This window comes from Maylandia zebra, linkage group LG4 (assembly GCF_041146795.1).
Source record: "Maylandia zebra isolate NMK-2024a linkage group LG4, Mzebra_GT3a, whole genome shotgun sequence".
Taxonomy (NCBI): domain Eukaryota; kingdom Metazoa; phylum Chordata; class Actinopteri; order Cichliformes; family Cichlidae; genus Maylandia; species Maylandia zebra.
Window position 1 is genome coordinate 32,272,177 of NC_135170.1, and position 107,325 is coordinate 32,379,501.

The 107,325-nt window shown below is 40.4% G+C and overlaps 9 protein-coding genes across 19 annotated transcripts; 8 read left to right on the forward strand and 1 right to left on the reverse strand.

The window, feature by feature from the left end:
- The first annotated feature begins 7,714 nt into the window (after positions 1–7,714).
- On the forward strand, positions 7,715–14,202 carry emc10 (ER membrane protein complex subunit 10). 2 transcript variants are annotated; one of them, XM_004552489.3, is made up of 8 exons: positions 7,715–7,848; positions 7,984–8,050; positions 8,834–8,946; positions 9,553–9,666; positions 11,277–11,461; positions 11,701–11,794; positions 12,674–12,771; positions 13,893–14,202. In XM_004552489.3, the coding sequence occupies exons 1-7, from the start codon at positions 7,759–7,761 to the stop codon at positions 12,758–12,760; spliced, it is 750 nt and encodes a 249-aa protein (XP_004552546.1). In that variant the 5' UTR covers positions 7,715–7,758; the 3' UTR covers positions 12,761–12,771; positions 13,893–14,202. The 2 variants fall into 2 exon arrangements, with proteins under 2 accessions (XP_004552546.1, XP_004552544.1); XM_004552487.3 differs by lacking the exon at positions 12,674–12,771.
- A 6,368-nt stretch (positions 14,203–20,570) lies between these two features.
- Positions 20,571–31,099, forward strand: zgc:195001 (tripartite motif-containing protein 16). The gene is made up of 5 exons (XM_004552490.5): positions 20,571–20,679; positions 25,515–25,541; positions 25,652–25,714; positions 29,793–29,935; positions 30,349–31,099. The coding sequence occupies exons 1-5, from the start codon at positions 20,625–20,627 to the stop codon at positions 30,751–30,753; spliced, it is 693 nt and encodes a 230-aa protein (XP_004552547.2). The 5' UTR covers positions 20,571–20,624; the 3' UTR covers positions 30,754–31,099.
- A 112-nt stretch (positions 31,100–31,211) lies between these two features.
- akt1s1 (AKT1 substrate 1 (proline-rich)) lies at positions 31,212–39,898 on the reverse strand. The gene is made up of 6 exons (XM_004552491.4): positions 39,760–39,898; positions 37,435–38,176; positions 37,075–37,342; positions 35,738–35,821; positions 35,477–35,652; positions 31,212–33,340 (listed from the first exon to the last, which is right to left on the reverse strand). Exons 2-6 carry the CDS (start codon positions 37,825–37,827, stop codon positions 33,203–33,205), a joined length of 1,059 nt encoding a protein of 352 aa, XP_004552548.1. The 5' UTR covers positions 37,828–38,176; positions 39,760–39,898; the 3' UTR covers positions 31,212–33,202.
- A 4,323-nt stretch (positions 39,899–44,221) lies between these two features.
- Positions 44,222–55,538, forward strand: tbc1d17 (TBC1 domain family, member 17). 4 transcript variants are annotated; one of them, XM_076883412.1, is made up of 18 exons: positions 44,767–45,139; positions 45,373–45,564; positions 45,994–46,089; positions 46,180–46,257; positions 46,352–46,463; positions 46,538–46,721; positions 46,877–46,988; positions 49,513–49,683; positions 49,774–49,899; positions 50,728–50,831; positions 51,259–51,353; positions 51,440–51,556; positions 52,565–52,665; positions 53,293–53,392; positions 54,041–54,138; positions 54,299–54,415; positions 54,500–54,586; positions 54,784–55,538. In XM_076883412.1, exons 2-18 carry the CDS (start codon positions 45,526–45,528, stop codon positions 54,943–54,945), a joined length of 1,899 nt encoding a protein of 632 aa, XP_076739527.1. In that variant the 5' UTR covers positions 44,767–45,139; positions 45,373–45,525; the 3' UTR covers positions 54,946–55,538. The 4 variants fall into 4 exon arrangements, with proteins under 4 accessions (XP_004552549.1, XP_076739527.1, XP_076739528.1 ...); XM_004552492.5 differs by lacking the exons at positions 44,767–45,139; positions 45,373–45,564 and adding an exon at positions 44,222–44,349; XM_076883413.1 differs by lacking the exon at positions 44,767–45,139 and having other exon boundaries at positions 45,307–45,564.
- A 4,433-nt stretch (positions 55,539–59,971) lies between these two features.
- ccndx (cyclin Dx) lies at positions 59,972–62,139 on the forward strand. Its single transcript, XM_004552533.3, has 4 exons — positions 59,972–60,590; positions 60,705–60,920; positions 61,095–61,415; positions 61,636–62,139. Exons 1-4 carry the CDS (start codon positions 60,324–60,326, stop codon positions 61,783–61,785), a joined length of 954 nt encoding a protein of 317 aa, XP_004552590.2. The 5' UTR covers positions 59,972–60,323; the 3' UTR covers positions 61,786–62,139.
- A 281-nt stretch (positions 62,140–62,420) lies between these two features.
- On the forward strand, positions 62,421–67,803 carry nucb1 (nucleobindin 1). Its single transcript, XM_004552493.4, has 13 exons — positions 62,421–62,534; positions 63,709–63,832; positions 63,931–64,038; positions 64,177–64,309; positions 64,617–64,720; positions 64,937–65,122; positions 65,219–65,309; positions 65,424–65,482; positions 65,708–65,800; positions 65,887–65,976; positions 66,870–67,040; positions 67,132–67,249; positions 67,338–67,803. The coding sequence occupies exons 2-13, from the start codon at positions 63,713–63,715 to the stop codon at positions 67,421–67,423; spliced, it is 1,359 nt and encodes a 452-aa protein (XP_004552550.1). The 5' UTR covers positions 62,421–62,534; positions 63,709–63,712; the 3' UTR covers positions 67,424–67,803.
- A 642-nt stretch (positions 67,804–68,445) lies between these two features.
- LOC112434761 (uncharacterized) lies at positions 68,446–76,010 on the forward strand. Of its 3 annotated transcripts, XM_024802249.2 has the most exons (9): positions 68,446–68,703; positions 69,982–70,038; positions 71,571–71,621; positions 71,731–71,814; positions 71,909–71,953; positions 72,210–72,281; positions 72,373–72,411; positions 73,399–73,458; positions 73,565–76,010. In XM_024802249.2, the coding sequence occupies exons 1-9, from the start codon at positions 68,488–68,490 to the stop codon at positions 75,803–75,805; spliced, it is 2,865 nt and encodes a 954-aa protein (XP_024658017.2). In that variant the 5' UTR covers positions 68,446–68,487; the 3' UTR covers positions 75,806–76,010. The 3 variants fall into 3 exon arrangements, with proteins under 3 accessions (XP_024658017.2, XP_076739529.1, XP_024658019.2); XM_076883414.1 differs by lacking the exon at positions 71,571–71,621; XM_024802251.2 differs by lacking the exon at positions 69,982–70,038.
- Positions 76,011–77,104: 1,094 nt separating this feature from the next.
- On the forward strand, positions 77,105–88,111 carry LOC101483012 (uncharacterized). Of its 3 annotated transcripts, XM_004552494.4 has the most exons (11): positions 77,105–77,376; positions 80,904–80,957; positions 81,033–81,128; positions 81,234–81,293; positions 83,185–83,235; positions 83,348–83,431; positions 83,505–83,549; positions 84,012–84,089; positions 84,188–84,247; positions 85,250–85,309; positions 85,416–88,111. In XM_004552494.4, exons 1-11 carry the CDS (start codon positions 77,161–77,163, stop codon positions 87,654–87,656), a joined length of 3,045 nt encoding a protein of 1,014 aa, XP_004552551.4. In that variant the 5' UTR covers positions 77,105–77,160; the 3' UTR covers positions 87,657–88,111. The 3 variants fall into 3 exon arrangements, with proteins under 3 accessions (XP_004552551.4, XP_076739530.1, XP_076739531.1); XM_076883415.1 differs by lacking the exon at positions 80,904–80,957; XM_076883416.1 differs by lacking the exons at positions 77,105–77,376; positions 80,904–80,957; positions 81,033–81,128; positions 81,234–81,293 and adding an exon at positions 81,915–82,871.
- Positions 88,112–89,965: 1,854 nt separating this feature from the next.
- LOC101483291 (uncharacterized) lies at positions 89,966–100,480 on the forward strand. Of its 3 annotated transcripts, none has more exons than XM_076883417.1 (8): positions 89,966–90,259; positions 94,408–94,467; positions 94,717–94,773; positions 96,819–96,878; positions 97,030–97,113; positions 97,206–97,265; positions 97,710–97,769; positions 97,876–100,480. In XM_076883417.1, the coding sequence occupies exons 1-8, from the start codon at positions 90,041–90,043 to the stop codon at positions 100,114–100,116; spliced, it is 2,841 nt and encodes a 946-aa protein (XP_076739532.1). In that variant the 5' UTR covers positions 89,966–90,040; the 3' UTR covers positions 100,117–100,480. The 3 variants fall into 3 exon arrangements, with proteins under 3 accessions (XP_076739532.1, XP_076739533.1, XP_076739534.1); XM_076883418.1 differs by having other exon boundaries at positions 97,206–97,244; XM_076883419.1 differs by lacking the exons at positions 89,966–90,259; positions 94,408–94,467; positions 94,717–94,773 and adding an exon at positions 94,780–95,732.
- Positions 100,481–107,325: the final 6,845 nt, after the last annotated feature.

The window sequence follows — 107,325 nt, forward strand, 5'->3', positions numbered from 1 at the left end:
GAGAGAGAACTTAAGCCAGAAAGAGAGGCAGAGATTGAAGAACAGCTATTTAAGGTAAGTGCAACTTAAGATTCATATGTTCAAGGAGAACAAAATACCCCAGAGGAAGATTATGGAGAGCTGTTTGAATAGGACATAAAAGGTCCTTGAGTCTGTTAGACTTACTGTATATCATAACTTTACATTACTTTACTTTAAAGCTGAATTATCTTCAATAAATCTTTTTTACGCATTCACAGGTCATCAGTTGCAATTTATAATGTGACTAAACTCTCTGAATGAGCTGAAATTATTCATATATTGTGGATTCAAAGTGGCTATAGAAGACTTACTATAGGTGTCCTAAATGATCCACTGATTCCCTACAGAGGATGACACCAGAGTTATTTAACGCTTGCATTAGTTAAGCCTCACTGAAAAACACTTAATGCCAGCTGAAGCAGGTCCCCTCCATTCTCACAGCAGCTTTCCCAAGACAGCGTCATAGCACTATATAGAGGTTAAAGCTTTTAATGGATGTCATTTAGCAATAATTTAAAAACAAATCTGTTAAGTAAATATATTTTATTGTGTTTGAGAAACTACATTCAGGGTGATATGAGAGTATTTTATGGAAAATGGCAGTAAAAAGACAGAAAATGGTCAGATGAGTATAGCTCACCAATAAACAAAGGAGTCTCTAAATGTCTCATCCTGGTGTGTCAAATACTGTCATTCTGTCAGATGCATGTAGTGTCCGCATAGGTTGAGTCAACAGCCACAACAAGTTTTCTTTTTAATATTGTAGGGTCTTTACCTTATGAAGCACCTTGATGCAACTGTTGTGATGAATTGGTGTTATATAAATAAAACTGAACTGAAAAACTGAACATGTGGTTGGATTTATAGTCTGGGCGACAGGTGCAGAGATTGCTCAGATGAAGATAAAAAAGCACAGAATTTGCCATCCACCACATCATACGAAACATTTTCAGAGGTGGAGCCAATGCAGTGTTAATTGCATAGTAATGGTCGCTAAGTAACTTATTTTCCTTACCAACTGGGAAATAGGAGGCCTACATACAAATTTTGCTAATCAATAGCACTGAAGTTTCTAGCAACCAAATAAATTCAGTGGCTCCACTACTTAAAATTACTAATATGCTTTGGAAAATATTTGTGTTAAGGGTTTATCACTATGTTGGCAGTTCTGGCTCTATTTTGCACCCATCACAAAGACTACAGGAGGATATCCTGATATGAGCTAAAACACCTTCTTCCCAACAATAGTCCTACATATTTTAAATGTTATGTTTATTATGCAGACCTATGACACGTTTCCTTGATTTTTATTAGACAGAGGCAAACTTTGAAATAATAAGGTGTATGTACAAGTACTTCCGGTGAGCCACAGGTTCAGGGTCACTACTCTAAATCTTCAGTTTCTAGTAGACTTTTTCTTCTCTTGAATCTGTATAGTGCCAATAAGATTTATAGTATGTCATCTCAGGTACAGTGCTCTGTCTATGGGCACAAGAAGCACCACCCAACTGTTATTTTTAAGAGGTGGAACCAATTAGAAGAAAAAGCAGGATGATCTTAAAAGGAGCTAAAATAACTCCTTTCAGTAAATTAGTGAACCAAGGGTTTGCATCAAAGCCTAATATAAGATAAATAAGGATTATTCTGAACTGTAACTCAATCAAGTACAAAAATGTGGAGTTATTAATGAGCCCCCTTTAAGGGTGCACAGTGTGACGCCATAAGCATGTACTTTATAAGCATCCATAGCAGTGAGTGACAGCACATACACCAAAGGAAAACCTTATGCATAACTGTCAGATGCCAGTGGCTTTGACAAAACAGCAGTATTTGAAAAAACAAGCTAGTTATTTCACCTGTACAGATAACGCAGTTTATAAATAAACCTCTGAAAGCAAAAATCTGAAAAGCTTAGATTGACTAGGCTCGCTTAGAAGGAATACCCTCAACCTGCCGCTGGGCTCCAAGCAAGCACGTTTTGAACAGGCTGTGCAACAGTGATGCAAAATCTGAGACACCATTTTTCAATATTTTAGTAAACAGCTAGGCCTAGGCCTGATTTGAGTCAGGTCCATGGAAACCTGAGAAAGTTTCTACTAAGTATCATCAACCTGTTTACTCTGATGCCGTGTCCCATCAAAATGTATTTTACAATAGATCAGATTTCTGCAGTGGGAATGGACATAGGCCTACTTATAATGTACTCATAGAAAACTACCTCACAACTTTGCAATCTTTGTAGAGTTATACCAGAAAAATATAGTGCTTGGGTCCACTACATTACACCAGCGTGTTTTTGGCCACAGCAGGTACCTGCTTTCAGGTAATAGTATGTGTGCAGCACACACTGCCAGAAACCAAACCTAGACAGCTAGCAACCATGCAAAAAAGAGTGGAAACTGAACCTACACGCATCCAGTGGACAGAAACATGTCTGCACATGATGTTGCTTTATATGGGATGTGTAAGCTGTTTTCTAATACGTTCACACTTATGGTACACTGGAAAAAAAGGGATTGGCCAGCTCTTGGATATAGTGTAGAAACTACATGAAATGCAGAGAGGCTATTAAATTGTTCATATCATGTTCGAGTGAAGTAAGTCAATAATATAGCAATGTTAAATCCCGCAACACTGCACGGGGTTTCAGTCTTGCGCACTTTGGATTGTGGTTTGAGGAAGGCATCCATCTCAGTCAAGTCGAGCAGCCGCCTCTGCTTTTTTTGGTATACCGAAAAAAGTAAATTGGGTGGTTGTTACATTAAAAAAGTCTAACTTGTAATTTGAACACAATAATTTCATGTTTCTATGAATGTAATTAAATGAGGATCTGTACAAAATTCAACAACTTAATTTGTTCTTGTTGAGATGACATGATACAATCTAGTAAGAGTGGTTAGTTGCTGAACTCATGAAATTCACAAGATCGCAGGAGATGTCAAAATCACTGGGGATATAAGAGGCAGACAACTACACACACACCACGTGTATGCTATTGCTATTTATTGTGGTTTAACCTGTCAAGGACAAAAACAAAAAAATTCTGCATCAAGCCTTGAAATCATAGCGTTCCTGGATTTCCTGGTATGGTGGTTAGTGCTGTTGCTTCACCGTAAGAAGGTCCTGGGTTCAAATCTGCAATCTGGCTAGTTTGTAGTGGTTTCTTTCTGGGTATTCTGGTTTCCTCCCACAGTTAAAAGTCATGCAGTTATTAGAGTTAGGTTTATTGGTGATTCTAAATTACCTGAGAATGTGAGTGCAAATGGTTGTTTGTCTCTATGTGATAGACTGGTGAGCTGTCCAGGGTGTACCCTGCCTCATAACTTATCACTTCAGGGTTATGCCCCAGCCCCCCCTGCAACCAGGATAAAGATAGGAGGATGGTAGTTGCTGTAGATCCATTCACTTTTTATGTTAGCCAGACTCTAGACTTTGTTGAACATTATGTAATATGAAGACAACATGTAGTATTTAAGTGACCAAGTAGTATTGGGGTAAAAGTTTGTCATGGTCCCCGTGCCTGCTCGGCTGGCCCTGTGTGGCTACATGTTATGTTTTGTCTGTTCTCTCTCTCCTCTCTCTCTGCTCGCTGCCTGGGCGGAGCTCATTGTGAGCTCCCGGCCTCCACCACCTGTAGGGAATCACCTGTGGCTCCTCACCTTGTTTGCTCCCGCTACTTAAGGCAGTGACTGAGAGCACCTCACCGCTGGACTACTGAGTAACGCTCGTCAGTGCTACTTTAGCCTCAGCCAGTTTTGAGCTCTGTCCGTGAAAGTTCCGTGCTAACTCTTGTTCTCTGTATCCAGATTTCTCGTGCTTGGTTTGGGGACTCTGGATGCTTTTCCCGACTCCTCTCTGCACCCCTGGGAACCCTGGCCCCCTTCTCCTTCACCTGTATATAGTGCACCTGGAGTGTGTAAATAAACCTGTTTTTCTGAGATTTCAGTCTGCGCCGAGTCCTCCCTGCTCCTCCGTGACAAAGTTATTGAATAGTGTTGAAACAAAATGACAAAATTGTGAAGGATTCAAACATTCCAAGAGCTCAACTTACTTCATCTAAACATGTTTCAATCACGTTTATTGAACACAAATTGCACAGGTTTATTGAATATGAAAAAGTTGTGTTGATTTAACTCAGTTGTTTAAGTTTCTGCCAAAGCAAAACATTTGTGTGCAACCAATGTCCATTATTGAATTAAGTAAATCCAACATGGCCTTTTTTCAGTGTAGATAGAGCAGTGCTCATAAGTTTTAGACTGCTGTAGATTGCTGTAATATGTTTAATTTGCTATGTAGCCATGGGATGGATGGATGGTTGCATAAAATTCAGTTCTGGAATATTAGAATGAAAACCCCAACAATCAGTTGGCTCTCTATGAGAAACACTTGGCAACAGTGGGAACGAAAAACTTCCTCTTAGAAGAAAGAGCCTCAGGCAGAACCAGCATAAAGGAAAATCTCACATGATCCTCGTGGTGTAACTCTACATGGAAGTCATACCTGCGCTGCACCACCCCGATGTAGGATCAGCTTGACAGCCTCTAAAAAATTGTCTAGCGCAGCCACACTCAGTAAACAGAGGAAAGAGGGATTCTTAGCACGGCGGTAAAAAACTGAAAACAATTCAATTTTAATTTCTATAATTATCTGATTTGTCTGATCAGTTGTAAACACTGCAGTATGAAAAATTTATTCACAAAGACTACACTGCTGAGGCTTGGAAGAAAATGTTTTCTTTAGTGAAACTGTGGTAACATATTTACAACTTTGGATGTTTTTTTCTTTTTCCTCACATCTTGTTCGCTTCCTCTCTCATTTGTCACCCTGCTCCATTTTTAACAGCCCGCAGGCAGACAGGACATGACAGTGTCTTCCTTCAAAGTGAAAGTCCTGTTGTCATTTCACATAAATATACATGCTTTCATATTTGACTAAGAATAGTAAGGTGACACCGTTGTTTAGGGCTGTGACAGAGAGTAATGGGCTCTCCCACTGGGGGGGGGGGGATACTGTATAGGGCTGCATGGTTTCAAAGGCAAAGCCGGGGGGGAATCACATGCCACAGTCACCATATGTTCCATACTGAGCTCTGGCTCCTTTAAGCTGAAGACGAAGCCCAGAGAGACAGATCGTTTCCATCAACAGAAATGTAATAGCAGTATGTGCACATCTATAATTTATGATCAAATAACTGGTTTGAATACATCATAAATACAGTTCATACAATATATTAATATATTAATGTTGGCATATAAGATGTGGAAGGAATTTGTGTGTAAATTAAAGCAGGTTTCGAGCGAACTTTTAAGGAGATCCACACAACTGTTTTGGGACAGCAGGAAAATATCAATTTTGTAAATGTAGTAATTATTTAGCCATTTTTGCACATTATTTCTTCGTTTCAGCTTAATTGTAACTCTTATAAATGTCTGGAATAATAAAGGAATAGGCTTTTTTTAAACAAAAAAAAGAGTTCTGTTTCAAAGAGTTATATGAATAAATAAATAAGTTAAGATAAGTTGGATGTCCAAAAGTAACCTTGACTTCTTGGTATTCCAAACTTTAATGGATTAATGATGAATTCAAAACTCCTTTTCAGCACTTTGATGCTGAAATGTGAAGTTTAAAATGATTGATGCCTTTCACTTGTATCCACAGAGGGTTTATTGCATGTCAGCAGAACTCTTCAGCCAAGAATAAGCATTGAGAAATAAATCGCATCAATCACATTTGGCAGAAACGTGCAGCTGTTTTCTCTTCTCTCTGGTTTGATACTTTTATATTTGGCGGGTACCTCTAATCAGTCAAGTCACAGCTACAGTGCTTCTTGTACCTGACCCTTGGATTGTCCAACAGCATTTCAGCACCTTCAAGCCTAGTTAAATTAGCAGCTGGAGCCAGAATCCAGTGCTCACAGGCACAGAAAAGAGCAGCAACGATCCATAAATTCTGACTTGGAGGTGCCACATTTTGCAGCCTTTACTCACTGAGCCTATTGAGCTGAAGGAACGCTGCTATGTGCTAACAAACTGAGGCAGGACCTCTGAGTTTATAGAGCACTCACAGAAAGCTGAGCCCTTCATAAAAGTCCCATTCAAAATTAAATCTAAATAAATGATTAAAATACTTCTAAATCTTATCATACGCAAGCAGCTCTAAATGTAGATGTCCAAACACCACCATGAAAACCCTAGGATTGAATACTTCATTCTGGGGAAAGAAGTGTGCATTCCTCCACCGAAAAAAAGAAAGTCAATATATGCATATTTTAAGTATTCATGTAGCCCCCTCTCTGTATTTGGTTTCTTTTAATTTAGCAGGAGCACAAGGGAAATAATTTGAAATGAGAGAAACACCCCTAAACAGAAACACTGTAACTGAATTGTCAGGCACTCAAACCCCTGCATCAGAGGGTTTGAGTGCCCATACCTGGCACTGGGCAAAGTACATACTACCAACTTTAATAATATTGAGAAGGTACTGGAGCCAGACTTAAGTCTTCAAATAGCCACTGCAATCCTCATTTCCAGTTTTTTTGGTGAGTTCTAATTGCAGTAGTCACAGTTTTGCAAAGATTAAAAAAAGGAAAAAAAGTCTAGCAGGGAAAAGAAATCTGATGATAAGAGGTCACTTGAGACACATTCCAGTGCCAGATGTGAACTGCTGCCAGTTATGACTTGATGTAAAACCCTGATCTAGCTCTTTAGATTAGTGCAGGAGCGGATCTAAAGAGCTTTATTTGTTTCATCAAAGACTTACCCCTAAGCAGGGCATTTACCTAAATAAAACTCTGGCTGAGGTAGAGCATGAAATGCTGACTAAAAGATGTAACACATGAATTACCCCTTAAATATTTATTATTCAGCTGATAAAAATTGCACTTTTCGGGGCACTTCTGTGGAAGTAATGGGGGTGAGAAGAAGGTCGAGGCAGTGTTTTATGATCTGTTAGCAGCCTCTGCTGGCGTTGGATGTGTCAGTACATGTTAATCTCACTCACAAGAGATCTCTATCATGTTTGTTTCAGTATTTCTGTTTTAGAATGCAAAGGAGAGTAAATTGGCATGTTTGGCATATTGTGACAGATATTAAACGTATATAAAATTGTTATTCCAATACTAATTATACCCTAAATAATTAATATCTTAATTTAAATAGAAAAGATTTTTGGGGGTTGTTGGCTCATCTCTAAAGTAAATTTTCCATCTCTCATTGCACATGACAAAATATAAAGAAATACTAATTTAAAATGTTTACAGCACGAAATAGAAATTAAAACTCGTTTATGTGGTAAGAGGAATTCATTATTGCTGACATTACAAGGTATCACCAGAAGTGTGTGTGTGTGTGTGTGTGTGTGTGTGTGTGTGTGTGTGTGTGTGTGTGTGTGTGTGTGTGTGTGTGTGTGTGTGTGTGTGTGCAAGCAATGACGTTACCTACATATAGAGCACATGAAGGTCTCCAATCATTATTAGGAATGATGCAGACAACGTAGGATTACTTGATAATGATTAATTGATGGTAAGTAATTAAGCTGTCTAACAGCTTAAAGAAAAAAGAAAAAAAACACTTGCATGTGATTACATTTTATGTTGTTTGTTAACCCTTTGTTTGAAATCGTAATTACTTTTTGAAAAAGAAAAGAAAAGAAAAGAAAAGGAGCTTTTGTTATGAAAATCGCCGGAAGTTAATGTGTTATGCCACTTGAGGCATTCTTCCGGTGTCCGTTTCTGTCAAAATGGCTCGTGTGGTACAATCTAAGGTTGCTGTTGTTTCCACTGTTTTCTTCGTATGTTTACATTTCGCATGTTGTAATAACGGAAGAAGGGTAAGTGTGAAGTGTTATAACATAGACGACATCAATTTAAATGCAGTGAAGTGGATGCTGTACCTGTTAGCTATTTAGCATTAGCTGTGTATGACCGACTGAAAGGCTAACAGTGGATTTCATGTTCATTCTCAGGTTGGTGATGCCTTGGAGACTGAGTTCAGTGGTTTCTCTGTGCCTCTTGAACACTCATTTGAAGTTGGTGAGAAACATATTTAATTCTTTTCTTACTGTAACGTTGTATGATACGACATTGATTATGTTGGTAAGCTAACTAAGCTTAACGCAACAAGAAAATTGTCATGGTAAACGCCAGACTCCATTTAAAAATGTCTGTTTAATATGTTTTTGCATTTATTAATGAATGTACCTGATTTGCTACAAATGTACATATTTTTCAGAATTGTTTTTTTGCGTTTATAACAACCTATGAACGCCTACACTTCACACCTACAGGAGCTTTAATGACATCCATTCTAAATCCATTGGCATTAATAAGGAGTTGGTTCCCCCGTTAGCAGCTATAACAGTTTCCATTCTTCTCGGAAGGCTTTCTACGACATTTCTGTCTGTTTAAAATTAAATTATTCTCAATAATGCGTGCAGCTGGGATAAAGTCAGCTATAACAATACAAACAGTTAAAAGTCATTTCACAGCCCAGAATTAAACACCCTTTGAAATCATAGCATTTGGATGGGCAAATTCAGTATTTATTATACTCTCAAAATGCAAAATCAAAACATGCTGTCAATCAAATAAAAAAAGAAAACAGGCAGTTACAGTTTATTCCTTCATTTAACAATAATAAAACACTCTGCTTTGATGACAGACTTCTACCTTCATTTTATGGTTAACTATGAACTATGTAGAGGTACAATGTGTTGGTTCTTTTTTTTTTTACCCAGATTTTTACAAGTCTCCAAGCAGGGAACGGTTTGTTATCATTTGTAATTTATTCATTTATTTATTTATTTATTTTTCCAGATGATGTAGCAAAGTTTCAAGTGCGTGGAGCTCTGCTGTTAAAGCCTGGAAGAGAGCCGGGTGTCTCACTAAGTCAGAACCCGCTGTCAGATGAGGACAGGACCAAATTGAAGGTGAACCATGTTAACCATTGATTTAGTGATGTTTTCTACACATTTCCAAGATGGCCCAGTGATGGAGAGATTTCCCCTGTTTCAAATAAATATTTAGTTGGGGGTTTTTTGGGGGGTTTTTTGGGTGCCGGGGGGGGGAGGGACAAGTACTTGTCGGTACTTGCAGTGCACACTGCAGTCACCTATTCTCATGCTCACTCATGCATTCTGTTAGCTTCAGACATTTTTTACCTGTCACTTAATCACATATGAATCGAGGTAATTTGGGGTTCAGCATTTTTCCTGAAGAGCTGTAAATCAAATAAGCAGTCTTCATATAAGTAGACAACCTTCTTCTTGAGCCACCACCTCCTCATCTGTAGAATTACCTGTGACTGAAAGTCACCCAAAATGTTGGTACCAACGTGGGTAACATCACTCACTTGTTCCACTGGTGTAGGATGTGTTTGGATGTTTAGCCAAGTAAAACAATAGGTGAACTTTCCTAGATTTATACTACATTAACCATAGTATCAGTTCAGGATGTGTTAATGTATCCTCCTTATAATGTTTCTGTATGAACATGCGTTTCTAAATTACTTGTTTTTAACTTGGCTATCCCCACAGGAAGTGGCTGCAGTAGATGGTCTATACAGGATCAGAGTGCCTCGTGTTTTCCTGCAGGCTGACAGACAGACAGAGCGGCAGATGGAAGGCTACCTCACAGCATTCGTCAGAGCTGTGTGTATTTCCCTCAAATTCTCCAGAAATTACAGATAAGATTAAAAAACAACACCTCCTGTAAAATTGAGCACATGTTTATTGACGGCTTTTGAGGGTAGTTTTCACTGCATGGTTAAACTTAGCTTTTAGATGGAGACAGGAAAAAGGTAATGACTTGGAGAAAAGTGAGTAAAATCATAGGATGTAATGATAGGTTCTTAAAATATATTACTGTAACTTGATTCCAGCTCCTATTTCTCCTCGTTCTTTTGGCTGTTATCGGCAAATGTTCATGGGTGTTTAAAGCAAATTAATTCACATGATTATTGTGAGGCAAAATTTTGCTTTACTCACGAATCATGAAAATTACTCTAGACCGGCTCACCACAAAATATAGAAACTTTTTTGTTAATACAAAATTATATTAAACATTTTCTTCCAGCTATGAAAGAGCAGCTTTGAGCAAACATTTTGGCTCTGAATGAGGTTTTTTTATGATGTGGTTAATCTGATGTGTTTTCCCCCAAATAATTTACAGTCTAGTTGTTGCTTTTTTTGCTCTTCTATGCTGGAAAAAATACAGTTGGTTTAGAAATGTTATGTTTTTCCACAAAGGATAGAACAGAATATTTATACAGTTATATGTTATACATATTCTAATGTGAGTTCCTCGACCAATTTGACTTGATAAACTCGTCATAGTGGCCTTATCAAAGGCAGTAAAGTTAATGGAAGTTAACTTACTTGTGTTAAAGAACAAATTTCTCACAGCAGGAGGTCGGCCGTTGAAAGAAAAGAATTGAAATAAAATAAGATGAACCGACACAAGGAGTGGGCGAAGTAGCCTCAAAGTTATATCACCGTATTTCAAGGAATATGTGTAATGATATTTGACAATGACGTTTTATTGATGATTGCAGCGGGCAGCATTTATTAGTGCAAACAAAATAAATGGATTTTTCATGTTCGTGTACAATGAGCAATGATGATAGACTACCTAATTCCAAGTTTGAAGTTGTCAGCAGCAGCAATATAATACTACGTACAGTAATGGCACAGCAAGCACAAAAGTCACCTGGTTAGTGTTTTAAGTATAACAAAACTACTTAAAACTTAGCCTTGTAAGTTTTCATTAGACAAGTTTATTGTTTCCATCTTTAGCTATTTTTTTACATTTTGCAAAGTATTGCACATGTTGGAGGTCTGACTTCTTGTAGCCCAACTACTATTTGCATTCCATTGAAGTAGCCTCTTTTATAATTGCCACATGTTCATCTGAGGCTGGTGCGCTGCTCTCACTCTTAGACAGGAAAGGCGTGGTTCTTTTTAACATGTAAACATTTATACACAGATTATGTGATGTATCATATATGAATGTATGAAGTAGAGTCCCTCTATCAGTGGAAAGGTATTATGATAGTATAATATCATGAGTTACTTTGTGATCCTGTCAATAGAAATTAAGAAACAAAAACACATTCACACTTTAATAATATTGAGAAGCAATATTTGATCAGTGCTAGTTTTGACCTAAAGCTTCTCAAACGGTGTGTAATTAGTGTAAATTGTAAATATTTCTAAGCAATAAGCTGTTATATATTGTTTTAACATTCTCCTGTGATCCTCAGTGTGCCATGGTTGAGTCCCATCTGAGCGATGTGATCGCGCTCCACACTGACGTCTCCGGGTACCTCATCGGTGTCTCCATAGTGACGTTACCTGGGGCCTGCAGGGGCACTGAGGTCGAGGATGAGGTCGACCTTGAGATTTTCAACACCACTCTCAGCATAATGGCTCCAGTGAATGCACCTGGGTCAGTCACACTGCTTTTACCTGTGATTTTGTCCTTTTCTCCTTTACAGCTTCTTTACAATCTGACATTGTTTCAATCTCTACTTGTGGTTGTCTCTGCATAAGTCAAGGCCTCCTGCAGGTTTTTTCCACATCCTTTGGTTTAGCTTTTGCCTTGGCTTAGCAGCTCTATGTCAGTTGTCCTGGGTGGCACAAGTCTTTCTATACCTTTCACAACACTAATTGTCACCTTTCTTCCAGACCTGAGACGGCTTTCTTCCTTGAACGGATGGAACAGGAATCTGAGAAGAAAGGGAAGAACCCACAAGAACAGAAATCTTTCATCGCTAAATATGTAAGTACTTACACAGAAAACTGCTGATAGGCTAGAAGGGCCTAAAGATGTACAGGTAATAAATAAATGAAAATGACTGTTAAGCTCGTATTTTCTGTTCTCAGGCGCATCACATCTTTTCAAATATGTCTAGTATGTTTTAATATACACTGGAGACATCAGTGCTGTACTGCACTTTTGCTTCTATTTCATTTGCCAGGATTTATGGCAGAAAAGTGAAAATATCTCCCAAAAAGTCAAAATGGTTCCTGTTGTCCTGTTGAAAGGCTCTTTTCTACCTGCAGTTTGTGTCAAACTACGGGGGAAAAAGTTATTTGTCAGTACCTTTTAGGCACAGGTACACTTTTCAGTTTGTTTCTCTTACTCCGCTGAAAGCAGCGATGCGAGTCCTCCTCCTTTCCTTCTTCTTTGCAATGCAACTCTGTTAAAGACACTAGTAAAAAGAACTGGACTTGGTGGTCAAATGTAGATGGACAGTGTAATCAAACCCTTAATTCTGGAACAGATAGTGTTTATCTTTATGAGGCATATGAGTATGCAGACTTGTTTTTCATCTGATTTTTCATACCAAAAACTGCTCCAGGCAGCTGGTCGCTTGCTAGAGGTCCCAGTTTCACGAATCCATGTGTTGCTAGTCGTCTAATACTAGTTTTCCCACAAAGTGCATAAGAACATAAAAAGTAATCCCTTAAACCCAGTGGTAAGGTTTTGTGTGTCTTCAGACTTTCTTAGCTTCGAGCTGTTTTTCCAGGCAGAATCCCGCCCTGTATCCTGTCTTAGTTTGCCTGAGCGCTGTTAAATCTGTCTTGTTTTGCTGTTCTGTGTGTTTCTTGCTGTGTTCACTGATCTGTGTTGAACTGATGCTGTACTGTGTTCCAGTGGTATTTGATTCTGGGTGGTGCAATCTTCCTCATGGTCACCAATTCGGCACAGCCCCCAGCAGGGGGAGGCAGAGAGCAGAGCTGAGTCCCACTGAAGTACAGTTTCCTTACTTGTCCCCTTCTTCAGTTTGTATTTAACCTTTAGTCAGCGTGACTAAATGAAACCCCGTCTCCTTTCTGTGTCCACTTATTCTGTCCTTCTGTCTTTTCATGGTCTCTTCAGGTCCAATGCCAAATACTTGCAATGGTGCTCCCTTTTGGGGTTGCCACAGTGGATCTTTAGCACCAACCCCCTGCATTTCCTCCTTGACTACATCCGTCAGCCTCCTCTGAGATCTTCCTATTTTCCTCTATCTTCAATATCCAGTGTTTCTCTTCTGCACATGCTCAAACCATCTCAGCCTTGCCTCTCTGACTTTGTCCCTCCTATACTCTTTTCTAATCTTGTTTGTGCTTGTCACTTCCAATGAAAATCTGAACACTTCCAGCTCCACCTTCTGTCTTTTTGTCAGTGTAATTGTCTCCAAACTGTACATCATAGCAGGTCTTAAAACCTTCTTTTTCACTCTTGCTGTTATCCATTCTGCATTTCTCTCGTGCACTGTCTGTCATTTGGGTTGGCCCAGGTATTTAAAGTAATTTTCTTTCCCTATCTCGACTACTTGCATTTTTAACATTCCACCTGCGTTTCTCTCATACATGTGTGATTGGGAGGAAAGGTGAAAATGCCAAAAACATGAATTACAGAGATCAAATTTGTTTTTACTCATCAGCTGTAAAAGGCTGATTGTGTATTGTCATCACTACGCTGGGCTGGCAGGCGACATCGACACCCAAGTTTGTGAATGTGATAACTCAGAACAAGGCGACATAGAATTTTGAAATTCATAGCATAGGGGTATCTACTAGGAGGCTTAGGGATACCACTGGCATCCACCAGTATGTATTATTGGGAGTCTACAGGATAAACCACCAGTATATCTGAAATTATTATTCTGGCTATATTTAGCATGTGTTTGGTGTTTGACCCCTGAGATCGTCACTCTATGGCCCTGTCACCCACTTATGCCTTTTCTTCTCTTCTGTTGTGAAAATGAACTGAAGCTAATCTGGGATGACCAATCAGGAGCCACTGATGCTAGATGATCACAGTTGATTTGTATGTTGAAACCAAAAATATTGCAGTATTTAGTTGCTCTTTTCTTCTTCTCTTCCAGTGGATGTACATTGTGCCTCTCGTTCTCTTCTTGATGATGTCTGGCGCTCAGGATCAGTCGGGAGCAGGAGCTGGCGGTGGAGCAGGCAATGGCGGTGGCCGATGATCAACAACACAACAATTTTTGTTTTGCTTTTGTTTTTTGTGAACTAAACAATACTTCTTGGGCAGTTTTTCATTGCTGTACATAATGCTGTTAATGGAAGATACACGTCGGTCACACACAACTTACCTCTTGTAGAAGAGATATAGTACCCTGCAGATGACTGCGTTTTTAATTCTAATGTGAAAATAAAGTATTTATTACTTGAGCTGTATTTGTTTTTTTTTGAGGGAAAGTTACTCAAGCTTATATTATTGCTCCTCTATTATACTATACTATAGGTCCTCTTTACTCCGATTTGTATTTAGTTGCACTAGTAGTATGCTTCCAAAACTTCATAGTCAGTGGAGATTAAAAAAAAAAAAAAAAAACTACTGTAGTGAAAGAAAACGCAGGGAGAACATGCAAACTCCATGCAGAAATACCCCAGGCTGATGGTGGAATTGAACTCAGGACCTTCTTGCTGTGTGGCAACAGTGCTAACCACCGTGCCACCGTGCTGCCCTGTTTATCCATCTAAATAATAATGTTTTTTATTTTAGTTGCCTCATTTTGGAGGGTATGTGTTTTCTTAATGGAACTGAATGGCAGTTCATGTAGGAACTGTTGCTAAAACTGGACAACCTGCATTCAAACAGTCCAAATGGAAACTTGCACTTCAGGCTAGGAAATAAATCAACCAGTTTGACTCAATGTGTGCAAAAGTCCTCTCTTCTTCACAAAAACTGCAAATGGAAGAAGTATAAATTAAAATAAACTGCAGATAAGAAGTATAATAAGATCTAGAAAATGGGGTAACCAAATCTAATGTATGAGTGACATATACTTATTTTAAGATCTAGCCTTATTTTCAAAACTGTTACTTTAAATCTAGTTCTATCTGCTCTTGTATATTCCGGCTTTCTTCCTGTTTTCTTTCACTAATGGGTGAAGCAAGAATTGCCTCTGTGTCACTCCACCACATGTGAACTGGAAATCCTCCATTCAGCAGTTTAATCTTTTATAATACACCCAAGGGTTAACCCCGTGGGATTAGAGCAGCTGCTGCTTTCCCCCAGCAAGTGTCAACTGTTGTGACAGTTTATTCAGTAAGTGCTGCTTAAAAAACTGCACACACAGAAGGATATTTAAGGATATCCCTTTAAAAAAAATTCACTACATTTTATGATTTCTTATGTATGCAAGAAAATGGATGTTTGGGGAAACACTAAAAGTGCAAGAGAAGAATGCAACACACTGAACATCAAAATGTAAAAAGCAAAAAGGCTCTGCAACCTGCTTGGTTGGGGCCTTTTTCTATAGAGTTTTCATGTTCCTCCAACCTGGCCTAGATTATCCAGTTGGCATTCTCATTCTAGGCATTTGCTCAAGGATCCACACACCTGCCTGTCTGTTAGCCCTGTGATGAACTGGTGATCTGTCCAGCTTGTATCACATCTTTTTCTCCATCACAGCTGGATAGGCTCCAGAATAAATTACAGTCCTCATCAGAATCACATCACAGAGTCTCTTTAAATCAGTCAGATTCAGACTTGGCTCATCATAGAGGGTTTCAAGAAGCTAAGATAACGACAGCAAAATGCTCAGCTTAAGGCTTTACTAACCATGATTGAAAGCAAGGTGGCTATCACCATCCTTTATTTACAGTCTATGGTAGCCATACATTAATCAGCTGCAGCTGTGTGTGATCAATATAGATCACAGCTATGATAATTAATGAAAGGAAGAAAAAACTGTTATTCACTGAAGAGATTTTGTTAATGCTACTGATTTCAAAGGCATAATCCTAGAATAGTAAGCTATTACTTGCTTGGACAGCAGCCCAATCCAAATGAAAGCGGGACAACCCCTCTACCACGGATCCTCCAATCTGTGTATTTATAATTATGAGTCAAGGAGAGAGACCACAGCTTCGTGGCTTTAGTAACAGAATGTCCCAGAATCCCTGAGTCAACATTCATCAGCATATGTCAGTCACACTGGCTGTTTTGAGTCCGCATGTCCAACTGTGAGGGACATCCTCTTCTTTTGGGAGGTTAAATGTTGCGCCTCAAGACTTTGGTCCCCTTTGCCCTCTTCCACTCACCAACCAGACCTTTCTCAGAATCACACACACACACACACAGTCCTACTCTGTGACTGTTTTCAGCCACTGCCTGCGCTATCTTGATGAACAACATGAGGGATAAGGTGATAACAACAGCTGAGAGAAAGATGAGAGCTGGAATGAAATAAGCCATATGACAAAAGTCATCTATTTGTAAAGAGATCTGCTTCTGTCAGACAGCAGCAGAGCTTAGACTAGAGATGGTGATCAATCTGGGTTTTCGTGTAACATCAGCTAAATGAGCCGAGACTAAACTTGTTTTGAAATGTTTCCTGCCACACAGTTTAAAAACCAGAACTACAGCTACACACTTACGTAACTCACACACTAATAAATCCAGAGGGTCAGTAGGGGGTGTGATGTATGTCCCTGTACCAGGGAGCGGGGAGGGGGACCCTGACAGTGACACATTATTGTTGTGCTGATGTTTAGGAATGGAATCCAGTGTATTTGTGGTTACGCTGAGAGTACAGTCTCAGAAAATGGGAACAGAGACATTACAAGAGAGTTCTGAAATTAAATCTAAAGAGAGTTCAGCAAAAGCAAGTCTGGGTTGGAAAAAAAAACACTGTTGTTGGGGGAGAAATGAGCAAACCTTTTAAGTAGTTTTTAATCACATTTGGCTGGTGATCTAAGATATGATGGTTGTTATTTTTAAATGTTGCTATGATGACTGAAATTAAACTCAGCAGACAGTGATTTAAAATAAGTATCCAAAGGCGAGATCCCAAATTCCTCAGAGTGGCACGATCTGTGCCCTTGGAGTCTGCATCTTATTGAGAACAATTTAAACTGTGGTAAAGATTTTGAGTTTAAGTTAATGTAACATACAAAAATGACCCTTTTAGAAAAGTTGCAATTTTTTTTCATTTTATATAAATTCATTAACATTTTTAATGCAGTTTGTCTCTTTACCAACCACTCAGAAGAAACGTACACATATTTATCCCAAAGTCCAGAAATTAGCACGTGTATGTTTCAATACCATGAGACGCTAAAAGATGAATGACAGAAGCATTACAGTAGATAATACGATGGGAGAAAGCAGCAGGGTGAGGAGATCTCAAACAGGCTGCTTGTACTGCAGCATGTTGCTCACAAATGTCTCTGTGTTTGGAGAGCACCAATGTCAGCACGTCACTATGTGAGGAAGGACGCTCCAGCCTTCTTTCACCATGTTTTTAGTCTCATTATACTGTGTATAATAACAATAAAGGCTTTAATTCTCTCAGCTACAGCTACAGTGGTGTTGATGATCTAAGAGTACAGATTAAATATAAAAACTTCTAAAAAATTCAAACATAGACTCATAAGCTGTGCTTCTTGTTTTGGCCTTGAAGACCCTGTCCACCCTATCTGTTCCCTCCTTTTGGTTGTTTGGCCTCTTTATTTATTTTTTGGTAATTATCACTCTCTAAATAAATGTTGAGTTCAGGAAGTTGTCATTTTTAATCCCCAAAAAAATACTTTTGATATGATTTATTTGAATGAATATTTCATAAATTGATTGTATATGTGTCGTGACCCTGAAGAAGGTTCCTGATCCCCTTGTTGGGTCTAAAATTACAGTATATGAAGTAAAATAGTCAAATCCTATAGACACATTAATGCTCTGCTGTCTTTGTTCTTTCTCGCATCTTTCACTTTTGCTATATTTAATTAAATATATTCAATAACAGATTTAGATTGTGTACCTTTTGCATAAAAATGCGACTATGTTATTTATTTCTTCTCATTAAGTAGATTTAAATGGTTGCTGTGATCGTTTTCATGAAATATTTCTTTTTGTCACTTCTGTCAGTCTGGGATAAACACTCTTCATAGCATACATACTTAGAGCCAAATACTGTAAATGTGGACAAAACACTGAGAGGCCAGCACCTGCCTTGTCAATCAGAGAAAAGCTAAGAAAACTACAAGGGGAAGTCTTCACAGTCCTGGAAAAGCATCCCAGCAGGCCTCCGCAGATTACGGTCTCACATTCAATGAATCCCCAGCGACCAATTGTGCTATACATTTCACCACAGCCCCATCATGTTAACATGCAATGAAGTAACATGATCAGACACTTAACAGCCAGGTCGGGACTGGAATATTACATAGTGATTGCTGAGTGTATAATGTAGCACCCCTAAACACACATAGACCAAAGGTCATGGTACAATACTGGTTAGACGGCTCACTGGCAGCAGTAAGCAGCAGGTGCTGAAATTTGCTTTCATGGCTTACAGTGTGTATGTAGTATTACAGGAACCATCACTAAGCTTGCGCCTCATTAAAATTCCTCTTGTAATAACAGTGAGACGGAGTTATTTCCTCTTTGACTGTAATTATCAGGATGTGCCAATAAATTCAATACTAAGATGTTGCTTACAATTATATGTAAAAAAAAAAAAAAAAAAAAAGTTCCTTTTACCAAACATTATTTCCCCAAAATTGTATATTTAAAAAAAACAACAACCTTTTAGATTGTTAACGTTGTTTTCCACATAAAGTGAAATATTTCATGCTTTTGTCATTTTAATTTGAAGAATTATAATAAAATCAGATCTCTTGAGTCGGTGAGATCAGGTCCAGCTTCTAAAACTCCGTCACCATGTGGTCGGGGCTCCGTCACCATGGATTGTTGCATTGCTTTGAATTTTTTCCGTCCACTGAATGTGTGTTATCGTTGGTAATCAGGCCCATAGACAGAAGTCCAGGTTGCTTTGATAGCAACCCTCAGCTCATGTGTATTTTTGGGCCGGGTGTTCCTCATCTTTCTGTTGACAGTAGCCCATAGATTCCATGTCAGGTCAGGCATGTGTGCTGGCCAGTCAAGCTACAGTAATAACATGGACAGCAAGCCATCTGGTAGTAGCTGTGGCACTGTGTGCTAAGTCTTGCTAGAAAAAGAAATTGGCATCTCCATGAAGCTTGTCAGCACATGGAAAGCTGAAGGGCTCTAAAACTGGTTGCATTGATTTTGGACTTGATAAAACCACCAACCAACACCACCAACACCAGCTGATGATATGGTTGCAGATGTTGCAGAGCCTTCACAGATGGTGGAAACTTCACCCTGGACTTCAGACATCATGGATTCAAGGCCTCCCTACTTTCAATCTGTTTCTTTGGACCGATGATTAAGGTCCAGTTCTTTTTCTCCTTCCCCCAGGTAAGATGCTTCTGGATCAGGAGTGGGTTGATATTAGGACAGAACCTTTAAAAGGATGCCTGTGTATGGTGTTTACAACAGTATTAACATATAACTCCACAACACTGTAAAAATTTATCTTATCTTCAAACACAAAACAGTACACTCACTATACTAACTATAAATGTATGCTAATGTTATATTTAATTATTTAATATAACTGACAGTAAATGTGAGTAAAATCTGGACAAACAGACTAATTAGAAATTAGAAATTGCTATTTGCAAGCTTGAAGTGCAGCAGCATTTTTGATAAGCTTTGCTCCAAGTTCTTTGCCACGTGCGCTCAAAGCAACTGCAAATAGATGAGATTTTTGGGTTGACGACAGCTCCCCGGTGGGTAGACATCTCCCACTCGCTGTACAGAAAATAACCCCCTATAGCTTGAGTTAGTCAGTTTAAGCTGCAGTTTAAAAAGTCAGTCAAAGTTCATCGTGTTGCTGAGGTGACAGGACGAGTCCTTATTTGCAAAGGGTCCACACAGTGTATGGAGCTACACATGTGACTTGGCACAGATTTTTACACCAGATGCTTCCCGATGCAGCCCTTACAGGGATTTGTGTCTCCTCCTGGTCTTTCATGTATAAAGCAGATATGCTAATGACTCCTCTATGATGCCACTACAAGGCTAAGCACTGATATGCCGTGTGGATGTGAGCATATGCCAATTAGCCAAAACATTAAAACCGCTGACAGGCTGCATGAATAGCACTGAGTTTCATGTTGAAATGCAATGTTCTGGCAGAAAATTTGCACGTTTCCAAATTCATCTTGATGTCATTTTGACATGTTGACCTCACCACCGCCCTCCTACCATGGCAATGACACTCCCCAAAGGCAGTGGCTTCTACCAGAAAACAAACACAACAAAGTAGCAAAGATTTTGAGTTCCTGACCTGCCAAATCCAATAGATTGACAGAAGCCACATGAGGCAATCCACAGAACATAAAGTATCTGCTGCCAACGTCCCTGTTTGTCTACATCCATGACACAAAGAGGTTTGGGCACATTGCTATATTTTTTCCCCCATTCTTTAAACTAGATACTTAAATTTCTCAGTGCTAAATGCTATGTAAGCTCTGGGGTTTACCTCGTGCATGTGCTCAGTCCATGTGTACGCAGATAAGTTTGCATACTTGGGATGTATTGCTCATCTCCATCAAGCGATCCCAAGAAAGGATCAGGAGTTTCAAGTAACAGGACCATCCCTTTGGATGGCCGGTACATCCAACCCAAACTCGTGCACCTCCCCTCTCTACTGATTTGGAAGTTAATAAGAGTGACACTCCGGAGATGCACAGGCACTTTCACAGGACGTCGCCGATTGATGCCAAACTGCGCCGTGAGAAACACGAGAATCATGCCCGTACCCAGGAAAGCAGGTAAGAAATCAATCTCACCTGAGTCTTTATGAGCATCGTGTCTTCAATATGTCTTTCATGACATTTGAACTGTTGTAGTCAATATTCTAAAGCTCGAGTACATTATACTGTGATGCATTTAATGACAAATACGGCAGTTCAAATGTTTGACTTTCAAATGTAATGTGACCCAAATGTTTTTGTTTGATTGTTTTTTTGTATGTTTTAAATTAAGGTGGCTCAGGAGGTAGAGCAGATCATCTGCTAATTGTAAAGTTGGCGGTCTGATCTTTGGCTGCAGCAGTCTGCATGCCAAATTATCCTTGATACTGAAGCCTGGGCTGCTCAGTGTGATTGTTATATAGAATGCACTTGGGCAAAGAAAAAAGTGCTTTTGTGAATGAGTAAAAATGCATTATCTAAGAGGCAGTTCATTTACCATTCCTTATGGACTTTAAAAATCTTAATTACAGTTTGTCACAGTGTGTTATTACTGATTTATTATGTGTTTTATATGTTGTTTATTTGACGTTGTTAAGTTACCTCACGCTGACCATCCCTGGACATTAGCTGGGAGCCAGATATCCTTCCTCACCTTGGATTGTGCCAGTTTGGTCCATTAATCATGTCAACAAAGAGCCTCTCGCCGGGTGGTGATCGTTTCGTCAATGTCACAGCCTCGCCTGCAGTTTCAGTGCTCATATTTCTGTCTGTCTTTCTTGTTTCTGTCCCTAAGCAACGTGATACACCTGTCCAAACACGCCCACGTTGCTTCATTCTCTGTCTCCAGCTAGAGGAAGATATTTCATATAGATTCTCCATATCCTACCTGCTTCTTATGGATTTTTTCAGTCTTTCCAATTCCATAATAGCTTGCATAACCCAAGTCACCCGCTCTCCCTCCGTCTCCATCCTCAATTGTTGCTAATCCCTCCTCTGCTGCCACAGTAATGAAGTGTGAAATGCTGCACAGTAATTCAGGGACCAAAATGCAAACGCTCATCTTGGTCTTATTTATGGCTGTTTGATTTTGCCTTTATGTAACATATAGCACCCGCGGCTTCTGCAGTTTGTCGTCTCCTGGAGGAATTAGTGCCATTAAAAGTTTAATTTGTCACCATAATGTACATGAATGCAAGCGTAATGTGGCAAATCTAACTAATGTGATTAGCTAATCTTTGATGCATAAAAATACTCTAAAAATAATTAAATAATTCAAAATGGAAATTTGTTATGGGAGCCTACATACTTGTATTAGCCCTTCAAAAAGGCCTTTTCCTTCTGAGTGTACTTTATGTCCTTCCAATCTCCATCTCACATGTGCGCTCGTCACCCATAGGGCTTCTAGCCAGGAAGTTTTGACACTTGACAGGAACTAGAGGGATGATCCTGGATCTCCCTCCACCTCATCTCACTATCTTCTCATCTTGCTGTCTCAGTGGGATGCTCTGAACCTGATCTGTGCAGATAGCTCTGTCCCACTGAGAGAGGAATCTGGGGAGGGGGTGAAAAAAGAGGTTTACCTCGTGACACTCCAAAACAAACACTTCTTGTGAAACACTGTGAGAGTCGCCGTTGACCTTTCCAGCTGGACTGAGCTGAGCTCGAGCGCTCTTGGGGAGGGCACCAGAGTTTCACTTAAAATCATTTCAGGGACTAACCCTAACCCACATCCATCCATTACAACCTGCAGCTTAATCATTAGCCGTCCCTTTTATGGCCTCACTGCCCTTAAATATTTTTATGCCACACACCTCACTCTGTTCCCTCCATGTCTCTATTGCTGTTGTGTCAAGTCATCAATCTTCTGGGGAATATGTTTATCCCAGCGGGGCTTTCTTGTTCATACTGCTGAGTGTAGACAGGAATCCAGAGATGTTTAACCTTCACGGTGCAGCCAGAGATCTGGAATATTTCCAGTAACCCAACTTACTTACTGCTGGCTTGATATCTTGATATCCAAGATTATCGGAGATGTTCAATTTATTCCCTTCGGACAGTTGCCAGGGACATCATATTTGGAGATGAATTTAATGACTGTTGGTCCCTTTTTAATCTGTCCAATAGCAATTCCAGTAAAAATCAGAATGAAGGCTTTTCTTGTATTGTGTCCCCATCCCACCTGCTGTGTTCCTTTCTGAAAGAGCTCAAAGGACGAGAGAGAGAAAGACCGATGAAGTGATCTGTCACCAGCGACTTTCTGCTCCCAGTTTCCAATGATGACTTCATGATCTTCACTATATCCTGCTTTGTCCTGCCAAATCTCTGTCTGCCCCATCCATCAATGGTGCAGCATTATGCGAACGCATCAGTCTATTAAAACGTTTGAGCTTGTGCATTGTAAACTGGCAGGCTTGCTGTTGAAGTCAATCATGACATGTGGACAATATCCAAACTCAAACCTCGTCTGTAACTGAATCCTACTCAGTACGGTTTAATTAATATGTCTGCATGCCCAGCCAATTATCAAATTCTCTGGCCTTAGTGATGTTGATCAGGTAATTGTTCTTGGCGTAATGAGCTCCTGCAAAACAATACCTCAGCCTATATTTAGGTTTTAATTAAAGCACCCAGTGAACATTACTTTACCTATTGAGGAAAAGCCAACACATTTAAAGTTGGCCCACTCCTCTTCTGGAAACCCTACCCTACCCTACCCTACCTCGGTGCATTAGCCACAGTAAAGAGAATTGCAAGCCAACACATTTCAGAGAAAGCAATGCCACCCCTTCAATTATATCTGATGTTTGCAGATGTTATGCCAGGCCATCATTTGTCCTTCTGGTTGTCACGCTGCTGGCATCCTCCCCAGTGGAGGGTCACACAGGTCGTAGAAGTAAAGTTTCCCCAGGCTGAGATACGTGCCGGATTCTCCTCTTCAGACATAGGGAAACCTCTATGGGCACAGAAGTCACCTTTCTAAAGACGCGGGATCCAGTGCATTTGCATTCCTGTTAATAATCAAAACTACACACAGGATAACCATTATAATCAAAAACAGCTTTAAAGAGTTTGTAGTTCATCCCATTAAATAATCTATACAACAAAAGAGGGAAAAAAAGAAAAACATAAGGACAATGATTAAAAAAAATAATAAATATAAAAATCCACTAAACCTGGAGATATATAAACTCAAAGTGAACAAGTATCAAGCTGAAGCATGAATTTATTCGATTTATCCTGTCAAGTTTATGTCCTTCCTCTGTTTAGGCTTCCAAAATGAGCTAATACTATTAAAGAAGAAATTACCACTACAAATTCATGTTCAAAACATCTTTGTATTGTGTTTAAGAGATAGTAACTGACTGAAGGTTAACTCAGCCAAGCTATACTTTCATATGGTACCACAAGATGATGCAGCAAGTCAGTATCACCTTTATTTAAACAGGCAAAAGAACAAATGGTGGTGTGGGAAAACGCTGCCCCCTGTTGGTAAAACCTTTAGTTAAAATTGGCAGACGGAAACTACAAACAGTACCTTTAACAAATAAAGTTTACAGGTATATGAGGATTTTTATAAAACAGGATGCACTGTCGCTGCGTAAAACACCCAACAAATATTTAAAGGAGTTAAAATCAACTAATCAAATTACGTCATAATACTGAAGTTAAAAATACTCCTGCACTGGATGCTTTTATTTTTAATTCAAGACTTTTTATGAAGCCTGCAACTGGGACTGAATAAGTATACAACAAAGTAAAAGTAATGTAATTCTGGCCATTCAACAGATATTATACAGCTTTAATAAAAGCACAACTTTCAAATTAAGTTTTTATGTACTGACCCATACAAAGCCTCCACTCTGCAGGAAGTAGTAGATCACTAAAAGCAACGACTTATACAATTATAATTGAACAATCAACCCTTAATCTACATGTCCTCACCAAATGGCCAAGCCTTAAATCTTTACTATCTTTTTTAGTGGAGATGAATGACAATCAGGGATTCGGTCATAATACTGCCATAAAACTATATTTCAGTCTGTTACAGCCTCTTATGGTATAAAAATGAGGGGAGGGAGAGCAGAGTTTAAGTAGGGTGAGGTTTAGTTTAATTAAATTGTCTTGATTTTTTCTTAAAAAGTGAAAGAAAGCATGTTTTATGACTTCTCATTAAATGAACACAGTTATACCCTCCATATAGGACGTCAGAAAAACGAGCCTGTTCTGTCTTATTTTGTTAGACAAATCAGATAAATACCGGGATGTAACAGTCTGTTAAATGAGCGTGAAGCATAAAATAATCGAATTGTTTTCTGTGTGAAATCTGAGAGATGGTAACTTGACATACGCAGAGGCATGATTGATGACCGGACGGGTGAGGGATCACAGTTTTCTCCGAATGTCAGAAGACGCAGTGACTCACAAACTGGAGGAAGAACAAACGGAGAGCCTGTGACACGATAAACACGCCCACAGCGGTGGGAAGAAAAAGCATCCCACAGAAAGTCAATTCTTAGAATCAGCTTCCTGTCATCAGTGGCCATGAACGGTGTTCCCAGCAAATGTATGCGGAGTCCCATACGTTGAAACCAGAACCTCGAAAAGCATGAGGGAACTCCATGAATCAGTGCTGAGCCGACATTTCACACATACCCCTATGTGATCTACAATGTGTTGAGAGCAGCAGGTGATTAACTGCAGCTGCAGTGCTGGCAGACACTATGAAGAAGGTGCAGCCTGTAGAGGAAGATGAAAAGGTTTAAAGTAACCGCCGCTGCCACCCTGGGCGTCGAGCGTTCAGCTTTTTGTCATATAAGCTCATGTGAGAAATCATGTCTGAGGACAGGCTGTAATTCCATATACAGTGTCTGTAGTAGACAGCAGTGAAATGATGCTCTCGTTTTCTTTTCCAGGGAGAAAAAACAGTAGTGCTACAGAAGGTAAAAACCAGCATGGAGTCCCGCTGTTGTGAAGGCTTTGCATGTGGATATTAATGCATTAAATTAAATCAATGTGTCATTATTTATCCACTTATTCCTCCTCTTTTCAGTAACACTGCCACCATATGAGCCCAATATCCCCGAACCAACCACCAGGGCCGACTTCATGAAATGTAAGGCTTTTTATTTTAATATGAAGCTCCTGAGTAAAGAAAAAAAGATGAATAATTAATAATTAAGTAATGTCCCGCCATGCTATTTTTTTTTAATTCAAAAGAATTATGGAGCAAACTTATTAAGATGATCAAAGATTAAAATAATAATGGTCAAAGTTTGTTCCACATAAAAAGGTTAATGAATAAAAATTTAGAAAGTAATCGTGGTGTAAGACTTAGATACCAGATCACTTAACACCAAATTCAATTAGTCTATTACACTTCCTAATATGTATTTAAATGGTTATTACATTTCCCAGAACCAGTCACTAACTACATTATTAAATAAATATGTAACAGCATATTCACAAATGTTATATCCCACAGAAACAGCGCACCACTTAAACGTCAAATGATTCAAAGTTGCCTCGTCACTTGCCAATAGTTGCTTCTAATTTTTATTATTATGCCTGTTTTTTTGGCTGCTGTTGTTTGGGGGGGGGGGGGGGGGTTAGACCAGGCTGACTGTTAAAGTAAGGTCAGTAAATATTATTTACCCTGCTATACTCACTGCTCACACAGTAAGCAGCTGATTCTGAGAAAGACTGTAGGGGAACACTCTGCAGGGGGCTGACTCTCATATAGCCCAACTTTTTTTTTAAGCTTTTCCAACCCTGAGATTCATTCACTCACATTGCTGAGTTAGATTACATCATCAGGTTACTGATGTTGTCAGCAAACGTGTACTATAACATGATCCACATTGGAATAAATTATAAGTATAATACTGTATTTGCGCAGGTGTGTCCTCAAAGTGGGTGTCAGTCATACAGTGGGCCCACAGCATGCCTTAGTTTATCCTTTTTTATTTTTCTTTTACTCAAATGGGACAATAATTTACAAAATAACTGTGCTGAATGAAATAAGACTTTTAAAAAAATAGCGACTGAGACATTAAACTTTTCCCAGACATTTCTACACAAACCTCTTTCTGCAACCTTAGACGATGCCCCCTGCTGTCTGTTAGACAGAATAAAGGTTTATAGCACTGACTTTCTTTTTCAGACCCAGGAGTTAATCTTTACCAAACAAAGCTAGTAATGAGAAGCAATAATGAACGAAGGAAGGATGTTAAGGGTCATGAGGAGTTAAGAGAACTGGGAGTTCAGAGAATCTGACGGCACTGGCACTTCATGTTTGTTTGCTTGCTTGTTAAAGCATCGGCCTCAGCTTTAGCTGTTCTTCCTGAGGTCCGACCTACACACACACACACAAACAAGCTGGTTCTACTGGTTCACCTCCACCTGTAACTTACAATGTCATTGATCATCTAATGCACAGCTAATGTGGGTGATTTTACTCTGCAGGGTTGAAACTACAATGTCCCAAAAATGGATCCCAAAAACTGCCTCTTGAGTTGTTACCATGTTGTTTCATGCAGGCTGTATAAATGAGAACCACCCTCTGAAAAATATCACTTTAACACTAAGGAAATTAAAGAATGCCTGTCACACTGTCCACACACACTTGGGATGATCCAGTGTATCCACCTTCTTTTTTTTCTTTTTTTTTTTTTAAAGGCATTTTGTGGATAAAGTTAAATTAATTATGCTAAAAGGGTAAGGTGGGGTGGGTGGATAGGTAAGTAGGTAAACCTATGTTTGCAGTGTTCGTAGTTCACCTGCCAGTTTAACGTAGCCCGTCTTTGAAGGGTCACTTGTCACTAGGGATGGGTATCGTTTAGGTTTTATCCGATACCGGTGCCAAATCGGTACTTTTGAAACGGTGCCGGTGCTTAAACGGTGCTCAAACCGGTGCTTAAAGAATGGAGAACACAAACTTTGTCCAAAAACCTCTCATGTTCAGCTGTTTTTTTTGTAAAAAGATAACAATGTGTGCCTTTTCTGCAGCTATGTGGCATATATGGCATCACTCTTGGCTGGAAGCAGTGCTTAAACAATGGAAAAACCACAAACTTAAACCCTCTCATGTTTAACTGTTTCCCACTTTTTCTTTGGTCATTTTAGCCTTTTTGGCAGGGTGAAGGGAGTATCTGCCATCAAACAAGAAGACAGCCGCATGTAGCTATGATGATGTTTGCTAGTTCACCTTACATGCATTAATGTAATAACGTGGTTAGCCTACTCAACGTAAATTACACACGAATTAAGCTACTCACGCAGAGAAGAACGGCTGCTGCTGCCATCATCATCCTCATCATTTCTGCTACACTGGCAGGGCTAGGGGCCAGGACTCTATTCTTCGGGTTTTTGGGGGATGTTGCTCCGGGTCCGATAACTGGCAACCCACCCGACGTGCACGGTGTGAGGTCTCGCAGCAAGCTATCAAATACGGCGCATTTCTCGGCTTTTAAAAAAACCGCTATGCATCGCCAGCTGTTTAATCGGATTCTTGGTGTTACCTCCTTTGACAGTATCACAGTATCAGCTTAAAGCACTTGTTGCAGGCTGCTGAGTTTGCATATTTTGCTGTGAAGTACAGCCAGACTTTTGACCGCTTCGCCTTGGACATTTTTAATCTGTAGCTCTGCTCTAACAGAACTTACGTACCTGGCCCCGCCTACTATCCTCGGAAACGTAAAATGATTGGCTAGAAGTGTATCACAGCTCAGGAAAAAAAAGCACCGAAATAAAGCACCGAAATGTGCGCTGCTTTTCGGTCTGGTTACTACCGTTTATGTCAGAACCGGTGCCATCGGTACCCATCCCTACTTGTCACATTAATCAAGTCTTTCCTCAACTCTCACTCTGAGTATCCCCCAAAATGAGAGAATTTTTCACATTTACCCAGGTGCTATTCATTAATATAAACTACTAATACTCCCAATAACACACTGGATTTGACAGAGCTACATGGTAATTCACAATATTTTCCAAATCCTAATCACTCCAGGAGCACTAAAATGAAGATTTTCTCTTATAAACAATCAAAAAACAGCTAAGTCAGCTATAAAAGCTTGTATGTAGAAACTCAACACAACAAAAATTTACACATGTTAGAAAATCTGTAATCACAGAAACAAAAAGAAAAGTGAAAAAGCAGTGGAGGAAGTAAACCGCGCAGCAGGGGTTGTGCTCCTAAATTGACATCATGGTCAATGCGCTGCTTGTACAGTTTAACTCTGAAAAATAGACTTACAAGTATTGCACAGGGGTGGTACTGGGCTTTTCACTGAAACTGGGAGGGAAGATCTTATGTGGCAGTTCAGGGAGTGTAAGAGACACTGCAAAACATCAGTGACAGAAAACTCTCGCTGGCTATTCGGAACAAAACAGCAGGAAGCACATTCTTCTGTCAGATGAAACCAAGATAAAGTTATTCGGCTCAGAAGGGGTCCGGCGTGTTTGGCAAGAACCTAGCCACGACTTTCACAATGAATGCATCACAGTGCTGACAGTGAAGCATCGAGGTGGTAGAGTGCCAAAGGTTCTGGGGACATAGCATTTCTAGATACCCTTGGATAAGATTCCAGGAGCCTGTCAGAAGAGGAACGGTCCAAAACAAAACAGTTTCTATGTCATAAAAATATGACATTTAACATCTTTGGGTTACTTAACAGAAAAGTAAAACAAAGAAAAGCTGAACACAGCTGTCTATGAATAATGACGAACACCTGTCCAGATGTTTGGTGAGAAGGCCTGAATCTGTTTTAATAAAGGCAAAAGTAGTATTCAAGTATTCATGCAAGTACATGCACAAGGATGTACTTACGATGACAAAATAATGTTTATGTAGTGGAGGGGGGGAAATTACAATAATGTGGAATAAATGCAAAAATAGTTAATTAATATTACTATTTTAGGTTAGTGCCCCCAATTAAATCCAAAGATATCAGTTAAACATAATTTAAGCCAAAAATCAAACAGAAAAGTTGCACATTAATACTCTGAAAACTGCAACAACAGAAATTTAAGATCAAGGTTTTTGTTTTCTTTCTCAAAAAGTAGATCTCGAAACTTAGACGTGCAATTTTAAAGTTGAAAGTCTTTAATTTTGGGTTACTCTGAAAGACAGCCACCAGTCCATCACCAGCCTCCCGGTCTCAGTTTGTATTTTTGCCCTCCCCTTTCCTCAGATTGGATCCCCCTCTCTTTCGATGACAGAACTGCAGAGAAACTGTTGTGGATTTCAGAGGGTGGCTCTAAGGTGGCTCGTACATCATCAGATGCAGTGTGCCCTTATCCCCAGAGACCTGAGAGATACGACCACTCACCACAGGTAAGCTTGGAGTTAATCATCGTTCTGGGCATTATGGGAACAGGCTCAGGGGCCCATCAAAGAGGCAGGAAGTAAAACTAACAGGAACCAGAACTTTATTTAAACTTTTGGTCTTGGAACCAGCATGTTGGTGCTTTTTTCCTGTATGTTAAAATCAAAAATGACTAGAGTCTTCCAAGTTAATATCTTGATCTGACAACAACAATTAAGAATCCAAAGACAGTTTACCATAATTAAAGACAAGCAAATTTAAAAGGTTCAGAAGTGCATCTACTGGGAAAAAAATGTATTAGGAACATTACTTCATCAAATTGCCTGCAAATCAAATCAATAATTCTGCTCATCATTTAATTCTTGAAGCCATTTTTTTTGTTGCTAGCTTAATTTCCTACTATGGCTCGTCTAACCTTTAGGTGCTGTGCAAGGAAGGGCTGCTGGGCCATCGAGGGTACTGGGAGGTGGAATACGACGGCTGGGTGGTGATCGGGGTGGTCAGCGAGAGCTCACCCCGGAAGATGCAGGACGGACCCTGCGGCATCGGAGAGAACAAAACCTCCTGGGGTGCCGGCTGGTCTGGCTCCTGCTGTCAGATCTGGCACAATGCGGAGAACGTGGACATCCAGATGCCCCTGTCCTCCACCATGGGCGTCTACGTCGACCAGCCCGCAGGCATCATAAAGTTCCTCTTGGTGGAGGGAGAGGCTGAGAAGGAGGTGCGGCTGATTCACAAATTCAAAGAAAACCTCCAGGAGAAGGTCTTCCCTGGATTCTGGGTTGGCACCAATTCATTCTGCCTTATTCGGAAAAAGGATCAGTGATACAGTAGAAGAAGCAAATCGGGGAAAAGGGAGGGAGGGTCACGTATCAATTTAAAAAGCAGGGGGAGATGGGGATCTTGTGATGTTTGGGGAACAAGTGCTGTAACCATTTCTGCTTTCTCTAGTGCATGAAGAAAGCTTATTGGTTTCAGACAGTCCCCAGAGATGCCCAAATGTCATACTAACAGGCATTTATCTGTGTTATTTAAACTTAGAAGAATGGGCATTTAATGGTATATTTCAATCCAGCTGGGACTTTTCATGAGCTAGACTGCCTGTTTTATTCAGTCTGGATGTTTTGTATGTGCCAAATGTAGTCAATAAACTCTCATATTGTGTAATAACACTGAGCTCTTCTATTATATCTGTGTGACTGCTGCCTAGCAGACTTAAACACAGAGCGCTGGTACACTCTAGAGGCCTTTTATAAGAATACATCTATAATGATACAGGAAGTCTTTTCTCTTGGTGTTGCTCCTTTATTTGAAACATAAAAGTAGTTAACGGAACATTTGTTTGTTTTTCGAAATGTCACACATGGACATTTATCTTTTCAGATCCACTCTACCTCTCTTTCACCCTCTCTCACACAGTCTTCTCATTCATTCAATCTTTTCAACAACATATCAGGAGCAAAAAAAAAAGAAGAAAAAACCCATCTCCTACAAATCAGTTTTGATTTACAATCATTCTATCAGTCAGTCATTCATTGGCAAAAGTAAAAGTAAAAATAGGCAAGTTACGACGAGGTGCTGGTGTCCTCTGCTCTCTGCTCACATTATCTAAAGCCACAAGCTTCATATCAAAGCAACCACTGGTTTCTACCCCTTAGAAGGAATAGACTGGTTTCTATTGGGGGCAACAGCAGGCCTCTTGGTCATCTTACCAGGTAAATGATGGGAGTATACAGAAGGAAAAAAAAAACAAATGTGGCAACTTTAGCATGTTGAGCTAAATGACGGCGAGGCCCTGCAGTTAAATCTGACCTCGTCAATGATTAATGACCAACAGATGCAAACGTTTTCTGTATTTAAACCCACAGATCTGTGCGGATCTTATAGGATTTTTTTCATGGGAATGTTGGATTTATGTTTTCTCCGTAAAAGTTGAGACTCTCCCTGCTATTTTTAAACTTTAAAAGGACCAATTTGCCTATTTACCTTCTTTGAAACACGAATGCCTTTGCAGGTGTGAACTGAGAACCAGAGGTTAAATAGCACAGGGGCTGGCTCGCTCTTAAAAGTCACTGATTAACATGCATCTAATTTGTTTACAGCAACGATTTAAAGACAGTTTTGTGTGCATAGTAAAGTTACTAAGCACCACTACCTATTGCAAATCATTGAGACCCATGTTAGTTTCCTCCTGTAATTCTGGGGTGGAGGTAGGAACCATTTTTAGCACCATATGCTGGCGAATTTGTGTAAAGAACTACAGAACCTCTTATAAAATTTACACCATATGTAAGGGTACAGTTTCACAGTACAACTTCAAACAGTTTCACTGTAATGCTGACAGTGAAAAGAAACACCCCTGAACACTCCTAAGCTGAAATTATGGCCAATGTATCCATTTTTCCTTGTTTGTTGACATTTGTAAAGCTAGAAATGCTGCACAGTCGGGTGCTGCTGTGAAGGGCTGGATAAACTAGTTACAGGCCTAGATCCCTCTGTTGGTAAAGACGCAGGTTATAACATGTTAATTTTTAGCTTTGGTGGGGCTGATAGGTTGAACTGAGTCCATCTAGTTTGCGGTTTGCTTTCAGCTTTTCTGGTGTGCAAAGCTTTGCCAAACTGAGACGAGCTAAGCTAACAGTCTCCGGATTATGCCTCAACATTTAACAGACTTGAGAGTGGCATCGATCAAAAAAAAACAAAACTATTAACTACCACATATTGCCTCATCTTCATAATAAAGCTAATACAACTCAAAGTTGGAACTTAAGCACAAAGAAGCAGCATCTATGATGAAGCGGGTACAGGCAGCTCTTCCCCAAAGTCTCATCACTTCACAGGTAACCTGACCAAAAGGCAAACGTCCAAAAAACACCAGGTACATGTTTACACACCCTGTTTTAGTGACTTTTAGTTCAGTGCAGTGGGTCACTACACAAACATCTCGAGGTCCAATTGTAATGTAGTGTCGTGGAAGCTAGTATTGACGAAGTGGGAGGGGCAGGGGTAGTGTTGAAACGTTAGTGTTCATAACCACATTTCTTTAGGAAAGTTACTCCACAAAGCATGTGCCGTTAATTTTGGTTAGTGAGAAATAAATGGAGGTATTAGCTTTTACACTGTGTCACATACTGTACGTCACATTTGCCAGAAAATCCAGGGTTCCTCCTCTCACTCCTCTCCACATTTCCTCCTATCCCTTTACCACTCTCCCTCTTTGTACTTGCCTCACTCCCTTTCCTTCCCTCCCTACACCCTCTCCTTCCCCCCTTCACTCAGTGCTTGAGAGAGAAGTCCCCTGTGTTGAGACGGGGTCGAGGCAGGGCCCCAAACATTTCCGTCCCATCAGTGGCTCCAGGGGCCAGCAGAGCCTTCATACTGGCAGCGATGTGCTCCAGGTCAGCACAGCCCGACTAAGAGACAAACACAGGGAAAACGAGGGGTTAACAAGGGATATGGACTGAAACTGACCAGTATCAAATATTGCCTTTTCATGTTCATTTCCTGTACATTTCTGGTGTTCGACATTCCCAGCTCGACCGTAAACACTCTTTCTGTCAGTTGTGTTCGACAGTGCCGTCATGGCCATTAATGGGTGCAAATGAATAGCGTCTTTGTTTTAGTCTTCAGACAGCATGAAATATGTCAGGATGGACTGACACCAACGGGCATGAACGCTAAAAACAAAAGCCTGCTTAATTATCAAAATGTCATGACCCATTTCTTTTCAGGAGGTCCGTTTATCTATGCCCATCAAGCTGTTGGATCAGAGCATCTGAATTCTGTTTGCACATTTTTTTCCAGAATTTATTTTCAGGACTAAAAAAAAAAAAAATCCTTCAACTGTCTGTTCTTAAACAGATAATAACATTTGTGTTTAAACTACCAACCAGGCATTATGTCTGCATTCATTCTGAATCAGAAAACCTCATAATGACATTCTAACATTTAATACCATTGAAATTTGTTAGTTACAGATAGTACCACCAGATAAACCTCAGCTCAGCACTGAGTTTAACTCATGGTAAGTTATCCAACCAAAAAAAAAAAAAAAAAAAAAGTGAAATCTGACATGAAACGAGATCAAACCATCAAAAAATAATGTGTTTATTATTGTTTAAACCTTTTTAAAAGCATCACATGACTGCACTAACTATTCACGGCTGTTAAAACATTTCAGTGCTACTTGAATGTACCACATCTACATATTCCTAATTATATCTCCCACTATCCCCAACATTTAAAGAAGTAGTTAGAACCAGTCTGAACAGTATCAACCTACATAAGCACAACAAGACTGCAGCTGTAACTGTGCTGCTATATATTCAGGATATTCAAGATGAATTAATGAAATACGTTGAAATGACTCTTTAAAAACTGCAACGCTTGCACTTTTGGTGCAGCTCACATGCAAAGAATACATATCACAAACAACTATAAACTGAGCAGCCACCATCTCCCAAACAGATAGCTCTGGTGTTTCAGCTCAAGCAAAGCAGGCATCAATCATCTGCACAGTTGAGAGTTTCTCATATCTGACCTCTAATTTGTTCCCCCTCCTTTCATTTATGGCAATGAACAGGGGTTGTAAAACACGACACTCTCTGTGCAGCTCCTATCCACCATTTTTCGATGCATTATGCATTTACTTATGCAAACTATTATTTGTTTATGCATGACAGTGTGTGGAAAGAGGCATGCCTGAGTTTGGCCCAGCAGAAACTCCACTTTTTCCTGGACTTGCTCTCCCAGTTGCCGTTCTGTACTACATAACTTAGATTATCTAGTAAGTTAAAGGTATCAGCCTCCATTGTATGATCCATCACACTAACTTTACATTACATGAGTGCAGGCCATAGAGCTACAGTAGCAGACACCATCTGGCAAATTAAATTGTGGGGTGGCCTAGCATGTTATCTGTGATCGACACAGACGCACTACAAATAAATTCATGAGAGCTGCTGAACGTTGTTGTGATGCGATTTGATAACATTAGCACACAGATTAGTTTGATAAGAGCAGATGTGAGGTCACTGACGGGCAATCAAAAGGAAACGCATCATTAGATTTAATAAAATTGAATTCTCTTTGGAGTCGAATGTTATTGGACTGTTATTCAGGATTATGTAAGTATATTAGTGGGTCTACTGCATATTTATTAAACTGTATAATGCTGAAATGCTTAAAAAAAATAAAACATTCAAAATGGTTGAAAATGAAACACTGCAAAAGGCACCACTAATTCAACCTACAATCCAAAGTTTCTGCTGGTTTATACTCTAAACTATCACTTTGCATTTTATGTAATGTTTTGGTCCCAGTAAGGATTCTAACAATTTTTCCAGTTACCCAACTGCTCAGTAGTCAGTGCTGCTGGCCCCTTTTGACCTGAGTCTGTATGTAACCAACCATGGTGATCAACACTTAGGAGAAGTTAAGAGTTAAAACTAGTTAGTCTGAGCTGTAAACGACTGACTGGCTGCCCACCGATCTCCATGTGTGACACAGAAGGTCAGATCATTTGGCCTCAGTGTCTGAGATGCGCTCACCCGTTCTCCACTGTTGCTGTCTCCCTGAGCAGCTCTGCCTCCTCTGCAGCCCCACACAGGCACAGATACAGGCAGGGAGCGGGCCAACGCCATGGGATGGGACTGACGGGATGAATACGCACCCTGACCCACAGCCATACCGCGCGATGGCGGAGGGGCATCCTCACTCAAGGAGCCTGAAACAAATTTAAAAATAAAGAAATTCAGCTCATGCACATATGTGTATGTGTACATATGATGCTCGGCATATTGAACGCTCACCATCCGTGCTCTCTTCCTCTCCATCAGATTCAAAGAACGGCTCACAGTCCCGAGAAACAGAGTCCTCATCCATAGAGAACACACCTGAAGCAGAAGGCATACTTTGAATTGGAATAAACACAACATATGCATTACAAATTGATTTCTCAAAATGTTTTTGCACCCATTTCAACAACATCAAAATGTTTTAAAACTCTTTGTTTTAACATTTCTGTTTCAGAAAGTGAAAACGGAACGAATGAAGCGTTTTAATGATCAAAACACTGAAACAACCTGAATAATGAGCAACCTCCTCATTATCTAAAGTGTGTGTGGCTGGAAAATATGGCCAGCTCATAAAAGCTCATAAAACTAGCAATTAAATAGTCCGAGGATGGAGAGTAATGGTGCCAGAGAGCCTGCAAGACTAAATGAGCAAATCACTACCAAGTCCCATGAAGATATTTTGGGTTTTCCCAGGGATTTTCCTTTTTTGGATGACAATTAGAGACTGATTGTAAAAATTAAAAAATGAATAATAATTATTATTATTATTATTTGACAAATGTCAAAGATCTCTCACACTGAAAGATTATCATGCATTATATCTGAGCATGGTTATGAAACTTTGATAAATACTGGAAAGGATGCACTGAGTTTACCAAAACACAGGATATCAACAAAAACACCTCACACCAACTGAGCACGGTGGTGGAGGAATGATGAATGATGCTTGTTTTGCACCATCATTTGCGGGACATGGGCACCGTGCAATCATTGAATCAAGCATGAACTCCTCTGTCTACCCAAGTATTCTACAGTCAAATGTGGGTCCATCTGTCCAGCAGCTAAAAATAGCTGAAACTGGATCGTGCAACAGGACAGTGATCTTAAGCACAACAGAAAATCTCCAACAGAATAGCTTGGAAAAACAAAAACAAAAAAGAACCAAGATTTCACAATGGCTCAGTCCAGCCCTCAACCTCACTGAAATGCTGTGGCGGGACCTTAAGAGAGCTGTGCATAAATGAATGGCCACAAACACCATCTTTAGGCCTACAAAACAGACTAGGTAAAAGCAACGTGTTGAATTTTTATTAAAATAATTCAGCAAACATAAAGTCAAACTACAACTGAATAAGTGTGGATGCTGACGTGGTTTTCATGTGTCCTTTTGTGAAACCGAGTGTAGTTTAATAGAACTTATATGTGGGCATATGTATTATAATAATTAAGGTTTTTTTTCTTAAATTAAAAAAAAAAAAACAGAATACTTCAAGTCATCACGTTTCCAGTGATAACACAGTAAGAATCTGCATGGATCAGGGACAGCAACAGATTACAGTGTCGTTCCTCACCTGCACTTTCATTCCCATAGGGTCTCCTCTCATCCATGTCCTCTTCCTCTTCTTCATCCTCACCCTCTTCTTCTAAATCCTCAATCCCAGACCTCTGTCGACCTCGCTCGGCCTCCAACGCGCTCTTCTCACGTTCCCTCTCTCCGGTACCGTTCTGCCCGCCGCCCTGCCCGGGCACAGCTCCTGAGCTGTAGATCGACGGGTAGTTTTGGGAGTACAGTCTTCCACTAGGACTGACTCCTCCCACTACAACGTCACTTGTTAAGCTCTGCACCAACAACAGAGAATCAAACACATTACAGATGTGAACTTTCTGAATCAATACCGCAGTTTGCTATCTAAAGCAAACAGTTCACTCACCCCCCTGTTTCCAGGGTCAGAGGTCAAGTCAACCACTAGCTTGGTTCCTCCCTCTCCTCCAGCTTGGCGTGTGTGCTTTTGGGCTGTTAGCATGGTTGTGGAGTGCAGCACACCGATGTCATCCATGTAGCGACGTGCCGACTCAGCCAGAAATCCCTGACCCCATACATTATAAGAGAAATCGCACTCCCTGGAAAAGGCACTGCCGCTCTCCCGCTTCCTCCCCACTTCTCCTTCTCCAGTCACCGACCGGAACTTCTTACAGGCTGTGAGTATGGCCAGGTCGCAGCCAGACTTTTGGCAATACACTTCTGCTGCAGAAAGTAGTGCCAGCCAGCTCTCTTTGTGGTTGTCTGGGATTTCGAGCTCGGATGACTGCGTGATGGAGGCCATAATGGTGCTAAATGCTGTTTACAGATTTCTTTGATGAGCTGATTTGATGAGACAACTGAGTAATACTAAGAAGTGATGAAGAGCTTTGAGGACTTGGGGGCACCAAACTTAACAAAATACTGACTTTGGTAGCTGTGGCGTGTCTGACTTTGCTCAAATGGCTGAAAACTTACAGTTACTCACTTGCTGGTGTATGGATAGTTTTTGCACTGATGAAGATGAAGGGGAAGGGTAGGACCTATTAGGCAGAGAGGCACTGGGTGACTTTGAGATATGACATACAAGGTGGTGTCCTTACACACTGGAGAGCCAGGGGAGAGAAGAGGTGTTGTCAAGTTGCTGGTGATACCTAAAAAAATAGAAATAAATAGAGTTAGGTTAAATCACTGCTGTTTTTTTTTTTCCATGTGAACAATAAAGACAAAAAGGTTGGAAGAACTTAAAAAAATGCAGACTCAATTTGTGAATTTGTGACTTCTCAAAGAACATTACAAAAAGACTTAAAAGTTCTTCAAGCACAATCCAAGACTGAGATCATAGTGGAATTGCCTCTAATTACATTGAACATCTGATGTTTAAAGACAATTAAAGGATTCCAATTATACTTTAACCCCTTTAACAGCCACCATCAAATAACGCAGGGGTTGAAAGAGTTGCATATTAGGCAACAGCCACCTAACACAGGACCCTGGAAAGATTACCTAAAATTCAGCTTCCACTGGATTGTAAGAAAATACATAAATCATACAGAGTACCAGTGCTTGTTCCTGTTACTGCATGTCACAGACATTAAAAACAGACTGATTTTGCAGGGGTTAGATGGGAACATTTCTCACGATTCACTAATTTTATATGGGTTTAGCTCCATAGTGTAGTGATTAACACATTCACTTGGCAAGCAAACGGTCAGTGGTTTCACTCTAGCCCGAAATACAAATCCCTTTGAGATATCAGCAGGAAAGGAAAACTCTTCCATATCAAAATAAGTGGTGATGCCATTTACAAGTACCTGTAAACTCCATAAAAAGGGAAAGATGACAACCTAACCCTACCCCAACTCACTAGGTGGATGTGAAGAGGTTAACTAGGGTTTAGTCAACCTAGAAAACACTCCCAAGTCAATCACAGAAAGTTGATTCTGGACGTAGTTTTTTCAGACTGAAAAACTTGTGGGGGGGAGTCTGGTGTACACAAGTCAACATGTGAGTCTCACAAGGAATGTAGCAAGAAAAAAAAAAAGTGTTGATCTATGGATGTACCCCTACTGGCACCCAAAGATGGTCCTCAGACATTACAGCAGCTGAAATAGCATACCTTAGCTTCCCTTTATGCTTACACGCAGTTGTAACAATTGCATTCAAATAAACTGTTGTATATTTATTCTTCGTGTGATCGACCCCAAACCTTCAACCTGCGTAGTTTATTTTATTAAGTTAAATATAATAAAATACCACCCTAATGCCTTCCACACTGTTGCATGCAAACACGCTCTCTGACCCACATTTGGTTTTATGGGACCTGGTCTAATTTAGGTGTGTGCAGGTTAACGTGTAAACCTACATGAATTAGTCTGACTGTCGCAGCCCCCACCAGTTCTGTGGGCTGCATGACACCTACCGATGCTAACTACTATAGCTACTGCACCGCTTTCAAACCACTCTGCTCGCTCCTGCTTCCATTTGCTGCCACATCTGCACTGATCTATGTCTCATTTCTGAACTGCACGCTGTGGGCATTATTGCACGGTTGCCACCACTGCTGCTGTTGTTGTTGCTGCTGCTGTTGTTGTTGTTGTCGCTGATCTTGTTGTTTAATCAGTGTTGTGTGCAACCTCCTCATGATGGAAGCACACTTCACCTCCATTTTCGGGCTTTAGTAGGAGTCAAGATTTGGAAAGATAAATTACAAAAACGAGGTGAGACCTTCACCTACCTTGTCAGTTTCTTTCTTCCACGCTGCCAGATGTTTATCGACCTTAAAGTTGTTTGAATCTTTCGTACTGTGCCTTCTACCACGGTTTCTCTCCCCTTGCTAGGCTCGACACCAGCGAGAGCAAGCTAGCAAGGATTAATAAGGCCTTTTCCGGTCAGGAATTTCGCAATAAAAGTCTGTTTCGTCAACATAACACGGCGTGCATTTTTTTTTAAATTAAGTAAAATACAATTATTTAAAGTAAAATAATCTTGAACTCAAAGCTGTTGGTAAAAAATATTACTTTCGGAGAAAAAGTATTTTTTTAAACTCTTACTTTACAGGAGAAAAATCAGTATACAGTTACCCATTGTTTTTTAAGGGGTTTTTAATCAATAAATTTAATACCTGCATTTTTTTAATCTCTCAGTGTGCATTAAAAAGTGAATTTAGATTAAGTTTCGACATAACTTATCAAATAAGCGTCCTAGTGTTTCAAAGGCCAGATTTGCTTTAAATGATTTTTGTGTAAACTTGGATAACTTGTTTATTTACTTCCTAATAACTTCCAAAACTTGAAATTAATTAATTATAGGTAGTTACATACATTACTTGAGTTTATTGCCAGAGAGTCGCGTGGACATGTGTGGTCCTCAAAAGGAAATGTAAATCAGTTAATAAAATGTTAAAACATAATAATAATAATAATCCACTGGTCCTACTAAAGATTAAGTTGGGGTACTATTAAAATGACCTCACCCAGACTACATGATCACACTCCCATATCACTACACTCAACTTTTCTAGAAAGCTACAAAGCCATCGTAGTCCACTGGCCTAAGTGTGCGCACTAGCCGCCGGAAGTCCTAAAGAATACAGAAGAACTGAGGTCAATTAAAAATCCTAAACACAAACAGAACAAAGCAAGCCCTATACTGAAAGTACAACTCAATGAATGACAGAAATTCAACACCACGGAGCCCAGGTATTTGGGTATATGACTCCTGAGGAAATACTTTAAAACGAGTCTCTCTGGAGGAAAACCGATCCCCAGTTATTACTCAATCCGCTACAGTAACTCATTCAGGGAACAGTAGATCTACTGCACACATACAGATTAGAGTACTGTGTTGAATCAGCTTCCTTCTCTGAGCAAGACAAAGCGGCCTATTACACCTGGTCCTGTGCTACCTTAGCATCTCCCACAAACACAGTTCTTACAACTGCTGAATCTCCTAAGCACCAAAGGAATCCTTACACTACATATGCACTACATATTTACTAACTAAATGACAAAAAGATAAGCACTTGGGTTTAAGTTAGGTTTAGGTTAATAGCAATAAATTATTTATTTAATTTTAAAAAAATGATAAACCATTTTATAATGCCGGGGTTTGTGTTATATATAGCATTTTACATTCACTTAATACGGCAAATGTCAAGGTGATGCTAATGTATTTAAGTGAATCAGTAAAGCCAGCTTGGATTCTGACCTGGTTTTTTATTTTATTTGTTTATTGAAATTGAGACGTATATGTAAGAAAGCCGTCCTAGAAACAAGTCTTTCCACTTCATCTAAATTAGTTTAAATTTTAATTGGAGAAAAGAAAGAAAGAAAAATACATGTATAGAAACACAAATCAAATCCCTGGGTAAAAAAAAAAAGTTTTAATTTTTTTAAAATATGCTTTGCCACATTTCTTTTACCACTATCTCTGCTCTTTGAACTCAGGACTCTCTCTCTCTGGCTCTTATCCGTTTTTTAACTCTGCCTAACTTGACGCCTCTCTGACGTCACCTGTTTACTGCCTTCCATTCGAGAGCACGTTTCACACGTGACAGACGTTTGGGGCCGGGCTCGTGCTCGCTCTGTTCTCGTGCACATGGAGCTGTCCCCCCTAGCCTCATCAAAGCCCACCTGCCCTACCAGCTACTCGGAAGTTATGGGCCTGCGTTGTTTCTGCAGTAAAAGCTGGATAGCTCCAGCAGCTGCCGTCCCTCCCTTTAAAGTGTCGTTAATGACGCAGCCCTCGGTGAACCAGCAGCCTGAGTGATTTTGGAGTTGTGTGTTTTCTGCCACCTGGCGGTCACAATGAGAGCTTGCAACAGCACACTTGGGTGCCGAATAAACATCTATCCAATGATCAGTATGAGCCGCTCGTATTGCTGTGATTATTACACTGCTATTTGGAAACACCTGAGAGTAGTGTAATTATGTTAGCTGTAGTCTAGCAGTTATATTGAGAAAAAGTGCAACATCACTGTCTGAAATTGCACAATAGTAAAAAAAAAAAAAAAGTGGGTCAGCAGCTCTAAATGTGGCATTTCTTCCTTTCTTTCTTGCGAGGCCAGAAGAAACTAATTGTCAGCACAGCCCTGATATCATCATCACGTTCAGTAGCTATAGATCAGCATGAATTTGGAGTCATGTTTCTCTCAGCTGGCGCTCGGCAGGGAGATGTGGTCCTTTTGTAGCTAGATGCTCTTTTGCACTCTCCTCAGGATCTTCCTTGAGCTTTATAAATCTGTGTTTATATATTTCCCAAATAGACATTAACGTTGACATTTATCCTTTTAATAAGTTGCAATCAAATAAATATTGATCATAGCAGCTCTTGGTCACAGTAAAATTTTTCTAAACACATAAAACGGTTGTAAATCGATGAATTATTTAAACCCCAATCAGCCACACTATTTTAGCAGCATAGGGCTATCATACAAAAACTCTATTATTTCTCTGTGATGGATATCTTCTGTTCTAATGTAATTATCTTGCTGGTGTAGAGGGGATGTAGGGATGCCTGAAACTGCGACTGCATCTGAAAGGTACCATCTGTTCATCCCCACCAAGATCAGTGCCAGAAATATTGTTTTTGAAATATCCCTGAAAGCAGCGAGTTTGTCTAAGGCCTGCCGATCTGCTCTGGTTATTCAGCTGCAATTTGACAGCCGAGTAACCCATTATGTTCAGAATATCTAAATTTAGATATTTTCATCTTTCCAGTAACTGTAGAGTTTTAGTATTAGTATTAGTGTGTAGTATTGTATTGATCATTCTGGTCATGTCAAGGCAAGATGATCAGATCCCACAAAGTTTGAGGCAAAGAGTGTTATATTTTGATGTAACTGTGAACAATATTTTATTTAAATGAAACTTTCCAAAAGCATAAAGGGAAGTTTAGGAATATTTTTATGGTCTTATGTGATATTCTTGAGCCACATTCACATTAAAATGCTGTGCATGCCCACATTTTTCTGTCTTTGAAACCAGTACATTTTGGTCTGTTGGTCTTCCATGGTCTCTTGTGTTCTGGGGGCCTCTGGATGTCTGGAGTTTTGATCTCCTCCATACCCGCTTCACACCCTGGAGGACGGGGCTGTGGCCCCCCCACACTCCCTAGCAGATCATTACATGGAGAAACCTTTGGAATGCAAGCATGCTGATCCACACAGGTATGCACACATGGGTATTCACAGACGCGGACTAAAGCTTTCTTGGCTGCTGCCTCAAAGCACACTGTGCGCTGTCTATCTTGCGTGCTGCACAATATCGTTTATTATTTAGTAAATATTGATATCTATGACTAGCTAGTTTATTGTGATGGTGCTTTGTTTTCTCTATTATTATGTTGCTCTTTGTTGTTTGCTGTCTCCTCTGTTTGTTTTTTTTTGTTTGTTTGTTTTTTTTCTCCATACAGGTGACCCAGGAGTTCTTTTTTTTTTTCTCTCTCTCTTCCCCCCCCTTCTCACCGTCTCTTCTCCCCTTTGGTTTTCTTTCTTTCTCTCCCCCTCTTTCTCTCATTCATTCCCCCTGTCCTATTTATTTAAAAAAAAAAAAAAAAAAAATGACAAAGGATGAACTGAAGCTCTGCCATCACGTAATGTCGCATACTGCTGTTTCTGATGTCATTTAATAAAAAAAAAAAAAAAAAAAAAAAAAAGAAACCAGTACATTTTGTAACATCCTTTCTTCTTCTTCCTTTAAGTGAGCTGAGTCATTGGTTTGTTTAAAAAAGAAAGTGCTGAAACCTAATTTTGAGTAGTCTAGAGTAGCTTTCATGTAATAATTTCCTCATTATTTTAGCTAAAGTTTACATCAAGTACTTAACACATGTACTGTGTGTTGGGATGTGCACAGTCTTTTGATGTAGGTGTTCATCCTAACTGTGAGGCACTTTGTAACTGTGTTTGTTGTTGTCGTTGTTGTTGTTTTAGACTACAACTAAAGTTATTCTTTTTTCTTTTTCTAATCCATTGCTGTTTAGAGTCAGCGTTGTTTTCTGCCCTCTAGTGGTTGTCATGTGCATTACATAAAAATTTACATTAAGGTATTCAGACATAATAGGTCATTGCCTGTAGCTGACAATCAAATCAAATCAAATCAAATAATACCATAAACTCTTACATAAATATTGGCCTCTGTAATAATATTAAAGCGTTTAAAATATAATTTAAAAACAAAGCAGTACAAATTACGTTCTGATTGGGTGTTTTCTGACATGACGTTGCCATGGGCGGGGTTTTGCATTAGCAGGAAGCTTGACGTCACGTTTGTTTTGGGAGAACGACGGAGACGACAGGAAAATGGAGCAAAGCGCTGAGGATTATAAGGTACTCCTGAATTAAATGTTTAACACGTTTTCACTGGCTGTTTCTGTGAATGTTCGTAACTGTGCTGTTGAATATTGGGCAGAACTTCTGATAGCTGACTAATGGTAGCATCTAAAGCTAGCTGTGGATCTCCAGTACCGTTCGTTAAGCTCGAGCTGGGCTACGTGGTGCTTTAGCTCGATATAAGCTGGATATATTTTTTTGTATAGTTGTGTGTATAACCACACAGACATGAAAGCTTAAAGTGTGTTCAGAAAGTCGCGAACTTAATTCAACTTTTCCTGCTTGGCTGTCTCGCTTTCACCCACTGACCTGAGCAGAGCAGTGACTTTATAGTCATGTGATGTGAATGTGTCATTTACCAGTTCTTTGCTATGATTTACCTGCCGGGTCAGCTGTTTGACTGGTCACGTGGTGCACGGGCTCGTTAATCACATTTGGGCACTGGGTGGGCTACGTTTGCATTTATTTATTTTTTATTAGTATCATTTAGTTTTTAATTTTAGTTTGCTGTCCAGTTTTCCAAAAAGTTTTAGCCGTCGTCAATCATTTTTCAAATGAGGTTTAAAAATAACAGGAAAATACGTTAATCTTCTAAATAAGGTCTCGACGACCTCGTTTGCCATAACTATATGCTATTAAGGCGTTTGAGCTATTTCCTAGGAAATACCGAGCTGTCATTTAGCTTCCTGAGTTGAACCCACCATGGTTTTTGTGGGTTAATGCTTGTGGTGTTGACTGACAAAGACTGAAACTAAATGAGCTAATTTTATAGGTTGAGTGTTATCATGTAAGTATTTCAGTTAGTTCTCATGATTTCTAAAGTTTACGTTATTTTTACAATGATCACGTTTTGTTTTTCTCACTTGACCTCAGATAACTACGAGTTAGTTTGTATCAGCTGTGTTTGACGTTAATTCTTGTTTCCATCTGCCATGTGATGAGTTTATTCCACGTGGATGTTTGTTTTTTTTTAACTGCAAGACAGTAAACTTTCTTTGTTTACAACCAACCTGCTGTCAGTGTGGTACCACCAATTAGCCCGAAGTCAGGAACACAGACCTGTTTGGCGACCACTGGTTCCTAAGGCAAAGTGGCTGCTGGAGGATTTTGGGTTGCCAGGAGGTCACTGACCAGTTTGTGTGTGTGACTGGGGCTGAAAAGACACGTTGGGCTATGGGAGGACGCCAGAGTACCTGGAGAGAACCCAATCAGGTGTATTGAGAACATGCAAATTCCACAATGATTGGGCAAAAACAGGGCTGGGCTAGCCTGAAATGCTGCTTAGATGTCACACAGAGTGCCTAGCCTTTGTGAAGAGGTGTGGACAACCTCTTTACCTTGAGAACACCAGTAGCGATAGGAATTCTGACTATGCACAGGTCATTAAATCCTTGCTCTTTGTATATGGTTCAAGTTCAACTTCTGAGAGAAACAAGTGGTGTTCAACCACACAAGGTATCAGTTATACTGTAGTTATTGATGACTGATTAAAATAATCTTTAGGCTAATTCTTATTATCTGCCTGTTTGAGTGACTGAAATTTGACACCAATAAAAAAAAAAAAAACCACCTTTAACTGCAAATACATTTTACACTTAATTTCTGCTACTTCATATTTATGTGGGGCTTTTTTCTCCTCAGCTGATATTTGAGAAGGAGGGGGTATACCTCCACACAAATGCCAAGAGGAGTAACCAGGACACTAGTATCCCAGGGTTCATCCGCATTGTGGAGCGGGTAAGAAAGTCTGTGTGAGCTAAGACTGTTTAGGTCAAAGGTATGATCAGGAAAGCACGGGGGTAACCTATCATGTCTTTATTTTTTCAGGCTGGGCTGCCAGCTCTAGAGTGGAGTCCACTGGAGGATGACGGTCGCAACGCTCCTGCTGTACTCTACAGCAAAAAGGTTGGGAACCATCTATTTGCTACATGCTGAAAAATAAAAAGTATTTGTTATTAGCTCGACTAGGATTCTCATCCAATAATCTCCACCTGATCAGGATGGTGATGGAGGGGAAGAGGATACAAACTTTGACCCGGGCTATGAGCCAGACTGGGCAGTTATAAGCACCGTGAAGAAAGAACGAGAACACGTCCCAGTCAAAAGTTCAGGTGCAGTCTGCTTTTCTGGTGATCCTAGCAAAGGCTCGTGCTCAGAAAACTAAAAACTCCTCTTTTTTCCACAGGTCAGTGGGCGTTCTCGCTGCCTCTCTCAGAGCTGTACTCTCTTCGGAGGTCTCGGTTCTCCTTGGGTCGAAACTTTCTCGTGCTGACTAGTAGAGGTGGCCACCCACTGCCTCCTTTGCACTTCCACAGAGGAGGAACCCGGGAACTGCTGAGGGCACTTCAGCGCTACATTATTCTGGACCCGTAAGCATCACTGCAATCATTTTAGCAGCAGATTTCTAATTACAGTGGAATGCCAGCATTGTTTACATGCTGGAGAAACCCAGATTAGTACCTCAGTTTCAGATGCCCTTTGCTTCTTTGTCAGCGTGTCATGTGGTTTCTGTTCTTGTTATCAGGTCACCACTTGACGGGCGGCTCTTCCTTGCCTACCCCCAGGACTCAGGCACGCTCCCTCAGTCCTTTGATAGGCTGCAGTTTCTTGATGATGGAGGCAATGATCTTGTCTCAGTAAGTAGAGTTTTTTGTTGTTATTTTTTTAGAGGATAGTGTATGTTGGATTTCTAATGAGTAATTTTCTTAAGTAATCTCGCACTTAGTAATTCATAGATTTTAAAATGATTAACTTGTCCATTAACACCAGTGACCCAGTGATGAGGTCATCTTCCACCGAAGCAGCATCAGAACTTGAAAACAAAAGCTAATGTGGAAGTGCCAAAATCTCAATTTCCTCTAAAAGCAGCTTGAGCTATATAGATCCCCGATGTTAACACCTCCAACTGCAGAGTAGTAATAAACATGTTTATAGCATTTTTGCAGTTCAGAGTTTTTGGCCTCCAGAGCCAGTCTCCCCTCGGATGACTACTAAATTCCGAAACCAATTTCTGATGTTTTTATGTTTAAAGTAGGTTGCATTATTTGGGCATGGTCACATTGACAGTTGGATGCCATCACAGGCAGATTTGTCCAGTAGCTGTTTACCAGCCTTCACCTCAATTACCTGCACTAACTGTACTAATAGATCACACAAAATAGAAATTATTAGCAGGTTTCTGTATCTGTGCACTGCTCTCATACAGATTATGCATATAGAAAGCAAGATTACTGATACACTGGATAAAAAGAAATATGCAGTTGGTATTTTTGTTGATCTCAAAAAGGCCTTCGACACAATCAATCACTCAATTTTATTGGATAAATTGCAAAGATATGGTATTCGAGGGAAAGCTGGTAACTGGTTAAAAAGTTACCTAACGGGTCGGGAACAATATGTTAACATAGGGCATTACCATTCAGAGAAACTTGGTATTACATGTGGTGTTCCCCAAGGGTCAGTGTTGGGACCAAAACTTTTCAATGTATACATAAATGATATTTTTGATGTTTCTCAAGTACTTAAACTCATACTGTTCGCAGATGACACCAACATATTTTTCAGTAGCGATGATTATACTGATCTTGTAATGACCGTAAACAGGGAGCTAAAATTAATTTAAAAATGGATGGACATAAATAAATTATCATTAAATATAAATAAAACTAAAGCAATGTTTTTTGGTAATTTAAAATATAATATAGAATTACCAATTATCATTGAAGGTGTACCAACTGATAATGTGAGTGAAAACAAATTTTTGGGAGTTATAATTGATAACAAAATTTCATGGAAACCCCACGTCAGACACATAAAAACCTAAATTTCCAGAAGCCTCGCAGTTTTGAACAAAGTGAAACAATTCCTTGATAAAGATGCACTTCGTACTCTGTACTGTACCCTGGTTCTTCCATATCTTACATATTGTGTGGAAGTGTGGGGAAATACATATAAAAATACAACTAATCCATTAGTCACAGTACAGAAACGAGCACTGCGTATTATTCACAAGGCTGGTTATCTAGATCATACTCACAAACTCTCTCTTCAGGCAAAGTTACTTAAATTCCAGGATCTGGTTAATTACAATACATCCATAATTTTGTATAAAGCTTTTACTAAACTTTTACCGGCAAATTTACAAACTAGATTTGAAATTCGAGAAAAGGTTTATAATGTGAGAGGCTTTGGAGAATTCAAATTACCCAGAACTCGAACAACCCGTAAAGGTTTTTGTGTGTCTGTATGTGGTGTGAAAATCTGGAACAGTCTGAGTTTACAACTTAAACAATGCAAAAATATTCATAGATTTAAATTTCTCTACAAACAGTTGGTCTGGTCACAGTATACTCAATGATGCTTTTAGTGTGCTCTGTAATGTCTGTCCTCTTACCATTGCTGGTATGGATTCCAAAAAAAAAAAAAAAGTGTGAGTATGTATGTACATATATGTACATGTGTGTGTAGATATATATGTATGTATATGTATGTGTGTTTGTTACTTGTAGTTATTACTGCCTGTTACCTGTGGTAATGGAATTTATAATTTATATATTCTGTATTCAGTTATGAAGGCTCTAATTGTTGTTTGCGAGCTGCCGTTTAGATGCTTGTATGTGCCCGGGGCTGTTGATGGGTCTGTATGCAATGATGGGCGTAGCTGCGGGAAGTTTATTGTTTTGTTTTGTTTTTTGTTGATGAGTGAGTATAGGGGTGGGATTTAATAAGTTTTCTTCGTCCCACTCCTTTTTCAGGCAATTTTTGTTTTTTGTTTTGTGCATTTTATGTTCAATATAGGTATTTGTTGTGCCTGAAAATGAACAAATAAATGAAATGAATGAAGATGGGATCGGCCAAAAACGAAACCATCAGAGCTTCAAACAGGTTCCACCAAGTCAAGTCAAGTCAAGTGGCATTTCATTTCAATCATATGCAGTGGTACAGTACACAGTGAAACGAGACAATGGTCCTCCAAGACCTTGGTGCTACATAACAGACAATCAACACAGGACTACATGTGGTGGCAGCGACACAGTGGTTTCATCTGTCTTTTTTAATCATAGCCTTTGGTACCAGCTAACATTAGTGAAGGAAACATCATACTTAAAACGACAGGCCTTCATTTGCATAAACATTCTTTTTTTTTTTCACCTATAACAGAGATTTATCCATGACCCGTATGCCACTACATTTGGTGGATTCTCCAAAGTCACAAATTTCTTCAGGGCAGCACTTCGGCCTCCAGAGTCCCCCATCCACACACGTACTCCTCAGGATCCCAGTTTGCCTCCACAGCCTGATGAAGAGCCCGGATTCGAACTCATCACCTGCGTAAGAGAAAGATACAAAAAGATAATTTGAGCGCGGATAGATGGAATAAAAAATAAGTTATTAATGTTTGATTTTATTTCTTTCATCAAGGGTGTGGAACTTGGTCCCAAACCAGATGTAACAAGGGGACAGCCTCTGGATAAGTGGGAGGAGTTTTTGGACTCTGAGGGGCGAGTGACTTGCAAAGAAAAAATCAAAGAACTTGTGTTCAGAGGGGTAGGACAGTAAATAGAGTTAGGCTACGTTCACACTGCAGGTCTTAATGCTCAATTCCAATTTTTTGATCAAATCCGATTTTTTTTGTCTGGTTGTTCACACTACAAATAAAATGCGACAGCAAACGCGCTCTAGTGTGAACCCTCAAAGCGGCCCGCATGCGCAAAAGAAGACGTCACACACAACGTGCTCTGTTTAGACCCAGAGCAAACAATATTGTATGACTGATGGCCCTTAATATAAAGACTTCAGACTTTACGTTTCCCAATTTTTGCTTTAAGTTATTTTGTTATTTACATAATAATGTAAATAACAAAATAATGATCCTTATTGCTGTTTTAGAGAGGAGCGGTGCTTCAAAGGATAGTTGCAGATTTCTGTCAGAATCTGCAGATTATACAGTACAAATAAAATGTTCACGTTTCTCCAACGTTGTATTCCCAACAGTTTCACTGGATGGCCAGGAAGCGTTCGCGATGTCTTATCGGGCGCTTCTCCGGAGCTGATGATTGGCGTCTGTCTTGCGTCAGTGACGTAAAAGATGGATTTCATGCGACTTGACCGTTCAAACAGCAGTCGCTTTCTAAAACATCGGATATGTATCGGATTCAGTACCACATACGAAAGTGACTCAGATCGGATTTGAAAATATCGGATTTGTGCCGTTCACACTGTCATAGCATGATCGGATATGGGTCGCATAGGGTCAAAAAAGTCGGATTTGATGCACTTTCGCCTGCAGTGTGAACGTAGCCTTAGAGACAAACATGTGTTTCTCATGTTTAACCAGGTGTGTATTCTTTGATGGGGTTTTTGTGTATCTTGCAGGGCATCACACACTCACTGAGGAAGGAGATATGGAAATTCCTGCTGGGGTTTTATCCGTGGAACAGCACTGCCAAGGAAAGAGAGGACATTCTTCGGGTCAAAACGTTAGTAGAATTTTTTTTTCCTGTCATATCTTTATGATAATTTATTGAAGCTTTGGGAAACACTCTCATTGCCTTGCTTGGTAAATGGTAAATGGACTGGTTCTTATATAGCGCTTTTCTACTCCACCTGAGCGCTCAAAACACTTTATACAACTTGCCCTGTTCACACACATTTCCTACAAAAGTGCTTTCATAGCTAATATTCAAACACACATACACACACTCCGTTGGGTACATCAGAGAGTAACTTTGGGTTAGTAGCCAGGGTTCGAACCACCAACCTTCCAATTAGTAGATGACCTGCTCTCCCTCCCTCCTGAGCTAGCTGCAGACACTTTTTTTCTTTTTTAAGGCTTAGCAGCGAGCCAGTGTATTTCCTAAAATCTTGAACTATTCACTTGCTTTAACAACCCTTCTGCGTGTGCAGGGATGAGTACTTCAGGATGAAGGTGCAGTGGAAGTCTGTCAGTGAAGAGCAGGAGATGAGAAACTCCCTCCTCAGAGGATACAGAAGCCTGATAGGTCAGTGCGTCTAATAACAGAAGATCTGTTCAGCGTTTAGTCAGCTGCCCGTCAGAAGTTAAACTGTCTTTGTTCTGTTGTGACAGAGAGAGACGTCAACAGGACAGACAGACACAACACTTTCTTCTCTGGGAATGACAATCCGGGACTGACCCTGCTTCATGACGTGCTGATGACTTACTGCATGTACAACTTTGATCTGGGTGTGTATTTATGAACCGCTGGTAAACAGATGTGCACTTCATAAATTGATCACCGGTACATGTGACTGCCAAAAAGACCACCTTTGGTAGTTTCCTGGTCTGGATCTTTCAGGTGTAATGCCACAATCTTCCCAGAAGTGGGCGACCCAACAAATTCGCCCCAAGGTCACACTGTGCAAGGCACATAGAAATAGCAGAAAACCCATGAGCTAAGTTCATGACAAGTATGGCTTGTTTGTAAAAGTTGCCAGGAGAAAGCCCGTTCTCTCTAAAAAGAACATGGCACAGGTTTAGAAAGAGCAAACTACAAGACTTCAGGAACAATGAAACCAAAGTAGACGTGTTGGGCCATGAAGAACAGTGCCACGGCTTTGCAGTCACTGACTAGACCATGAACTCTTCTGTATACAAAAGTATTCCACAGTCAAATGTAAGGCTGTACAAGAGCTAAAGCTTGGCCCAAATTGGGTCATCTAACAGGACATCCTCTCCCAAGCACAACAGCAAATCTACAACAGAATGTTTTAAGAGAGTAATCCCTTCAAAGCCCAATTAACTGAAGCAATGCTGTAAAGAAGAGTGGACCAAAACTCCTCCAGATACTGATGAAGTCATATAGAAACCCATCACGTCAACCTATTGCTGCTAAAATTGGTTCTCTAAGTACACCACGTGATTCAGTAGCTTACTTTCACATGACTTCATATTGTTTGTATATGAAAATAAAAGTTGAACAAGCATTACGGTGCCAGTACAAGTGGCGTCTGATGACCAGAAAGATTTGTAACAACAGGAGGAAACGTATTCTACGACTTCCTGTTACTTAACTGGCTAATTTTCTCTACTTCATTGTGTTCAGCAAACAACAAAATAAACAGTGAAACAACAGAGATGTCCATGATGTTTTAAGACCAATCAACAAAGGGTTTGGCAGCGATTAAAAGCGGTTTGAGTAAAGTATGTATGTAAATATGTTTGTAACACAGGTCTCCTTTTTCATCGGTGCAGGTTATGTGCAGGGGATGAGTGATCTTCTTTCTCCTATCCTGTTCGTCACCCAGAATGAGGTGGAGTCATTCTGGTGTCTGACAGGATTCATGGAGCTGGTGGTTAGTAAAAATATCTGTTCTCTTTTTTGTTACCGTCTGTCACAACCCGTGATCTTCTGTTGAGACACACAAGAGCTTTTAAAGCTGTTACTCTATATTTGAGTCGATTTCTGCTCCGAATGGAGAATAATTAACTCTGCTGCAGCACAAACATAACCTTTGAAAGTTTAAATGCACTTGGGCCAGTGAAGTGATTTTTGTGCAGTGACTTAAGACCTCATCAACATTTGATTTGAATGAATATAAAAAACGCCCACACTTAAAACTGCTTTGGATGTCTCTCAGTGTGCTCTTCGGCTAACTCGCCGCTGTCTCCAGTTGTGAAGCAACCACAAAAACACTCACTGGATTTTGGTTTGTAGCCTGAGGCTGTTTGCCAACAATCACAAGCATTACACCTTATTAAATGTTAAATAAATGCACATTCTCTCTCTTAAAAAAAAATGTCATCTGGTTCTATGTTGTGCTGAAATGTGATATTAATCATTGAGATCTGGGGAAGCAGTGAAAGAAAAACAATAATGAAATTAGCGGAGTGTCAAAGCAGAAACATCCAAAAGATTGATGTATTTGTAAGAAGCCGTAGACTCCAGCTGAAGAACAGGTCTTTGTTTTTCTTTCCTGCAGCACCAGAACTTTGAAGAGTCTCAGGAGGCCATGAAGCAGCAGCTTCTTCAGCTCAGTATCCTGCTGAAGGCGCTGGACCCAGAGCTCTGTGACTTCCTGGGTAAGTGAGCTCCTATTTAGCCAGGCACATTAACAGTAGAAGTGAGAGTGTAAAATGAAACGTGCAAAGTAAAGCTGGGCAAGATAAAGAAGTTTTAAAGCTACCTCCTTCATTGTTGTGTTGATTTGCACCTCAGCACTAATTTCAGTTCCTATCTAACTTGTATACATGTGCTTCTGTCTAAAAGGAGCAACTTGTCAATTTGCATGGCATTTGGGGAAGAAGATAAAGTCACAGGGAGGGAAAATCTGGCAGCTAGGGCAGGTAGTGACCAAAGATTGTCATGTCACCACAGTTCCACTCATCCCAACTGATTGTTCTTACTCAGATGTTATAGTAGAACTCGGTTTGGAGAGGTTGTTCCTGGCGGATGAATTTACGGTTTGAAGTTGGGTCAGTTTGACACCGAAGGCAAAGTCGAACCTTAAATAGAGCAGCAATGCAGAAAGACGACCAGAGGTGCACAAAAGGAAGACATTACCGTGTTTTCTGTTGAATCTGACCTCTCACATATAAGTTTAGATATGCTGAAGGTGACATACATGCCACGCATATGTATGAAACTGAGAAAACTCTGGATGTGCAATAATAATTTCTTTTTTGTAAAGAGATAAAATTCCAGTTCTCCCTTCCTTGCATGTCCTTCAGACTCTCAGGACAGCGGCTCGCTTTGCTTCTGTTTCCGCTGGCTGCTCATCTGGTTCAAGAGAGAGTTTTCCTTTGAGGATATCCTCACACTGTGGGAGGTGAGTGCTTGACTGTACCAATTTAACATATTTGTGTCTTGAATTGATTTTTGTTATGAAACCGAATCCCACATTATTATTATTTTTTACAGTCTACAGTACGGATTGTTTGGGCTGCATCTTGACATCGCATTTTATGGCATCGTGTTTTCTTCCTCAGGTCCTCTGGACTCGTCTTCCATGTGAAAACTTTCACCTGCTGATCGCCTGTTCGATCCTCGAGTCCCAGCGAGAAGAACTGATAGGCTCGAACCATGACTTCAACACTATTCTGAAGGTGTGTGTCTGGATTAAAGATGAGTTTGTTTGTTTTTCTGTAATCATACAGATTTTCATCTTCTATAATGTTTTTCATCTGCAGCACATTAACGAGTTGACAATGAAGTTGGACCTGCAGAGCGTTCTGCGTGGAGCCGAGGCCATCTACCTACAGCTGTTTCTGTGCAAGGTAAGACACAGGGCCACTTCATACCTCATGATTCGACATACAGCCAGTAAAATATCTGTTGGTCCAAATCTGAGATTATTATTTTTTTATTAGTATTATCAGAATATAATAGGAAAACAATTTATCTTGTGCTATATTATGTTAACTGATAAATTAATAACTTGCTTCCCCTTTTCCCTCTACCCTTTCCACCCCAGGAGCTTCCTGTTATGGTTAAGCAGGTCCTGGGCCTCTACGTCCCACCCAGCTCAGAGGAAGAGAGCCCAGACTCACAGGCCAGCGAGACACAGCGCCTCCTCAGCCAATCACAGGAAGGAGCTGCAGCTTCTAATTCAGCGTGTGGCCCCAGCTGCTCTTAAATCTGATTATCAGCTGGTGGACTGACACTCACTAAGAGATGTGTGAAAGACATTTATATATGAAATATGTACTAAATATTATCCCATGGTATGGAGTGAAGACTGTTGTTACTGATGGTCAGAGGCAGGGGGCACTGTGGAGGCTCTTTTCTCTCACTGTGTGTTCATGAAAGTTACAATCCAATGTGTTTAAACACTATAGCCGTACTTGCAGTGCTGTTTTTGTGTGTATGCTGTCCTCCTGTTTCCTTGTCACTTGTTTACATTTCCTGTTTTCATGACACTTTTGCTTCTGCTTTTACTTATTATTTAACTATATTAATTCGTTTATCCCTTGCTTACGTTTCAGTTTATTTTGTGTTTTCTTACGGTCCTCTCACCACTCCTCCTGTAAAGGGAAATAGACGAAGCATAAACTCACTGGCAGTATGTTGCTAGTACTGTAAGATGCCATTCCAGCCCTATGCAAAGGTTGTGCATGCCTTATAGGTTCCACATGCCACTTTGGTAATATTAAGCCTTGTAACTATATGTATGATGTTCTAGCATTTTCATCTCGTTATTACCAAATAAATGGTTGAATCATAACAAAACAGGGTATTTAAACTCTACTTTATCCATTTGTAAAAACTTAAGCAGAAGAAGTTCAAGATAACTGAACTTGATCCCCCTGTGGATAAGAATCAGGTGAGGAAGGAACAGACGATAACATCCTCCCCAAGACTTGAAAAGGATTCATTTATCAAATGGTGGAGGTGAGCGTCAGTGTGCAGGTCTGAGTTTACCTGCAGATCCACAGCAACAATAATACACGAGCCGACCGTGGGTCAGGGGGTTGGAAGCTCATCTTGTAAACCGTAAGGTTGCCGGTTCGATCCCCAGCTCTGTCTTGCTCGTTGTGTCCTTGGGCAAGACACTTCGCCTACTGGTGATAGCCAGAGGGGCCGTTGGCGCAATATGTCAGTCTGCCCCAGGGCAGCTGTGGCTACAACTGTAGCTGCCTCCACCAGTGTGTGAATGTGAGAGTGAATGAATAGTGGAATTGTAAAGTGCTTTGAGGGTCTCGAAAAGCACTATATAAATGCAATCCATTATTAATACACATATCAGTGAGGAGTAACTTCACACCGGTCCTTGTCCTATAAAGTTACTTCTCATGCATAAACTCACCATAACAGGCGAGGTGTGTGGGTGTTCCTCGCCTCTCGCCCTGTGGTAGCTGGGATAGGCTTTAGTGTATATCAGTGTAAATATGTAAATATCTGTATATTTACATATTTAAAATCTCTCCAGTTATATATCTTAAACTATCCAGATGCAAATGTTTTAGATGTAGTTTAAAAACTGAAAAAATGGGAAATAGTTGTTTGAATTTTACATGTAAATACATAAAGATAGAAATTGAAATGAAAAGCTGCAGGATGCAGGAATCTATAAGAAAGATTCCAGCTCAATCAATGAGCTGTTTTAACTCCTTCCTTTATTCTGATTGGTTGTCCCTTGCAAACAGCAGTTTTGAACAGCAGATGCATCTCAGGTCCAGCAGCCAACGCTGTGTACCTGAGATGACTACTTTAGGGATATCAGCTCTCACTGACATCATATAGAGCCAGAAGTAGAAAAGAAATACCTAAACTGCGTGTTTAGAGCACTCTGAGCTTTTTCCTCTCAGGGATTAGCTGCACACCCTGTCATTTCATTATTTGAAACTTTGGCCATATTTAATACGACCATCAAACATCGTAACTGTTTATAACAGAGGTAATAGCTCCCCTTTAGTGTAACACCCAAATGCTGTCAAAAACTCAACTGATAGTCTCAAAATTGTGATAAATACATTGATTTAGTGAAGATGTTTCGCTACTCTGCGTCTGTGTAAAAATGATTCCAACGACTCGTTTACATTTGTCCGATAAATCTGAGGTCAAAGACTGACAGACTGTTACAGTAAACTGCACTTGTTTATGTCTTAACTTGTGAACTGGTTAAACTTTGCCCTCCCTAACCTCTCCTCCCCCACTGGCCAGCAGGTGTCTGTCTGAGGTGAATAGCTCAAGGGGAAAATAGGGCCTCTGTTCTCCACTGTCCTGGGAAATGAGCTGGAAAATGAGGGGCGGGCAGCCACACCCCCTTCTCAGGACCTGCTGCACTCCTCCTGTGGCTGGTGGCTGTCTTCGAGCCCCTCGATCCATTTTGTTTGAATACAGCTGCGGTGTATGAATTTAGCAGGGTGCTTAAACAGCCCGACGATCTGTCACTATCGCCCTCTCGCCCTCCCACCGTCCCACCCCATCCTGACCTCACTTGACTGGCAGAGCCAAACTTACTCAGTCCTTCATTCAAACTCAATCTGCTTTCAGCCCTTTTCAAAGCCTGTTTATAGGCGAAGGCCTTGTCGACCGCTTTAAACCTAATATTCTCTCACTAATGCTACAATCGACTAAGAATTGCAGGATTATGTCTCTTCGTGTTGTCATTATGCAGAGTGTCTAAGAATAACCATCTCAGTTAGACAATGTGGCTGCTGATCTACTCCCTGTGCCTCAGATTCTCATCTATGATTTGTTTATTATGAATTCAGTTACTCAGGAAAATTGAATGAATCTGGTCTAGGCTTGGAACACTGGACACAGGATGCACTGGCATTGTTTTGTACAGGTTTAAACTTTAACCTTGCATGAATATTTTAAAGGGAAAACATTGTGCTCTTGTGTTAATTAGTTGTAAACTTTGGGTAAGTTCATGTACAAGCCCTGAAATACCCTAAAAGAACTCAGAATTGCAGTATAGATTCAATGCCTGCGTGTACATTCAAACATGTGTTATAATATGCTTTTAACCACTGATTCTGATTTGGAGGGGGGGGTGTATTAATTTTGGGTTTCAGTCTTTTTAATTACTATTGTGTGGATGCCATATATTAGACACAAGACTTGGGAAAATTACATCATGTATCACATTAAAAACACAGAACTTTTGAAAGCCTTCTTGTAATCATCCAAAGTCTCAATGAATACATCCACGTCAGAGTGTAGTTTCTATTTTTATTTTAGTTAATTAAAATGTTTTTAAACATCCAGTGTTAATTTTTTTTAGTTTAGCTTCAGTAACAACCATCATATGAAGAAGGAAAATGTTATGCATTTTCACAGAAAGTGGGACTGTTTAATCAGGTCTGCATTCTTGGGGATTTTAGCTTTAGCTTGTTATGATATGGGTTTCAGGTTTTGGAATATTTTATGAGATTATGTTAAGTGGTTGTGATTATTTTTTATTTTCATGACTTTCATCAAAGTAGCTCGTGCTTACGTTGACAATAGCGAAATTTAATCAAGTGCTTTATCGGAACATTGCTCATAGTATAAGTACAGATTTCAGGTGCATGTTCTCCCATTGTGTATTTCCATCTTTTAAATCTTTCTTATGTTTGTTCAGTTTACCATTTTAGGACTATTGTTTTGTCATATTCTGTCTTACTGAGTTTTTTATTTATAGTCCTTTGGTTGCTGTAATACAGAACCTGCCCAACTTTGGAGATAAATGAAGTGTTCTTTTTTTTCCCTTCATAAAAATACTGTTTTGGGTTACATATGAAACTGAATCACTTCTTTGTCACAGCAGGTATGAATTATTGATGCTCAGCTGAAATCAAGTCGTGGTGATCCACAGCATGGTGTTCGTATCTCTGTCCATTTAACTCCCATTTGAAACCTTAGCTGCCATTGACGCCTTAAATGTGTGAAGAGCCACCTGTAATGAGTGTGTCAAATACAATCTGTATTCTCCACTGGGGAGTGCGACCCCATTGTGACCATCAGTGGGCTCCCCGGGGAGTGCGTGAAAAGTGTGTCTACCCCATGAATGTGTGAAGTGTGTGTGTGCGAAGAGCCAGCAGCAGGCAGAAGGCCAGGAGCTGTTGTCTGACACTGATTTGTAAAGGGAGACAATACGGCTCGTTGACCTGCCCGGCTCCACTGTCTGTTGCACATACCTCGCCCGGCCCTCCCCGCTGGCCTCGCCGCTCTTTATACAAGAGCAGCAGATTGCCACAGGGAGGGGAGACCGAAGGGGACGCAGGTTGCTTTGACAATGACAATCTGTGACGACAGAGAAGCTCAGAGCCAAAAGTTTGACGAACACATTTATAACTACTTTTGAAATCCCTTCCTCTCCCCTGATAAATGGTGAGAAACGCAAGATGTGTGCAGTATTCAAGGTATTTTAATGTTTCCATCTAAAGAGTGCAAAAGCTTCCAAAAAAGAAATCTGTTTGCAACCCCACTGTCAAATATTATTTTTCTTTATTGATTAATTTGTAATTGTTTCAAAAATTGATTCATTTTTTTGTTTAGTATGTTTGCACGCAGCTGTTATATTGTTTCCTTACAAAAGAATATAGAATCTATCTAGAATTACCAAATATCTTTGTTAAAAAACATTTGTAAAAACAAAGAACCTTTAGGGTATTCTCGCTTGAATGAAATGTGAGATTTTACTCTCATTTTATCTATCTTTAATTTTTAATCACTTAATCACAGTTCTCCAAATGCATCCTGGGACATAAGCAACATTTTAGGATTGCAAACCTGCAAACCACCGACTCAAATCATTATACGACACAAAAATCCCTGAAACTGCACAGACAGAAATAATGGGACTGTTTGGGAAACTAAAAAAATATCAGAACTTCAGGATCTTTCTCTGACAGCAGGACAAGACTGAACATCAGCGTTTAACATCTCTCCTCCCGTGCTCATGTTGTAAACAAACACCCTCATCCTTTTGTCATCCATGCCCATTGTCACAGTCTGGAGGTGCTTCGCTCTCTCTCTCTCTCTGTCTCTCTCTGTCTCTCTCTGTCTCTCTCTCACCCCTCGTTGCCTTTTCTTTTCGTCCTTCTCTTTTTTCACTGTCGGTGACAAGCTGTTGCTCTGTCCCTGCGGGCCACACCCTCTCTTGTCTGTTCCTCTTTTCCCCTCCCCTGCCTCCCTCTCTCCCCTTGCTCTCCTTCTTTCTCCCTCTCCCCACCTGTTGAGGCAATTGTTGCACAGATCGCATTGTTTGTTAACTTATTATTTTATGTCGCTCATGAGGGTCTCTGCCCCTTCCTATGGCATTTCCCACCCCTCTGGACCACTCCCCCTCTCTTCCCGACTGCTGGGTATAAAACTTTGAGCTTCTGGTGAGGGGGGATATTCAGCAGGGCCACCTCAGGAAGACTGATTTCAGCAAAAACCAAGAAGGCTCTACAGTGATTTACCAACTTCCATTTACCTGCAAACTATTCAGCTTCCTTGTGTGGCAGAAGGACGTTGGTTTTTCTTTTAATTCCCTCCTGGACATAAACAAGTTCATATTTTAGCCAGCAGGCTGTGCAGATGGACAGAGACATGTCTGTGTCTCTGTGGTGTGAGGAAGTGGAGGATGACCAGACTCAAGATCAGAGCCAGAGGGAGGCACAAGCCCAGGGCCACAACAGTGGCTCGCCTCAGCTGCGAGCCGCCTGGGACCCAACAGTGTCGGGGCATCGAGTGATCCAGAGGCTGCTTCACGTGGAGGAGAGATACATGCCCTCCATGCTCTACATCACCCTCATCCACAGGGATCCGGAGCGCAGGGAGGAGCTTGCCAAATGGGCCCTGGAGGTATTCAGTTCTCTCATGCTCCAGTTTTTCGATTTGCCTCAAAGTGCTGGGTGAGTTATGTCATCGGGACAGCTGTGATCCTGACATCTTTCATCCTTTTTCCCTCCTCTCCAGGTGTGCTGTGAGTGTGGTTGTGATGAGACAGTCTTCCCCCTGTCTGTCTCTCTGATGGACAGGTTCCTGTCTGCGTCTCTGTCTGTACCGGTCTCATTGTACTGCCTAGCTGCTGGCTGCATGCTTATAGCCTCGAAGCTCACAGAGTGTGACAGCGTGACCGCTGACACCCTGTGTGCGGCAGCTGAATACAGCTTCCTGCCATCGAACCTGTTGGTGAGTTTATCTCATACTCCGAATAACCTAATCCCATTTGGGAGTCTTTCCCAGCTGTGGCCCTCTAATACCTAACAGTGATTTGTCTCCACTGGATGCCAAAGTCTTTCAAATGTAGCCCATAAAGTTGGGCTTCAGCTAAAATTTTCCTGTTTTCATGCTCCCTTCCATTAGGAAATGGAGCGTGTTATCCTCGCCACCCTCCGATGGGACACAGCAGCAGTGACTCCGCAGGATTTTCTCCCACATTTTCTCGCCTGTGTAGAGGAGAGAGGAGACAGTGGTGAATCTGCAGAGGAGCAGCTTTCCACCCTGCGGCGGCACAGCGACACGCTGGCCGCCATGTGTGTCTGCGACTCCCGGTTTCTGGGAGCCCCGCCATCGCTTGTTGCTGCAGCATCACTGAACTGTGCCCTACGAGGTCTGGGCAACAAGGGCCTCACTCAGCTGGCCCTTATGAGTGAAGCATTGGCTGAACTGTGCCAGACCGACCTGGTGAGAATGCCTGTTTTGTTTGCAAGTAGACTCAATTATTAGATTAGATTTGATTTAAATGAGGTTTTCAGTTGGAATTTTAATTTTGCAAAGGGACAGAATCAACAAGAAGCATTTTCTTTTGTTTTGAAGGGCCTCCTTGTTTCAAAGCTTTGTCAAATGCAGTGAAATACACATATCTTACACAAAAGACTTCATTTTTCTCTTTCTTGCTTTCCAGGCTGTCCTGCAGTGCTACAGTGAGATGATTGAATATGCCCTCCACCAGCGTCTGAGAAGTGGGCTTCAGCAGGGCCCCACAGAAAAAGACGAGGAGGTGGAGAACGAAAGGCCTGGAACACCAACTGACATGAGAGAGATTGACTTGTGAACACTGAATGAAGTATTGCATTGAAAGTGTCAACCAATCAAAACCCTTTAAGCTCATCAGTCAAACTGATATAAATTCAATATGACCTCAGAATGCTCTGACATTTTTTCCTCATATAATTTAGCTATTTTTGTGTGTGGTTGTTAATTTATTTTTGTTAATTTATTTGTGGAAAGGCGTTTTTTCCACGTGCCATATTTAATACTTCTATCAATTTTATATTAGGCCTAGATTTTTTTAAAGAATCATATTTATACCTTTTATTTATTATTCATGCGCAATTGTTGATTCATTTTATGTTAATTTATTTCAATTTACCATAACTTTGTGTTTTTGTCCTGAGTTCAATACACAGAAAATCTATTTTTAAAGCTATTAAAAATGTTTGTACATATTTTGTGTCTATTTTTTTTTACCTAATATCCGTTGATGCCTTCATGTGCAAAGCCACGCGCCTCCAAAAGCAATCTCTTATATTTGATGTTATCTCACTAAAGGGGGATTTTGTCTCATTAATTATGTGGCACATTTATCACGGTGAGCTTGCATTATGTTCACTATAATACAAAATTGTGATCACAATTCCAAAGCTCCTTACCCGTAAAAAAAAAAGGATGTGTATGATATTTCCGACGTTACCTGAAGGGAGCACACAGGAGGAGATCCGCATTCCCATGACGTCAGTTTTATCCGACGCAAATACAGCTCGTGCTTGAAGCATTGGGTCAGATATCCAAAACAAACTTGCGGTAAGATACTGCCTATGTAAGGATGTTTTTCAGTGTTATGACAAGTTTTATGTGTCAGTTTAACGCCGACCAAGAGTGTACGAGAAATTAAGAGAAAACTGTGTCGTAGAAAGAAATGTGCTATGCGTTTCTTGCTTACATGTTCGGCGATGTGAAAACACGGAGCTCTAACATCATCTGTAAAATCAATTAATAACGAAAGAGGCCTGAAATAAGCCATAAGCGAATCATTAATTTAGGTTTGTGTTGGGTTTACAGTGACAGGGGTTCGCTGTTAACGAATAGATTATTTTTGGGGGGCTAAATCGTCATCACTCCGTATCCATTTTCCGCATCCGTAGTGTTCTTACTTAAGCTAGTTAGCTTCCTAGCAATAGCTAAACAATACCATTAATTAACAAATGCCTTATTAATAAATAATAATATAGATGGTATCATTACAAATGGCACATGAAATCTCATCTCAGAATGCCGGTATAGCTCCTATTTGTAACACTTCTTCCCTCTTGGATTACATCTATTGCGTTAATTCTTATCAAAATGTCATATTACTGTTTTTTATATATCCAAGGATACATCGAAATCTACGAAGAACTACAGTTTTAGACTTTGTATAGATCCTTGCAGTCGTCTGGTGAATTCGGCATTCATCGGTCATCAACTAATCACATTAAAACCTAAAAGTGACTAGCTCACTTTCCTGCTGTAACCACTGCGTATAATTTGTTGACTGAGATTAAGGTTGTATAGGAGTTAAATTATATAGTATTGGGGGAAAAAAATAGAAAAAAGATGATAAACTATGTCCAGAGCACTACCTGAGGTTTGTTATTGGTGAAGATCATTCAGATTCTCACACTTCCTAAACTACAACTACAGATACCAGAAGACACACCACTCCTGGAAATCTACATAATGTATACACCAAGTATTATGAAGTAAATGTAATGTAATCAAAACAATAGGAAATATGACCTATTTGCACATGAGTATCCTTACAGGGTCTTTTGTTTGAAAATGTCATAATTGAGTTGTGTGTTGTGAGATTTTAGGGGAAGGAGGTTCTCTGTGAGTTAAATACAGATTTTTTTAATGTACCAAGTTACATATAAATGTAGGTATGTAGGAGAACTGACACTGGAAGATATTTTTGTTATTGATATTCATATTAAAGGAGGATGAAGTGGATATCTGGCTGGCTCCTGCTGCTGTCCATCTCTGTCGAGGTCTGGTCAGTGCCTATAGATCGCAATGCAGCCCAGCAGGTCCCTAAAGAGGAAGTGCAGGAAGAGAACATGGTAATGGCTCATTATTCTGTCATTTGTTTTTTCTTCTACCTCGTGACCTGTTTTTATGACCAGAGACTTGTTGTGGTTAACATTTCCTTACAAAATAGGACACTGGCCTGTACTACGACCGGTACCTCAGAGAGGTGATTGAGGTTTTAGAGACAGACCCGCACTTCAGAGAGAAACTGCAGACAGCAAACACAGAGGACATTAAGGTTGGTTTCCACCTCTGCCTCTGTTTCACGTTCTTCCTTCTCAGTCGGTAGGCTTCCCTGTGTACTGTTTACATTCTAGCAGCTGGCATTGTGTCCAAACTGTTTAAACTCACCTGGATTTCTCATGTTTGCCATCAGAACGGGCGTCTCAGTAAAGAGCTGGACCTGGTCAGTCATCATGTCAGAACTCGCTTGGATGAGCTGAAGCGTCAGGAGGTTTCTCGTCTCAGGATGCTGCTAAAGGCCAAACTGGACAGCACCAACACACAGAGTGAGTGGGATTCCTTTGATCCACATCACTGAAAAGTTTGCAGTTAACTGTATACTAAAGTTCTTATTAGATTTAATAATCTTTTTTAAAAAATGAAAAAGATTTTTAACACCTTCACAGAAATTTGTGAACCATTGACTTTTCTTATCTTAACTGATTATGGAAATTTTGTATGTCAGTCCATTTTTATCAGTCTGTTATTTACAAAAAAAAATCTCTGTACAAATCTGTGTATTTATTCAGTAATATATATAGAACCAAATGGTAGTCCAGTATGTGATTGGTTATTCACATATGATCCATACAGGTCTTCAGATGGACCATGCCTCCCTTCTGAAGCAGTTTGAACATCTGGATCCGCACAATCAAAACACCTTTGAGGCCAAAGATCTCGAGCTTCTAATCTCAACGGTAAGTTGCTGCAGCGATAAATGAAGAAGAATTTTAGGAGTTTTTAAAGAAATTTTTTGTCCATTTGTTTCACAGAGTGTGACAGATCTCGAGAATCATAACAACACTGATCAGACTGTCTATTTTGTGCTATACCTCACTTATTTTTTAAAAAAATATTATTAACAGCAATAGTAGCAGCAATAATATCTTTTATCTCTCTGGCTTTTCATCTAGGCCACTAAGGACCTGGAGAACTACGACGCAGAGAGACACGAGGAGTTCAAGCGCTACGAGATGCTGAAGGAGCATGAGAGGCGGGAGTACCTGAAGAGCCTTGATCAGGAGAAGAGAGAAAAGGAGGAGAAGAGAATGCAGGAGCTGAAGGAGAAACACCGCCAGCATCCTAAAGTTAACGCTCCGGTGGGCGACTGATACATCCGTGTTCGTTTTTATCAGAAACCATTAGAAATGACTCAGGTTTTCAGTCTGTTTTTAAAAAATATTTTTCCCACTCAGGGTAGCGTTGATCAGCTGCGGGAAGTTTGGGAGGAGACAGATGGACTGGATCCTCAGGAGTTCAATCCCAAGACCTTTTTTAAACTGCATGGTGGGTGACAGCAACTCGCTTTAAGCCATTCTCTTTTTTTCATGTTAATGGGTTATATGTTTTTTTTTAAAAACAAAGAAAGAAGGGTTCTCATTTATTCTCTGTTTCATTTAGATACAAATGAAGACGGTGTTTTGGATGAGCAGGAACTGGAGGCTCTCTTTACAAAGGAGGTGTACAATCCTGCTTACATCCACATCATGACTGCTTCAATTAAACTTTGATTTAGATTTAGTTTTATCCTGAGACTGCTTAAAATCCTGGTTTGATTTCTATTTCCTTCAAAATGCAGCTCTTCTCTGTGTTCCTAAGCTCCTGCAGGCTTTTTTACAAGCTGACAGCAGACATATGCACAGCATCAGAGTAGCGGCTAACATCTGTTTATTTCCCTCCTCCAGCTGGAGAAGGTCTACGACCCAAAGAATGAGGAAGATGATATGATGGAGATGGAGGAAGAAAGGCTGAGGATGAGGGAGCATGTCATGAAAAATGTAAATTGTTAATTATTTATCTCACCATTTCCCACCTTTACTGGGTTTTTCTTTAACTGACGCAGCCAACCTTCCTGTGTTAAAAGGTGGATGCAAACAAAGACCGGCTCGTCAGCCTGGAGGAATTCCTCAAGTCCACAGAGAAGAAAGAGTTCAGTAATCCCAAAGAGTGGGAGGTAAGGAGCTCAGAGGTGGCCTGAAGGTTGGGGAAGTGGGTGGATGCTTTGCACTGGGTGTGTGGTTCAAGTTCCCAGGATGAGCCTGGAAAGCGTGGGTGCTGAAGTTGAACAGTTAATGAGTCTCTCACAAGTTGACCCAATGAAAACTCTTTGATGTACTTTTTATTTTTTAATTCCTGTTTACCAATGGACATTTGGAAAATCAGACTGGGTGTGACAGTGGTGTTCTTTTCAATAATGAGATAATGCATGCATAATGCTTTAACTAATTTCATCGATTGGGGATCAGATAACTATAAGAGGGTGGAGTGTCCACTGCAGGTTAGGGCAGAGTTTTTGGATGAATTGGAATTCTCAGAGTCTTTTTCACCAGTGTTTTCACAGTGCGGAGCAGGAGATTGAGATACAGATTGGTGCAGCATTTGTTGTGATGCAGACGCTGTATTAGTCCGATATGGTGAAGAGAAAGCTGAGCATGAAAGCAAAACTGTTGGATCTCCAGTCGATCTACATTCCTATCCTCACCTATGGCTCCAAGGTAGTGACTAAAAAATAAGCTAAAGGTTAAAAGCATTACAAGTAAGCTTATGCATAGGGTGGGAATCTTGGCCATTTGGGAGGCAACTCCTTCGTGGCTAAAGGAGCCTGTTGAGGTGCTTGAGGCATCTAAACAGGATGCCTCCTGTGAGGCTCATAAGTGAGGTGCTGGTGTTGGACATGTGCTACCAGTAGGAGGCTCTGCGGCAGACACAGAACATGATGGAGAAGTTATAGGCCCCAGCTGGTTTGGAAACATCTCGATGTCCCTCCCCGGGAAGAGGGAGGGACGTGTTTTCTTTTTTAAATGGATGGATGTGTGCGTTACCTGCATCCCGCTGTTGTCGCTGCAGACTCTGGAAAACAAGCCAGTGTATACAGAGGAAGAGCTCCAGCGATTTGAGGCTGAACTCAGGGACAAGGAGGAAGAGCTGAAGAGGAGGGCTGAGACTCTGCTTCAGGAGCAGGAGCTGCTGAGGGAGAGAGGCAAAGCCTTGGAGGCCCAGAGGAGAGAGTACCAGCAGGTAACAATCCTACCCTGGCGGTCACTTTCTTACATCATCTGAAACTTAAAAAATAGTTAATTGTTTCTTTTTTTCTTTTTTTAAATGGCAGGCTGTATTAGAAATGTCTCAGCGACAGAAAGAACAGCAGGCAGTGGATGGGCAGCCTCCTGCGGGTCCTAATGGAGAACTACAGTTTCAGCCACAGACACAGAAACCTGAAGATAAAGGTAAACTGACTGTGACATATCCAGCATTGTTGTTACATTCTTTGGCTTGTGTTTTAATTCATTAATTTTTTTCATATTTCTCCCACAGAGGCAAAAGCTCCAGCTGAGCCCGAAGCTGAAGCCCAAAATAATCTGCCTGCAGAACCCCCACAGAATCTGCCTTTGCACACCTAATGTGCTCAGGCAGCTTACACACACACACACACACACACACACACACACACACACACACACACACACACACACACACACACACACACCTAAACATACACACATTTGGTTTGATTTACCCTGACACAGATATCCAGATGGGTTCTGCAAAATGCATTATGTGATCTGTGTGCATAGGTTCAGACAGACCGGCTTGTTTCTTGTGACATACTGAGTGTACTGAGTGTTAATGTCTGTGGTCTACATTAGATTAAAGATATCAAAGCACACGGTATTAGTACATGTATTCTCAGAAATCTTCAGTTTCAGTGAAGCTGTCAATCCTGCAGAATTGCATGTGTAAAATCACAAACGTTGCCGAATAAAATCTTAATTTAAAAGTATTTTGGGGAGCACTGTGTGGGTTTTTTTTGCAACACTAAATCGCACAGCTTCAGACATGATCGATTGTCATTATTTTTATGTGGGTGCTGAAGTTGAACAGTTAATGAGTCTCTCACGAGACGGAAGATTTTCAAAGTTTGTTATTTATATGACAAAATTTGCAACTATACATGCCAAGGTCAAGAATTTCCAGAGAGTAATGCAACACTTCGCTTTGTGGATAAGGAGGAAAACAACAGAAATATTCGCTTGTTTCTGAAATTCAGTTTTTCTCAGAAAGATCTGAACAAGATCTTTTTGTGTGAGCTATTTATTAATGTCAAATATGCAAGGACAGTTTAACGAAGAAACAGTCAGCAGGTATTTTACACTCTTGAACTATTGTGGAAAGAGATTAACAGTAAGTAAAAAGAGCCCGTGCTTAGATAAACTGGTCCAGTTTTTTGGGAGGTGCTGCAGGAACCACATTCTTTGGTAGAAGTGTAAATTAATTAAAAAAAAAACTATAATAATCCGACTACTGAGGTTTTTTTCAACATTTCCAGGTTTTATATTTTGTTATTATAAAGCCCCATAAAATAAAATATATTCAAATATATATATAAAAATAAATATCCATTCACACTTCCGGTGCAGGGGGAAGCGCTTCCTGGTAGCTGAAACCCGTAATGAATACGTGAATCATGCCTCGCAAAAACGAGCTTTCGGAAGCTTTACGATCGCAAATTGTTGATCTGCACAAAGCTGGAAAAGGTTATAAAATAATCGCACGCACTTTGGATATTCATCGCAACACAGTTAGGGACATTGTGCTTAAATGGAAGCGATTCAGTACTGTGGCTACTCTGCCGAGAAGTGGGCGCCCTAGAAAGACGTCTGCAAAGACAAAGATCAGCGAGGTAACCCTTAATTACTCTGCAAACAGCAAATCAAGCAGCCGTGTGTACAAAACTAGACGCCTGCAGCATCCAGACGAGCTTCTTAGCTCTGAACCCTGATGAAAACAAATGTGGAAGTTATTATTTAGCGGCCAGTGGCCACATTGGAGCATCAGCGGTCATGCCAAAGCGCATCAGTTGGATTTCAGACTAGACTAGGCTTGTTTTTCTTTAGAAGGTGTTTTAAACCATTTGTGGATAATATCTCTCACTGTGGTTCGCTGATGTCCCAAAACCTAAGAAATGGCTTTGTAATCCTTTCCAGGTCGGTGGATGTCAGACAGGTTCTATTCAAGTGATTTCTGTAATTAAATAATAGGAGTGTGGCTACTGAAATTGAACTCGGCTTTCCAAAAAATGTCGATTAATCACAGTTAAGTCATCATTTAACAAGGGAGGAAATTACTTTTTCACATAGGGTCAGGTAGGTTTGGATAGATTATTCCCTTAATAAATTTTAAAACGTATTTAAAAAGTTGGATTTTTTATTTACGCAGGTTAAATTTGTCTAATATTAAAATTACTTTGATGATATGAAACATGTAAGTGTAATAAATCAGGAAGCAGAAAACGAAAAACTTTTTCATGGTACCATATACTGGTCCAGCTCACAGTATGAGAGCATGTGATCATACATGAGACACAGATCAAGTGACCCCCCCCCCCCCCCCCCCCCCCAACACACACACACACACACACACACACACACCTTGCATTACTAAACATTCTCCATTAATAAAAGCATTTTTGTCATTTTCATATTTACATTTTCTAACCGCTAAAATGTCTTTTTAGAGATTGTGAATATATAATATACTAATCTGAATGTCGTTTCAGTTTATTTCTTGAAATGAAATTTGCTACAAATTTTTAATTATTTAATTTTGGCAATTCATTTCCTGCAATTTACCCCAAAGATTCGCACAATGTTGTTTGAGTAACTCTTGTGAAATGCACTCAAAGAAGTAATGAGATGAACAGGATATAACATGGGTGACATCCCACCAGTGAATACTTGCCCCACCTACCTATTCCAGTCCACACCAATAAGAGCATGTTGCTTTTCCACTCCCCAAAAATCCAGAATTTAATTTTTATTTGTATAAAATTATTTTGGTAATGGGTTCACTTAAAGAAATGTTAATCACTCTACTGAAATCCATGACAGTTTAATCTCTGAGGTGTAGCCGCAGATTAATGTTTACCATATGACTTGATGCATCTTTTCCTGTCTCTTAGGTTGGTAATGGCTCTAGTGAGCCAAAAGACAGAGGAGAAGATTTGCATCACAAAAAGGTAAATTTTATTAATTCAAGAGTTGATGAACTTTAGAAGGAAAAATAGAAAGACGAAATGTGCGAAGGCTCTCCATCATGTCTGGGGAAAACTAAGAATAGAAAAACATATCTGATCTAAATTTGGCTCCAGTCTCACTCAGACTGGTGCAGTCCAACTGGTCTGCCTTTCAGACTAATACTACTAGGAGTGGAACGAAAATCTCCAGCCAAATTTTAAATTTCAACTTTTTATATATGCACACACTGCATAAGAAAAATAAAGCCTTTCCAGAAAACTGCAATACCTTAAATGGCCACTTATGGTTGGCTTAAAAACTGAGCAATACATATAGACTATTTATGAAGGATGGACTTACCCACACACGATATCGCCATGGTGATGTGGCTAACTTTGTAGCCTCATTATTGGTATTTTGGGTACAGAAATGTTGTTTTTTCAGTGCCAGACCACATGTTTACTTCTAAAGTTAGACATTTTAAGATGACACTCTGTGGGTTTTAACACATTTTTGAAGCCAGTTTCAAGTGACCACTTGAGGAACTGCAGTTTTTGGCACTTCTGTGTTTGGTTTTAATTTTTAGCCCTGCAGATTGCCACTTGGTTCATCTCCATGGAACCCCATGCTCTCCATTATTAGTTTTCTATTCACAACAACTGTACTGGTGATCTGTGGTTTACTGCTCTTTGTAATCTGAATTCAACCACTTAATTCAACCAGATGTGAGCAGATGTTTTATGAGTTGTCCAGGCTGATCTCCATCGTCTACACTGACAGTTAGACTTGTAGTCAAGACCGCCTAAAACAAGACCGAGACAATACCAAGACCAGAGGGTATCGAGACCAAGACAGACCGAGTAAAGACCAAGAGAAAGTCGAGACGAGACTGGACTTCTCTTTGTAAGCTCCTTTGACTACAATGACCTGGATGACTGAGAACCTTCACAGAGCGTAGCTGAGCCACTGTGTGAGAGCTGAGGAGCGGGTCTCACTCAAGGGGAGTCGACTCTTCTGATTCACTACAAAGCACTCTCTAAGCACGGCTCTTAGAGCTGATGCTTTTGCAGATGACACATTATCAAACGCTACGTTGTGTGTCATGGATACTGTTGACTCCAAATCTCCCGATCTGAGACAGCAAGACCGAGACAGCAAGGCCAAAATGGGACCGAGACCAAGACAAGACCATGACCACGTAAAAGTGGTCTCGAGACCAAGACCGGTCTTGAGACATCCAACTCTACTGACAATATACTGTTTATGCTGTCTTTATACTAGACAGTAAATGTAAAATTTACAGTGACTTCTGATTTAAAATAATGAGGACTTACATGTAAGCTTTAAATTTAAATGAACTTCTTTAAAGTTTATAATATAATGGTATTAATTTTAGTGCTTGACTGAGGTTTTAGTTATTTATTTTGGAGTCATGTATCTCTCGGCATATGTCGTGTAAAAGTGTGCTTGACTGTGAGGATGCTTGGGTCTTTTTCTTCTGGCTCACATCTATATTCTGTCTCTTTCTCTATAGCAGCGAAAGGCTACTGCTGTTTCATCTAAAGATGAGACTACAGAACAAGACGTTAGTGCTTATGTATTTGTTAAAATTGTTTAAATGATTGTTTAAAATATCTGATTTTTAAAGTAATCTAATAAAACCTATCATTCTATATATTTCTCTTTAAATCCAGAGAGACTTTAGCACCACCCACAAGGATGGAAAGATCATACATTCCGACTCATCTCGTACTCAAGCAGCAGATGAAGAGAATATGGTGTGTTAGCTACTGTATATATATATATTTATAAATGATATACAATAAATTATCACATGAAGATGTTTGTAGCTCATCACTTCCTGTCTCCTAGGCTGGACCGTCAGATATCAGAGGAGGAAGTTCAGCCCATAAAATGGTAAAGCATCTTCAGTTTGAGCATTGTTTGGAAAGACAAGAACCCCTCATTCTGTTTACCTTTTAAAATCCAGAGACGATTAGTCGACACAGAAAACTGAAAAATACCATCTCAATATTATTAACATGCCTGATCTAAATTTGGCCACATTTACATTCAAATTGACCTCTCCAGTCCTTTTAGGGAGGAACCAAAAATAGCAGACAGCATGGTTTCAAGTGCAGGTCCTCATTCTGTTTTCCTGTTAAATTTTTAGAGCGATAACATCATCTGCAGTGATGGAAACACAGATTCTTACTCATCTGATGAAGATGAAGAAGACCCTATTGTATGTGAAGTAACAATAAGTGAAAATGATTTTAAGGATATCAAAATGATGACATCAAGATGTTCATCAGCCATCCTTTTCTGACTTGCAGGCCAGTCATCTGTCAGCTGGAGATCCGGACCATGAAATGGTAAATATGCACATGCAGTAAGAAGTGCAATAATTACTTAGTTAAAACTAAAGCAAACCATCCAAATAATGAATTTAAAGAAGGAACCCACACCACAAACGCAATCAAGACGCCCAACTTAGGCTACGTTCACACTGCAGACGAAAGCGCGACCCATATCCGATCATGGTATGACAGTGTGAACGGCACAAATCTGATATTTTCAAATCCGATCTGGGTCACTTTCGTATGTGGACTGAATCCGATACATATCTGATGTTTTAGAAAGCGACTGCTGTTTGAATGGTCATGTCGCATTAAATCCGTCTTTTACGTCACTGACACAAGACAGACGCCAATTTTCAGCTCCGGAGAAGACATCGCAAACGCTTCCTGGCCATCCAGTGAAACTGTTGGGAAGACAACGTTGGAGAAATGTGAACATTTTATTTGTACTCTAGAATCTGCAGATTCTGTCCGAAATCTGCAACTATCGTTTAAAGCATCCCAAAAAACCAGTCTGTGATGAAGGAGTAAACATATCCAGGAAACCAAATTTGACCAAATTTGATTTAAGTTTGAAGTTGTGAATTATTAGGCGCACGGGTACTTCAAGGATACTAACACAGGCAGCTGTAACCACTAAGTTCCTACTAGACTTCACCTCTTGAACCTCAGCCATTTAGGATACATCCTAAGCAAACATTGGTAACTTCTCTGTTACAATATTATATAGTTTTAGCAGTGCTGTTGGCGTTAATCTCGTTAAAATGATGTTAATGTCATGTTAGTGAGTTAGTGCAGATCACCCTGTGTGTGGGGCTGCACAGTGCATAGATTTTGGATAAACTTTTAATCAATTATTTAATTAATGCTTGATACACTGAATTATTTTGGAGACTGTATGTGTAGGTGAAGAGGAGCTTAAATGTGAGCATGACAGCAGGGTTTTCTCGTGCACCGGAACTTAATATACCTGCTTATATCTCTTTCTCTTTTATGTTGTAGCACCAAGGAACAACCAACTCTGCTTCATCTGATGATGAAACTACAGAAGAAGATCCGACTGTTAGTATTTTTCATTTGTTATTTTTTTACATATGGAAATGATGACATTTTGGTTCATTTCTACTACATTTAGCTTTTAAAGCATATTTCTGGCCTGTGTTACTAGGAGCAGTTTTTCTGTGGAGAGAAGAAGATATATGCTGGTTCCTCAGTCACAATGGGAGCCCTCCTCCTGCTCCTCCTGGCGTTCATTGTGAAGCACGGCTTGTCAAAAGCAGCATCCAGAGATCTCCTGCACCTCCTAAACTTGGTGGTACCCGGATGTGTTCCAAAGTCGCTTCGCTTTTTAAAAAAGCATTCGACTGATTACAATGGAAAGACTGAGATTCACTTTTATTGCCCCAGGTGTACAAACTACCTTGGTGTGGATCCCGGTAATGAGTGTAGTGTGTGCCAGCAGAGCTTGAGCAGAAAATATCTGATCTTGAAGGCTTACTACTTCCTTGTAATGCCGCTCGAAATTCAGCTAAGAAACCTCCTTGCACGCGTCCACTCAAAGCTTGGGAAGCATTTCACGAGGGATGATTCCTTTTCTGATGTCCACACTGGAAACGAATACAAGAGTGAAAGACAAGACGGCAGTATTACACTCACCTTCAACTGCGATGGCTCGTCCGTGTTCAGCTCCTCAAAATACTCCATCTGGCCCATCCTGTGTACCATCAATGAACTACCGTATGTGGAACGGTGCAAAAACGTTCTGTTGCACACTTTATGGTTTGGCAAAGGAAAACCACAAGTTCAGAGTTTTTTGACTCCGTTCATTAACGAGCTTCAGAAACTGTCTGCTGCAGGGTTCTGTTGGAAAGATGAGATCGGCTCGGAGCATCACACCACGGTAACAGTTAAAATATGCACATGTGATGCGATAGCAAGAGCAATGGTGCAGAACTTTGAGCCGTTTAACAAAGAATTTGGTTGTGGTTTTTGCTACCACAAAGGTGAGATGGTTATAAAGGGCAGGGGTTTTACCAGAGTTTACCCGATACAGATGGACGGCTGTGATCTGAGACACATGCCTGAAACGGTGCAACTTGCTGAGTTAGTGATGGGAAATAGTTATGACCAGAGTCAAATGGGGGTTAAAGGTCCAAGTCTCCTGTTTCTTTTGCCGTCATTTGACATCATCAAAGGCTTTGTTCCAGATTACATGCACTGTTTTTGTCTGGGCGTTGTCCGTCAGTTCGTCAATCTGTGGTTCGACCCGCTTTATGCCAGCAAGGACTTCCATTTGACAGATGAGCATTTAAACGACCTGGACAGAGCCTTGTGTGAGATCCAGCCACCAAATGAAATCAGCCCAAGTCCCAGGAGCCTCAGTGAGAGGATGCATTGGACAGCTTGTGAGTGGAGAGCATTTGCTCTCCTCTATTCTCCTGTAATACTGAGGAATGTTTTGCCAGCAGTGTACTACAAGCACTGGATGCTTCTTCCTTGTGCCCTTCACGTCCTCCTCTCCCACTTTGCCACTCAGGATGAGCTCAACTGTGCAGAGTTGTGTCTGGTTCAGTTTGTAGCACAGATACCGTCTCTCTATGGACTCGAGCATTGTTCGTACGACTGCCATTTGTTGACGCATCTTACAGAAGGTGTCCGGAACTGGGGGCTTTTGTGGGCCAATTCAGTCTTTGTTTTTCAAGACATGAACAGCAGACTGTTGCAGATGTACTCTGGTACGCAGTCAATTTCATTACAGATTTTCAAGAATTTCTTTTCATATGAGAAAATAATAAGACAAGGAAGTGCTACCCTTCAGGACGCCAGCACAGAAATCAAAGACTTCTTCTGTTCCATGGCAAGTTGTGATCGTTTTACAAAGTCATTAAATTACATTGGAGAAGAGTTAGTGACTCTGGGAAGTGGCTCTCAGAGAGTTTTGACACCAAGAGAAATTGCAGCGTTGCAGAAGAATGAAACACTTTCGTGGTGCCAGCCACATCGTGACAGTGTAACTGAATATAAGCGTTGTGTTTATAAGAACATGCTGGTTACTAGTTTGGAGTGTAGTGGCACATTAAAAAGAAACAATTCAGTAATAGAAACGAGCAGTTGCTTTGCCGTGGTGGAGTCCTTGGTCGTTGTACCGAAACCCTGCAGCTGTGAAGGAAGGCCCGACTGCTCGTGCAGAGAACTGGTCTTTTTCTGCAAGCAGCTGCAGCGACTAACCAGACAGCCAACTATCCAGGACACACAGATCAACACAAACATCGCCAAATTCCTTGTAAAAGTGAGGAACTCAAATGAACTGTGTGCAATAACATGCCAGGACATTGTTTCCAAATGTTTCATGATTAACCACGTGGGTCAGTTATATGTCATGAGAATGCCTGTGTTTGAGACACATTAAAGTCTGTCATTTATGATTCATGTCAGACCTCTCTGAGCTTGGGTGCTCAGAGAGGTCTGAGTGCACCTGTACATATGTTTGGTATGTAGCAGAAACTACCAGTGAAGGTCCTTCAATTTCATGTTTGTTTTATTCAACATCAAATTGTTAATATCAGCTTTGATTAAAAACTTGAATCTTTGAAAAATTGCCTTAAGTTTCAGAACATCTTTGTTTGTTTCTCTCATTTAGCTGTAATGACAGACACACACATGCTTTATGGATTCCATAAGTCTTTAAAATCACCATCATTATCGTTGTCATTAGATGGATCTGCACTGGTCCATGGGGAGTTGGGGCTATTTCCCCATGGACTAATGTAGAATGTGACTTCTTTCTACAATCACAGGAGTCACCCCCCTGGAACCCCTAAAGAAATCATATTTTGGAGAGTTCAGAATATCAGAGTACAACCCATGTAAAAAAGTTGTAGATTGATCTCAACAGAGCCATTCACTGAGAGAGTTTGAGAATCAAGGTGTACCAAAGCTGTTCGGGCAAATCTGTAGCTGAATTTAAATAATTCTGCAAAGAAAAGTGGGCCAGAATTCCTCCACAACAAAGTGACAGACTCATTGCCAGTTATCACAAACACTTTATTGCAGGTCTTTAAAGTTGGCAAAACCAGTTATTAGCTTTGGGGGGTAATTACTGTGTCACACAGGGCCAGGCAGGTTTAGATAGCTTTTTTACCTTGTCTGACATATTGTGTTTGTCTTGTGACTAAGATGAATGTCACATGTATGACCAGTTGAGTCATTCCACAGGCTGTTTTTTCACTGTGTAGCACGTTTGTATCCTGTGTATAACACACTGTGGTTTCTCCCTGTTTACATATGCTTTTCATGAACCCAGCCTCCCCCTCCTGAAAATGATCATTATCTGATAGAAGCAAAGTATTAAGGATTAAAACAAAGTCATATCCCACTGCTGTTTTCACTTTTCATCTCATTTATTATAGAAAAAAATGTATGGGGTTCCATGAAAAACCTGACTTTTTTTTTTCTTGATTCCTTTAAATGACATGAGCAGAGACTACAGGTCAATAATTAAATTACTGGCCTGTCTTGGTTAATCTTTGCCAGTCAAGAAGAAAGGTCAAAGAGACTGTAATAATAGTGGCTACAGTTTTTACTTTGTTGTTTTTAACACATTATTACGTTATTATAAAGCCTTCCCCTCCAAAAAAAACAAAACATTTTTTGCCTTTTTTTAGTTTTGTTTTTTTTTTTTTCAAGAAAAAACTATCCATTCACACTTCCGGTGCAGGGGGAAGCGCTTCCTGGTAGCTGAAACCCGTAATGAATACGTGAATCATGCCTCGCAAAAACGAGCTTTCGGAAGCTTTACGATCGCAAATTGTTGATCTGCACAAAGCTGGAAAAGGTTATAAAATAATCGCACGCACTTTGGATATTCATCGCTCCACAGTTAGGAAAATTGTGTATAAATGGAAGCGATTCAGTACTGTGGCTACTCTGCCGAGAAGTGGGCGCCCTACAAAGACGTCTGCAAAGACAAAGATCAGCGAGGTAACCCTTAATTACTCTGCAAACAGCAAATCAAGCAGCCGTGTGTACAAAACTAGACGCCTGCAGCATCCAGATGAGCTTCTTAGCTCTGAACCCTGATGAAAATAACGCTGCTTCACAGCTTTCGGATAACTGGTGTCAACTGGAAAGAAAAAAATATGGAAGTTATTATTTAGCGGCCAGTGGTGCCAGCTGTGTATAAGTGGGAGGTACGTGTCAAAGTAAGATCCGATTACGGTAGCCGGGAGTCTTCCTGCATTACACTGTAACAAATGATCGGCGCTATTCACCTACTCTGATGTTTCAATGTGGTAACATTGTATCCAAAAAAACCGCAAAACCTTCTGTCATTAAATGATTTCTACCGAAAGAAGCTTTGTTTAACTATTTGCTAGATACACTGAAAAAAATGTCTTTTTTAGTCATTATTACTATTATTCGCATACTTGTCACACGTTTAAGAACATCAAACAAATTAGAATATTAGGCAAAGATAAATTGAGTAAAAACAAAGTGCAGTTTTTAAATGATGATTTCATTTATTGAGGGAAAACACGGCCCTGTGTGGAAAAATAATTGCCCCCTAAACCAAGGGAGGTATATGATTGTGCCACCCTTGGCAGCGAGAACTGCATCCAAGCATTTGCAATAACTGGAAATGAGTCTTTCACTGTGGAGGAATTTTGGCCCACTCTTTGCAGAATTGTTTTCATTCAGCAACACTGGAGGGTTTTGGAGCATCAAAGGCCATGCCAAAGCATCTCAGTTGGAATTAAGTCCAGACTTAGACTAGGTTGTTTTTTCTTTCTTTTTTTTTGCCCATGTAGCCCCAGACCATCACATTATCACCATCACGTTTGACTGTTGGTATGAAATTCTGTGTTAGTTTTACGCCAGATGTAAAGGAAATCAAACTTTTCAAAAAGTTCATCTTCTGTCTCATTAGTCCACAGAATCTTTTTTGGTCAGGAATGGTTTTCTCTTTGGAACTCTCCCATGGATGCCTTTTTTGCCCCGTCTCTTTCTTATTGTTGAATCATGAATGCTAGCATTAAGTGAGACAAGTGAGGCCTGCAGTTCTTTAGAAGTTGTTCTTTTGTGTGTGTGTGTGTTTCTTTTTAGTCTTTTTGAGTAATTTTGGTAGGACAAGAGAACAGTGAGAAGGTTTACCACTGTTCAAAGTTTCTCCATTTGTGGATGATGTCTCTCACTGTGGTTCACTGATGTCGCAAAGCCTAATAAATGGCTTTGTAATCCTTTCTGATGGTTGTCAGAAATATTAAAATTACCTTGATATGTGAAACATATAAGTGTGACAAATCAGGAAGCCTTCTTTCTGATTTGTCACACTTACATGTTGGGAAGCATTTCACGAGGGATTTTTTATATTTACATTTTCTAAGAGCCGGAATATCTCTGAATGTTGTTTGCAAATGTGTTTTTAAAGAGTGTGAATATATAATTATACCCTAAAAAGGCATAAACTATTCTGAAAGTCATTTCAGTTCATTTCTTTTAGATTAAAAAGGAATTTTAATTAGATTAGCTACAAAATTTGAGTTATTTATTTTTGTCAGTTCACCCCCTGTAATTAACCACAAAGACTTGCACAAGGGGTCGTGGGGTCTTGTTCCCGAGTGATGGGAGAAGGGAGCCGGAGATCGACAGACGGATTGGTGCTGCGGCCGCAGTGATGCGGACGCTGCACCGGTCCGTCGTGGTGAAGAAGGAGCTGAGTGTAAAAGCGAAGCTCTCAATTTACCGGTCGATCTACGTCCCTACCCTCACCTATGGCCACGAGCTGTGGCCGAAAGAACGAGATCACGGATACAAGCAGCGGAAATGAGCTTCCTCCGATGGGTGGCTGGCCTCTCCCTTAGAGATAGGGTGAGAAGTTCAGCCAGGGAGGGGCTCAGAGTAGAGCCGCTGCTCCTCCACATTGAAAGGAGCCAGCTGAGGTGGTTCGGGCATCTGACAAGGATGCCTCCTGAGCGCCTCCTGAATGAGGTGTTCCGGGCATGCCCCACCGGGAGGAGGCCCCGGGGCAGACCCAGGACACGCTGGAGAGATTATATCTCTTGCTGGCCTGGGAACGCCTTGGTGTTCCCCCAGATAAGCTTGAGGAGGTGGCTGGAGAGAGGGAGGTCTTGGCTTCTCTGTTTAGGCTGCTGCCCCCGCTGCAGCCTAAGAAGATGGATGGATGGACTTGCACTATATTGTTTCAGTAGTTATTGTGAAACACATGCACACAGAGAAATAACGAGGTGAACAGGATATCCTGTGCCTCAATAATCCTCGAAGCTCAACTCTTCCACTCCAGCTTGTTAATCAACCAGGGACCCAGGCGGAGTTTGAATTCATTTGAAAGCCTGATGCTTCGCCTTGTCCTCCCTGGCTTAAAAACTCAAAAAACACTTTTATTTGCTGTTATCGATTGTCCACCTGGGCCTTACTCAGAGTTACTGTCTGAATTCTCAGACAGTAGTGGGGAATAGATTTCATCACAGTCGATTTCTTTCTACAAGTGCTGCAACTAAGTATAAGGATATAATTCACCCACTGTTATCTTCTTCAACGCCTTGTGCCAACACAGTGCAGAGCAGGTACCTGAATGCTCCTCCCACAAAGGTCGATTATCTTGTTAATAGTTGTACTTCTTAACTGCGTACAACTTTAGATACTGTAGCTCCACTGAAAAAGAAAGTACTTGCCTTCCTGGTATAACTCTCAAACGTGGACTTTAAAGCAGATAACTCATAAGCTGGAGGAAATGACGTCTCACTAATCTGGAAGATTTATTGTAGAAGACCTGAAAAAATAGTTTGCTGCTTTATGAAAAGCTAGAACACCTTATTATTCATCACTGATTGAAGAAAATAAGAACCACCCTGGGCTTCTCTTCAGCGCTGTAGCCAGGCTGACAAAAAGTCAGAGCGCTGTTGAGCCAACCGTCCCTTTAACGTCAACTAGTAATGACTTCATGAACTTCTTCATGAATTAAATTTTAACCATTAGAGAAAAAAAATTACTCAATCATCTCACAGATGTAACATGATCTACAGCTACAATTGATCTTTCTGAGCTAACTTCAGTAAATAATTCCTCCAAACCATCAACATGTCTTTTAGACCCTGTTGTTGGGGTTTTCTCTGTTTTCTTTGTATTATTTTTCTTATAGAGCACCTCGAGGCAACTGTTGTGGTGATTTGGCGCTATATAAATAAAATTGAATTGAATTAAATTAAATTAAATAACATGGGTGACATCATATTTCATGCAACAACAAAGAGGGCACGTTACTTTTCCAGTCTCTAAAGATGCAGTATTGCCCAGGATTTCATTTTTATTTGTATGAAATTATTTTTTAATGTTTGATGCCCCCAAAGGTCTGGCTGTTCACATGATGGCTTCTTTTAATTAAAGAAATGTTAATCACGCTGCTGAAATCAATGACAAGTTGATATCTGAGGTGCAGCCAGACATTAATGTTTACCATATGTCTTGATGCATCTTTTTCTGTTTCTTAGGTTGGTCATGGCCCTAGTGAGCCAAAAGACAGAGGAGATTCACACACTAAAAAGGTAAAAATTCATTAATGCAAGGACTGATGAACTTTGGGAGGAAAAATAGAAAGACAATATCATTCTATTTTTCAGTTAAAAAGCGAGAGAGACTCTACCGCTGTCCGCAGTGATGCACAGATTATATATTCCTGCTCATCTGATACTGAAGCTACAGATGATGATCCTGTGGTGTGTGAGCTCAGAATAAATTAAGCATTTTCTGCTTTGTTTTTTTTCACAATATTAATATGATCATATGAAGACATTTATAGGTCATCCCTTCCTGTCATCTAGGCTGGACGTGCGTCTGCCGGACCATCAAATAATAGAGGACAAGGTGTAGGCCTTAAAACGGTAAAACATCTTCATTTTTAAAGTTTGAAAACAAAAGAGCCCTCTAATTTTGTTTACTTGTTCAGAGAGATTATAACCTTTAATGGAGAGAATATGAGGTCTGGTTAAAATGTGCAAAGACTCTATTGGGGAAACTATGAAATAAAAACATATCTGATCTAAATTTGACTCCAGGCTTATTCAGGCTGGTATCTTTGTCCAGTCCACTTTGTCTGCCTGGAAATTTCAGGTTAATACTGCTAGGAGTAGAACTAACATTTCCAGCCAAATTTAAATGTTCAACTTTTTATATATGCACTCATTGCATGGGAAAAAAGAAGCCTTTCCAGAAAGCTGCAGTACCTCAAATGGCGATTGAGTTATACATATAGATTGTATATGAAGGATGGACTTAACCATGGTCATATCATCTGTGGGTATGTGGAGAACCATGAAGCCTTATCATTGGTATTTTGGCCACAGCCATGTTGGCCTTTCAGCGCAAGACCACATTTGGACGGGAGAATTGAATGAAGTTATCAGCAACCAGTATTCATACACGTTATGGCTGTAGTACACCCAAATACCTGCTAGAGTAAAAAGAAGATATCACTAATAAAACAGTTTTTTGTACCAGGATGTGAACATGTCTAGGGCTGTGCGATATGACCAAAATCTCATATCCCGATAAAAGACCTCTACCATCCGATAACGATATAAATCATGAAAATTTTAAATTTTTTGTAAATTCTGTGAATCTCGGGCAGCTCGACTTGCGTGAAGTGTTTCTAGCTGGGCGTCGTGTACCTGGAGTCCAGTGTTTTAACCGATGCATGAAACTATATATTTTTAGACATAAGTTGTAACGGCCGCCGTTTTCTTTGTGAGTATTTATTACACGGTGTGCTGCGGGGAAAAGCCTGTTCTAACGTTTGAGTCTAAGGTTTATTTTTTAGCACCTGGCGGCTCTTTTTTGTTCCTCATATGTAAAACACTCTGCATACCCTTTCACGTGATTCAGTTTATTTTGAAAAGTCTCAACAGGATCTTGAGCTTTATTCTGAAAGGTTTATGTGGAAAATAAACAAGCGGACACGTGATGGTTTTACCGTCGCTGTTGCTAACGACAACGCATAAAAACAGTCGCTTGTCCGTCTGTAGTGTGGTTATATTAAATATTAGAGAAAGAGAGAACTTTAAGAAATGAATATAGCCACTACAGTGACCATCAGAACGGTGAAAAAATATTGCCGTAAACAGTTTATTTTGCAACACCACGAAACAAACGATAGAGTAAAATGAAACGATAGACGTTTTTATATCGTCATCCGATATATATCCTTATATCAAACAGCCCTAAACATGTCTACTTCTAAAGTTGGACAGTTTAACATGACACTCTGTGGGTTTCACTCACTTTTGAAGCCAGTTTCAAGTGACCACTTGAGGAACTGCAGTTTTTGGCACTTCTTTGCTTGGTTTTGATTTTTAGCCTTGCAAATTGACACTTGGATAATCTCCATGGAACTCCATGCTCTCCATTGTTAATTTCCCATTTACAACAAGTGTACTGGGGTAAAAGGTTTTTACAACTCACAGGTTTGGATTGTATTCAAGTTTTAAGCGATGTATTATTGGATGGATGCTTTGAATGACATGTGGGTATCGCTATAGCTGTGATAACCACTAACTCTACTGTGTTCACCTTTTGTTTAAGAAACATTCTAAATGAACATAATGTCTCATTCTAGGTTACTACATGGCTGTAGTTATTTTAGTGCTTGACTGAGGTTTTGGTTATTTATTTTGTCACGTCTCTGGGCACATGAAGGCAAAAGTGTGCTTGAGTGACAGGATACTTGTGTTTTTTTTTCTTCTGGCTCACATCTATATTCTGTCTCTTTCTCTATAGCAGCGAAAGGCTACTGCTGTTTCATCTAATGACGAGACTACAGAACAAGACGTTAGTGTTTATGTGTTTGTTAAAATTGTTTAAATGTTTGTATAAAATAAATATCTGATTTTTAAAAGTAATCCCATAAAACACGTCATTCTATATTTCTCTTTAAATCCAGAGAGACTTTAACACCACCCACAAGGATGTAGAGATTAAACATTCCTACTCATCTGATACTGAAGCAACAGATGAAGAGAATATGGTGTGTTAGCTACCATACAGTATTAAAATTGTCACATGGAGACGTTTGTAGCTCATCATTTCCTGTCTTCCAGGCTGGACCGTCAGATATCAGAGGAGGAAGTTCAGACCATAAAATGGTAAAGTTCCTTCAGTTTAAGCATTGTTTGGAAAGAGAAGAACCTTTCATTCTGTTTACCTTTTAAAATCTAAAGAGACACTGAATGGACATAGTCCGCATAGGAAAAACAGAAAAATACCATCTCATTATTATTAACATGTCTGATCTAGATTTGACTGCAGTTACATTCAAGCTGACCTCTCTAGTCCTTTTAGGGAGGGATCAAAAAATAGCAGATAGTGTAGATTGCACCTTTACATAGGTGATGTTGCAGAACTTCATATATGATCACCAGCCACTTTGTGAACCACCCTAATTCATTATAGAATGTAATAACATCACACAGTTGCTGCAAATCTGTTGGCTGCACATCCACAATCCAAAACTCCTATCTCATCAGATTCCACCAAAGTGCTTTATTGAATTGAAATTTGGGGCAGTTAGCATCTTCGTTCTGTTTTCTTGTTAAAATCCTCAATAGGTTATTATGAAAGAAAACACCATCTGTAGTGATGGCAACACAGATTCCTACTCATCTGATGAAGATGAAGAGCCTATGGTATGTGAAGCAACAATAAGTAACGATAAGTAGGTTTATTAACGATATCAAAATGATGACATCAAGATGCTCCTCAGTCATCCTTTTCTGACTCTTAGGCCAGTCATCTGTCAGCTGGAATAGGAGAGAGCAGAGGAGGAGATCCGGACCATGAAATGGTAAATATGCACATGCAGAAATAATTACTGTGTATCCACCCATATGTACATACACCCATACGGGTGTAATATGATGTGATATGGGAAACAGTTTTTTGTACCAGACTGTAAATATGATAATTTCTGGACATTTTGCCAGAAATCTGTGGGGATTGACTCTATTCTGGTGTGTGTGTGTGTGTGTGTGGGGGGGGGGGGGGGGGGGGGGGGGGGGGGGGGGGGGTTTAAACCCAGTCTCAAGTGGCCACTGGAGGAAGGACAGTTTTTTTCCACTTCTTCATTTGCTTTGGTTTTTGTTCCTGGAGCTTTCTCTTTTTGACACAAAGGACCAGAGGTTCTATTCCAAGCTCCTCATCCTATCTCTGAGGCTTAGGTCAGCCACCCTATGAAGGAAAATCATTTTGGCCACTTGTATTCGCAACCTTTCCTTACCTTTTCACCAGTCCAGCAGTCGAATCCATTTTCTACCTTCTGATCAGTTGTGAATAAGATCCCAAGTTTCTTGAATACCCTCACCTTTAGCAATCTTTCCCCCAACCAAAAGGCAGAATTCTAACATTTTCCAGCAGAGAGTCGTGGCCTTAGATTTAGAGTCCTAAATTTCATCTTGGACATTTCAGACTCAGCTACAGGCTGCTGCAATGCATGTTGAAGGTCATGCTCCATGAAGCTAACAGAACCACCTCAACTGCAAGAAATGTGGATTATATTCTTAAGTTCTCAAAGGGGATACCTTCCTCATCCCAGGAAAGTATGAGAACCTTCCCATACTTGTCCCAAATATGATTGGATACAGGAGCAAACCTGATGGAGTTCAACACAGACTGAAAATGTACCTGAATTTGTGCCAAAGACTCCGACACAGCTTGGATTTAGAGGTTAGGAGTTTGCTCTAATTTTGGAGACTGTATGTGTAGGTGAAGAGGAGCTTAAATGTGAGCAAAACAGCAGGGTTTTTCGTATAATATACCTGCTTATATCTCTTTCTCTTTTATGTTGTAGCACCAAGGAGCGACCAACTCTGCTTCATCTGATGATGAAACTACAGAAGAAGATCCGACTGTTAGTATTTTTCATTTGTTATTTTTTTACATATGGAAATGATGACATTTTGGTTCATTTCTACTACATTTAGCTTTTAAAGCATATTTCTGGCCTGTGTTACTAGGAGCAGTTTTTCTGTGGAGAGAAGAAGATATATGCTGGTTCCTCAGTCACAATGGGAGCCCTCCTCCTGCTCCTCCTGGCGTTCATTGTGAAACACGGCTTGTCAAAAGCAGCATCCAGAGATCTCCTGCACCTCCTAAACTTGGTGGTACCCGGATGTGTTCCAAAGTCGCTTCGCTTTTTAAAAAAGCATTCGACTGATTACAATGGAAAGACTGAGATTCACTTTTATTGCCCCAGGTGTACAAACTACCTTGGTGTGGATCCCGGTAATGAGTGTAGTGTGTGCCAGCAGAGCTTGAGCAGAAAATATCTGATCTTGAAGGCTTACTACTTCCTTGTAATGCCGCTCGAAATTCAGCTAAGAAACCTCCTTGCACGCGTCCACTCAAAGCTTGGGAAGCATTTCACGAGGGATGATTCCTTTTCTGATGTCCACACTGGAAACGAATACAAGAGTGAAAGACAAGACGGCAGTATTACACTCACCTTCAACTGCGATGGCTCGCCCGTGTTCAGCTCCTCAAAATACTCCATCTGGCCCATCCTGTGTACCATCAATGAACTACCGTATGTGGAACGGTGCAAAAACGTTCTGTTGCACACTTTATGGTTTGGCAAAGGAAAACCACAAGTTCAGAGTTTTTTGACTCCGTTCATTAACGAGCTTCAGAAACTGTCTGCTGCAGGGTTCTGTTGGAAAGATGAGATCGGCTCGGAGCATCACACCACGGTAACAGTTAAAATATGCACATGTGATGCGATAGCAAGAGCAATGGTGCAGAACTTTGAGCCGTTCAACAAAGAATTTGGTTGTGGTTTTTGCTACCACAAAGGTGAGATGGTTATAAAGGGCAGGGGTTTTACCAGAGTTTACCCGATACAGATGGACGGCTGTGATCTGAGACACATGCCTGAAACGGTGCAACTTGCTGAGTTAGTGATGGGAAATAGTTATGACCACAGTCAAATGGGGGTTAAAGGTCCAAGTCTCCTGTTTCTTTTGCCGTCATTTGACATCATCAAAGGCTTTGTTCCAGATTACATGCACTGTTTTTGTCTGGGCGTTGTCCGTCAGTTCGTCAATCTGTGGTTCGACCCGCTTTATGCCAGCAAGGACTTCCATTTGACAGATGAGCATTTAAACGACCTGGACAGAGCCTTGTGTGAGATCCAGCCACCAAATGAAATCAGCCGAAGTCCCAGGAGCCTCAGTGAGAGGATGCATTGGACAGCTTGTGAGTGGAGAGCATTTGCTCTCCTCTATTCTCCTGTAATACTGAGGAATGTTTTGCCAGCAGTGTACTACAAGCACTGGATGCTTCTTCCTTGTGCCCTTCACGTCCTCCTCTCCCACTTTGCCACTCAGGATGAGCTCAACTGTGCAGAGTTGTGTCTGGTTCAGTTTGTAGCACAGATACCGTCTCTCTATGGACTCGAGCATTGTTCGTACGACTGCCATTTGTTGACGCATCTTACAGAAGGTGTCCGGAACTGGGGGCTTTTGTGGGCCAATTCAGTCTTTGTTTTTCAAGACATGAACAGCAGACTGTTGCAGATGTACTCTGGTACGCAGTCAATTTCATTACAGATTTTCAAGAATTTCTTTTCATATGAGAAAATAATAAGACAAGGAAGTGCTACCCTTCAGGACGCCAGCACAGAAATCAAAGACTTCTTCTGTTCCATGGCAAGTTGTGATCGTTTTACAAAGTCATTAAATTACATTGGAGAAGAGTTAGTGACTCTGGGAAGTGGCTCTCAGAGAGTTTTGACACCAAGAGAAATTGCAGCGTTGCAGAAGAATGAAACACTTTCGTGGTGCCAGCCACATCGTGACAGTGTAACTGAATATAAGCGTTGTGTTTATAAGAACATGCTGGTTACTAGTTTGGAGTGCAGTGGCACATTAAAAAGAAACAATTCAGTAATAGAAACGAGCAGTTGCTTTGCTGTGGTGGAGTCCTTGGTCGTTGTACCGAAACCCTGCAGCTGTGAAGGAAGGCCCGACTGCTCGTGCAGAGAACTGGTCTTTTTCTGCAAGCAGCTGCAGCGACTAACCAGACAGCCAACTATCCAGGACACACAGATCAACACAAACATCGCCAAATTCCTTGTAAAAGTGAGGAACTCAAATGAACTGTGTGCAATAACATGCCAGGACATTGTTTCCAAATGTTTCATGATTAACCACGTGGGTCAGTTATATGTCATGAGAATGCCTGTGTTTGAGACACATTAAAGTCTGTCATTTATGATTCATGTCAGACCTCTCTGAGCTTGGGTTGGAAATGTTGGAAATGCTCCAACCAACCTTCGCCACTTTGACAACCCCTGATTAAATCAGATAACTCAAATAAGAAAACATGCTGTCTATTTTCCAACAGGTGATACATTCAACACAACCCTGGGCAGTACCGAAACATGCAATAAGCACAACCTCTGTATTGCATTACTTTATGCTCTTATTGCACCAGCCGGACAAAGTGCATTAAAAATACTATTTTATTATTATCTTTTTCAGTTGTGCAATTTTCTTGTTGTACATTAAAGTGCACCTGTACATATGTTTGGTATGTAGCAGAAACTACCAGTGAAGGTCCTTCAATTTCATGTTTGTTTTATTCAACATCAAATTGTTAATATCAGCTTTGATTAAAAACTTGAATCTTTGAAAAATTGCCTTAAGTTTCAGAACATCTTTGTTTGTTTCTCTCATTTAGCTGTAATGACAGACACACACATAAGCCTTTATGGATTCCATAAGTCTTTAAAATCACCATCATTATCGTTGTCATTAGATGGATCTGCACTGGTCCATGAGGAGTTGGGGCTATTTCCCCATCGACTAATGTAGAATGTGACTTCTTTTTACAATTACAGGAGTCACCCCCCTGGAACCCCTAAAAAAATCATATTTTGGAGAGTTCAGAACATCAGAGTACAACCCATGTAAAAAAGTTGTAGATTGATCTCAACAGAGCCATTCACTGAGAGAGTTTGAGAATCAAGGTGTACCAAAGCTGTTCGGGCAAATCTGTAGCTGAATTAAAACAATTCTGCAAAGAAAAGTGGGCCAGAATTCCTCCACAGCAAAGTGACAGACTCATTGCCAGTTATCACAAACACGTCTTAAAAGTTTCAAAATCAGTTATTATCTTTAGGGGGTAATTACTGTTTCACACAGGGCCAGGCAGGTTTGGATAGCTTTTTTACCTTAATAAATGAAAAACGATTTTGAACTATTCAGGTTATCTTGGCGTAATATTTAAATCTGTCTCATTATCTTTAACATCCAAGACAAATATGCAAAAAACTATGAAATCAGGAAGGAGTCAAATACCTTTTCACAACACTGTACAAACAAGATTATCCTGACAAAAGGTTTGGCCATCTACAAGATTCAGTTCTTCCACCAACACTAGAATTATCCAATACTTGAAAACATGAAAAATTTTTTGTCTCTGTTGTCAACCTATTGTGTTTGTATTGTGACTAAGATGAATGTCAGATCGCATTAATGACCATTAAGTCAGTCCACAGGCTGTTTACTGTGTACTACGTTTGTGTCTTGTCTATCACACACTGTGAAATTCCTGTTTTGTGTTTTCTTGAACCCAGCCTCGCCTTCCTCCTTTCACTGTGAGTCTGCAGACACTCCGGGTTGTCTCCTGTCATTGTTCCCAGGGGAACTGCTGATGCTTCTTCTTCTTGTCCTCATGATGAGTTGTTCACTGAGCCACTCAGGGCACTCCTATCAGTAAGATGTTAATCTCATTGTCTACTGTGGATCTAATACCAACAAAGGGGAAGAAAAGAAAAGGAAAGAAGATGGACACAGGTTTGGGGAAAATCTTAGTTTGAGGTATTTGTGTTTAGAACAACATTTGTATGACAAAGGTAAAGATGCTGGAGTTTTCTTGACGTCATTTTTAAAAGCATTGTTACGGAAATATGGTGATGGTGGTGTTATTAAAGTGGGAGATTTTTACAGGATACACTTCATTTAACAACACAATGCTCTGCCCAGTGGGTGCTGCTTGAGTTTAAGTCACTTTTCTCCTTCAATATGGAACCCAACCATACACCATCATAGTAAAATATGGTGGCAACAAAATTAACACAAGTTAGAAGTGTGCATCAAACCAATAAATGTTCTGGGATGTTCTTAGGACTTATGAGGCGAAAGTTCTCCAGAAACTGACTGCTGGAAGACCAGACATCATCCTTCCAACCCTGCAGAAATCTTGACAAGATTTCCTATTCATTTGTTGGAAAAAGTTTGAAATTTCATGATTTTCTTTTTTTTTTCTTTTTTTTTTCTTTTTTTCTTTCTTTTTTTTTCTTTTTTTTACATATTTTGGCTGGAATTTAAAAGAGTGCAAGTTTCTTATCTCTGGTTATCATAACCTTTGCAGTTCATACTGTGTTGTTTTAACAAATTATTAGGTTGTCAGAATCCCAAAGAAAGTTGTTTCTTTTTGTCCTGTTTTTTGTTTTTTGTTTTTTTAATAATGAGGAAAAAGTCCACACTTCCGGTGCAGAGGGAGCGCTTCCTGGTGGCTGAATCCCTCAACAAATATATTCAAATGTTTTTATTGATGGATATTCCTGTTCATGTGAATCATGCCTCGTAAAAAGGAGCTCTCAGAAGATTTACGAGCCAAAATTGTTGATTTGCACAAAACTGGAAAAGGGTATAAAATAATAGCACGCACTTTAGGTATTCATCTCTCCACAGTCAGGGAGATTGTGCATAAATGGAGACGATTCAATACTGTGGCTACTCTGCCGAGAAGTGGACGCCCTACAAAGACGTCTGCAAAGACAAAGATCATCAACGAGGTAACCTTAATAATCAGTCTGCAAAAAGTAAATCGTGCAGCCATGCGTGCATAAAGGCACCTCTGCGGGGCTGCAGCGAGTCATCGAGTTGATTAAAATAACTGGATCACAAAAATAATACATAAAACATCTTCGACGCATCTTATTTATTTAATTATTTATTATTTTATTCATTTTTTATTTTTTTGCTTCGTTGCTTCATTTAAATTAATGCACGACTGCGTAGATCTCAACTTATAAAGGCGAGGGTTTCTCCCACGTTTGCAACTAAAATCAGACCTGCAGGAGAAGATGCATCTGGGAGCATACGTGTGAATAAAAAGCTTTACAACATTAATGCAGGCAGTCCCCATGTTTTCAACGAAAAAAGACTGGTAACACACCGGCAGCAGTGAAGATGATGCTGTCATAGTTTTTTTATGGGATCTGCACACCCGGCAGAGAGCAGAGAGATGGAGCCATTAGCTCAGGTGGAGCGCTGTTCCTATAAGCGCCGTTAACCTTTACTAGAAAACGAGCTCCAACGTGAAGAAAAGAGAACCTTTCAGAACCTCCCACCCAGCGCTGTTTGTTTTAAACAGTGACAAAATCTACAGCAAATCCACAGAGGTCAAAATAAAAGCATATGTACACTCTTAACTCAGTGTGACATGATGGTTAAATTAGTCCCACTTTCTGCCAGAGTGATTCCTAATGTAGGTTAATATAAATATAAATTATATTACATAAATGAAAATGCTGATATGCTGCGTTAAATGCTCAAACACACACACAAACACGTTAAGACACACCAAATCTGCCTCATCCAGGAGACAACACTGTCAGAGCTCTTTATTAATATAAGTCTTCCAGTAAGACCGAAACTAAAGACTATTTTATTTGATGGCCTTGTTTGGGTTGTATTGATGCTTTATATTGTATTGTGATTAATTATTTTGTTAACGTTTCATAAAATGTTTCCTTCATAAACTGTTAGTTAAAGTGAGTTCAACTGTTAAAACATTGTAACTTGTAAAATGGAAACTAAGGAGCAGTTTGTTTTATTTTTTTATTCGTTTGAATATTCGCTATTGCCGAGACAAAAGTATTTCTTATCCGATAAGTCATTTAATTGATGGAATAATTGATAAAATCCTCAGTTACTAAGGAATCAATAGGTGCAGCCCCACTTTTAACACTGAAGGAATGTGCTTTATCTAACTCTAACTGACTTATATTTTGGTCGGCCATTATTATCCCGCCGTAGATTTTTTGGTAACAGCAGTTGTCACGGTGGGGAACTCCGGGGGGTTAAAGGAACGGACCCAAAAGCAGAACACGAAAGAAAACTACTTACTGGTTAAACAAAAGGCAAGCCTTTATTACGAAACTAAAACCTAAACTGAAAAAACTAGCATTGGCTATAACAACTCCATCCATCCATCCGTATATCCATCTTCTTCCGCTTTATCTGGGGCCGGGTCGCGGGGGCAGCAGCCTAAGCAGAGAAGCCCAGACCTCGCTCTCTCCAGCCACCTCCTCTAGCTTAACTTCTCACCCTATCTCTAAGGGAGAGGCCAGCCACCCTTTGGAGGAAGCTCATTTCTGCCGCTTGTATCCACAATCTCGTTCTTTCGCTCACTATCCACAGATCGTGGCCATAGGTTAGGGTAGGGGCGTAGATCGACCGGTAAATTGAGAGCTTCGCTGTTACACTCAGCTCTCTCTTCACCACAACGGACCGGTGCAGCGTCCGCATCACTGCGGCCACTGCACCAATCCGTCTGTCGATCTCCGGCTCCCTTCTCCCATCACTCGCGAACAAGTCCCCAAGATACTTGAACTCCTCCACTTGGGGCAGGAACTCATCCCCGACACGGAATGGGCACTCCACCCTTTTCCGACTGAGAACTGTGGCTTCAGATTTGGAGGTGCTGATCCTCATTCCCGCTGCTTCACACTCGGCTGCGAACTGTTCCAGTGCGAGCTGGAGGCCATCACCCGATGAAGCCAACAGAACCACATCATCCGCGAAAAGCAGAGATGAGATTCTGAGGCCACCAAAGTGAAAGCCCTCCACCACTTGGCTGCGCCTAGAAATCCTGTCCATAAAAATTATGAACAGAATCGTGACAAAGGGCAGCCCTGGTGGAACGCATCACCCACCGGGAACGAGTCCGACTTATTGCCGGCAATGCGAACCAAGCTCTTGCACCGGTTGTATAGGGATCAAATGGCCCGTAGCAATGGGCCAGACACCCCATACTCCCGCAGCACCTCCCACAGGACACCCCGAGGGACACGGTCAAATGCCTTCTCCAAGTTCACAAAACACATGTAGACTGGTTGGGCAAACTCCCATGCGCCCTCAAGTATCCTTGAGAGGATAAAGAGCTGGTCCAGTGTTCCATGACCAGGACGAAAACCGCATCGTTCCTCCTGTATCTGAGGTTCAACTAGTGGACGAACTCTCCTTTCCAGCACCCTGGCATAGACTTTCCCAGGAAGGCTGAGGAGTGTGATCCCCCTGTAGTTGGAACACACCCTCTGGTCCCCCTTCTTAAAGATGGGGACCACCACCCTGGTCTGCCAGTCCAGGGGTACTGCCCCTGATCTCCACGCAACATTGTAGAGGCGTGTCAGCCAGGACAGCCCTACAATGTCCAGAGCCTTCAGGAACTCGGGGCGGACCTCATCCACACCAGTTAAACAACACCAAGGAGTTGTTTAACTGCCTCAGTGACCTCACCCTCGGAAATTGGCGGGTCATCCCCCTCATCCCCAGACTCTGCTTCCTCCTCGTAAGACGTGTCAATGGGATTAAGGAGGTCCTTGAAGTATTCCTTCCATCGCCCGACAATTTTCTCAGTCGAAGTCAGCAGCGCTCCGCCAGCACTATACACAGTGCAGGTAGAGCACCGCTTTCCCCTACTGAGACGCCTGACGGTTTGCCAGAATCTCTTCGAGGCAGTCCAAAAGTCTTTTTCCATGGCCTCTCCGAACTCCTCCCACACCTGAGTTTTTGCTTCAGCCACTGCCCGAGCCGCATTTTGCTTGGCCTGTCGGTACCTGTCAGCTGCCTCCGAAGTCCCACAGGCTAACCAAGCCCGATAGGACTCCTTCTTCAGCCTGGTGGCTCCCTTCACCTCTTGTGTCCACCAATTGGTTCGGGGGTTACCACCACGACAGGCACCAACCACCTTGTGGCCGCAGCTCAAAGCAGCAGCTTCGGCAATGGAGATGCTGAACATGGTCCATTCAGACTCAATGTCCCCAGTCTCCCTCGGAATGCTGTTGAAGCTCTGCCAGAGGTGTGCGTTGAAGATCTCACGGACTGGGGCCTCTGCTAAGCGTTCCCAGCACACCCTCACTACGCTTTTAGGTGCACCGGGTCTGTCCAGCGTCCTCCCCTGCCACCTGATCCAACTCACCACCAGGTGGTGATCAGTTGACAGCTCAGCCCCTCTCTTTACCCGAGTGTCCAGAACATTTGGTCGCAGGTCTGGTGATACGATTACAAAATTGATCATCGACCTGCGGCCTAGAGCGTCCTGGTGCCACGTGCACTTATGGACACTCTTGTGTTTGAACAAGGTGTTCGTTATGGCCAAACTGTGATTTGCACAGAAGTCCAATAACAAAACACCGCTCAGAATCACAGAATCATAAAGACATTGGAAACCTGAAATGACGGGGAGAAGGAAAACAGACAACCTGACAAAACTAAATGAAAACACAGACTAAATACACACAGGAGGTGATCAGGGGAAGTGGAAACACATGGGGAAACAACTGACTGGAATAAACATAATGACACCACAGGGAACGTACAACTATACACATTAAACATGGAAACACCAGATTTTTCTAAATAAAACCGGAAACATGGAGAGACGTAGACATGACAACACCAGCTAGACAATTAGGACATAGAACAAGCAGAGAGACAAACGCACAGGCATAACTGAAAGTAAAACACTGAGGACAAGACAGACCACATAGAGGACAGGAAAAGATTCATGATCACAAATAGTGATGCATGAGGCTTGTCAACCACAACAATGATAATACTCCTGTTAAAAATCACTGGCAGCTGCAAATTGATGTTTCACATCTTTAAATTACCAAATATGTGTAGATTCCTTAATTTATCTTTTTGTGTCTCTCAGGCTGGTCATGGCTCTACTGAGCCAAAAGGTAACAGAAGAGGAGATTCAAACCATAAAAAGGTAAAATATCTTAATACTGATACTATATAATAAGAATTATTAAACCTTAGAAAAAAAATTAAATGTTATTTTACAGTTAATGATCAGAAAGACTGTAACGTCACATTCATGTCGAGATTATATATTTCCGCTCATCTGATACTGAAGTAGCACCCGTATATGTGAGCCTTACAGTAAATGAAATGCTTTTTCTTTCACAATATTAAAATGATCATATGAAGATGTTTATAACAAAGTCCTGTCTTCTAGGCTCATCATGGGTCTGCTGGGCCAGCAGATGATAGAACAGATTCAGACCATCAAACGGTAAATTATCGTTTTGAGAATTTTTAAGGTTTAGAAAAAGAAGAATCCAAAATTACTTAAAATCCAGAGAGGCTATAACATTGGCCGCAAGAATAGAGTAAAAATGTGCAAAAAGGGAGTAAACATAACTGATTTAAATTTTGTGCACAAACCAAACAAGCTTCTTTGTCCAGTGTCACACTTCTAGGGAGAAAATAAAATAAGCAACCAGATTTAAATCAAGTGCATTTTTCATCTTTTTATAGGAGCAGTCATGGAAGTTTTTGAAGAAGCTTATTTATCCTCCCTGGCCACTCTAGATACATGTGAAATACACAGAGTGGTCCATGTATATTTGGACACTGACACAAGTTTGTTTTTTTGTTTTTTTTACCCGTTTACTGAAACATATTCCATCTATAGTTATATAATGAACATGGAAATAATGTGTAGACTCTCAGGTTTCATTTGAGGGTATCACATTTAAATTGGATGAAGGGTTTAGGAGTTTCAGCTCCTAATATGTCCCACCTCTTTTTAAAAGAACCAAAAGTAATTTGACAATTGACTCAAAGGCTATTTCATATGCAGGTGTGGGCAATTTCATTATGTCATTAATGTCAATTAAGCAGATGAAAGACCTGGAGTTTATTTGTGGTGTGATGTTTGCATTTGGAAGATTTTTCTGTGAGCAGACAACATGCGGTCAAAGGAGCTCTCCATGCAGTTGAAACAAGCCATCTGTAAGCTGCAAAAACAGAAACAACCCATTCGAGCAATGGCTAAAACAGTCAGAGTGGCAAAATCTACAGTGTCGTAATCTTAAGAAAGAAAGAAAGCACTGATGAACTCAGCAACGCAAAAAAAAAAACCCTATACGGCTACAGAAGACAACAGTGGTGGATGATCACAGAATCATTTCCGTGGTGACGAGAAACTCCTTCACAACAGCCAACCAAGTGAACAACACTCTCCAGGAGGTAGGCGTATCCATATCAACGTCTACCATAAAGACAAGACTGCATGAAAGTAAATAAAGGCGCCACTCATAAGCCTCAAGAATAGAAAGGCTAGACTGGAATTTGCTAAACAAAAAACAAAAAAAAAAACATCAAAAAAAGGCAGCACAGTTCTGGGAAAATATTTTTTGGGCACATGAAACCAAGATCAACATCTACCAGAATGATGGCAAGAAAAAAGTATGGAGAAGGTGTGGAACAGCTCATGATCCAAAGCACACCACATCATCTGTAAAGCACGGCGGAGTAATTGTGATGGCTTGGGCATGCATGGCTGCCAGTGGCACAGGGACACTAGTGTTTATTGATGATGTGACACAGGACAGAAGCAACCGAATTAATTTGGAGGTGTTCAGAGACATACTGTCTGCTCAAATCCAGCTAGATGCAGTCAAATTGATTGGGCGCTGTTTCATAATACAGATGGAAAACGACCTAAAACATGCAGCCAAAGGGAGTTTTTTTTTTAAGCAAAGAAGTGGAATATCCTTGAATGGCCAAGTCAGTCACCTGATCTTAACCTAACCTTACTAAACTTCAGACAGAAAAGCCAAAAACAAACAGCAACTGAAAGCCACTGCAGTAAAGGCCTGGCAGAGGATTAAAAAGGGAAAAAAATTAACATTATATTTTAGGTTATTTAATTACAATTACTTTCGAACCCTGGAAATGAAGGGATTGTGTTAAAAAGTGCTTTAGTTCCTGACATTTTTTTTTGTAATCATTTTGTTCAACCCATTGAATTAAAGCTGAAAGTCTGCACTTCAACTGCAACTCAGTTGTTTCATTTAAAATTCATTGTGGTAATATACAGAGCCAAAATTAGAAAAAAAAAGTTATCTATATCCAAGTATTTATGGACCTAACTGTAGTACAGCTGTTGTCAAAAGGTGGTGAATGAAATTTCTTATTGAGGCCATTAGTTAGTTGGAGTACTTGGAGACAATAGTATCTAATACTGAAGATACAAAACATCCTATGGTGATTATATATAAACGTTGAATGTGATCATATCATGCTTAGAAATCATAATTTTCTTTATCTCAGGCCACTCATGTGTCTGCTGGGCCTACAGATGACAGAAGAGGAGATTCAGAGCATGTAATGGTAAAGTAGGGGTGTCAAACATTACATGGGATTATTATTGGGATTAAATCATGGATCCGGCATATGTAGTTTATTGATATGTTTAGAAGTTTTTATACTTCTAAAATGAAAAAGGTTCCTCATTCTGTTTTTGTGCTACAATCCATGACAGCATATTGCGAGAGATAACACAGTCTACAATGATGGGGACACAGATTGTTACTCATCTGATTCTGACGAAGATGAAGATCCTACGGTATGTGAAGCTGCCTTGAGTGAAAAGTATTTTAAGGATATTAAAATTATGCCATTGAGATGGTCATCATCCATCTTTTTTTTGACTCGTAGGCCAGTCATCTGTCAGCTGGGAAAGCAGAAACCAAAGAGGTAGATCCAGACCATGAAATGGTAGCGTATATGCATACAGGAAGTTTTAACATGGCAGTCTGAGGAGACTGAGTCTGTTTTTTTCTTCTTCTTTTTTCATAGACTGAAGGCTGCCACTTAAATAACATCCATAGATCGTCACGTTTAAATGTCCTATGCCTAGTAGAAAGAGGCAGGATTACAGCTTGCAAAATGTGTTGCTCACAAAAGCTAAATTTATTTAAATTCATTTCAATTTTTTTACATGGTGCCAAATCACAGCCACAGTCACCTACAGGTGCTTTATATTATAGTAAGATACTCTCTACAATAAAATTCCCCACTCATAATTGTGCAGGGGCTATAAGAAGGTTCCTGGCACCTATATCCTCTAGATTTCTGCCAGCCTTCACCTCGTCTACTCTGTTTAAGAAACATCATCTGCCTCAATACACATTTTGTATCTCGTTCTCTTATATGTTATAGCACCAAGAACCGACGAGCTGTGCTTCATGTGATGATGAAACTACAGAAGAAGATCCGACAGTTAGTATTTTTCATTTGTTATTTTTTTACATATGGAAATGATGACATTTTGGTTCATTTCTACTACATTTAGCTTTTAAAGCATATTTCTGGCCTGTGTTACTAGGAGCAGTTTTTCTGTGGAGAGAAGAAGATATATGCTGGTTCCTCAGTCACAATGGGAGCCCTCCTCCTGCTCCTCCTGGCGTTCATTGTGAAGCACGGCTTGTCAAAAGCAGCATCCAGAGATCTCCTGCACCTCCTAAACTTGGTGGTACCCGGATGTGTTCCAAAGTCGCTTCGCTTTTTAAAAAAGCATTCGACTGATTACAATGGAAAGACTGAGATTCACTTTTATTGCCCCAGGTGTACAAACTACCTTGGTGTGGATCCCGGTAATGAGTGTAGTGTGTGCCAGCAGAGCTTGAGCAGAAAATATCTGATCTTGAAGGCTTACTACTTCCTTGTAATGCCGCTCGAAATTCAGCTAAGAAACCTCCTTGCACGCGTCCACTCAAAGCTTGGGAAGCATTTCACGAGGGATGATTCCTTTTCTGATGTCCACACTGGAAACAAATACAAGAGTGAAAGACAAGACGGCAGTATTACACTCACCTTCAACTGCGATGGCTCGTCCGTGTTCAGCTCCTCAAAATACTCCATCTGGCCCATCCTGTGTACCATCAATGAACTACCGTATGTGGAACGGTGCAAAAACGTTCTGTTGCACACTTTATGGTTTGGCAAAGGAAAACCACAAGTTCAGAGTTTTTTGACTCCGTTCATTAACGAGCTTCAGAAACTGTCTGCTGCAGGGTTCTGTTGGAAAGATGAGATCGGCTCGGAGCATCACACCACGGTAACAGTTAAAATATGCACAGGTGATGCGATAGCAAGAGCAATGGTGCAGAACTTTGAGCCGTTCAACAAAGAATTTGGTTGTGGTTTTTGCTACCACAAAGGTGAGATGGTTATAAAGGGCAGGGGTTTTACCAGAGTTTACCCGATACAGATGGACGGCTGTGATCTGAGACACATGCCTGAAACGGTGCAACTTGCTGAGTTAGTGATGGGAAATAGTTATGACCAGAGTCAAATGGGGGTTAAAGGTCCAAGTCTCCTGTTTCTTTTGCCGTCATTTGACATCATCAAAGGCTTTGTTCCAGATTACATGCACTGTTTTTGTCTGGGCGTTGTCCGTCAGTTCGTCAATCTGTGGTTCGACCCGCTTTATGCCAGCAAGGACTTCCATTTGACAGATGAGCATTTAAACGACCTGGACAGAGCCTTGTGTGAGATCCAGCCACCAAATGAAATCAGCCGAAGTCCCAGGAGCCTCAGTGAGAGGATGCATTGGACAGCTTGTGAGTGGAGAGCATTTGCTCTCCTCTATTCTCCTGTAATACTGAGGAATGTTTTGCCAGCAGTGTACTACAAGCACTGGATGCTTCTTCCTTGTGCCCTTCACGTCCTCCTCTCCCACTTTGCCACTCAGGATGAGCTCAACTGTGCAGAGTTGTGTCTGGTTCAGTTTGTAGCACAGATACCGTCTCTCTATGGACTCGAGCATTGTTCGTACGACTGCCATGTGTTGACGCATCTTACAGAAGGTGTCCGGAACTGGGGGCTTTTGTGGGCCAATTCAGTCTTTGTTTTTCAAGACATGAACAGCAGACTGTTGCAGATGTACTCTGGTACGCAGTCAATTTCATTACAGATTTTCAAGAATTTCTTTTCATATGAGAAAATAATAAGACAAGGAAGTGCTACCCTTCAGGACGCCAGCACAGAAATCAAAGACTTCTTCTGTTCCATGGCAAGTTGTGATCGTTTTACAAAGTCATTAAATTACATTGGAGAAGAGTTAGTGACTCTGGGAAGTGGCTCTCAGAGAGTTTTGACACCAAGAGAAATTGCAGCGTTGCAGAAGAATGAAACACTTTCGTGGTGCCAGCCACATCGTGACAGTGTAACTGAATATAAGCGTTGTGTTTATAAGAACATGCTGGTTACTAGTTTGGAGTGTAGTGGCACATTAAAAAGAAACAATTCAGTAATAGAAACGAGCAGTTGCTTTGCCGTGGTGGAGTCCTTGGTCGTTGTACCGAAACCCTGCAGCTGTGAAGGAAGGCCCGACTGCTCGTGCAGAGAACTGGTCTTTTTCTGCAAGCAGCTGCAGCGACTAACCAGACAGCCAACTATCCAGGACACACAGATCAACACAAACATCGCCAAATTCCTTGTAAAAGTGAGGAACTCAAATGAACTGTGTGCAATAACATGCCAGGACATTGTTTCCAAATGCTTCATGATTGAACACGTGGGTCAGTTATATGTCATGAGAATGCCTGTGTTTGAGACACATTAAAGTCAACCCCTGATTAAATCAAGGAAATCAGGTAAAAAATAAGTAAATATGTTTTCCATGTTCCAACAACTGATTTCCAACTGATGTATCATCATAAACCCACTGTGGGCAGTACTGAAACATGCAACAAGCACAACTTGTGTACTGCATTGATTAGGTTATTATTGCACCAGCGGAATAAAGTGATTTACATTAGTATTTTATCATTACTTTTTTATTTTGTGCAATGCTTTACATCTTCCTGTTAAAGAGTACCAGTTCCATATTTTGTGTGTAAATTAGACACCACCAGTGAAGGTCCTTCAATTTTGCATTTGTTTTGCATATATCAGCTTTGATTAAAAAGTGGAAACTTTTGAAAATGTGCATGCGTTTCAGAACATCTTTGTGCTTCTTTGCTCTCATTTGGCTTTAATACCAGCAGCACCCATGCTTTATGGACCGGTTTGTTTTTTTAATCACCATCATTATCCCAGCATTATCTAACAGTTGACAAAAGAGCTTCCTATGAGGAATACTTCACGTGGCTCCATATTAATTTTGGCTGAGGTCAATAGACTGATTACATCATCTGATACCAATAAAAGTAAAGATAATGTTGGGCACAGGTTTGAGCTTTTGTTTCTAGAACAACTTTTGTGTGACACAATTGAAGATGCTGGAGGATTTCTCAGTGTAACTTTTCAAAGCAAATACGATTGTGGTGTTATTAAAGTGGGAGATTTCTACAGGTTACACTTCATTTAACAACACTATGCCCTGCCCTGTGGGTGCTGCTTGAGTTTAAACCATTTTTCTCCTTCAACAGGTCAAAGCCAAAGCACGGAACCCAACCACACAAAAACTGTTTAAACAAGAACCAGTCAGCTAGAAGTCTTTCACCAGATTTCCACCAGCTATCCAGCCATTGTGAGAACAAAATAAACACAATTTAGAAATGTGCATCACACGAGTAAGTGTTCGGAAAGGTTCCTTGCGCTGGGGTACTGGTACTCTTGGACTGACAACTCTACAGGGGGCAACAGGCAGATTCAGGCAACTAAAATCCCAAGATTGCTCCTAGCTTTAATGCTTGACTTGGACTGCAGCTGTTGATTATTTTATATCCATTGATTATTCCATTAACATGGGTATGTGTATTTGTGTATTTCTATGTGTCTAAATGCACTTGTGAATGAGTAAGCGTGTGTCTGCACTCAAAAAAAAGAAATTCAGCAACTTAATTTGTTCTTGTTGAGACGACATGATAAAATCTAGTAAGAGTGGTTAGTTGTATTTAAGGTTATTAAGGTATATTTAATTACCGTTACGTGTTTAATTGCAAACACGTTGCATACTAAGATGAACGGTGGAACAACAAATGGAACCGATGATGAGCAGGAGTTATTGGACTTTCTCATTACCACAGGTTTTGCTCATAACAGTAGCATCGCGTCGACCCCGCCCATCGAACACCTCAGTGGCTTCAGAGTAGGTTTAGCCTCTACAAGGCTCTTTGTGGAGAAAAGTGGGAGCGGCATGAGCATGTTCAAATACTTTTAATTGACGTGCACCCCTAAATACCTTTTTATTGCAAGTCTATTTTTAGTCGCAAACTTCGCTCGACTTAAATGGATTAAACCAAACATCAAAGAAAAGAATTTGCCTAGAGGATGTTGTAATCAGGTTACTCGAGTTCTGCGATGAATCATTGCAGCCCTACTCTTGACCTTGACTGTTTAAGAAACATGCTAAACTTACACCTACCTAAATACACCTGCTTATATCGCTTTCTCTTTTATGTTATAGTACCAAGGAGCAACTAGCTCTGCTTCATCTGATGATAAAACTACAAAAGACAACCTGACAGTGTTTTTCATTTGTTTCCTCTTTTTTAAAATATAGAAACGATGAGGTTTTGCTTTGTTTTGTGGTGGTGTAAACGAATATAAGTGTTGTGTTTATAAGAACATGCTAGTTACTAGTTTGGAGTGCAGTACCACATTAAAAAGAAATAATTCAGTAATAGAGACAAGCAGTTGCTTTGCTGTGGTGGAGTCCTTGGTCGTTGTACCGAAACCCTGCAGCTGTGAAGGAAGGCCCGACTGCTCCTGCAGAGAACTGGTCTTTTTCTGCAAGCAGCTGCAGCGACTAACCAGACAGCCAACTATCCAGGACACACAGATCAACACAAACATCGCCAAATACCTTGTAAAAGTGAGGAAAATTAAAGAATGCCTGTGTTTGAGACACATTAAAAGTCTGTCATTTATGATTTAAGTCAGACCTCTGTGGGCTTGAGTTGGAAAACATGTGCTAATCTTTAAACCAGCTCTTCTCATTAAACCTGGTTAAATCCATCCATCCATTTTCCCAGTAATCTAAACCGAAATGCCCAGATCACCCTGTCTTACCCACATGTTTCTGGGAGATGTGAAGGCAAGCCAGCTGAGAGACATAATCTCTCCAGTGTTTCCTTGGTTTTTCTCAGGGCCTCCTCCCAGTTAGACATGCCTAAAATACCACATTGAAAGGAACTCAGCTGGTTCCTTTCAATGTGGATGGGTAGTAGCTCTACTACTAGGCCCCTTCCAAGTGACCAAGCTTCATCCTCATCTCTAAGGAAGAGCCCAGACATCCTTCAGAAAAAGCTAACTTCTGCCATATGTATCTATAATCTCACTGTTTTACTTACTACCCACAGCTTGTGGCTATAGGGTCAGGGACTGAGCATAAGGTGACAGTGGCCTAGAAAGCCTCCTGCAATATCAGGATTTCACTGTCTCGGTTTACAGGTGTCTCCATGTTTTATTTGGTTGACATCAGGCGATGAATAAATTAATAATAAATAAAGAAATGAAATTTACTGAGATATAGAATAAGGACCGGCCTTTCACTTCAGTTCTTCGTAGGTTATAGCTTCACTCTTCTCTGTAGTTGGCTGATCGACCGGCAACAGCACAACCAAGAGTGACCCACAGACTAGTTGAATCATGCTTTTGACACTGCCCCCTTCTGACAGCAAACACTCTCTGCAAGTAGACGGGCCATCCATGATTGCCTGCAGACTGTCTTCACACTATCCTGCTTAGGCATAAAACAAGCATCCAGACTCCTCAGAGAGTCTGAGAATAACGCTGAGCTGAAGCAGTTCTGTGAAGACAACGAGTGACTTAAAAAGGTCTAATTTCCAGCTATAAGCAAGGTAGAAATATTCACCAGTTTTTCCACCAGAACCTGAGTTGTTTATCTGTCTCCAGATAGGTGAAAAACTAGTGAGTGTGTGTTTTCTAGCAGATTGTGTTTGCACATTTTATGATCAATTAAAGCTGAAAACCAAGTCTTTCCACAAGCTTTTCCCCCCACTGCGTAATAATCTGTGTTTATTGTGTATCACACATTGTATCTCCTTGTTTAGATGAGTTTTTGTGAACGCAGCTTCCCCCTCCTCTCCTCTGAATCACTGTGAGTGTGCAGACACACTGGGCCTGTTGTCCACTGTCATGCCTCCCAGGGGACCTGCTGATCCTTCTTGTTGTTGTCCTCATGATGAGTTGCACCCCTGATTGTCGCTCAGGGCATTCCTATCAGCATTCCTCTAACCCGCTGACCTGTCATGACCCCACAGGGCCCCTCCCCTCCTGGTGACCATGCATCTGCCACATGTCAGTCACTGCTGTCACATCAGCCAAATATAGATGTCTGAACAAACCTTCCAAATTATCCAGTCTGTGTTTATCATGAAGCAACTTCTGTGACTCATCAGATTTATATTTGCATTTTTCTCTCTATGTCCTGTTGAATTCACTTGGGATTTCAGGTGAGGTTATTATCGTCTCTCCACCATTTTCAGGCAGTATAAACATTAAAATGCATTTCTGCTGCAGGGTAAGCACAAGTTATTGTTTTTTGTTTTTGTTTTTATTTCAGCAGCTAACTGAAACGATGCTGACCAAAACTTGACTGTAGCTATTAAGCAGTTAGCAAAGAAAAATGGTAAAATAATTATAGCTGATGTTTGTGCTAATATAGGAGCATCACAGTAAATTTTAGATTGGTTAACAAACATTCCTTTAGTTAAACTGTTAAGGGAATTATTATTACAGGAAAATATTTTAACAATTCTAGTCAAATCTACTTGTTGAAAAAACATCTAGAAACTATAGTAGAAGTAAGCGTTTTACACAAGTGTTTACATTAAAAATATTTTTAACTTTTAAATATGATAATGTGCAGCTGTATTCAGCATGGACGTAAAGAGGTGAGTTTATTTATGAGGTTTTGTTTGTTTTTTAGTGTTATGCTTCCCCCATTTCTACGGGGTTTGGACTCAGTGGAGACCTTCAAAAAACAGCTAAAGACATTTTTATTTCAAAAAGCTTTTAATTAGACCAGGGTTTTTATGATGTATTTTATGACTCTATTATGTTTTTACCTTGTAAAGCACTTTGTGATATATGTCTGTGAAAGGTGCTATATAAATAAACTTTACTTACTTACTAATGTGATTTCTGGTGTCTGTGGACAGATGTTCATTCCATTCTGTTCCATTCAAACTTCTCCACCACCATGAGAAAGACCAAAGAGCTGTCAAAGGATGTCAGGAGCAAGACTGTAGACCTGCACAATGCTGGAATGAGCTATAAGACCATCAGGGTGAAGTTTGGTGAGAAGATGACAGCTGTTGGTGCAGTTATGCAGAAGTTATTGAAGACATTTAAAATGACATTCAGTCGACCTTACCTCATGGGGTGAGGATCATCATGAGCAAGGTGGGGGATCAGCTCAAAACTATAGGGGCTGAGCAGTCATCAAGGACAAAACTGGTAACACACTACGCTGTAATAGATTGAAATCTTGCAGCACCGGAAAGGTCCCCCTGCTCAAGCAGGCATTTGTACATGCCTGTCTTAAGTTTGGCGGTGAACATTTAAATGATTCAGAGAAAGTTCTGCGGTTTGAAACCAAAACCAAGCTATATGGCACCAACTCAACCCACTGTGTTTGGAGGACCTGAAGAATATCATCCCCACAGTCAAGCACGGATGTGGCAACATGTTTTTGTGCTAAGGGTACAGGACGACTTCACTGCATTGAGGCACCAATCAAGGGGACCATGTACCATAAAGTTTTGGAAGAGAACCTCCTTTCCTCTGCCAGAACACTGAAGATGGATTGAGAACAAGCCTTCCAGCATGGCAATAATCCAAAACATACCGATAAGACAACAATGGAGTGACTAAAGGAGAAAAACATTGAGGTCATGGAGTGGCCGAGCCAGTCTCCAGACCTCAGTCCTATAGAAAATCTGTGCAAGACGCTGAAGCTTCGAGCAGCCAAAAAACCTAAAGGAAAACAAGTGCCTGAATGCTTCCTGAGACGTGCAAACCTGGCAACCGAGTACAAGAAACGTCTCACCACTGTGCTCGCCAAAAGGGTTGCAAATCAATGTATAACTTTTATGTAGTGTGGGGGGGTTTTCTAGATTAAAATGAAACTAACAGAAAAATTAGAGACTGTTCATTTTTGCTCTGGATCAAATAATTATTTCCTCCACTGTATTATTTATCCCTTTACACTTATTTGACAGCTCCAGTTATTCTACTTTTCTACTCTAAATTTCAGATTTTTTTTCCATACAAAACAAGATAAATTAAAATAGACAGTACATTTGCTAATTAGAATATAAAAGCAGAGGTGAATCGATTAAACTGTCCAGTGGTCAACTGATAAAATATATTTGGCAAATACATAGAGTCATTTTATGTCCATTTTAATTGGCTGTTATTAATTTGGGGGAGGGGTTATATCTTATTATATGCTCTTATAAAATAAATAATTTCCTGCAGGGCTTTTATTTGTAATGAAGAAAGGATCTGAACACATCCTCCACCACCGCCTTTAATCAAATTTAATATCGAGACTTACTTTTAAAGAACTATGATTCCCAATAGGTGTATTGATAGTTGTAGTTATATAAAAGATTTGAGTACTTCTGCTCACATCCATCATGACTACTCTGACTTGTTCAATCCCTTAAAGAGGAGCAGACATTGTAATTCTGTAAATGGTGCCTCCTCCTCCTCCTCCAGCTGCTGTTCTGAGCTTTTTAGTAATAAACCTTTTTCATGTAGTGTTGCCAAATCACAATGCCAAGCTGCTTGTCCCTTCCTCTCTTGTCTCTTTGTATGAAAATCCCAAATGAGTCACACAGAGTTGTCATTCCAGGCAACATCTCATGTATTTGCAGCTCATATTTAATCAACTCTGTTATTCCATAAACTAGGAAGCTTATTATTTAGCTTTTGTCTCTCTGTCGATTTGAAATGGACAAATTACTTTTTGCAGACCTTAACTCATGAGTGCATTTCATCATTATTCGCAAAGACTGTCAAATTTTAATGTGAATAAATAGATTAACTGAATATTTTGCAAGTATCATTTCTGATTTTTGAAGTGATGTATAGTAATCTGTTAACTCAGCTGCAGATGTGAAAAAAAGGGAACAAAACACATTATATATTTATTTTCCATCGTTTTTAGACATTTTGTGGCTGTACAACATTCTCAGCCTGGCTTATATTCATTAAAATACACTCACAGTCCACTCACATGGCAGCAGCTCAGTGCATTCAGGCATGCCGACATGGTCAAGATGACCTGCTGAGGTTCAAACTGAAAGGTGGATTGGTGCCTTTGGATATGGCATGGTAGTTGGTACCAGACGAGCTGGTCTGAGTGTGTCACTCCTCTACTGGAATTTACCCACACAACCACCTCCAGGGTTTACAGAGAATGGTCTGAAAGAGAGACAATCTAGTGTAGTATACTGGATGAAAATGTTTTATTAATGGCAGAGGAGATTAGCCAGTTTATGTCAAGCTGATGGGAAGGCAACAGTAAGTCAAATAACTGCTCTTTACAACCATGCAGCATCTCTGAACACACAAAACAGTAAATCTTGAAGCAGAAGAGCACACTGTGTGCCACTCCTGACAGCTAACAATAAACTGAGGCGACAATTCACACTTCCTGGTCTGAGTTTTGATGCTGTGACAGAATTTAACAACATGAAAGCATGAATCCCTCCTGCTTTGTTTCAACAGTTCATGCTGTTGGTGGAGATGAAATGGTGTGGGCCCTTTAGTACCAACTTTGCATCCTTCAAAAAACATGACACTGAGTTCACTGTACTCAGATGACCTCCAAGGTCACAAGCTCTGAGTCCAA

Excerpts from the sequence above, each read along its gene's own strand:
- emc10 (XM_004552487.3), top strand. The coding sequence starts at position 7,759 with ATGGCTCGTGTGGTACAATCTAAGGTTGCTGTTGTTTCCACTGTTTTC. Across the intron at positions 7,849-7,983 it reads GTTGTAATAACGGAAGAAGG|GTTGGTGATGCCTTGGAGAC; the intron begins GTAAGTGTGAAG and ends GTTCATTCTCAG. Across the intron at positions 11,795-13,892 it reads AATCTTTCATCGCTAAATAT|TGGATGTACATTGTGCCTCT; the intron begins GTAAGTACTTAC and ends CTTCTCTTCCAG.
- zgc:195001 (XM_004552490.5), top strand. The coding sequence starts at position 20,625 with ATGCCAAACTGCGCCGTGAGAAACACGAGAATCATGCCCGTACCCAGG. Across the intron at positions 25,542-25,651 it reads AAACAGTAGTGCTACAGAAG|TAACACTGCCACCATATGAG; the intron begins GTAAAAACCAGC and ends TCCTCTTTTCAG. Across the intron at positions 29,936-30,348 it reads GATACGACCACTCACCACAG|GTGCTGTGCAAGGAAGGGCT; the intron begins GTAAGCTTGGAG and ends TCTAACCTTTAG.
- akt1s1 (XM_004552491.4), bottom strand. The coding sequence starts at position 37,827 with ATGGCCTCCATCACGCAGTCATCCGAGCTCGAAATCCCAGACAACCAC. Across the intron at positions 35,653-35,737 it reads AGAGGAAGAGAGCACGGATG|GCTCCTTGAGTGAGGATGCC; the intron begins GTGAGCGTTCAA and ends AATTTGTTTCAG. Across the intron at positions 33,341-35,476 it reads ACAGCAACAGTGGAGAACGG|TCGGGCTGTGCTGACCTGGA; the intron begins GTGAGCGCATCT and ends TTTGTCTCTTAG.
- tbc1d17 (XM_076883411.1), top strand. The coding sequence starts at position 45,724 with ATGCACAGGTCATTAAATCCTTGCTCTTTGTATATGGTTCAAGTTCAA. Across the intron at positions 46,258-46,351 it reads CTGTACTCTACAGCAAAAAG|GATGGTGATGGAGGGGAAGA; the intron begins GTTGGGAACCAT and ends CCACCTGATCAG. Across the intron at positions 50,832-51,258 it reads GACATTCTTCGGGTCAAAAC|GGATGAGTACTTCAGGATGA; the intron begins GTTAGTAGAATT and ends CTGCGTGTGCAG.
- ccndx (XM_004552533.3), top strand. The coding sequence starts at position 60,324 with ATGGACAGAGACATGTCTGTGTCTCTGTGGTGTGAGGAAGTGGAGGAT. Across the intron at positions 60,591-60,704 it reads TTGCCAAATGGGCCCTGGAG|GTGTGCTGTGAGTGTGGTTG; the intron begins GTATTCAGTTCT and ends CCTCCTCTCCAG. Across the intron at positions 61,416-61,635 it reads AACTGTGCCAGACCGACCTG|GCTGTCCTGCAGTGCTACAG; the intron begins GTGAGAATGCCT and ends CTTGCTTTCCAG.
- nucb1 (XM_004552493.4), top strand. The coding sequence starts at position 63,713 with ATGAAGTGGATATCTGGCTGGCTCCTGCTGCTGTCCATCTCTGTCGAG. Across the intron at positions 64,310-64,616 it reads GGACAGCACCAACACACAGA|GTCTTCAGATGGACCATGCC; the intron begins GTGAGTGGGATT and ends TGATCCATACAG. Across the intron at positions 67,041-67,131 it reads AGAGGAGAGAGTACCAGCAG|GCTGTATTAGAAATGTCTCA; the intron begins GTAACAATCCTA and ends TTTAAATGGCAG.
- LOC112434761 (XM_024802249.2), top strand. The coding sequence starts at position 68,488 with ATGCCTCGCAAAAACGAGCTTTCGGAAGCTTTACGATCGCAAATTGTT. Across the intron at positions 72,412-73,398 it reads GAGATCCGGACCATGAAATG|CACCAAGGAACAACCAACTC; the intron begins GTAAATATGCAC and ends TTTATGTTGTAG. Across the intron at positions 73,459-73,564 it reads CTACAGAAGAAGATCCGACT|GAGCAGTTTTTCTGTGGAGA; the intron begins GTTAGTATTTTT and ends CTGTGTTACTAG.
- LOC101483012 (XM_004552494.4), top strand. The coding sequence starts at position 77,161 with ATGCCTCGCAAAAACGAGCTTTCGGAAGCTTTACGATCGCAAATTGTT. Across the intron at positions 81,129-81,233 it reads CTACAGATGATGATCCTGTG|GCTGGACGTGCGTCTGCCGG; the intron begins GTGTGTGAGCTC and ends CCTGTCATCTAG. Across the intron at positions 81,294-83,184 it reads AAGGTGTAGGCCTTAAAACG|CAGCGAAAGGCTACTGCTGT; the intron begins GTAAAACATCTT and ends CTTTCTCTATAG.
- LOC101483291 (XM_076883417.1), top strand. The coding sequence starts at position 90,041 with ATGCCTCGTAAAAAGGAGCTCTCAGAAGATTTACGAGCCAAAATTGTT. Across the intron at positions 90,260-94,407 it reads AGACAAAGATCATCAACGAG|GCTGGTCATGGCTCTACTGA; the intron begins GTAACCTTAATA and ends TGTGTCTCTCAG. Across the intron at positions 97,266-97,709 it reads TAGATCCAGACCATGAAATG|CACCAAGAACCGACGAGCTG; the intron begins GTAGCGTATATG and ends TATATGTTATAG.